This window comes from Megalobrama amblycephala, linkage group LG17, assembly GCF_018812025.1.
Source record: "Megalobrama amblycephala isolate DHTTF-2021 linkage group LG17, ASM1881202v1, whole genome shotgun sequence".
In the NCBI taxonomy this organism is placed as follows: domain Eukaryota; kingdom Metazoa; phylum Chordata; class Actinopteri; order Cypriniformes; family Xenocyprididae; genus Megalobrama; species Megalobrama amblycephala.
In genome coordinates this window covers 14,118,290-14,236,360 of record NC_063060.1, presented here as the reverse complement: position 1 = coordinate 14,236,360, position 118,071 = coordinate 14,118,290, and the positions used below count along the sequence as shown (strand labels likewise).

At 36.2% G+C, this 118,071-nt stretch overlaps 1 protein-coding gene and 1 long non-coding RNA gene across 4 annotated transcripts; both read right to left on the bottom strand.

The window, feature by feature from the left end:
• Nucleotides 1-1,499: 1,499 nt before the first annotated feature.
• On the bottom strand, nucleotides 1,500-106,706 carry rock1 (Rho-associated, coiled-coil containing protein kinase 1). Of its 3 annotated transcripts, none has more exons than XM_048163647.1 (33): nucleotides 105,860-106,704; nucleotides 63,991-64,072; nucleotides 59,375-59,475; nucleotides 56,354-56,491; nucleotides 55,763-55,938; nucleotides 54,099-54,183; nucleotides 53,279-53,423; nucleotides 50,166-50,304; nucleotides 49,936-50,027; nucleotides 47,755-47,914; nucleotides 47,581-47,647; nucleotides 47,383-47,471; nucleotides 46,577-46,625; nucleotides 46,273-46,408; nucleotides 43,071-43,150; nucleotides 41,308-41,554; nucleotides 38,607-38,713; nucleotides 37,017-37,167; nucleotides 36,099-36,259; nucleotides 35,818-36,002; nucleotides 34,735-34,804; nucleotides 33,462-33,565; nucleotides 33,168-33,333; nucleotides 32,617-32,710; nucleotides 32,453-32,541; nucleotides 28,683-28,874; nucleotides 28,272-28,437; nucleotides 20,978-21,048; nucleotides 20,780-20,868; nucleotides 20,573-20,651; nucleotides 15,494-15,755; nucleotides 10,661-10,868; nucleotides 1,500-2,986 (listed from the first exon to the last, which is right to left on the bottom strand). In XM_048163647.1, exons 1-33 carry the CDS (start codon nucleotides 105,956-105,958, stop codon nucleotides 2,983-2,985), a joined length of 4,083 nt encoding a protein of 1,360 aa, XP_048019604.1. In that variant the 5' UTR covers nucleotides 105,959-106,704; the 3' UTR covers nucleotides 1,500-2,982. The 3 variants fall into 3 exon arrangements, with proteins under 3 accessions (XP_048019604.1, XP_048019603.1, XP_048019605.1); XM_048163646.1 differs by having other exon boundaries at nucleotides 2,938-5,438; nucleotides 105,860-106,705; XM_048163648.1 differs by lacking the exons at nucleotides 1,500-2,986; nucleotides 10,661-10,868; nucleotides 15,494-15,755; ... (1 more) ...; nucleotides 20,780-20,868; nucleotides 20,978-21,048 and adding an exon at nucleotides 25,329-25,737 and having other exon boundaries at nucleotides 105,860-106,706.
• Nucleotides 106,707-111,781: 5,075 nt separating this feature from the next.
• On the bottom strand, nucleotides 111,782-112,426 carry LOC125251993. Its single transcript, XR_007181107.1, has 2 exons — nucleotides 112,227-112,426; nucleotides 111,782-112,122 (listed from the first exon to the last, which is right to left on the bottom strand). It is a non-coding gene; the product is annotated as an uncharacterized LOC125251993 (long non-coding RNA).
• Between the last annotated feature and the right edge of the window lie 5,645 nt (nucleotides 112,427-118,071).

The following is a 118,071-nucleotide window of genomic DNA, read 5'->3' as shown; positions in this document are numbered from 1 at the left end:
CTAATATATAAGCGTATTATTATATTAGTGCAATTGTTATTAGCCTATGTCAGTGATGAGTGTAGTCATGGAAATGAACCAAATCACAGCTATTTATTGAAGAATGCAGAAATAAACAGGTGAGTACGTTGACACAAGAAATAGTAACACTTAGCACTATAACTGATAAATTCTCTATTCACAGAGGATAGGAGCTCTATTCACAGACAATGGAGTAACCAAATGAGATGACAATGGGAAGCAACAATTTTCCTGGGATCGAAGGAATCACAGGAAAAACAAGCAAATTGTTGAAGAAACATGCCCCCTCCCCTCCATTTGAGAAGCACCCTGTATTTGCTGTCACTGACTGAGAAGGGAATAAGCACCAGGTGTCGGTGATTAATAGTCTGGAAAGTGGCAGTGGGGGAGCGCCTGGTGTGGGTGTGACCACAGGGATGAAGGACTAGGACAGAGCAGGGGAACACCAAGGTGGAGTAGGAGACCACGAGGGAGCCAGAGGGGCAGAAGACCTCTGGAGTGCTGGTGTTGTGCCAAATTCTGATTTTAATCTCTAATTTGTTACCTGCTTGGACAGTTTTTTTAATGCTTAGCTAACTAGCAGAAGACACTAGCCATGTTTAAGCAAAAACTATAGAATAACACAAGACATGTCGCTCGTATTGTTTTGAATGGGAGAAAGTGCAACGCACAATATGGCAAAATAAGTCCCGCCTTCTAAATAAGAGCCAATCGCCAGCTGCCGTAAGAAGCACCGGTTTCAGACGCACGCCTCAGAAATGAGGCAGAAGAGATGCTCGTTTAGGTCTGCACATGTGCATTAGCTTGATCCAGCCTAAAAAACACAGGGTTTTTTTGTCATGATTCGAGCGTTTGGCAAAAAATTTATGAGACAGTTGTTGTCAGATTTCATTGGTGATTACAAATATGAAATTTAATCGAAAGCTTGGCAAACAGCTTTGGAGAATTTGATGTTTGCCCATTCAAAGAGATAGGAGCTGCACTTGCATGCCCGAGAGGCGTTTCAAAGATGGGCGCCGAGTGAAATGACTTGTCTTAAAGGGACTTTGGTTTGAGTCACCCTTGGTTCTGCTGCACAGTACTATATGTTGGACTACTACACACAAGGCTATGAATCTGACATCTGTACATACCTTTTGGGCTAATATTGCCCACATGCCCTTGTGTTGAGCTCTGTTTTTTAACACTGTTCAGCAATTTTAATACATGCTACCACAAAGTCAAGCTACATCGACCAAACAACTGAATTCCTTGTTACAGTAGCCCCTAGGGCCAAATTTGATCAAATTTGGTGTGTCCTCAGATTGTCCTAGTGTCAAAGTGTTCCAAGTTGTTAACACTGCATTCAGAAGATATACATTAGCACAAAAACATGACTAACTTTAGCAAATGTAATTAACAGGAAAAAAAAGAAATGACACAAGATAAAAAAGTACAAGATACAAAAAGTGCAAACACACTCAGTCAATAGTCTTAGGTGATAGATAAAGATATGTTTATTGACACATATCCATCAGTGCGGCCTCCAATGCAATTTAACATGCAATACATCCACATCATAACAGATCATTGTTCCAGTGCTTATTTTACTGAACACATATGTAAAAACCATGTTGTATTATTGAGGAGGTATTCATCATTTTGATTCATTTGAGTATGTACACTGACAGAAACTGTTTTGAGGGGAAGCTGGGGATGTCAACGGTCTTCATTTATATTATATATATATATATATATATATATATATATATATATATATATATATATATATATATATATATATATATATATAAAGCAGGACATGTTGCCTTCATCATGGTTCTTCATGTAGAACTTTTGAACTTTGGTTGACGACATTGAAGACATTGAATAGATGGTCCGCTCTGTTACAAACCCTTTAGGTTCTGGTAAAAATCACACTGTAATAGATATGTTTGTTTTCATTTGTTATGATAATAGTAAAGATTTGTTTGGAGAGGAACGCAAACAGATATGGCAGTAAAATTGTTATCCAAAAGGCACTAGGTGAGCCAAACACTACTGATGTTTAGTCTTCTACAAATAAATTACAATTCAAACAGTGCAGTTACATTTGTTAACTTAATGTTTTCCTTTTTGAAACATTTATCTATGAATCAAATGTAAGGCAACACATTACAAAAAAAAAGATAAACAAAAGAATATTACAGAAACAATGTACCCAATGAACACACACACAGACACACAAAAAAAATGTCAATAGTTTCTGTGACATTTTATGTCTCCTGATGCCATTATGATGGTATCATATGGCTTGGAGCCTCCAAAAACGATAATGATGATAATGACAATTATGATAATATGCATAGACTGTAATGATCTTCCATGCTCCATAAAAACCCTTCAAAATCTCCCCTTAAAAACTCTCAGTACCCAAAACAACCAAACCCAATTCATTTTACATTTAGATTTTGAGGGATAGAATAAGGCAACCGGAGTCCATCCAACATCAAAAGACTGTCCCAAAGACCCTTTTATGGTTAATTCTCCAAATTTCCCCTTTTACCATGGTGCCAAGCTACAGTCCCAATCCCAGAGGTTTCAGAGTTCAAACAGAAATAGGCATAGGCAGGAGAACAGCCTATAGTTTCCTTCCCAAGTTGTGAAAAGATGTCAAAGCTTTCCTCTGGACAGTAGGAGACATGGTGTGGAATAAATGGAATCTAAGAAAATCCCGTGTTAAGGGGAGAAGAGAGCTAAAAAAAAAAGATGATGCCAAAAAATGTCCATGATGCCTTGCGGTAGGTAAATTCTGAATTTCAGCACCAATTACTGTCTGTTTTTTAATTCATTTGTGAAATGCATCTTTAAAAGGTTAATTACATGTTTGTTACAGATTTTTTTTTTATACTTTTTTTGTTGAGTTTTTTTTTTTTTAGAGGAAAGTACAAAAATCCCAATTTAATCCAGAGGTTCAGATGGTTAGCTGAAAGAAAGAAGAAAAGAAAATATCCAGTGTTTGAAAGAAAGTATAAATTTAGGATCATTCTCACTGAAATTCCATGTTAAACAGAACTTTTCATAGTCATAATATGATTCGCACACATCTCAATGTAAGTGAATCTAACAAAACGTCACATTTAACTGCAGAAAATAGAAAACAACATCAAAGCAGTAGTAAAAGTTACATTTTACATGAAGGAAATGAAGCCTGTAGGACAACTAAGATATTTGTATGCATTATGACATTATTTTCATGACAATTAAGGATATCTAATCTTAAAATTACATCTAACCTTAAAATTACAGCCAAAAATGTTTTAAATCTCAATGCTAATTCTTATTGTCCATTTAAATAATTTTAATTCACATTTATGTAGCACATTTATATAGTGCTTTTCACAATACATATTGTTTCAAAGCAGCACTACAGAAAATGCATGTCAACATTTTAGAGTGATCTGTTATCAGAGGTGACTGCGCAAGTTATGCAATTTCAGTAATGTAATCAAATCACACAGTTAGCTAAATTACAGTAATAAGAATAGCCAATTGTCATCATGATACAGTGGGCAGATATGTATTGCAATATAGGTCAGATTAATATAACAGCTGGTTATTGAACAATGTATAACAGTGCAGGTAGTGGTGTAGGTGTCCGGTGGACATCGGGGGTACCCACCGCCACCACCACCAATAATCTGTAATCGTGTTGTCAAAAATATCGTTATTTCGATACGTATCGATACTGAAATATCTGAAATAAATAGTGTTGATAGTTGGTGTGACAGGTCTGAATTTCACCGTGGGATTGCGCATAATTCTACTCGTGCCCGCAGATTTATGTCTTAAAGGGACAACAGCCTAATAAACATGCCGCTGTCTGTTAATATTAATCAAACAAAAGTCAAAGAGAAAATCACTTCCTGCTGTTGACTGATTAATTTGTATAACTTTAATTGTTTAATTCGGATTTAATTTTTACAATAAAGATGTTATTTTAAATTTGATTACTTTCAGTTTCTTACATGAATACTGCTGTTTTTACCGAAAAGAAAGCAGTTTATTTCATTTGTATCTTTATTCTATTGTATTTGTGCTGTTGTTAGTAATTTATGTTCTTATTTTATTTATTGCTCTTTACTTTTCTTCTTAAAATTCAGTTTACAGTGTGAAATCAAGCTACCTCATTGTAAGAACACAAATACATTGAGTGAGCAAATATTTACGTGAGGTAATTATAATGGTAATTGATCAATGTTTATATATGAATAAAAGCTTAAATTAAAATCATATAAAGTGATCTCTTCAGAAGAAATTATTGATTGCCTAGATTTTCAATGGATGGATGAACAGCAGTATTTTTTTCCCAGTGGTATTGAAAACGGTATCAAATATCAATACTTTTTAAGGTATCATATCAAAGTTAGAAATTCCAGTATCGTGACAACACTATTCTGCAATATTTGGCCTCTTTTATACCCAGAGATAGTGGTATACTTATTCTAATAAATTTTAATAAATCATCACAACATTTCTAGTAAGTTTATAACTATACAAAATGAACACCCACTCTACATTTACTGAAACTGCTCCAAGATTTTTGTCTTGAGATTTTTTTCTATGCATTCGAAACTTTGCACTTTTCCACTCAGTTTAAACACTCTTCTTGTATTCAGATGAGGTGTGGTCCATGTACTGTCTAATTGATACAGTAGCAGTTATATTGGTACTTGCTGTCAATAATGCGACAACACAAAAAAATCTTCAAAAAAACTTCATTTTCTTCAAGCAAAATATAAGTACTTCCTTTATCAGGTTTTGTCTGATCAGAGAAATTTGAAGGCAGAAAAATGACATCTATTTCCCTCTCTCTAGACATAATGGGTAGAGTTATGTTTAGTGATAAGGTTATGGGTAGGGTTAGGGTATGGTTGGACAGTCTCTGTCCTGGAGGGCCACTGTCCTGCAGAGTTTAGAGCTGGATGTCAAGCTCCACCCATTGGCTCTGCAATGAGCAGCCTCTCGAAAAGTGGCTGGTGATGAAATTTTACTCTCAATGAAAAATTATTCTAATGCAAATATGAACTCCACAATGCCAAAATGATAAAAATGGCAGAATAGAGAATAGAAATTTAAAGCCAAAACCACAGAGAGCCACTGTACAGATAAAGAAAATTCCCTTTTAGTTGTTTAAGTTTGTAAAGGAAAGAATTTGTCATTCTAGAAAACAAAAACCCACAGTAAACAGAAAAGGACAGGCCTCCAGAGAACAACTGACCACAGTTAACCTCGACCTTAAAAACTATGAATGAATGTACTAAACAAACACAGGAGTAGTCGACTACACCATTTGACATTTAAGGTGTGGAGGAGCTGTATGATGTTGTCAGCATGTACTGGATGTTGTGTCCGCATGGAGACTGGACTGCGCCCTGCTATAAGACAACAGCAAATAAACAGTCCGTCACGAGACTACCCTGCCTCTACAGCCTGGAACTTATGGCCTTCATTATCAATAATTATAGCTCTTTATATCTCAATCTCATAAAAACATGTATTTGTCACATTTCACCCCATGTGAAATATATATGTATATATATACAGTGGGGCAAAAAAGTATTTAGTCAGCCACCAATTGTGCAAGTTCTCCCACTTAAAAAGATGAGAGAGGCCTGTAATTTTCATCATGGGTACATTTCAACTATGAGAGACAAAATGAGAAAAAAAAAATCCAGAAAATCACATTGTCTGATTTTTAAAGAATTTATTTGTAAATTATGGTGGAAAATAAGTATTTGGTCAATAACAAAAGTTCATCTCAATACTTTGTTATATACCCTTTGTTGGCAATGACAGAGGTCAAACGTTTTCTGTAAGTCTCCACAAGGTTTTTACACACTGTTGCTGGTAGTTTGGCCCATTCCTCCACGCAGATCTCCTCTAGAGCAGTGATGTTTTGGGGCTGTCGCTGGGCAACACGGATTTTCAACTCCCTCCAAAGATTTTCTATGGGGTTGAGATCTGGAGACTGGCTAGGCCACTCCAGGACCTGGAAATGCTTCTTACGAAGCCACTCCTTCGTTGCCCGGGCGGTGTGTTTGGGATCATTGTCGTGCTGAAAGACCCAGCCACGTTTCATCTTCAATGCCCTTGCTGATGGAAGGAGGTTTTCACTCAAAATCTCACGATACATGGCCCCATTCATTCTTTCCTTTACACGGATCAGTCGTCCTGGTCCCTTTGCAGAAAAACAGCCCCAAAGCATGATTCCACCCCCATGCTTCACAGTAGGTATAGTGTTCTTTGGATGCAACTCAGCATTCTTTCTCCTCCAAACACGACAAGTTGAGTTTTTACCAAGAAGTTCTATTTTGGTTTCATCTGACCATAAGACATTCTCCCAGTCCTCTTCTGGATCATCCAAATGCTCTCTAGCAAACTTCAGACGGGCCCGGACATGTACTGGCTTAAGCAGGGGGACACGTCTGGCACTGCAGGATTTGAGTCCCTGGCGGCGTAGTGTGTTACTGATGGTAGCCTTTGTTACTTTGGTCCCAGCTCTCTGCAGGTCATTCACTAGGTCCCCCCGTGTGGTTCTGGGATTTTTGCTCACTGTTCTTGTGATCATTTTGACCCCACGGGGTGAGATCTTGCGTGGAGCCCCAGATCGAGGGAGATTATCAGTGGTCTTGTATGTCTTCCATTTTCGAATAATTGCTCCCACAGTTGATTTCTTCACACCAAGCTGCTTACCTATTGCAGATTCAGTCTTCCCAGCCTGGTGCAGGTCTACAATTTTGTTTCTGGTGTCCTTTGAGAGCTCTTTGGTCTTGCCCATAGTGGAGTTTGGAGTCTGACTGTTTGAGGTTGTGGACAGGTGTCTTTTGTACTGATAACGAGTTAAAACAGGTGCCATTAATACAGGTAACGAGTGGAGGACAGAGGAGCCTCTTAAAGAAGAAGTTACAGGTCTGTAAGAGCCAGAAATCTTGCTTTTTTGTAGGTGACCAAATACTTATTTTCCACCATAATTTGCAAATAATTTCTTTAAAAATCAGACAATGTCATTTTCTGGATTTTTTTTTTCTCATTTTGTCTCTCATAGTTGAAATGTACCCATGATGAAAATTACAGGCCTCTCTCATCTTTTTAAGTGGGAGAACTTGCACAATTGGTGGCTGACTAAATACTTTTTTGCCCCACTGTGTATATGTGTATATATATAATCAAGCACTTCCCTCACCCCCATTTCTCAATACCATACTGTATCTCAAGTCAAGTTTATTTATATAATGCTTTCTGAGTGGGAGGGTATGTATGTATATATGTATGTATGTATGTACAGTACAGTCCAAAAGTTTGGAACCACTAAGATTTTTAATGTTTTTAAAAGAAGTTTCGTCTGCTCACCAAGGCTACATTTATTTAATTAAAAATACAGTAAAAACAGTAATATTGTGAAATATTATTACAATTTAAAATAACTGTTTTCTATTTGAATATATTTCACAAAGTAATTTATTCCTGTGATGGCAAAGCTGAATTTTCAGCATCATTACTCCAGTCTTCAGTGTCACATGATCCTTCAGAAATCATTCTAATATGCTGATCTGCTGCTCAAGAAACATTTAATGTGTACAATTGTACAAAATATTTGTGTACAATATTTTTTTTCAGGATTATTTGATGAATAGAAAGTTCAAAAGAACAGGGTTTATCTGAAATCTAATCTTTTGTAACATTATAAATGTCTTTACTGTCACTTTTGATTGATTTAATGCATCCTTGCTGAATAAAAGTATTCATTTCTTTAATTTCTTTTCAAAAAAATAAAAATAAAAATTCTTACTGACCCCAAACTTTTGAACGGTAGTGTATAATGCTACAGAAGCTTTGTATTTCAGATAAATGCTGTTCTTTTGAACTTTCTATTCATCAAGGAATCCTGAAAAAAAAAGTACACAACTGTTTTCAACATTGAAAATAATCATAAATGTTTATTGAGCAGCAAATCAGCATATTAGAATGATTTCTGAAGGATCATGTGACACTGATGACTGGAGTAACGATGCTGAAAATTCAGCTTTGCATCACAGGAATAAATTACTTTGTCAAATATATTTAAATAGTACACAGTTATTTTAAATTGTAATAATATTTCACAATATTACTGTTTTTTTATTGTATTTTTAATTAAATAAATGCAGCCTTGGTGAGCAGACGAAACTTCTTTTAAAAACATTAAAAATCTTAGTGGTTCCAAACTTTTGGACTGTACTGTATGTATGTATATAGGGGTGGGAGGAAAATAAATAAATAAATAAAAAACACGATGCATCGCGATTCTCTCTTCAATGATTCTGGATCGATTCGGAGAATTTCAAAATCGATTCTGAGCTTATTTTTACCGTAGTTTAAAGCGTGGAGCAGAGTAAGCATTTTCAATTCATTCATATGAAAGTTGAACTTCTTCAGGCTCGCGAGTGAGAGTGAAGCTCAACTTCCATAGGAATAAACTGAATATGCTTACTCTGCTCCGCACTTTAAACTGCGGTAAAAAAATAAGCTCAGAATCGATCCAGAATCATTGAAGAGAGAATCACAATGCATCGTGGTTTTTTTTTTCCCCTCCAACCCCTAATACATACATATACACATACCCAACCACTCAGAAGAGCGCTCATGGAAGTGGCTGTGTGGTTAAATGTACTTGCATCTCAAAATGCTTTTATGACGTGAAATTAATGTAAACAGTCAGTTAGGCTAGATGTCTTAACAGACAGCCTGTAACGTAACCTATTATTATTTTCAGTAAAATCATTCTAATTAATTTTTGTTTAATAATATGTTCTTTTTTATTTTGCATTTTGAGAGGGTTTTGTAGTAATAATTAATATTTATGCAGTAATAAAGATCCATTTTTCCCATAGAAAATAATAATATATTTTTTTTATTAATTTAAATTTAAAATTTAAAATTATTTTTCAATTTATACAGCATTTCAGGTTGAAATAGAGTCTAGGCCTTTAAAACACAATTTTTTTGAAAGGTTTGAATAGAAAAGTTTTAAATCAACCCTTGACCTATTTGATTCCCATAATAAAACTGATTAAGTGTCATCCCTATATGAAGTGTCTTTAATGATATATTTAATTTAATAATTGTGATGGGTTTTACCCCTGCAGCCCGAACCGGGTTGATGCTCAGGAATGCTTCAGCATGGCCACAGTATGCAGCTTTTAACACAATCCACTCATTTAAAACTCATTAAATTATATTAACATCTACTATATAACCTTTATTATTTTGATAATAAACATCTAAACAATTACAGCTCTGTGGAAATTAATTATTTTCTCTGCGAGAGAAGTTCTGTTTAAATGCACAGATAAAAACAGCCCTCTGTCAGCAGCTATTTCATAATCTAGATCGACAAAAACACTATTAATAATTCTGATAACATGCCAGATGAGATGGATTCATTGTGTATCCCAGTGAATATTCCAGCGTGTTCCATTCTCTTCACTCTTTATTCTATTAAACCACATAAACCTTATAAAACTGTAGTTTAAAACGAATGCTTATATTTATGGGGAGTTGATAGACTGCCCCTGTCATTTATTATGTTCTCCATTTGAAAACATTAGACTTTGTACATTTATTTTGCCTTTTGTTAATATTAATGCTGTTATAAATAAAAAGGGATTGTTAAAAAAAAACTGGGACTTATTAAAGTAGCAATGTTTTTTTATTCAGGCGGTTTAGGTTTTATGCATTTTCATGCTATATTCATTACCCGTTTGTTTACCAGACCAAAGATTTTATTTAAAAAAAAGACAGTGACTGCGCTATATATTTTTATTTTTTGCACTTTTTCAGACTCTGTTTATTGATGCAGAAGTGTTTTGTTTTGTATGCAAGGAGGGAGTGAAATTGCAGAAATTACAGTATTTAAAAAGTGTTAAATAAAACGGTTTGTTCAGTTCAGTGCTGTTATTAATGTCAAAACAGAAATAAACCATTAAATAAATATCGATTCTGTATATCGGTTATCAGGCACATTAACACAAATAATTAGTATTGAATTGGTTATAAAAAAAAAAATCTATATTGGTCGATCTCTATAATAGACAGATATATTTTGACATATTAGTTGGGTTGTCTAATTTGTTTACACATAACTGATTTTTTTTTTTTACATAATCCTGCGTCATACAAGCATTCCGAAAAACAAAGTTTTTTAAACGTTTACAAGTTACGCATATGACACGGGTGTTCTTCATTCAGCGAGTTTTGTGTATAATAGGACATAGGAATTATCACTACAAAATGGAACACCAGAGTCTGTCAGTACTGCAGAAAGACGGTATTGACGGTATATACTGTTTTTTTTTTTTGCCATCACTACATTACAGTAATGAGAAATTGGGAAAATTGTGCTTAAATTGTCTTTACTGTCTTAAAGACAAACATTTTATTATTTCATTTTTTTGAAAAAAAAAAAAAAAAATGAAATAATATGTGAAATATGACCTGCTATCAAATCTAGAGAAAATGCTTTCTGGTTAAAACACTATACTACACTGAAAATCCTATTCTCTGCTCCAAATGCATAATGTGATTTAAGATTAGTGTGACACTGTATGGTTTTAGTTACCTTGGCTTGCCCGGCAAGTTTTTGGGGTTCTTGCGGAAGGACTGGTTTGCTACGGAGCGAGTGGACATTGTGCGTGGGGATGCCCTTGAGAAGGTAGAAGGAGGAGTCTTGGGAATCTTCTTGCCGAGATGACCAATCCATTTCTTCTGCTCATCTTGGGACAAGGCCAGAAGCAGCATGTCTCTAGCTGTTGTCACATCATAATTAACTGTGGGACAAGAACAAAATGAGTGTTGCTGTGAGATGCTTTGTCATTAGCTATTTTCACACATACAGTCTTTGCTGTAGATTTTATGTAACTTTCTGATTACAGGTCATGTGCAAACCGGACCTGTTACCTACATTTTTTAAAATCAGCATTTACCAGTAAAATTCACTGTCAATCAAACAATCAAACGTGGTGGAACAAAGAAGTGCAACAGGCAGAAGGGGCAAACAATTTCAACCGCCTCGTGAAGTTCAACCCAAGATATCAGCCATCTTGAAAATCATGAAAAACATCACTGCCATCACACCCAATCAGTGTGGCTTCATCAAAGGATGTGGAACTATTGACCCAATTCACGCCACCTGGTCGCTGACGGAGAAGCATCAGGAGAAGAACAAGATGGTGCACATGGCATTCCTGGACCTGGATTAGGCATTTGATTGAGATCCACGCAACCTTATCTGACGAGGACTGCAATCTCATGACGTCCCCTGAGGTGTATGTGAGTGTGGTCCAATTTCTTTACCGTAATGTCACAAGCATGGTTTGGGATGCCCAGTTCACCACCTTTCAACATCAACTGACAGTGGGTCACCAAGGCTCAGCACTCTCACTCCTTCTGTTCATCCTTTGAATAGACATGGTGACAACTGACCTGCAATTACCACACACCTGGACACTCTTGTACGCAGAAAGTGCTTTTTCAGATCTGCTCTGCGCTTTAACATTAAATGGCTTAGTGTAAACAGAATGCAGCTAAACATTCAAAAGATTGAGTACCTGGAGTTCAGCCCCCAAACTGATGGCACCATCAACATCGATGGACTGAATGTGAAGATCATCACTTAGTTTAAATACCTAAGCAGAATTGTTGAAGCATCGCTTAAGTGGAGACAGGTGAAAATCTATAAGACTGTAGTGCATTCAGTGGCCCTTTATGGGGCAGAGTGCTGGCCCACAACAAAGAAGCACGAGCAAGTCCTTCACACCAAGGATATGAATATGCTCCAGGGTAGGGCTGCACAATTAATCGAATTTCTAATCGCGATTACGATTACGGATGCCACGATTTCGTAATCGTTCAAAGGCACGATTACAGGAAAAAATATCCACTTACATTATTCTGCTGGCCCTATTTTAACGATCTAAACGCAAAGTGTAAAGCGCACGGCGCAGGTGCACTCAGGGCGTGTCCAAATCCACTTTTGCTATTTTAACGACGGAAAAACGGTCCGTGCGCCGGGCGCATTTTTGAAATGGGTTGTCCCTATTCTCTTAATGAGTAATGGGCGTAACGTTCAATAAACCAATCAGAGTGTCATCTCCCATTCCCTTTAAGAGCGAGATGCGCTCGCGCCATGGCGGATTGCTATTTACATGGCGTACACGCGATGAGTCAGTTAATATATATGTGTGTGTATTGGCACGATTGTTCAATTAATTTGCCAATTTCGTTCATCATTATAAGTAGTAATAGGCTGAATTGAAAATAGGTAGCCTAATTCTAATACACGCAATGACTATTCATCATTACATTTTTATATTTATGTAGTCTACACAATAATATTCTTTTACACTGTAATCCTTTTGTTTTTAATATTTGGCATGTTTGTGTGATGCGCATCCCTGTGTGTAATAAGCAAAGTCAACGCGCACTGTGGACGCGCCCAGAGACGCAGTTTCTACCAACGCGCTCTAACAAAAAAAATATTGCCCCATTGACTTTTGACTTTAGACTTTAGACCAGGTTTGAGTTGGTCTATGGCGCAGTCTATTTTCAGCTCCTTAAAATAGCAATGCGCGGGCAATGCGCCTGAACACACCTCTTTTTTAGACCAGCACGCCCATGGGCGCACTAACTGGCGCAAATGCATTTAAGGATTTAAGGACGTGGCGCTGAACGGGAAAACGCGAACGGCGCCGGACTCAAATTAGCAAACAAACTTGCGCTGCGCCTTGCGTAGCATTGCGCCGGGTGTATTATAGGGCCCTGCGTGTTTAAGAGGTGTGTTATGAGCATGTCACATTGTGAGAGGCGAATCACGACTACTTCAGAGTGTAAAAGGTCTAACCCAGCGCAAGAAGAGCTACCACATAGGTGTACACTGATATGTCGAACGCACACGAAACACCAGGGGGGAAAAATCGAAACACCTGGACCCGCCATTTTCAAAAAGCCGTGCACACAGCCTAGTGCTGTCAAAAATATCTATATTTCGATATGTATCGATACTGAAATATCAGAAAGGATACCAATACTCCTTTCTGGAGTATCGATACACCGATACCAGCTGCGCGTTCTTGCTCTCCTCTCTGACAGCGAGTTGAGACGCACGCGCCTCTTCTCATTCAATCGTCTCATGCTCTCCGGTTTGATAGTGTTGGTGTGACCGGGTCTGAATTTCGGCGCGGGATTGCGCATAATTGTATTAATTCCCGAAGATTTCGCGCTCACACGAAGCGCAGACACATAATAAAGCCGCCTTTGACATACAAGCGCCAAAATAAGATCTTTTTCGCGGATTATTAATGTTAAAATACATACACTCAGAAACAATATCACAATGCCCATCATGGTGAGTATTAACGTAAAACAGTTCAGGAAGAATGTGTCTGTCATATCTTAAAGGGACAGTAGCCGAATAAACATGCCGCTCTCTATGTTTTTAATGTTAATCAAACAACAAAAGACAAAGAAAAAAATCACTTACTGCTCTTGACTGATTAACTTCTGTAACTTTAATTGATTAATCTGTATTTAATTTTTACAATGAAGATTATTCAATGCTATTTTACATTTGATTACTTTGTTTCTTTATTCAGTTTCTTACCAGGGGCCGTATTCACAAAACATTTTATCTTACCACTAAGAGTTCTCCTAAATAGCAGTAAAAGTTCTTAGCTAAGAGTTTTCTCTTAAAACCTATTCACAAAGCTGCTGAGACAAACTTCTACTAAGGAATAGAGAGAAGTCTAGCTAAGAGTAAGGGCGGGGTTGACCTCGTTGCTATGGAGTATACACACAGTGATTGGCTGATGAGGGAGGAGTCAGCGATTTAATCATAGAAATATTGTAGAATGAGGCATCATGTTTCCATATTAAAATAAAGGTTTTAAAATACAAATGTTGCCCTATTCAAATAAATATTTTTTAATAAAAATGTTGCCATAGTCAAAATAAAATGTTGCCATAAAGGTTTTAAAATGTAGGCTAAGTGTCACTAATTAAACTAGTATATACGGTTAATTGTCCTCCTCTTGGGTGTCTGCATCTCAAGAGATTGCAGAATTCAAACGACAAATTATGTTTTATAAACAAAGTTTGGGAGAAACACATTCAAACAGTTTTTCTAATCAGCTCGAGAGGAGGAATATATACACAGATGAGAGCTGACTCGCCTATAGTTACTTCGACAGTTTTCTGCATCCCTCCGCCACCCCACTCCTCACTCTCGGCTGGGGATACGGAGATAACTTTGGGTTTGGGCTAAATTCCAAGCTCGGAGCCCTCAATCCTCTTGGACAGCACACCAAATACGCTTATTATATATATATATTTTTTTACTCTATTCAATCATTTGTAAGTGTGAACTCATGAAAACATTGCCACAGGTAATCAGACAATATTTATTTATTTGTTAAAGGTTTTTTTTTTTTTTTTTTTGCATCTCATCGTAGATTCAAATCTATAAATCAAAATGTATTGCATTTATGATGAAAAAGTTCAGCAACTAAGGCTCTATCGCTATTGCCTCAATGGTGTTTAGTGTCTTTAGGTGGATTAGGACTGTTTGTGATTTGGTCTTAGTAACTTAGGAGTCCTCTTGACTACTCCTAATGTTTCACAGATTTAGGAGCTACTTTTAGCGCTAAAATGCTTTGTGAAATACTCTTAGAGCAAAAATTTAGGACTCCTAAAATTAGGACTGACACGCCCATTATTTTTAAGAGTTTCTCCTAAATCAGCAAGTTAGGAGCTACTTTTAGCCTTAAGATGTTTTGTGAATACGGCCCCTGATCACTACTTTTAGACCTACCTGAAAAAAGAAAGCTGTCTATTTAATTTCTATCTTTATTCTATTGTAGTTATTTGTGCTATTGTTCATAATTTGTTCATTTTTTCTTATTTTCTTACTGTTTACTTGTTTTTTTAAAATTCAATTTACTATTTGAAATCAAGCAGACCAAGTAAAAAAATATTATTGCTTCAAAAAAAATGGTATAAAGCTATTCAAAAGATCATTCAATGTCAATTACAATATCAAGGCAATTACAATTTCAAGGGAATAATCGACAATTATGATTTTTGTCATAATCGTGTAGCCCTACTCCAGGGGAACACTTGACCTGACCTGTCTCAAAGGCTTGGAATCACTAAGATCATGGAGAATATGAAGGAAACATGCCTCCGGTTGTACGGCTATATTATGAGCAGTAACAAGAGCTCTGAGGCAAGAACAGCCCACTGTTTTAACCCACAAGGCCACTGACCACATGAATGACCAAAAAAAACAGTGGATGGACAGTGTTCCAGAATGTATCAAACCTTATAAATGTAAATAACAAAAATATTAATAACAGTAATAACACTAAACACAAAGAGGCATTTTCTGCTTCTGGCTCACCTTTGCAAGGGGCGATAACATCCTCCTTCTTGTCCAGATGGTCCTTGTGGCACTTGACATGGCAACGGCGGCACTCCAGGGCTGGCGGAGGCTTGAACACATGCCACAGTGGTTTGGAGCAAGCCTCACAGTTAGAGGGGAAATGGTAGAGGGTGGGGATGAACTCATGGCCTTTGTGGGGCAAGCAGTTGGCCTTATCACCCTGAGGGACACTCTCCACGTCCGCTTCCTTCCTACACTCACCTTCATTAGCATAAAGGATCTAAAGAACAAAAACATATTTTTCAATATGTTAATTTAAGTGAAGGTTTAAAGGGTAACGAAACATTTTTGAGACATTAACATACATGCATATTACACGTCACATTTTTTTAAATATATATATATATATATGTATTTCGGTGTAAACTGTAAACATCTCTGGTTACTTATATAACCTCAGTTCCTTGAGATGAGGGTACAAGACATTGCATCAGTAGCTGATACTATGGGGAAACACCTTTATCCAAAAATACTGAAGCTTTTTTGAAAAATGCCAGTGTAAAACACTGTCACTGCCAGTGTTTTTTTTTTTTTTTTTGCGTTTATTTTTGGCCATATTACAGAGATCTGATATTCTATTTGTCGTATTTCTGTTTTGCATAAAACTGAAGAATATTCGGTACATCCTATACTGTACTCTAAGTGATCTGATATTAACTTTTGCATGGATTTTATTGAAAAGAGCTTAGGCTCATGTAACCAGAAGTTTTAAGATATTTGAATATGCTTTTAAGTTTTTATTGCCTCATGCCTCATGGGTTTACATCTCCTTTTCCTTTCAGTCAATACAAGAGATTGAAGTACTCGAGGAACTGCTTAATCTGGACACTCACAAATCTGCTGGATTGGATGAATTAGACTCATTATTTTTAAAGATATCAGCTTATATTATTGCAGCGCCTATCACTTGCATTTTTAATCTTTCACTCCGTACTGGTGTTTTCCCAAGGGATTGGAAACCCCACTTTTCAAAGGGGGTGATAACTCAGATTTAAACTGCTATAGACCTATTTCCATTTTGCCTTGTCTCTCTAAAGTATTAGAGAAGTTGGTTAATAAGCAGCTCACGCACCATTTGGAGACTCATAATGTTTTTAATCAGTTTCAGTCTGGCTTCAGATCCGGTCATAGTTGTATCACTGCTACACTTAAGGTTGTCAATGACATCATATGTGCCATTGACAACAAGGAATATTGTGTAGCTGCATTCGTTGACCTGGCAAAGGCTTTTGACTCCGTGGACCATGAATTATTGCTGGATAAACTACGAGGTATTGGACTCTCCGAGAGCTGTCTAGCTTGGTTCAAGAGTTACTGCACTGATCGCTCACAATCAGTAAAGGTGGAGGGGTTTGGGTCAGATCCCCTGCCTCTATTTAAAGGGGTCCCACAAGGAAGCATACTGGGGCCTTTACTTTTGAATATTTATGTTAACGATACTGCTTTTGCTGCAGGTGACTCTTACATACACTTATATGCTGATGATACTATTATTTATTCATTTAATTCTTCCCTGACTATCTTTACTGCAGGCCAGTTTTACTCGTATCCAACATGCTTTCTCTAGACTTCACCTAGTTTTAAATACAAATAAAACGAAATGTATGGTTTTTAATAGAAATTTACCAAACGTTGAACATCTGCCTAAAATTCTCTCATTGGATGGTTCTGAAATCGATTATGTTGATTGCTACAAATATCTTGGTATCTGGCTTGACAGCAAGTTATAATTCGAAACGCACATAAATGCACTACTCAGCAAGGTTAAGTCTCGCATTGGTTTTCTTTATCGTAATAAATCTTCTTTTACACATTCTTCTAAATAGCTCTTGGTTAAAATGACAGTACTTCCGATTTTGGATTATGGTGATATAGTTTACAGGTCTGCTTCAAAAACTTTCCTTCATAAATTGGATGTTATTTATCATTCTGCAATCCGCTTTGTGACTGGAGCCTCATTTAACACTCACCATTGCCATCTGTATTCTTTACTGAATTGGTCTTCTCTACATTCGCGCAGACAAATTCATTGGCTTCTGTTTATTTATAAAACTCTTATTGGTAAAACTCCATTATACTTACAGTCCCTTTTAACTGTTCATAATACAAGTCGTAATCTGCGCTCTAGCAGTTTCCTTACTCTCTGTATACCCAAAGTCCGCACCTCCTTTGGTCGTTGTTCTTTTCAGTTTTCTGCTGCATACGATTGGAATCATCTGCAGCAGACTCTAAAGCTTAGCTCATTCATATCGCTTTCTTCCTTTAAAAATTCAGTTCACAATAATTCAGGATCATTGTACTTGTTTTTAGTTTATTGTTCGCTTTTATGTCACTGTGTAGTTGTCACCTGTATTTTTATGTTTTTTGTATTGTACTGGTTTTTTTATGCTGCCTCTTGGCCAGGTCGTCATTGTAAATGAGAACTGGTTCTCAATTGACTCACCTGGTTAAATAAAGGTTAATAATAATAATAATAATAATAATCTGTGAAACGTTGAGGTACCATCATAGTAGTTTCGTGTGCGCGTGAACGTCATGGCAACGTACAACACAAAGTACCTCACGCGGGAAACACTTAAAGGGTTAGTTCACCCAAAAATGAAGTTTCTGTCATTAATTACTCACCCTCATGTTGCTCCAAACCCTTAAGACCTATATTCATCTCCGGAACACAAATTAAGATATTTTTCATAAAATTCGATGGGAATACTTTTTGTGCGGCAAAAAACAACCACTGATTTGAAACAAAAGATTCGTAAAGCTTCGAAGCTTCATGAAGCAGTGTTTTGAAATTGGCCATCACTAGATATTGTTGAATAAAGTTGTTTTGTTTTTTTTGTAGGGCTGCAACAACTATTCGATAAAATTGTTAATAATCGATAATGAAAATCATCGACAACGATTCTCATTATCAATTAGTTGGCTCCGCCCACCATGCACGGAAGACTTACGCCAGTCGCATCAAATTACAGCACTGAATAACTTCTAATTTCTATGGACCAAAATGCATCTAAAAATAGTGGAGGAAACAGAGTGAGCTGCTGCGGGAAAGGTACGAAATCAAAGCTTATCAAAACATGAGAATTATTTATTTTAAGCTTCAAGCTAATGCATTAGCCTAATGGCTTGCCCTGTCAGGCGCTTTGACAGATGCATGTGCATCCTCAGCGCAAAACGTTCATTCTACGGCTATATCCTTATCTGTAGGCTCATCCTTACAGTCTGCGTTAAACTTCAAACTTTACTGAATAAGCGAACGCGGGAGAGAGGGAGACTATTAATATTCAGTGCAAAAATATTCATTTTGCTGAAATATCTGTTGTTTAAAGTTAAATTTAGATTTAAAAATCAACATGTCATTCAAGTATTTTATGAGAGTATACTGTAAAAGGGATAACAACATGTAATTGAATATAAATGTAAAACGTTTCTTATAGCCTATTTACAGGATAAAGAAATGATGGTAAGAGGTGATTGTGTCCAAAGTGAATGTGTGTTCCAGCAGAACATTTATCTTGCCTGTTGGTTAACAATGAGTTTGTGTTTTTCTTTATTATCTTTATTACTATCTTCATTTTAAATGTACAGATTACTATATTCAATATATACAGTGCTAAAGTTATTAGACATCTGATACCCAATGTATGGTTTGTGCCACAGGTCAGGGCAGCATAACTATCAGTATTGGTGATTACTAAAATAATTGTTCATGTTTCTGTAATGATTAATCCACCAGTATGTGTAAGCTCTTTAGTTACAGCAGTATTTCTAAAGCTACAATATATTTATTGTTATCATCCATGAATTTTTGATTTTACTGTTTTACAAGAAAGGCAGGAAAAAGTAAAACACTTCATAGTTGTTTTTTTTTTTTTTTTTTTCAGATTCCCAGTTACAGTCAATACAAACTGTTAAGTTTTTTTTAGGATATTATGTGTGAATATTATTTAGATACTATGTAGTTGTTTCAGTTTGTTATTTTCCTAATAAATGGCAATACCATTTTTAGTTTCAAACAAGTTTTTGATAGATTCCTAAAATATTTGTTTTCTCTCTTTTTTATGACAGGTAGTGTAATAAATGACTATGTTTTCATAGCATTCAGTTGGCACATTTGTTTGAAGTACATTGGGCAGGATGTGCAATAGTGTGTTTTTTTTGTCAATAAAATAAAAATAAATAAAATTAGGATTTTTATCTAATTAAATTGATTAATCGAAAAAATAATCGGCCAACTAATCAAAATAATCGTTAGTTGCAGCCCTAGTTTTCTGGTGTACAAAAAGTATTCTCGTCACTTCGTAACATTAAGATTGAATGTTGTACTCACATGAACTGTTTTAAATATGTCTTTAGTACCTTTATGGGCATTTGAAAGTGTTAATTATCTTGCTGTCAATGCAGGCCTCACTGAGCCATCGGATTTATCAAAAATATCTTAATTTGTGTTCTGAAGATAAACGAAGGTCTTACGGGTGTGGAACGACATGAGCGTGAGTAATTAATGACAGAATGATCATTTTTGGGTGAACTAACCCTTTAACGTAACGCGTAAATGCGTGTAACTAACGTAAATCATGCAAGCTGATATGCATAGGCCTCGAATTGTTAGCGAAATAACACATTAGCGGACTGGACGGAATAATATGGAATTTTTTTTCCAGAAAACTTCTTGCACAAAATAAATTCAAGCACTTTCAAGGACCTGTATCTATGTATGTTTATTTTCAAAAACTTTCCAGAGCCTTGAATTTTTTCAGATTCACAAACTTTTAAGGATTTCAAGGACCCGTGGGAACCCTGGAAAGTACAGTGTGAAACGTCAGCTTATGAATACCTTGCAACAAACTTGGAATGATTTCAGCTTCCCTACAGTAGTTTCCCAAACATGATCCAGCACAGTTGTTGAACTATGTGTATTTAAGCTAAAAGCACTGATACAGTGACACGTCATTACATGGAATTACATTACTTTTTTTTTTCTTTTTTCTTTTTTTTTTAAATAGAATCACTGTGAAAAAAATTTAAATAACTGACCTGGAATATTCTTGGAATTTCATCCGTTTCAGCTCGATAAACGTCGCCTTGTGTGACAGGACGTACATGGAAAAGTTTGCTGAAATAATATTGAAATAATACATTTTTAAAGTGGCAGAAAGGGAAATCATTCAATTTTACATAAAAGAATGAATCAGTTAACAGAGATAATTTGTTCCATGGATAGTTATTCATCAGAATACTTACTCAATATCTAGTACCATAGAGGGGTTTGACTGCTCCTTGTCTTGCTCATCATTGTAAAAGAGAATTTTTTTACTGCTCACCACAACATACTGAGGGAAACAAAAACAAATATTGAAAAAGGGGAAAAAGAGTGGGTCATGCATGTCTAAATGCATGCACAATAATAGCTTAATACATAATTCTTCATGCAAGTCTTACCTGCTTTTTCCAGCCATATCTTTTTATATTAGCCCTATTAGGTATTGCAAGCCAGCCTTCAAGCCTTGATTCTGAAAACAAATAAAATCTATTATATCCAAGTCAGAATTTGAATAAGCAATAAAATAGACATGCAGTAAAATGGAAACTGGAAACACAAACCAAGGTTGTGACACAATCTACAAAAACTAAATAGCTTTTACTAACATGCGTAAACCAGGTACACTTTAAAACAACTGCGTCACATTACAGGGTTGTAGCTGTAAAATCCCATGCTGTTTTGTTAAGTGAAACTAGCAAGGAAAAAAGAGCAGAACTTTATTTTATCGATAAAGAATTAAATGGTGAAAGTGAGATGTCCCATACCTAAGCAGATGCTGATGAGAATGTGAAAAAACAATGGCTAAATAGCTGTTTGACTGATTACCCAATCAATTTTGGCTATAATAGCTCACAACATGGACCACAGCCTTAGTGATGTCAGTGGAAAAAGGAAGTCATTTCAGAGGAGCACCAAGATATTTGAGTTTCATTAACAATTATAAAGAATTGTATTTTTTTTTGGAATAACAGGCATGATTGTTTAAAAGAACACAACAGCAGCTAGAAGCTATTTGGCTTGATTAACATGAACAAATAGGCCAAAAGGTGATGTCAGTTTATTACAGTACATTTAAATGTTTTTCTTTGGAATGACATAGACTGAAATTTTGCATAATAAACCCAGGAATGTGTATCATGTTTATAGCAGTATTAGTAACTGGCTCAATACAGCAGTTTGTTACAAAGTATATTTTATCATCAAATTAAAGTGACAAGACAAGCCTGCAATGTTGCCCCTTTTCTGTAAATGTCAACCAAACTATGATGCAATTAAATTAAAATGTTACTGGTTTGAAAGCATATGTGGTTGTGAGAAAGACAGGTAGGTCACATAAGAACTGTAAAAAAAAAAAAAATAAAAAATCAAGCATAAACTGTGTTACCACAACTGAGTGTGAATGCTTAATGTCATTCATTCTGTATTGAGCATGCTGCTGGTGCAATAAATAAACCAACCATACATACATACAGTCAACTTACAGGAACACGTGTGCTTCCTAGGGCTGGGTATTGACACCGTTTTCCCAATGTGATTAGATATTCATTCTTTTGGGAATATTTTATTTTAAATGTCAACAATTCTGACTTATGACCAATTTAAATTTCACAGTCACACTGGATAAATGTTAGTTGGATAAATTAAATAATTTGGATAAATTAAAGGGGTCATGACATGAGAAATCAAATTTGCCTTGATCTTGAGACATATAAGAGGTCTTTGTAACATAAAAACATCCTGCAAGTTTAAGAGCTTAAAACATCCTCATTATAAACAAAGCAAAGAGAACTCATTAAGCCGATTTCCACTGCATGGGACAAATGACAGGAAGTCATTCATTTGCTATGGAGTAGGTTTGCCTGGTATACTGGTACTACGGTAGTATCGTGATACTAAAGCTTCAAAATACTGGCGCCTTAAAGGGTTAGTTCACCCAAAAATGAAAATTCTGTCATTTATTACTCACCCTCATGCCGTTCCACACCCGTAAGACCTTCGTTAAGGCCTCCATAGCAAGCAATGACATTTCCTCTTCATAAAGGTACTAAAAACACATCTAAATCAGTTCATGTGAGTACAGTGGTTCAATATTAATATTAGAAAGCGATGAGAATATTTTTGGTGCGGCAAAAAAACAAAATAATGACTTATATAGTGATGGCCGATTTCAAAACACTGCTTCAGGAAGCATCGGAGCATAATGAATCAGCATGTCGAATCAGCGGTTCGGAGTGCCAAAGTCACGTGATTTCAGCAGTTTGGCAGTTTGACACGCGATCCGAATCATGATCTGATACGCTGATTCATAACGCTCCGAAGCTTCCCGAAGCAGTGTTTTGAAATCATCCATCACTATAGAAGTCGTTATTTTGTTTTTTTGGCGCACCAAAAATATTCTCGTTGCTTTATAATATTAATATTGAACCACTGTACTCACATGAACTGATTTGTTTTTAGTACATTAATGGATCTTGAGAGATGAAATGTCATTGCTGGCTATGGAGGCCTCACTGAGCCATCGGCATTTCAACAAAAATATCTTAATTTGTGTTCCAAAGATTAATGAAGGTCTTACGGGTGTGGAACGGCATGAGGGTGAGTAATAAATTACATTCTTGGGTGAACTAACCCTTTACCGGGAAGATTTCCGAGACAGCGGAGACAACGAGAGCTTCTTTCCCATGTTGCCGTGCACAATCATAATGAACGTTAATTGCGACTGCCACTTAGTGGCGAATTCCAACAGTCATGTCTGAATGCTGTGTGCAGTAGAAAGGCGGTATTGTAATCACTGGCGCAGTCTACACAGTATGCAGATGCGCATTCAGTTTCTGACATACTCTACACACTTGAGTCTGTTAACAACAGGACAAATGGAATCATTTTGCATTTGCATCTCTGTACAGACCTCAGAAGGATCCTAGCTCTGAAAAAAAGTGGATGGTTCATTTTAATGGTGTCCCCGTTGAAGGATAATATGTTTGTTTGGAGCACTTTTGTTTTGTCAACAAGGCACAGTGTAATGGGGAGTTCGCAAAGAAACTTTTGTTGACAGATGAAGCAGTCAACTCTACTGGATCTGACAGCAGCTGCATTACAAACCACAAGTAAATGATTTCATAATGCTTTGTCTATAAATGTCGGTTTATAATAATATAAATGATCCCCCAAGGAACATATTAATATAAGAAAAAAAAAAAAAAAAAAAACAACATGTCATGACCACTTTAAGGGGTTTCAACCTTTACAGAGTCAGGGACAAGCCATGTTAAATTAATAAACTTTTGGGCCATTCCTTATCAAATCAACTAAATTTCAGAAACTGCCCCAGCCCAAATTTTTGATTTTGTTAATATTTTTTTCTGAAGAAAGACAAACATAAATAGTGATGAAAGCCAAAATATTAAATGTCATAAATGTATATTTACTGAGCAATTTACTGTTTTGTAGAGGGGGGTCAAATTGACAATTTTCACCTGAGGTTTGCAGCCAAATTACAGGGGGTAAAAATGACTTTAGAAAGATGGCAGCATCATATTTTATTTTTTACACAGAGATTGGTAGGTCTATCAGTAAAATCTGTTGACTTTAGCAATCTTTGTTGCATTATATGACAACGGTTACAGTTCAAAAATGGGAAAAAGTACTTCTTGTGTTTGTATGTCTGTAACTCAAGAAGTATTAAAGATAATCTTAATATCTTTTTATATTTTGGTTTTTAATGTTTCTTTTGGTATTTTCATTTTTAAGGCCCCATATGGTACAATCCCAGAGATATAGAGATCATAATGCAGTTCCATGAGTAAATTGGTCAATTGTACACATTTTTAGTGGTCGAAAACAAAACGTAGGTCACTTTGCTTACAGCTTTGCATACAACTTTTTTTTCTTTTAAAGAGGAATATGTGAACAACAAATAATGTTGAAGCTATCTCATTTATTTCTATCAACACAATTGTATAGAATATACCTGAGTGCCATAAATATTGTTTTTCCTAAGTTTGACTCAAATACTCAAAAAGTATTAAAGACATCTCAATATGATTTTAGATTCTGGTTCTTAAACTTCTCTTTTAAAATTATAATTTTCAAGGCCCTATATGGTTCAGTCCCATAGATATGGGGATCTCAATGTGGCTCCATGTTGAATTTGTTGAATATTTACTCATGGAGCTGCATTAAGATCTCCATATCTCTGGGATTGATCCATATAGGGCCTTTAAAATAAAAATACCAAAATAAAAGTTTGTTAACTTTGTTATATTAAGATGTCTTTAATACTTCTTGAGTTACAGGCATGCAAACTTGGGGAAAAAAGAAACAAGAAGTGCTTTTTCCCATTTTTGTACTGTCACCGTTGGCATATAATGCAACAAAGATTGCTAGAGTAAACAGATTTAAATAATAGACCTACCAAACACTGTGTAAAAAAGTAAAATAATGATGCTGCCATCTTTCTAAAGTCATTTTTACACCCTGTAATTTGGCTCCAAATCTCAGGTTAAAATTGTCATTTTGACACTACAAAACAGTGAATTACTCAGTAAATATACATTCATGATATTTAATATTTTGGTTTTCTTCATTTATTTTTCTTTTACCAGAAACAATAAAAGGATAAAAATCTAACTTTTTAGCTGGGGACCTCTGGTTGAGTTGACACGGAATGACCCTTTTACTTTTACTACATGATCCTCTGTGCATAACCTGCAATTTGAAGGCAATGCCAAGTTCTTTATCACATATCAAAATTTTAACCCAGGGCAATAGAAATACAAATACTAAAGCTATACACACAAATATTAAAAGAGTGTGACGACTTAAAACACCTCTGAAAGGTGCTCAGAGTAGGGGTTAGTCTAAAAAGATTTGAATACGTAAAATATTTTTCACTAATTTCAGCAATTTTGCTAAAAATGAGTCTAATAAAAAAAGTCTAAACTCTATCGTTATAATCACTCTGAGTAGCTTATTTCTGAGGTATCACCAAAACACATTTGACATTCAGATGCATTCATTAAAATTAAAAAAAGTAATGAGAAGAAACAAAATGCCACCCAAGAGCACAATCCAGGCATAATGCGATCCCAATCTTAAAGTTTACTCACAGAAGAAAAAGAATAGAAGATACACAGATAAGTAGAGCAAGAAGAACTGACTATATATGAGGGAGAACAAAAGATGAGAGAGGACTTAAAACACAAACAATGGCAGTCGATGACTATGTTCACCACCTGGCAACATGAAACATCCTATCATCAATCACAGCATTATCATTGTAAGTCATAAGAACAATTTGTGTGCTAAATCTAATTAACATTATAAATACAGTCCTGATAAATATACTCTAACAAAATGGCATTCATTAGCACAAATAATTAGGACAGCCCTTGACTAAAGGTTTTTCTGGTCGACTACTAGTCCTTCATTTTAAGCTATTAGTCGACTAATCACACGTTTATTAATAAACCATATAAATCATAATAAAGAGCCTTTAATGACTACTTGGCCTAATCAGCATCCAAGTGCACGCATAAAGCTTGCCACAGTGCACTGGCAGAAGTAATGATTATGAATGTGACTAATAAAATTTTGGTCAACTAAGCCTCTTCTCATTGACTAACAGTTAGTCGACCATAGGTAGTATTCCTTCTCACAAAGTCTGAATTTTTTCCCCCCACTTTTTTTCTGAAATGGAAAATTGATTTCCAGTGGAAATCAATTAAAATTTCAAATCATCTACACGGTCTATTTTACTTTCATAGTTTCATAAGAGTTACAACATATAACATTTTACCAGTGGCTTTCATATTAATTTCGCATTATTGCATGCAAATTCTGTATAGCAATGGAACAATATGAATGTCTTTTGCCTATAGGTGTCAAACTTCTTTTAGAGAGAGTTTGATGTAGTTCTAGATGAGAAAATATGTTTGGGATTAGGGGTGTGTTCACATTTGTAGTTCGATTCTCTTTGTTCTTTTGGTCTTTGTTCTTTTGGTCTCCTGAAGTGGTTTGAGTGATTGGATTTAAATCCGTCTCGAAAGCGTTTTCGAGGGCATTTATACATGATCTTTTACGATCTGATAGCTATTCGATCAGAGAAAACGCATGAAAGGACAAATTTCTGCCACTGTTTTGATTCCTTTACAGTTTTTATAAGCTCTTCACAAGTTCTCCACTGGTAAAAATACCGTCATATGTATGCACATACAACGAGAGCATTTAGCCCAGCACACATCATTGTTTTGGATGTTCAGTTGAAAAATATACATCATAAAAGCAGTTTTTTTTTTTTTTTTTTTTTGTATCTTTAGATTCAGTCTTAAATATTCCAACTCCAAGCGAATTAGGACTAAATGTATCTGGACCAAAATAACTGAGAGAATGGAATTACAAGTGTGAACATACCCTTAGTCACACCAAACTTGATGTATTATGATAAAGGCAAGCCTGCTTACTGTTAGTTACCAATTCTTGTTTTGCATTTTGACAGTGTTGCATGCTGATTAGATAAATCAGCTAAAATACAAACAATGAGCAATGTGAAATATGGGTAAATTGTTTAAACAAAATTAAAGCTTCTTACTTTTTGCATTTCTTCTGCTCTGCATGTTTTTTTGTTTTTTTTAATAAAACAATTTTAAATCCATTCCCAGCACACATGTACTGATGATAGCAAGACATATGTGACTCATGTTGACAAAATTTTGGTCAAATTTGAGATTTTACAAAAAATTAGTTCATTAAGCCTTCATGTAGTGATCCCAATGCTCCAAATAGCAATTAAACATCTAAAAGTATCTTTATTTGTACGTTTTCTGATGCGAGTACCTTTCCCTTGTCCATGAAAATGCCATTTTTCTCTGTTCGCTTCTCGAAAACTGCCACTTCCCCTCAGCACAAGTTTGGATTCCAAAATTTGAATCAGCATTCCAACTTTGTGAATATTCATAGTGAAGTCTGAACCAATAAAATGTGATTTTCAAACTCATGCTGATGTAAACAAAACTTGGTCGTGCTGACTGACGCATCCGAATCGTGCGCACAAAGATGCCTTTCAGACAGCGCGCGATCCCGATATACAAATTACAGTATTTCAAAATATCTGTCTTGGCGAGTATTAGTTTATCTGATGTGTTACATTATATTAGATCTGTGCAGTACAGTAGACCTTAATAAATAGGCTGTTTCATTAATGTTAATCAAACAATTGTGGTATCATGGAAAAAAAAGTTGAATTTGGTTTTGACTTTGTGTGCCAAATTTGGTGTTGTTGTCAGGGATTGTAAGGGATGGTTGCTAGGTGATTTGGATTTGGAACCTTCAGAAAACTTTAACTCAATTTTTCTCAAAAATTACTTTTATCGACTTCATACAGATGTAGCTCATTCATTTTTTGTCAAATTCCAATAAATCTTACATCATTTTGAAAGTTTTTTAGTAATAACAATAGCTCATTTTTTAAAATTTGCTAATTGCGACTCTTTTTGCCAGCACGAGTCACATATAGTCAAAGCTTCAGAATTAGCTGGCTAATGTGGGCTTTCAAATAACTACAAATGCTAACCAATAACGATTCAAACTAAACTGACTAGCAAACTAATTCATCAATATATATCAATTATATATAAAATATATATAGGCCATTTATATAACAGAAATATTCATACTTTTTGAATGTTCCCTTACCAGCAATGTTACTGTCCATCTCGTCCGTCTGAAGGCTGGTGACGCTGGAGTTGTCCACGCGGAGCTGCAAGTCGTTCAGTTTCTCTCTAAGTTGCTCAATGTCACTTTCCTTACTATCTAGTTGCATCTGCAGCTCATTGCGATACGTGGACTCCTCTGCCAATTGCTGCAAATACAAACATCACCATTAACTACGCCAAAATAAACTATACTACTGCAACGTTTGGCTCATGAATATTGATGTCATGCTGATGTAGCTTCCTAGAGTGTCCAGTTATGAAACTTTTTACATTTTCATGAGGCAATCCTTCACCACAGCAGGACTAGAACTACTACTTGTTGAACTTGATTTTGAGAATCATCAGATTCCACTGATATTGTTACTGTGAAAACTATTAAACATTAACTTGCCGCTTGCATCTCGTTGAGCTCCTTCTGGTACTTGATGGCCATGTGGTTGAACTTCTCCTTCTCCTGGTTCAGCTCCAGCTGCAGTTTGCGATTCTCCTTCTCTTTCTTGCGCAGGTCAGTGGTGCTGCCTCTCTTCTTCTGGTCCAACTTCATGTCCTTACGGTTCATAATCTCAGCCAGCTTATTCACCGCCTGCAGTGACATGTTGAAGCGTCAAGATGGTAGAATGACCAAAAAGTAAAATGACCAAAGAACAAAAGATACTTTTCCTTTCAGACATGTCATATATCAAACAAGTCTGGTTGAAAACTAAGTGAGCTGCTTTGTTGTCAGCTGCCTACATAGACAGAAACCTAACTAAAATGGATACTTAATGAGCATCTCTCACACTTAAATGATATGGAATGCTCTTCATGGGCACCACGCAAATAGTGTATATACATACATATATATATATATATATATATATATATATATATATATATATATATATATATATACACATATACATATATATACACACATATATATATATATATATATATATACATACATATACATACATTATATATATATATATATATATATATAAAAATGGAAAAGCCATGTGTGACAAACTAAGGACACCCTTACTGTTAACAGAATTTAAGAGATTTAGTAGCAGTCAGGCGCTGCTAATCAAATGTCAGACTAATTGATTATCAGAAAGTGTGAAGACTTCTATAAAAAAAGTAGAAGCTTTGGCAGTTTGCTGATCTGTATGCTTCAGGTGTGTGTTAACACAATGCCAAGAAGGAAAGACATCAGCAATGATCTTAGAGAAGCAATCGTTGCTTCAAAACAGTCTGGGAAGGGCTATACGGCCATTTCCAAACAATTTGAAGTCCATTTTTCTACAGTAAGGACGATTATTCACAAGTGGAAGACATTCAAGACAGTTGCCAATCTTCCCAGGAGTGGACGTCCCAGCAAATTCACCTCAACATCAGACTGTGTAATGCTCAGAGTAACTGCAGACAACCCAAGAACTACACCTCAGACTCTACAGGCCTCAGTTAACATGTACATTTAGAAAAAGACCAGACAAGTATGGCATGTTTGGAAGGGTTGCCAAGAGAAATCATCTTCTCTCTAAAAAGAACATGGCAGCATGGCTTAGGTTTGCAAATTTGCATCTGAACAAACCACAAGACTTCTGGAACAAAGTTCTTTGGACAGACAAGAACAAAGTTTTTGGCCATAATGCATAGCGCCAAGTTTGGTGAAAGCTAAAAACAGCATATCAGAACAAACACCTCATACTAAAAGTAGAGCATGCTGGTGGAGGGTTGATGATTTTGGGCTTGTTTTGTAGCCACAGGCCCTTGGCATCTCACAGTCATTGAGTTGACCATGAACTCCTCTGTATACCACAGTATTCTACAGTCAAATGTGAGGCCATCTATCCAACAGCTAAAGCTTGGCCAAAATTGGGTCATGCAACTGGACAATGATCTGAAGATTACCAGCAAATCTACACCAGAATGGCTGAAAAAAGAAAAGAATAAAGGTGTTGCAATGGCCCAGTCAAGTCCAGACTGAAAAGCTGAGGCAAGAGCTGTGCATAGACAAATGCCCACAAATCTCGATAAAATGGAGCAATGTTGTTCAGAAGAGTGTGCCAAAATTCCTCCAGAATGATGTGAGACTGATAAAGTCATACAGAAAAGTTATTTCTGCTAAAAGTGGATCTATAAGCAACTGAATCATAGGGTATCTTTAGTTTGTAACCCATGGCTTTTCCAACGTTTTTGAATCATTGATCACTGAAGCCAATCACAGACATATGTGATGAGCGTGTGAACACAATGGCCAATCACCAGATGGCATGAATATCTAGTCTGGCTATCACCAGACCAAGCTCAATTTAAAATTGAACATTGGTCTGGGGAGTTTGCTATGTATTTCCTACTGCACAAGAGGCGTGATCAAGAGCAGAGCAACGCGAAAACTCCAGACAGTTTTACCGTGTGTCTCAATCAGCTCCCTAGTTCAGTAGTCAGGGCACTGATCAGGGAATCAGCCGCATTCACTTTCATGATATACTGATTCACGACCTAGGGAAATAGGGAGCTGATTGAGACGCAGGGTTAGTTTGTATTGGTTTGTAGCTTTGATCCGCGTTTTGCAGAAGCAGCAATGGCATCGAGCGATTTTTGCAGGTTGTGCAAAAAAACATGAAAGTGACTGGTATTTACACCCACTCGAGCAATTTGTTTCCTAACTAAAGAAGTCATTCAGCATCGTCGAGAGTTTAAAAGGCAACTCTGATACTGTTCTGGTTCTGTGTAAATGAACGCGGAATATAGCCGCCCTAAACTACGTCATTGTCATGACAACCAAAAAGAATTCCAGTCAGCTCAGGCGGCGCGAGATTCAAGAAGCAGGGAGACGAAACATATAGAGCAAATAATAAAAATATTGTCTGGGGCATTGAAGTAAAAGAGTCCTGTACTCACATCGTGAAGCAAACCACCAAAATAACAGCAGAGAATCATTTTGTGTCATTAATCGCTGTTTGTAATCTTCCTATGAAGAGACTGTCGGATCAACGCTCTGCTACATTTCTCTCAGATAAGGTAAATGCTTAACACAATTGGCGTCACTGTGATTGTGCATTGTTATTTTGGAGTGACGGTTGTGCGAGAGATGGGTAGATCAGATAGAGTTTGAAAGCTGCTTGCCGTCGCTTCTCTATCGTCATCGTGTTATACCCGCCAATAGCGAGCAAGGTGGATAAGCCAGTCTGTGATTGGTTCCCGCAAAAGTGTAACAGAGAGCAGTAGAAATTAATGCACGGGTTTCCAGACTGAGTTGCCGAGCGAAATCAAATCGCCGGCAGATCAGGCTGGGTTTACCCGGACTAATGAATAGCTCTATTTGGAAAGAATTAATCATTCTAGGATGATTGGGGTGATTTTGTAGGTGAGTGAATACGCATAGAAAATAATGAACAAATTACAAGCATAGACAAATATAATAGAACAAAGATACATGAATCCGCGTGGCTCTGTGCGCGCGCACCTGTGCGCACATAAAACAGCCACCCGTTCAGAATTGAGCTCTCTTTCGCGTCTTTGTGCACTTAAATGGTTTAAAATCTCTTGAATGTTTAACTGACAGGACCTAAAAGTGATAGACTTTCATTGTATGATGGTCAAACTTTGCGTTTTGAACCGTGGAGTCTGGTCAGTACGGATTAACGATCCCTATACTAGACATTGCACATCCTGCGATCGTGGATGCGCACATCACATTCGATGCTAAAATGATATATCGTGCTGCCCTATTCAACAGCGCTCAAAGCATCACTTTTTTTAAAATTTCAGTACCGACATGGTACCACAGTCAGTGCTTTTTACAACTCTAATATATATGCTAGGTAAAATTGCATTTATTAATTAGATAAAATTTTAAAATATTGTAATGTTTGTAATAATGACTTTTCCACCATCTTGGATGATTTTCTTTCACTGAACTTGTCACACTCCAAAATACCAAAACATGGTATCTTAGAAGGCATAAAGTTGCAGTTTTTCAATAAACCTTTGCATCAGATGCATTTTAAGATGCCTTAAATTTAGTTTATGTTTATATTTGATTCTCAAAAGACTTTCCTATTTCTCTTATTTTGTTCACTTTCACACATTCAAATCTATGACATTGGCCTTTTCACTTTTAGTTATATAAACATATGTTATTTATACAGAGTTGCTGTATAGTGGTTATACCTGTGTCTTCAGAGTTCTTTCTATATTAAGGGCCTTCTCGTAATTCGCCTTTACTGAGTTTGCTACCTCCTCCTTCTCTGCTGCAAACTCTACAGAAAGACATTAGAAAAGTTATGATAATGTGTAAAGATAAACTGTAGTTAACCACTTGGAATTAAGATTACCTTCTTCTTGAGCTTGGAGTCTCTCATTCAATTCAGTCTTCTCCTTACTGAGGATCTCCACATCTTTGGTGAGGGTTTTATTGGATTCCTCAAGCTAAATGAAAATGCATTATACTCTAATTAAAAGCAACTGATATAACCACAAAGGTGACGATAATGACAGACTAAAACTGCAAGTGGCTTGTACAGTATTCAGGCCTGGTTTCACAAACAGGGTTTAGATTAAGCCAGGATTAGGCCTTAGTCCAATTAGGATATTCAAGTAGCTTTTATAAACATGCCTTAGAAAAAAAAAACATTACTGGTGAGCACCTTGAGACATAACAATGGCACTGACATATTTTAAGATATGTCAGTGCAAGTTGCTTTCAGTTAAAACAGCTCAAACATGCATTTTAGTCAGGGACTAGGCTTAAGCCTTGTTTGTGAAACCAGGTGACAGAGTTCCAATACTGAAAATGTGATGGAAGACAAATGGACTATATAAATGAAATCAGATTTAGAGACAGACGTCTGTCCTTCACTAATAACAGAGCGTGTGCTGCACAGACCTGTGTGATGGTCGAGTCTTTCTCTGTGATCTCCTGTTTGTAACGTGACACAGCCTTCTTGTTCTCCTGAGAGAGTTCAAAATACTGCTCTTCCTGTAGCGCACGGGCCAACTGCTCTGACTCTGCTTTCGTCATGGTGAGGTCCAACTGAGCAGAGAGTGACTCCCTACAAAAAAGATTTATGGTAAAGCAGTTTACAAGAAAGTTCACTAACAATTCGGAACAGTATTTCAAAGTCACTAAATACTCTAGTTCCTTCTGCAAAAGCTACTAATTCATGAAGAGGATTTTTACTTCTCTGAGTACAGGTCCTGGACTTTTTTAAGAGCTTCTTGAGTTTGTCGATTCTTCTCCTCTATCTCCTCCTTTAGCTCCTTCACCTGAGTTTTATAGAGTGTCTGAAAACAAGAAAGAATGGCTTGAGAATATATAAACAATGCTGATTTCCTCTCATGATATGACTACACACAAGAACATAGCACCCTATCATGGTCATAACTCAGTCAGTCAGTTACACCATGGCATTGTCAATTATTTGTTGACTAATGTTTAATAATGTTAGTTCGTTTACATACAACTGCACAAATATTACAGTTCAAATATTATCACTTTGACAAAATTCCATCAGTTCCTTCCTAAGTTTTGTCTAGGGCTGTTTAGTCAAAGGTGTAACAAAACCTGAAAAAATTATTGAGAGAAAAGTAGTATATTAGACATGCTCATGTGGTAATTGTGGTAAATGTGGAATAATTAACTCTGGACCACTTAATTACAGCAGGTGGACCTCTGTGTGTTAGGAGTTAGTTTTTTTTTTTTTAATTAAGGAGATGAGATTGGAAGTGACATTATCATATTTATTTAGTCTGGTTACTGACAAATTTTTTCTTCAAGAAAACTAAATTCTTTATGGCACATCAAAAAATGTCATGTAACCTTGCATAAACAAGTGTCATGACTGAATAATTTGCTCAGAGAAGGAAATATCTGCGAATAGCACGACAAATATCAATCTGGTTATTATGAAATGCTGAAGCCAAAGACTGTCATCAAAAAGATTTGTTACAATTACTTCCCAGAACTGCCAGGCACGCTATCATTCTCAAACAGAAGGCATCTGCCTCTGACTGCTTGTGAACTGTGTGGTTTGTCTGCTTGCTCTAAGCTGCCATTAATTTATTACATTGAAAAAAGAAGCCACCGTAGGTTCTCCTGTGTCTACAACTTCATTTCCATTGATATACTGCAGCATTTCTTTCTCTTAAACATAGTATTGAAAATGCAGCTTTTTTGCAAACAGTTTTTCAAGATTCCAGTTTTCACATACATTAGATCTGCAACTTAGATACTATGAACCATGCCTTGATCCTTATAAGTTTTATAGGACTATAGAAGATACCTGGAAAGTAGGTAAATACTGTAGCGAGCATGTTATGGATGATGATTACATCATATACAAAAGTAAAAGGCAAGTACCTAAAAGGCCTTATTATGCAAAGAACTTGATGCGTTATCACCTCATTAAGAAACAGGAAAAATGAAATTATGTTCAGCAGTCTGTCATACTCACTGAGAAATACTGCTCAGCCTCCAGCTGGTCCTGAAGTTCCCTCATCTGACCCTCATTTCCTCTGTACTGCCTGAGGAGATACACTTCAATCAATCACAGTCACTTCAGCTTCACAAACAATATTTATTCAAACGCCACACCTCAAGCATGATGTATAAATAAACATTTCCAAAAAGTAAAAAAAAATAGTTTAAAACCACACCCTAGGTCCATTGTAACAGCATGGCAAGTTGTTTCAAGCAAATGTCATTTGAAAGATGTCAAGTAATTATATTTTGATGAAAGATTACAAACAGTTGGAAAAATGTCAAATGATGCATACCTCACAATAAGGTCAGGAATCTGTATAATATAAATCGGTTAATGATTTCACGCAGACTTCAAAGTACGGAAAATGACAAAGCTGTGCAATCTGTCAAAATGCCTGAGTGTTCGACAGAGTCTGACAGAGGGTAAGGTTTAAGATTAACTGGCAGTGGATGTGGTCAGACAGAGGGCTATCCTTAATCCACCCATGTAAATACTGGCCAATACTAGCCAATTGTTTTGGCCAAGTTTAAACATAATCTGCAACAATAGCCTTTTCTATGACAAGAAAACCCATCCAAATATTCAGTAATGTAATACAGTAGATGTTGGGAGTAAGGCTCAGAGCCAAAGGAATGACATTATATGGACAGAACAGTGTTACAATTAGGGTCCAACAGAACCAACAGAAATGCTTGTACTAAATGAATTCAGAAATAAATGAGTTAAAAGGATGATTCACCCAGAAATGAAAATTCTGTCATCATATACGCACTTTCATGTCATTCAAACCCATAAGACTTTGGTTAATCTTCGAAACATAAATTAAGTTATTTTTAATGAAACTGATATTTAAAGTCTAGGTAATCAAAACTCAGAAAAATTTAGGCTTGTATTTTTATAATGTGGAACCTGTTTAGAAACTAGCTAATTTTAATTCATGACTAACAGTTCAAACTCCAAAGAACATGAGTTGTGTGTCTTTTATTAAAAAAGGGAGACATGTACGTATATATTCATGACCCTTTGAGGGCAGGAGAGAGCAAAGGAGCATACTTGGTGAGCTGTGCCAACTGGAACTCGACGGAGCGTTTGTTCTCGAGGGCCGCGTTGATCTCCTGTTTGAGTTGCTTCTCTGATCCTTTCAGGCGTTCGGCCTCCATCGTCCAGCTTTTCAGCTCGTTTTGGGCCAGCACACGCTTCCCAGACTCCTGCTCCAACTGCACCCGCAGATCCTTCACCTGGTAGGGTGGAGAAAAGATGACAGATGTGGAATTCATAACACCTTTAACAGTTTAGTCTTGTCAATCCAAGCTTTTTAGTGGGTTCACATTCACCTCATCCTCCAGCCTCTCCTTCTGCTTCATCAGCTGCTCCATCTTCTGTACAGACTGTTTGAGGTCAAACTCCAGCATGGAGCACTGCTTCTCCACCTCTACCACCCTGCTCTCTGCTCGCATCCGCAGTGTGGTCTCTTCTGACACCTTCTGCTCCACCGCTGGACAGAGATGTTTTTGTTATTTGTAGAGAAAGAGTGAACACCATGGAAAAGATCAGTCAATCAATATATTGGTGAATATTTAGCATTTCTATATCAGTCAACAACTACTTCTGTTTGGCTATTGTAGCGCGTTGGAGCCATTTATGCTGACTTTGTAATGCTGGCACAAATTATTGTTCTTAATTTTGACTGGATGCAATGTTAATGTACTCTTTCTTTCAGTGGAGAGGTGTGACTCATTTGGACATGGTCTTTTTTGTTGTTGTTTGACTTTGGTTAAAAGATGGCCATCTGCAATGACAATGTGTGTTTGGGTTGCAGTAAATGACCTTCTTTAACCATATTATGCCCTTTGAACACCTTTGTAACATAATAAATCCAAGAGGAAAGATTTCTCGAGTCTGTGTGCACTGACCGACAAGCTGAATGAGAACTCGGAGCACCGGGGGCATTCAGACAGGTCCGTGCCCAGGGAACAACCATGTTATAATCTGTCCCTGGCAACCTGCTCTTTATATGCTATCAGCATCAAAAAAATTCATATAGTCTATTTACAACACAGGAAGTATTTTCTCTGAACTTAATTTGATACTATCATAACTTTAGGATTTTATTATGCTATTAAGAGAAAAAAAATACAGCCACTTTTTAAGGTAGAATTATTATTATTATGGAATAATATAAGGTGGTGTCTGGGCATGCAGCTAAACAAGACGCTGTGCAGTGTCTGGACACGTCTTGCACACACACATACCATGCATAGCAGCAGACTTGGACTCCTCGATAGACTCGTATTTGTCTGTGAGTTGAGCCTTTGTGATGCGGTGCTCTGTCAATTCCTGGTCTAGCCGCTGCTGTAGAGTCTTCAGCTTGTAGTTTAGGTCAATTTCCAGACTGTTCTTCTCCTGAAGACGTGGAAAATATAGAAACACTGGTTATACAAAACACAGTTACTTTACATAGCCTACAAAAAAAAAATAAAAAAAAATAAAAAATTAACATATAGGCAGCCTAGTAGGCAAATGTACCAGCCAGTCTAAAATAAAATTTATGGGGGTGGATTTTACTTTAAGTAAACACTTTGTCACTTTGTTGTGAGACTATGGCGTGAGACTATATTTGAGACTATATAACAGTGTATATTATCTCATTGCAATGCCTTGGATTTCTATTCTAAGAGTAACCATAAACCAGTCTCATTCTACTGTATATAAAATGGTTATACCTTTGAAACAGACTTTTAATGGTGAGACAGTCGCAAACAGTGAGAAATTTTAAATCCTCACGATACTGCCTAGGTTTCCATTCTAAGTGTATTGCTGAAAATGACTAGTTCAGTCTCTATAAGGCGCAGGCTGGTCCTTTACATACAATCTGCTAGCAATCACATTTACTACATGGTACAAGCTGACTGGCCGCTGCTGTATTGCAGCCAATGTGCTTGCTTGTTCAACATTTAAATAGTCTGGTTCAGAGTTTGCTATAAGGCAATTTATTCAGTTTATGAAGCCTTCCACCTCCCCGAGCATTACTTGTTTAGATCTGCTATGGGATTTAAAGTTTGCCTATTTATGTTGTAGCAGCAGCAGCATTGCTTACATGCTCACAGCAGAATGTCTGTGTATGTATTGGCAGAAGCAAGTCTCCATATTTGCTCTGCAGCAGCATGCGTAGCAGAGTTAGTCCACTAAGACCAAATACATAAACACTGTAACTAACATGCTAAGACTTTCCATAGAGTTGTCATGACTGAAAGGCATTTATCCATTTTTACTAATTAATACATATGTAAAAAATTATTTTTCTGTGATAATATACAGCATAACATAGGTCAGTATTTCTTTAAGTGGGGTTTGTCTGAAGTAACCAGGTGGTCTTTGGAAAACTCTTGTATTGTAAACAAAATTACGATGAGAAGTGATATATAGCTAAATCAGCTTAAATGTAAGAAAGCATTGCATTTTCATGCCCAAACTGTTACCAAAATAGTGCTGATTGACTTACAAACCATGTCATGAGAAAACACAAAATTAAAGTCTATTTTAGGACCATTCATTATTATTATATATATTTTTTTTTATATTAAATTTACTTTCATACACTGTCAAAAAAATGTGAAAAAAGTACCTTTAGGGGTACAAGAGCTTGTCACTACGGCATCTAACCTTACAAGGACAATTTTGTACCATATCTACCCTTAAACTTGTAATGTATGGTAATGTAAATTGGGGTAAAATAGTCACAATGCAAAAATATCTTAATAGCCCCTAACAGACTGCAATTATTATGTAAAATATATATTAAAATTGCATTTTAATTTTATAATAATATAAAAATAACAAACCTTCTCAAGAACGTTACATCTGTCCTGGACTTGTTTCCTCTCCAGCTCCACTTTAGACAGACTCTGCTTCAAGTTCTTGTTGTCCTCCTGTAGACCTGTGATACGAGCTTCAAAAGAGACAAAGAACAGACTTAGATCTCGCTGGATAATCAGAATAGCTGTTTTGAAATGTAAAATTTATTCTACACTATTTGCACACCAAAGAAAAGAAAAAAAATCTTATTAATAAAGAATATACAGTTGGATTCAGAAAGTATTCAGACAAAAAAAAACAAAAAAAAAAAACACTGACATATGACATTTGAAATTTAGCTCAGGTGCATCCAATTTCTCTTTACCCCTTTTCTACCAAGGCAGTTTGAGTGCTGGTTCAGAGCCAGAGCCTAGTTTCAAATCCATTCTTTGTCTTTTGACACCAAAAGCACCGGCTCTGAGCCAAGAAAAGTGGTTCGTAAGTAGCACTAAAACATTGCTGGTCTCTTGAGTCAGGGGCTGGGGGCGGGGTTACCGTGACCAACAAGACAACCAGAAACTCGTGACCGCCATTTTTGAAATAGCAGCTAATCAGGCTAATAGCAGCCCGATTGTAATCTCCCGTCTATACAAATTACAGCATGCTGCACAAACGCAGCATTGGATTCGCCTTGTTTGAATGCCGATGTAGGTTTGCAAAGCCACGAGCATCAATAGTAATGCAACGTCCGCCATTGTTGATGGTGTGTTTGGCGCTACCGCGCTAGCGTTGCTGGAAAAGATGATACATATACAGTGACATAAGACCTCTGTGGTGTTTGTTTGTTTATTAAGTGTTTACGTAATGTTAGCATCATGGCTAATTACGTGGCAAACAAAAAGGTCAATATCAAGACCTCTGTGGTGTCTCTCTAGCCCGTGGAAAGGCAAACTGGTTCTTAAAGGGTTAGCTCACCCAAAAATTTAAATTCTGTCATTTATCATTTACCCTCATGCCGTTCCACACCCGTAAAAGGTACTAAAAACACATGTAAATCAGTTCATGTGAGTACAGTGGTTCAATATTAATATTATAAAGTGATGAGAATATTTTTGGTGTGCCAAAAAAAACAAAATAACGACTTATAAAGTGATGGCCGATTTCAAAACAATGCTTCAGGAAGCATCGGAGCACAATGAATCAGCGTATCGAATCAGCTGTTCGGAGCGCCAAAGTCACGTGATTTTAGCCGTTGACATTTTGAGACGCGATCCGAATCATGATTCGATACACAGATTCATTTATGCTCCGAAGCTTCCTGAAGCAGTGTTTTGAAATCGGCCATCACTAAATAAGTCATTATTTTGTTTTTTTGGCGCACCAAAAATATTCTCGTCGCTTTATAATATTGATATTGAACCACTGTACTCACATGAACTGATTTAGATGTGTTTTTAGTACCTTTATGGATCTTAAGAGAGGAAATGTCATTGCTCCTTATGTAGGCCTCACGGAGCCATCGGATTTCAACTAAAATATCTTAATTTGTGTTCCGATTAACGAAGATTAACGAAGGTCTTACGGGTGTGGAACGGCATGAGGGTAAGTAATAAATGATAGAATTTTCATTTTTGGGTGAACTAACCCTTTAAAGGTTTGCCAGTCAAACCAACTCTGAACTCTGGCAATAGCACTAGCTATGAACTAGTACCCGGTTCATGCTGGTGGAAAAGGGGTATTTGAGATGTTTCTAAACTTTGATTGGAATAAATCTGTGGAAAATTCAATTGACTGATTTGGAAAGGTGCAGACCTATCTACTGTACTAACAGCTGAAAATGCATTGAGCAAAAATCTAGCCATGAGGTCAAAGTAACTGCCTGCAGAGCTCAGAGACAGGATTGTGTCGAGCCACTGTAGGAAAGGCTACAAAAATAATTTGCTACATTGGGTGCCAAGAGCACAGTGGCCTTCATAATTCTTAAATGAAAGAAGTTTGGAACAAACAGGACTCTTCCAAGAGCTGGTGTCCTGGCCAAACTGAGCAATTGGGGGAGAAGGTCCTTGATAAGAGAGGCAACCAATAATCTGATGGTCACTCTGAACTCCAGAGATCATGTGTGGAGAAACTTGCAGAAGGACATAACTGCAACACTACACTGATCTGGGCTTTGCTGCAGAGTGGTCAGACAGAAGCCTCTCCTAAGTAAATGACACATGAAAACCTGCTTGAAATATGCAAAAAAGGGACTCTCAGACAGTGAGAAACAAGGTTCTCTGGCCTCATCACCTGCACTATATGTATGCTGTGGGGGTGTTTTTCAGCAGGGAGAGGAGGACTGGTCAGGGTACGTGGAAAGCTGAATGCAACAGAATATAAAGATATCATTAATTGAAACCTGGTCCAGGCCAATGACCCTAAGCACACAGCCAAGACAATGCAGTGGTTTAGGAGCCTAGCTATATCCTGGATTTGAACTCAAACATCAGTGCTCAACCAACCTGACAGAGCCTGAGAGATTCTACAGAGAAGAACGGCAGAAAATCCCCAAATCCAGGAGTGCAAAGCGTTTTGCATTATTCCCAAAAAGACTGTAATTGCTGCCAAAGGTACTGAGTGTAGTCTGAACACTTATACTAAAAGAATGTGTGTGTATTATATATATGTAGTGGTAATATAATTTGCATGTGTGTCATCTGTGATCTATGTTGGTGGAGTCAAATCAAGGAAAGTCTAGCCCACTCTTACCTTGCAGTTCTCTGATCTCCTCTGAGCCTCGGCTGCAGGTTCGTCTTTCTGTGTCTAGCGTGGTCTGCAGCTGCAACAGCTCTTTTTCCAGCTGTTGTTTGACACTCTCTGTAGCACGGCTCTTCTCCTGCAGCTCACGATTCACGCCCTCCAGGTGGCTCACTGACTTCACCATCTCCGTGTGGCTCTTCCTCAAACGCACCACCGTGTCAGACTCAGCCCGCAGAAGGTCGTTGGCTTCCCCCAGCTGTAGATGACAAGGTTGTGTGAGATGTTGTTTCTTAATTGTCATGTGGTGTGAACACCTTTGAAATAACCACAGATCCACATTTATTGGATGATTTTGTGAGGAAATGTCTTCTAAAACAATTACACAATTTTGATACAACAGCAAAAGCTATTGGAACACTTTCCCTTTAACTTTTTAACTATATGAAAATAAAAATACATAAATTAAGCACATTTAATAAGTTAATTATTAATGCTAACTGTAAAGGTTTGACACTACTCAATGTATTCAGTCAACACTGATTTGTATTCTTTTTGTGTTGTGGCAAAGTCTGCATTTATACTACATTCTAGATTTATTTAGACACTTTTTTGGTATTCACTGTCAATCATCACAATTTAGGGAGCAGGGCTCAATGCTAAATAGTTTTCTACTGCCCTGGTGAGGCCAGTTATTCTGATTTTTACTTGCCCTACCAAAATGTAAAAAAAAAAAGAAAAAGGGAAAAAAAAAAAAGTTATTGTTTTGTCACTTTTGTAAAATGCTGCTTCCAAAATGTTCCAAACATCCTTTTTCTTTGGCCTTGAAATTAAAAGCTGTGCCTTGTTTAAATGTATTTTATTACTCTCTTTTCAGTTCCCATAACCAGGTAATTTTATTAATGCACCAGTATTCACAACATCTAATAAGATAAGAGAAACGAAGTAATGTAACTTAGGTATGAGAGATATGCTCAAGAAATGAAATATGATCATATTTTAGGATAATGATATTACAATAAAATGATTTTTGCTGGAAATAAGGCTATGATACCAATATTTGACAATGAAAGATATCAGTTAAATGTCAAATCTATATAGGCTACCAATTTCAATATCACAGCAGAAACTAGGGCTGCTTGATTATGGCAAAGGTCATAATCATGATTATTTTGGTTAATATTGAAATCATGATTACTTAACACGATTATTGGATTAACATGATTATAAAACACTGCATAGTCTTCACTATATACATTTAATATAGATTAATCCTTATTAAAGCTACAAAGGTTACTCATTTAAGAGCACTGATTGATTGTATATTTGTCTTTTGTTGTTTGCAATAATATTGGGCTGTTGTCACTTTAAGAGCTGCAAGGGTCCACTGTATAGGATATACTGTAATATACTACACATGGATTTCCTTTCTTAACTGTTTACATTCACTTAACCAACTGTGTTTATGAGGACAGTTACCAAAACGGCATTTTGACATTTTTGTGTGTAGGTTATTTGACTGATTAGGCGTGAATCTGAAGCCTACAGTATACTTTGCTTATGTGCGTTCCGCTCAGTCTCGGATTGTGGTTTTCGGACTGGTTTTCGTACATAAAAAAAAGTCTTAGAACTTTGAGTTCAGCTCATGAAAAATGGGGGCAAAAACAAAAGTGTTGCGTTTATAATTTTGTTCAGTGTATATATAAAAAAAAAATCACCACCTCATCTAACTATTAAAATACTTATAATTCGAGAAGTATTCTTGATAAGCTTACTTGGTTCTGTAGCTGGGTAATCTTGTCATTGTTTTGACTGATTTTCCTCAAGTCTTCCAGTTGCTCCTTCAAAGTAGACACTAGAGAAATGGAGAAAAAAAAAAGATTTAATACAGGGAGGGGGATGCTTCATCTTTCCTTATAACATATTAACAGAGCAATGAAGTGTGTACTATAACAACCTACTGTACATGGCACTTGGATGAATTATATTCATGTTAGGCCCATGGTCCTTTTCCATTAGCTAATTTTCCAGACCATCATAGATCAGACATATACAGTCCCCTCCAAAAGTATTGGAACAGTGAGGACTATTCCTTTATTTTTTCTGTAGACTGAAAACATTTGGGTTTGACATCAAACAATTTAAATGAGACAAAAGATCAACATTTCAGCTTTTATTTCCAGGTATTTACATCTGGATCTGATACACAACTTAGAAGATATAACCTTTTGTTTGAACCCACCCATTTCTCATGTGACCAAAAGTATTGGAACAGATTAACTTAAAATAGATTAAAGTGAATAAGACTTAATATTTAGTTGAAAATCCTTTGCTTGCAATAACTGCATCAAGCCTATGACCCATTGACATCACCAAACTTTTGCATTCTTCTTTTGTAATGCTTTTCCAGGCTTCCACTGCAGCCTCTTTCAGTTGTTGTTTGTTTTGGGGGGTTACTCCCTTCAGTCTCTTTTTTAGCAGGTAAAATGCATGCTCTATAGGGTTTAAGTCTGGAGATTGACTTGGCCAGTCTAAAACCTTCCACTTTTTGCCCCTGATGAACTCCTTTGTTGCTTTGGCACTGTGTTTTGGGTCATTATCTTGCTGCATGATGAAGGATCTCCCAATCAGTTTGGTTGCATTTTTCTGTAAATTGGCAGACAAAATGTTTCTGTACACTTCAGAGTTCATTTTGCTGCTGCCATCATGTGTAACATCATCAATGAAGATCAATGAGCCCGTCCCAGAAGAAGCCATGCAAGCCCAAGCCATGACATTACCTCCACCGTGTTTCACAGATGAGCTTGTATGTTTGGGGTCATGAGCAGATCCTTTTTTTCTCCAAACTTTAGCCTTTCCATCACTTTGGTAGAGGTTAATCTTTGTCTCATCAGTCCATAAAACTTTGCCCCAGAATGTTTGAGGCTTGTCTCTATAGTTTTTGGCAAATTCCAGCCTGGCCTTCTTATTCTTCTTGCTAATGAGAGGTTTGCATCTTCTGGTGTAGCCTCTGTACTTTTGTTCATGAAGTCTTCTGCAGACAGTAGACTGTGATACCTTCACTCCTGCCCTCTTGAGGTTGTTGCTGATGTCACTAACAGTTGTTTTAGGGTCTTTCTTTACAGCTCTCACAATGTTTCTGTCGTCAACAGCTGATGTTTTTCTTGGTCTACCCATTCGAGGTCTGTTACTTAGTACACCAGTGGTTTCTTTCTTCTTCAGGACATTCCAAATGGTTGTACTTGCTATGGTCAATGTTTGTGCAATGGCTCTGATTGATTTTCCATCTTCTCTCAGCTTCACAATTGCTTGTTTTTTCACCCATAGACAGCTCTCTGGTTTTCATGTTGGTTACACGTCTAACTATAAATGCAGTCTGCACAGGCAAAACCCAAATCTGAAACTGAGTGCAGACATTTAGTGCTATTTATTGTTTGAATAATCAATGTAATAGGACACACCAGGGCAACAAAACACACCTGTCAGTCACATGTTCCAATACTTTTGGTCACATGAGAAATAGGTGGGTTCAAACAAAAGGTTATATCTTCTAAGTTGTGTATCAGATCCAGATGTAAATACCTGGAAATAAAAGCTGAAATGTTGATCTTTTGTCTCATATAAATTGTTTGATGTCAAACCCAAATGTTTTCAGTCTACAGAAAAAATAAAGGAATAGTCCTCACTGTTCCAATACTTTTGGAGGGGACTGTAGGTCTGGCTGCTCTTTGCTGGTTCTAGCTCTACTCAGAACATTTAATGAACTGCAGTGCCCAACTCAAAAGACTGTTTAAGATTTGGCAGTATGAATGTACATGCCATGAAAAAGTAGACATTTTTCAAATGATAGAGGTTCTGCCATGGGGGTACTCCAGAAAGCAAGGTTAAAGTACTTTCACCTAAACGCTCAAGTCAACTCACATTTATTTCTATAGCGCTTTATATAGTACAGATTTTTCTAAACATCTTCACGGTAATAACAAGGAAATTACCTGTGTTAATGTTGCAAAATTCATCAATTTTAGAACAATTTTAATTTCAGCTGTAAAGCAGCTCTACAGAAGAATAGGCAGTCAAGAGTAAGATCAGTCAACCCAGAGATCATGATGAAAACACAAAGCCATTCTCAACAAAGTGCTGAATCCAAAGACATTTCTCAATACTAAGTATGCAACTAAGGAGTATGGTCTCCGGAGTACAGAAGGATGTCTAGTGTTGTACTGAAATCTTACATCCCGTGAAATTTTGACTCTCCTGCTTCTGATTGACCCCTCCCATACCTAATTCTAACCCTCATAGGAAGAAACAGGGGAGTGTCAATCTCACAGGGAGTTTGTTTGTTTATTTATTGATTTATTTATTAAGGACAATGCACAGAAAAACATTAATCTCAAGAAGAGAGAAGATGCTCTGCACCAGATTTAGCTATTAGCTAATTCTCTAAAAAATCTAACATACACAAATTTCATAAAAACAATACCCTCTAAAATGATCATGAGCACTTCAGTTCACCAATAACGAGCAACAGTTAATCAATTAATTTCATCAATAAGACTCCCCACTAAAAATACACAATTTCCAATTATCGATAACACTAATCACTAAAATGTAGAGTTGACAATAATTAAAATTACATGTTATTTCATTAGCTTCATTCGTCGTTAAAAACTATATACCATAAACACTTCACTTAGTTTCGACAATAAGACTCTCTTCTACACATACCCAATTTCCCAGAGTCAGTTTTGATTCCACACTGATCACTTATCACTTAGCTTGTCTTGGCAACACATGTCTACTCTACTCTGATTATCTTGCCTCTTTTGATTTTCATTTTAAAAATATTAAAATTGAACTTTGGAACCAAAGGTTTAGGCTGTCTGTATACTCTTACCCAGGTAAGTCATATAACTTGCTTTCTGGAATAGCCCCATTATATATTGGAGGTAAAATTGGAATGAGACACTGAATTCTCACCCTCATTCTCCAGATTTCTTCGTTTTTCAGCCTCCTGGTCAGCCTTTCTTTGATGTTCTGTTGCTCGGTGCTGGATCATGATCTTGTCTTTCTCCAGTAAAGACATGTTAGCCTCCACACTCTTCCTTAGGTTACTCTGAAACATGTCAAGACAACAGAATGACTAAAAATCGAGAATTAACACAAAAAATAACCCAAGTTTTACGAGATATTTAACTTTAATTATCTATTTTAACCATTGCATACAAAATACACACCCTCTGTATTTATTTAGATGCTTTAGAGATTAAATTATTTCACTCACCTCCTCATCTAACTCTTTCATTATCTTGTCTAGCTTTGTACTGGATGCCCTGAGGGGGAAACGAATCAAAGAAAAGATTTCACAGGCCTGATTTTGAGGAAATTTTACTTTAGGTTTGGATATAGGGATGAGGAGATTAAATGGGGGAAAAGCAGATGGATTGTTGGAGATGGATGCATCTTCATATGGATGGCTGAATGAAGAGTTTGATTTGAGATGGATGATGGTGATTTGGGATGGTTAGATTGTTGTATTGTGGCTGGATGGATGAAGTGTTTGGTTGGATGTATGATTGATGGATGAGGCGTTTGATTTGTTTGGATTGGTTAGGTTTTGGTTCTGGATGCATGGATGAGGTGTTTGATTGTTTTTTTGAGTGGGTGGATGGATGGATGGATGAAGTGTTTGATTTGTTTGGATAGGGTGTTTGGTTCTCGATGGATGAATGGATAAGGTGTTTTATTTGTTTTGGATAGGGTGTCTGGTTCTGGATGGATGATGAGGTGTTTGGTTTGGATAAGGTGTTTGGTTCTATATGGATGAATGTTCTATATGGTGTCTGATTGGTTTGAATAGGACGTTTGGTTCTGTATGGATGGATGAGGTGTTTAATTGGTCTTGGATAGATGGATGAGATGTTTGGTTGTGGATGGAAGAATAAGAAGTTTGGTTTGGAGCTGAATAGATGAGGTGTTTGGTTAGTTTTGAATGGTTGGCAGGTGGATGATGTGTTTGACTGATTTGGATGGACAGGCGAATGGTTGGATAAGGTATTTGGGTGGATGCGCAAACAGACAGATAAACACCTGCACTTCTGCTCCATCTCATCTCTCAGCTGCATCTCACTGTGAAGTTGTTCTTCTAACTGATAAATTCTCTTCTGAAGATTCTCCAACTGAAAGATCAGAGAAACACAATCAGTCATCCTCACAGTTTAAGAGATAGACTCACTATTTTAATGCTCTAAACTCTTTAATTTAAAGTCTCTGTTTAGAGGTTCTTACATGACTCTTATCTTCCTTTGTTGAGCAGCGTTTGTCACTTGTCTTTATAGTTGATTCCCGAGGGAACCTGACAAAGAGTCAATAATTCATATATTTTTTTCTTACTTTTAACAATCTAACACAAGCACCTGGGGATCCAAGCACTTACTGCCTGTTCTGCATCTTAGTACTCACTGGTTATTGCTGTAATAGGTGAAACCCACAAATGGAAGCTGGTTGCCTACAAATGCTTTAGGAATGGGGAAAGTCTCCTCCTCCCCTCGATCTTCCTCAATGTCATCAAAGTTGCTTGTGTCTACGTCACTGCTTAGCTCCGGCACCACTGGAGCAGCCGCTACATGCAACAAGAAAGAATTACATTTAATAAGAACAAACAAAAAATGCTACAAGTACAAATAGTCAAGTCTGATGAAAGGCAGGTTCAGTTGTTCTTGGTATATTTGTGTATATACTCAGCATTAGATTGACAACATGCACAAAATTGCAGCAAAATTACATTTTTAATAAGGATTTAGAAAAGATTTAAGAAATAACAAATATTTCACAATAGCCAGTGGTTGGCTATTATAATATGAAAAGCATGACATTACAAGCAACAAGTTAATTTTAGGCCATTGTTTTCATAAATAGCATTAAATGTTTACACTAAGTGCATTCTAGAATATTATAAAACAGTATGAAATAATAACAACATGTTCAGTGTATTATTATATTTAACTTTGTTGCCAATATTAAACAACCATTAGGCATTTTATTTTTTTTAAATAATCACTTCTCTGAGCTGATATACGATGGGAAAAAGGGAGAAGAATAAGTTTGGAAAAAAGCGGATTCAAACATGTGTCGGTCGCGTCAATAGCTAATGCCACCCGCCTTACTCTCCACACCGCTGATCCTGATATCAGCAGGATTTCTTTTGTAATTTTGTCTGGCTCAGTTACACAATTGTGGGCAGAGATAGTGTAAATATCCTCTTTCAACAAGGCGGGCTATTTGCACTTTGTGTAAATAGACACTGCAGAATCTTAATCTCAAGTGGCACACCAGACAACACGCAATTGATTCTACAGCACGTGTGTTTATATTTTCTAAAGGAAATGTGAGTGTTTGTCATGCCATTTTTATTCAGATGCTAAAAGGTTCCCAAGAGGGCTTACTGCATTGCTGTGTTGTGCTAGGTTGTTTTGGGTGGTTGCATTAAGATCCAAGTCAGAGGAGCCCACCCCCAAACATAAATGATTTTTGGTGTCTAGATCATGTATCAAACTCTGCTCCTGGAGGGCCACTGTCCTGCAGAGTGTAGATTCAACCAGCTCCAAAACACCTGCCTGGAAGTTTCAAGAAATCCTGAAGATCTTGATTTGCTGGTTCAAGTTTATTTAATTAGGGTTGGAGCTAAACTCTGCTGGACAGTAGGCCTCAAAGAACTGAGTTTGACAACCGTGGTCTAGAAGGTTAATTTTGTTATTTGTTGTATTGTGCACCAGAGTGCATTTGTAGCAGGACACTTTCACTGAATCATTCAGAGAAATTCTTCACTTGAGAGAAATTCTTCAAGAGAGAAGTCACCCAAAGAAACTGTCAATATTTTCTTTTCTGTGGAAAATAAAGGAAGATATTTTAAAATGTAAATCCAAGTTGTTGTTTTTTTTGTTTTGTTTTTTGGTCCATAGAATTATTGTTTTGGAACCCAGTGACTTTCACACCGTCGTATATAGATGGTTTCAAAGATAATAGACATGAATCAAACAGGTCATAAAAGTTTAAATTTTGCTTTCATGGGCTCTTTCAGTGGTTCGGAGCGCGTATCAAACTGTGAAGTCACGTGATTTCAGTAAACAAGGCTTCATTATGTGATAAGTGTTAAGAAATGTCAATGGTTCACCACTGGGGGGCGTGACTTTGGCAGTTTGATACTTGATCTGAACCACTGATTCGAAAAAAAAAGATTCATAAAGCTTCAAAGCTTCATGAAGCAGTATTTTGAAATTGCCCATCACTAGATATGGTTGAATAAAGTTGTTATTTTGGTTTTTTGGTGCACAAAAAGTTGCTTCATAACATTAAGGTTGAACCACTGTAGTCACATGAACTGTTTGTGTCTTTTTTAGCTTTCTGGGCATTGAAAGTGTTAATAGTCTTGCTGGCAATGCAGGCCTCACTGAGCCATCGGATTTTATCAAAAATATCTTCATTTGTGTTCCGAAGATGAATGAAGGTCTTACAGATGTGGAACGACATGAGGGTGAGTAATTAATGACAGAATTTTCATTCTTGGGTGAACTAACCCTTTAATTTAAAACAAATGAAAAGATAACTAAGCTGGCAGATGTGAGGTTCAGAAACTCAACTCACTCTCTCTGATGTTCTCCCATGCCCACTGGTCATTCTTGAAAAAATTATGTCGCTTGATTTCATCGACTCCATTGCGTCCTAACCGCACCTCCCTAGTGAGAGATGACAACATAAGCACAATGTATTTTGAATTAACATGCTTTTGTTCAATCCCTGATATATAAATGATCAATGCTGAAAACATGTATTGTATGTTATTTGCAGTTTAAAAGTATTTTTTGTATGCAAACCTGTCCGTGAGGAATGCACAGATGAGGCTTTTTGCATCTTTTGAGATGTCACTGTCATCGGGGAAGGTCAGGGCATTCTTGTGATTCATGATTTTGCTGTAGGTGCCCACCAGCGAGTCAGCATAGAATGGCGTGTCACCTGAGGATACATTCAACAACACATACACTTATTCTTCAGAACGCTTCCTCTGTTCCTAGCTTTGTGATCTCTCCATCTGTTGGGAAGTCTCACATTCTTAGGAATGTGTCTTCGTCTTTTGAGTTTAGTTTCTAAGAATTTAAACTGGAGCCAAAATGAACTGTTACTCTTGTGCTTCTGCCAGGACATTCCCTCTGGATGTAGGGATCTATGATCAGAAGTGTAGCTTTTAATAGACAACTTTTATGGTAATTTGAAACATGAGCACTCTAAAGAAAGAGTTTTTGCAGTTTTAAATGTGACGAGATAAAAAGACTGCACCACAAAATAATACTAAGGGAGCACATCTTTCTAATGAGCTTTCCTTGCACAAACACTGTGTACTCTGATTCACCAACAGATGGCTTATTACCTGGTTATTTAACTAAATTACACAAGTTACATGTTTATACAAAGCAAGACAAGAACACTCCTTTTAAAATCACTTAAGCTGTCTGTTACTTCTGCTCTTTTGCAAAAACTCTAGTTATAATAACGGAAGCGGACTACACTACACAATGAATCTCTTATTTACAGGTCCATCTCAATAAATTAGAATTTCAAAGTTTTTTTTTTTTCTGTAATTTAATTCAAAAACTTAAAACTTAAATATATTCTAGATTTATTAGACAAAGTAAAATATTTCCAGACTTTTTTGTTTTCATTTTGATGATTACAGCTTGCTGCTCATCAAAATAAAAAAAAATAAAAAAATATCTCAAATTATTAGAATATTTAATTTCAAGTTCTATTAAATTACCATTTTAAGGGTATAAATACTGGGTTTAGGTCAGTAATCCCAACAGCAGCCATGGGGAAGTCTGCTGACTTGACAGTTGTCCAGAAGACGATCATCAAGACCCTCTACAATGAGGGTAAGCCACAGAGGGTCATTGCTGAAAGAGCTGGCTGTTCGCAGAGTGCTGTGCCAAAGCATATTCATGGAAAGTTGACTGGAAGGAAAAAGTGTGGTAGGAAAAGGTGTACAAGTGAAAGGAATGACCGCAGGCTTGAGAAGATTGTCAGGCAAAGCCGATTTAAGAACTTAGGAGAGGTTCAAAACGAGTGGACTGAAGCTGGAGTCAGTGCATCAAGAGCCACCGCACACAGATGTCTTCAAGAAATGGGCTACAACTGTCACATTCCACGTACCACTTCTGAACCAAAGACAACGTCAGAAGCGTCTTACCTGGGCTAAGGAGAAAAAGAACTGGACTGTTGCCCAGTGGTCGAAAGTCCTCTTTTTAGATGAAAGTAAATTTTGCATTTCATTTGGAAATCAAGGTCCCAGAGTCTGGAGGAAGAGTGGATAGGCACAGAAACCATGTTGCTTGAAGTCCAGTGTGAAGTTTCCACAGTCAGTGATGATTTGGGCTGCCATGTCATCTGCTGGTGTTGGTCCACTGTGTTTTCTGAAGTCCACAGTCAATGCAGCCATCTACCAGGAAATTTTAGAGCACTTCATGCTATCTTCTGCTGACAAGCTTTATGGAAATGCTGATTTCATTTTCCAGAAGGACTTGGCACCTGCCCACACTGCCAAATGTACCAAAAGCTGGTTCAATGACCATGGTGTTACTGTGCTTGATTGGCCAGCAAACTCATCTGACCTGAACCCCATAGAGAATCTATGGGGTATTGTCAAGAGGAAGATGAGAGACACCAGACCCAACAATGCAGATGACCTGAAGGCTGCTATCAAAGCAACCTGGGCTTCCATTACACCTGAGCAGTGCCACAGGCATATTGCCCCCATGCCATGCCGCATTGATACAGTAATTCATGCAAAAGGAGGCCCAACCATGTATTGAGTGCATAGAAATGAACATGCTTTTCAGAACCCTGACATTTCTGTTTAAAATATCCTTTTTTTATTGATCTTATGAAGTATTCTAATTTATTGAAGTTTTAAGATTGGTGGGTTTTTGTTAAATGTGAGCCAAAATCATCACACTTAAAACAACCAAAGACTTAAAGTACTTCAGTCTGTGTGCATTGAATATATTTTAATACACTACTTCCACAATTTGAGTTGAATTACTGAAATAAATTAACTTTTCCATGACTTTCTAATTTATTGAGATGCACCTATACATCGGGTTTGCACTTTGTTGATTATAATGACAAAACTGGCGCAGTTTAGTCACTGAGCTCGAACTTGAAAGAAACTCTTCTGAGCAGTATAGAGCGGATTCTGAATAACTTAAGCACCTCTGATTGGCCATTATATTTAGGTGTTCAAAACCACAATGTAAATATAAACCTTTAATGCTCTTCAGAGTGCAAACTCAAATATGCTCTGGAACTAACTACAAAAACTAAATTTAGTTAATGTGTGTTTTTATTTTAGTTTAATTAGTTTCAAAAGGCAGATGGCTAATTTTTGTATCTTATTTTATTCTAGCTAACAGAAATGATTTTTATTAGTTTTAGTTTGTTAATGTTAACAATAATAACAATTCTTACAAAAATGTTTAATTAATTTGTTCATTCGTTTTAGTTAAAACATGAGGACGTTTTATTAATCTGTCCCTTTGTTTTTAGTTCCATTGTTTTAGTTATATCGTGGTTATGTTTTATTCATTTCTTTCTTATTTTCAGTTAAAGGTACACTATGGAACATTTGACCTTCTAGCGGTTAAAAGATAGATAAGGTTTTACAATGAACTCTGTTAGAGAGCTACATATGGCAATTTATCTGTTCAATAAAATACCTTCCTCAACACTAAAAAACAACATTTCAAACCCCTCAGATACCGCCATCTCCGAAAAGCCAAGTCAACGTTGATTCTGGTTATATTACAAGCTCTGTCGCGTTCTCTTTTTGCCAAAGACTCTCCTCTGTTTGGCGTTCGTTTAAAACGGGTGATTCCGGTAGGTTGCATGCATACTTTCGTGCAAATGCAAAACCTTGTTGCACTGATGCTAAACTCACCAACGAGCATCTCATACAGGAAGACCCCCACAGACCACCAGTCACACTCTCGGCCATAGTAGCCGTCTCCTCCCTGCGACTTCAGTACCTCTGGAGAAATATAGTCTGGAGTTCCTACTGCTGTGTCACATCGTACCATTCCATCCTAGGAGAAAGAAAAACAACAGAATTTACTACAGAAGAGAGTCTACAGCGTAACTGAAAGAATACTAAATGTGACTGAAGTACTTTGTAGGAATGGCTCAAGTTGTCATTCACCAACTGACTTGTTCATTAGTGAGGTTGAATAGCTTTAGATAATTTTTAGATTATTGTTTTGATTTTAATATTTTTTAGTAGTGGTGCAGAATGCTGCGTCATAATGTACATTTTTAAATGTATATTTACAGTTGTATCGATAACTATGATGCTGGGTTATTCTTAGGTAACAGCCAAGTAGAGAAGTTAGAAACAAATTTTTTATTACATCATATGATGAATGACAATTATTGTTACTTTTTCTGCGTGTCAAATGCAGTTAGTAAAAGTTATAAATGTGAATAGTTTTGTTTTCCCTTTAAGCAAAATGTGTAATATCTTAATTTCCATTAAACATCAAGTAAGAACAGTATGGGTTATAATTGATATCATATTTCCAAATAAATGGTAAGAGATTCATAGACAGTTCATTTACAATTAAAATATACTCATATATAATGAAATATGGGATGAAACTCTAAAAGTGCTGTGTGTAAATATATATATGCAGGTCTCAATATCAACTAGTCAAAATAGTCACATTGACTTATGAAAATGTGTAGTTTTGCACAATCTCTAGTACCTTGTTCATTTTCATGCAGGTTCCAAAGTCTGCCAGCTTCAAATGGCCTGTCTTGTCTAGCAACATGTTGTCAGGCTTTACGTCCCTAAGATAAACGTTAAGCGAAAACACACACACACACACACACACACACACACACACATTGGTTATTTTCAAAATTCCAAGTAAGGAAGCACACCTGAAAAAAAATGAAAAGACTGTTTAATGCAGGGGTCTCCAAGCTTTTTTTCATTTGAGAGCTACTTTTTAAAAATGAAAGTGGCTGAGAGCTACTCATGTTATACCATACTTAAATAATGTATCTTAACTCTCATATTAACAACTATTCAAACTGTTTTAAACCTGAAAGAATTTTTGTAGGCTTATATGCATCACCCTTTAATTTCAGAGAAAAGATCAGAATCAGAGAATAGTTCTTTATGGAAAATAGTACTTTGCATATTATACTGTAAAAACACATAACTACAGTTGATTTCATAGTGCATCATAACTAGATATGAAACTGAATGAAAATTTAACTATATTTTGACCAAAACATTAAATTAATAACATTAAAAATGATGGCCAGATTTTAAAGGAGTGTCACAATAACGTTATCTACTAACATGTACTACAAGTTCAAATAAAGTTTTGATAAAAAAAGTTTTATAAAAAGATAAACCTCACATTTCAACCTTTAAATCATTTTTATTAAAAGGTTTAATCAAAATGATAAACGGTCATTTTATCTGCTCCATAAACAAGGCTACCTTATTATCCGAAGATTTTTAGAATGCACATTAGCTTATTTTCCATCTTTTAAAATTAACAAAAATTCTGTCTGATTTTCGCATTTACTGAACAATAAAGACAGACAGACAGGATGAAAATGTAAATTCACTCTCTGTCAGTTGATGGCGCTTATGGAACAGCAGAAATGGAGCAGTTTCCCCAGTAACCTGTGTAACACAGCAGTGCTTCGCTTAAGCCGCCCGGCTTTATAAACACTACTTTATTAGGCATTACTCAGAGGGAAGATGAAAAATAAATGCCATTGAAACTTTTCTAAAGACAGTTGGGTTCCCCCTTAAGCCGGGGACACACTTAACGATTGTAAGGCCGATTATGAATGTAAATTGATACTTATGACTGATCGCGCTTAAACACATCCAGTCAGACGCAGTTCAGTCGCCGATAACAGTCGGTGTTCAAATTCCATGTGTAAGTATTTAAATCTGCTTCAATCGCAGGAAACAATCGCTGTGTGTTGAGCACAGTCTTAGAATGTTTTAACTAGTCATTAAATGTGTGCCTGGCTTTAGAGATACATTAAAATAATTAATTCATACATTCTTTAAAATAATTTCTTCCGTCATGTTTTCACACAGAACCAAACCTACGCTGCTTAATCTTGCTTGATTGAAACTTTGAAGTCCTGATTTTTTTGTATTGTTGGTTGTGTTTCTGTTATATTGTAATTAAATTTGCATGTTCATAAATAAATAAAAATAATAACCTCACAGCCAATACGTCAAACTTGATTTATGTTGGACGGGTGGGACACGTGTCTATATTAGCTCACTCTGAAAAGTACATCTTGGTGAGCTACCTCCAATCAGGCCACGAGCTACTGGTAGCTTGTGAGCGATGTGTTGGAGACCCCTGGTTTAATGTATGAATGACACCTGTGAATGAAGCCCATGGAGTGGATGCCGTCCAGTGCCAGCACAACCTCAGCAGTGTAGAAACGTGCCCACTTCTCAGGCACATCATAGTTGCTCATTAGGTTGACCAGGTCTCCACCTGGCATATACTCCATCACCATATAGAGGTAGCGATCGTCTTGGAATGCATAAAACAGCTGGGGGAAAAAATTATATTTGTTGGCGATATCTATGACCTTTTAAGGTAATCAGCTAACCTAGCTAGTTATTTTTATTGTTGGCATTTTATTCAATTTAAATGTCCACATTTTAGTAAGAAGAAAAATATAAAAACTTTTATTAATCAATCTCCATAAGGAAAGGACATCAGTTATAGTAGATACTTTGAAGGCATCTAGAGTAAAACGACACTATATTTAACAAAGTACATACAAAAGACCTGAACCAGAAGGGATGCACCTGTTTTTGTTTGCACATAACCTGTATAAAATGTATTCAGTTTTTAAATTAGTTTTTAGAATAACTAGACAGCAACTACACATTCATCCACACTCAAGACAAATCACACAGCTGATTATGATTAATAATCATACTTAATCAATTGATTCATACCTGTACTACCCAATTACTGTTTGCAAAGGCCATAATATCCCTCTCTTCCCAGAAGAAAGCAGAGTCCGACCTTTTGATCATCTCAAACTTGCTGAGCAGCTTCATGGCGTACACTTTCCTCGTGGCTTTGTGCCTCACCTACAGAACAGAAAGAAAGGGAACATGAACAGGGCTTGTTATTTACTTTAACTTCACTGAACTATGACACACAAAGGAAACAATATAGAATATATAACACTCACATAACTTCTACTGTATTCACACTAATGAAAAGTTAAAAATGTAAGGAAAAAACAACCAATCTGCAGTGCTGGGCAACATGACCAAAAATCTGTCACTGTATTTTTTTAAGATTCTGGCAGTTTCACTGTAATTTTTTCCTTTGCATGACTGGGCATTTACATAGTTTATAGTTGCTTATTTTACTGTCAGCAATGGTGCACAAAATACACAAAGTAATAGAACAGATAGCTACAATAATATAATTGTTTTTATTTTATTTGAGCACAAGTACAAAAGTACTTTATTTTTAATGTACTTAAGTATTAAAAGTAAAAAATACTGACAGGTTATATATATATATATATATATATATATATATATATATATATATATATATATATATATATACACATTAGTACATAAGAAAGATTACTGCAGACAATTAATATGCATTGACCTGCAAATAAGCAAATGTTTGATTTTATTAGCAAAACAAACAAACAAACAATATCAAAATATTAACCTTCAGTATACTATAATACTATAATAAAATATCAATGTTGCACGGCCAAATGTGTTCACAACAATGCTATACTGTTTTATACTGTATAATTTGAAATTTGCAGCAGGTTAGAATTGTTGTTTCATGTCCAGCTGAGAGTTATTTTCTCCCTCAGCAAGAATGGTTTCACTGAAGAGATGGAGTACTGGCTTGAGGTACAAGACACTAACATAGTGTTCACCAGACAAGGCATCAGTGAACTCCTGAAGTGGCCTCAACACCTTGTTCACTGTCTCCAGCAAATTCATGTCCAACCAGCTGGGCACCAAGTTCTTGTCAGCTTTAAACACCTGACTTATTTGAATGTACAATATGGATTGAGCGTCACTCAGCTGTTAACAGACTGTTGTGCTACCTGGCTAGCCACTGACGGTATAATTCTGTAAATGTACACCATTTATAATAAGTTAAACACTACATCTGCTCAGCACTGATCATGTAAACATCCTTTATTGTAATGTACTCAATGTACCCCAAAATGCATGAAAATCACATACAAATCATATACTGTCATAATCATATATTTAAAAAAAAAAGTACATTTACTATGCAAATGTTAAATGTAATGGTAAAACGTTGTAACAAATTCTAGATAATGGTATAATACAGTGTGACAGCATTAAAATCAACCAAAAATGGCAGTGACAGCAGTATAAAAGACGACAATACAGGGAGTGCAGAATTATTAGGCAAGTTGATTTTCTGATCATATTTTTTTCCCAAGCACATTTTACCAATTCCAATCCACATCAATCTTAATAACTACTATTAATATTGTTTTTAATCATTTATAAGTGATATATAATTGTTCATGAAGGCTGGAAATGAAAAATGCCTTATATTCAGGTGTGCAGAATTATTAGGCAAGTTTTCTTTTACAGGCAAAATGAGCCAAAAAAGAGATTTAACTCAAGACTGAAAAGTCAAAAATTATTAAATACTCATGAGAAGGACACAATACTAATGCAATACTAGAAATTGCAAAGTTAAAGCATGACCAAGGGACAGCAAAATGCTCATTGGGTCAGCGGGGTCAGACAAAAACAGGTGGAAAAGAAAAGACACATGTTAACTGCAAAATAATTAAGAATTAAGGTGAAGAATTAAGTGTGAAACCATCAGGAACCCTTTAGTCTCCAGCGCCACCATTTTCCAGAACTGCAACCTACCTGGAGTCTCCAGAAGTGCAAGGTGTTAGGATCTCAGAGACTTAGGTTAGCTAAAGAATCCTAAAAAATGACCTGCACTTGATAAGAATCACAAGCTGAAGTGTTATAAAATACATGAAGACTGGGTTTTTATAGGGCTTATAGACAGACAGCTTGAGAATGACTCCTGATGGACCAGCACCACATCCTCTTGTACCACTGTTTGAAGAATTTATCTTCCAGAATCTGGCAGTAAGTTTTGGAAGATCATTTTTAGTCCATCTCTGCAAGACAGACATTTCAGGATAAGAGATGGACTAAAAGTGAACTCAAACACCTTACTGCCAGATTCTGGAAGATAAATTCTTCAAACAGTGGTACAAGAGGATGTGGTGCTGGTCCTTCAGGAGTCACTCTCAATCTTTCTGTCTATAAGGCCTATAAAAACCCAGTCTTCATGCATTTCATAACACTTCAGCTTGTGATTCTTATCAAGTGCGGGTCATTTTTTAGGATTCTTTAGCTAACCTAAGTCTCTGAGATCCTAACACCTTGCACTTCTGGAGACTCCAGGTAGGTTGCAGTTCTGGAAAATGGTGGCGCTGGAGACTAAAGGGTTCCTGATGGTTTCACACTTAATTCTTCACCTTAATTCTTAATTATTTTGCAGTTAACATGTGTCTTTTCTTTTCCACCTGTTTTTGTCTGACCCCGCTGACCCAATGAGCATTTTGCTGTCCCTTGGTCATGCTTTAACTTTGCAATTTCTAGTATTGCATTAGTATTGCGTCCTTCTCATGAGTATTTAATAATTTTTGACTTTTCAGTCTGAGTTAAATCTCTTTTTTGGCTCATTTTGCCTGTAAAAGAAAACTTGCCTAATAATTCTGCACACCTGAATATAAGGCATTTTTCATTTCCAGCCTTCATGAACAATTATATATCACTTATAAATGATTAAAAACAATATTAATAGTAGTTATTAAGATTGATGTGGATTGGAATTGGTAAAATGTGCTTGGGAAAAAAATATGATCAGAAAATCAACTTGCCTAATAATTCTGCACTCCCTGTACACAATACACTTACCAGTTGTACTTCTCCAAATGCCCCTCTTCCTATGACCTTTACCACTTCATAGTCCTCTGCTTTCATACGAAGCTCACGAATTTTGCTGATTGTGTCCTTATCTAGAAACAAAAACACATATGCACAATATCACCCAGAGTGTGCTTGCTTTGGTAATAATAAAAGTAAATATAGCTGCAAGAAGCAACTGTCCTGAGACTTTATATAAACCTTAATAATAAAGCAATACTATCTAGCCTAGTTAGTATTAGGCACGGGCCGAACTTTTCAAGGTATCCCACAGTTTGAAAGCGTCATGGTTTCAAAACCACTCAAATTTTCCCTGATACCGTTCCTGCGGTATGAGTTTTTTATGTCTTGTCAAAGACGGAAAGTGCAGGAATCCCTCAGGCTGTGTGCAGCGTAGAGAGTAACCCCTTCACCTCAGGTTGGTGCGAGCAGTCAGTCACCAGTGTGTAGGATGACCAAAGTAGGGAAACCCCTCGAAAAAGACGAGTGGTTGGTAACTGTATGATGACCTAAATCACGAAATGGCCTTAACTACTAAATAAACTGCAAAATGTTACATGTTCTAATACATTTATTTAATGGACGGCTTGCTTCTGACAGCACATTCACAAGCTTGGAGTGCCATTTACGGGACACTATTAGCATGTGCTAATACACCAGTTCATTCACCAGTTGAATGAACCTCACATTCCCACATCCACCAATGCATGGATGTGGGAATGTGATGCGTCTTAGTGTGTTCATCAAATCGTGACGGTTGTGATGTAATTATATAAATATATTATCTGACGCACTGCATGAAGTTAAATACAGCTTGCAGCTTCAATTCACAGTAAATGCTGCTCTGCAAGTGCTGTGTGTTTGAGTCGCTAATAATTGCATTTGGAAACACAACGTGCACCAACCACCAATCGTTTACAAATCTGTTGTCATTGTCAAAGACAAAAGTCTTCCTGGATCTCCCATTGGATTTCCGCCAAAATAAAATCACAATGATTTAATGTTTGAAAGCAAGAAATAAAGACATCTATAATAATAATAATAATAATAATAATAATAATAATATCATATCATAATATTTATATGAATACTTTTTAATATTTTCATTATAACTCTATTAATACCTTCTTTTTTCTTGTTGTCTTTAGCTGATCACATGCCTGGCTCACAGAAGTGACTGCAACTTTTTTTTAAAGTCATTTAAATTACTGAATTAATTTTATTTTATATAATTTTAATTTAACTAAGAAGAATTAAATACTTTAATTTAAATATTTAACCTGACACATGTTTACTACTGTTCCAAGTTTTCTATATCAAAGGTTCCCAAACAGAAGAAGAAAACGAACCGATACAATAGATGCCTACTAAAGGTGCCTGCTAATAATATTACTGTAAGGGGCCAAGCACAACATAGGCAAAATGAGAAGCTAAACAAACATGGCAGGGAGCATCAGACCAACTGCAAAAATTAGTAATTAAAAACCACTAGAGACTATTTTAAACAAGATGGTTGAAAAACAATAACTAAAAATTACTTGTCATTACCCCAAATTATGTATTTGCTTATCATTTTTTGACCCTTGTTGCAAAACGTACGAACAAGATGGTGATGACCAAATTGATGTGGGCTGCCAAGTGAAAATTTCCTTACTACAATATTATTTTCTTGCTAAAAATGAAATGAAAAGTTTTTTCCAAAGCATACATTACACTGCTCATCAACTACAACTTTTAGATGCCATTTTATTTTTATTTTTTAAATCACTGTCATGCAACCACATATCATATCATATCATAGACAATGAAGTAAACGTCTATGCTGCCTTGAGAAACTGATCAGATTAAGGTAAACAAGCAGTAGACAAGATGTGTCAGCATTTTTCAGCTTTTGGACACAGCCGTGGTGTGTTCAATGTGGAATGACAACACCACACATAAAGTTTGGTGTCTATATGCCAAAGTTTAGCTGAGATACAGCAAAATAGTCTTAAATATTGACATGATGCATTCCAATGTAGCCATCACTTAACACAGTGGGCAACTTTGTCTGACAACAAAAGCCACTTTTCTATCATTGTGCCAAACAGTTCTGAGAACAGTAAGGAATGGTTAAGTTGCTTCTCCACTTGAGTGCAGCTTGGCACAGAATAGTTACAAAATGTTCCTGACCTGAAATTCTCGTCATGATTAGATAACGATGCACAACTGTGCTTAGCTGAGTTGGTTGAATATCTATAGCAAGGGTGGGCAACTCTGGAAACTCTCAAACCCCTCTGAAAATAACAGGCAGCTGTGTTTGAGTATGGTTGAAGCTAAACTCTGCAGGACAATGGATTTTCGAGGGCCAGAATTGCCTACCCCTGATCTATAGTGATGTTATGATGGTTTAAAGTATAATGCTGTATTTTTTCTACAGACCTTTCCGTCAGTAAGGTATATTAGTCTATATATATAAGATACATTAAACACACACACACACACATTAAAAAAAAGAATTTATTACTCGAATAATATTATGCCAATAAATGTACTTTGCAGCTAATATTGGAAATTTTGCCTTTCAGTGTGTTTTTCTCTCTCTCAGCTTATTAAGGCTACACCTCTTGCCATCTTTCTTTTTGAGTCACAGGCCATATCATGTCTGTGCTTCAGTAGAGCTAATCACTGTCCTAAAAACTGGACTAACTGATCATCCACCATAACGCACTCTCACCCCACCCCCCCAGTAAACCATTTAATCATATGCACTTCTGGCTGTGTCTTTAGACAAGCATCTGCATATTGTTAAGAATCCATTAACAAAAGAGAGGGAGGAATTAGATAACCTCAATATAAGAGGAAGTGAAAAGGAATCCATTTAGGTGAATTTTTGTACCACAGAGGGCCCTAAAGGCTTTATCTAACATAACAACTCTGCTTCCCTAGGGGACAGATAACATTCAGCCAGATTTGGACATTGCCAAGCAAGAGGGATTATTTTCTTACTTGTACGAGTCACATTTGGCACAAGTATGCACAGACCAACAGATTTAAAATACAGCAGAGAAACAATATGATTTGAATCATATTCATTCTCAGATCACAATTCATTGAAGTTTGAAAACATTGCAACAAATAGGACAGTTGCACACTTGCATGCATGATCTCTGGAAAAACAAGGAGGAAAAATGAAATTATGCATGCTCTTTAAGAAATATCTTGGCATTAAAATAATTGTGATATTCACAGTGTTGCGAAGTATGTTACGAAGTATGATTGTTGAATATGTTAATATTCAATATATTGCTCAGCTCTAGTTACAAAGCATTGCCAAAAGAATAACAGTTTTTCATTTTAACAGGTTTATTTTTGGCTGCGTTTACACTGCAAGGCTACCATATCTGATTTGTTCTACTTTCATTCACGTAAGACACAACTCTTATTTAATATCTACATTTACACTAATCCCCGCCTAAAACTGAATGATTCCACTGGTGATCACTTTCACTATGAGCGCAACAGTTAACCGCTGCCTTGATAAAAATGAAAGTACAGTCAGTCACAGTAATATAACTGCAAGAACTGGCCAAAAAACTAAAATATTATACAATTATTACAATAAACCAATGGTGCATTCTTATGAAGCCATATATCATCTTTATTTGAGAAATAGAGTGAATCTTGAAGGGATATTTCACCCAAAAATGGCATTTCTGTCATCATTTACTCCCCCTCAAGTTGTTCCAAACATGTATAATTTTTTTTTTCTGCTGTACACAAAAGGAAGGTATTTGGAAGTATGTTTGTAACGAAGCAGATTTCACCCCCCATTGACTACCATAGTAGGAAATAAAAATACTATGCCAGTCAATGGAAGGTGAGATCTGACTGGTGACCACATGTGTGTTTGTATTTTACATAAAGTGTGGTTCTACTAAACCTACATTAAAACATACAATATTGACAGCATCTAAAACGTAAATCATTTACATAAGAACAAGTTAATTAAAATATTGAATAAATATACTTAATCAAATTCTACTGAATTTGTGATCAATGAGATTATCTTTTCAAATCGCTTTTAATACAGTTGAATGATTTAATTATGACATTTATGTTCTATATGATTTCTGGTGAGATAAGTATTAGTTTAGATATAAGAGCTATAATTGTGTAGTCAGTGTGCAGAAGACACACCTATTTTATTGATTTCATATATCACTTATCCTGCTTGAAAAGACCATAAACGTTACAAAGTAAAAAACTCATTTACATGCATATATAATAAAAACGAATCCTGTGCAACTGATACACTAAAAATCTGGTGATTTTAGGTCAAGGTTTTGGCTATTTCGCTTGAACACTTCCAGTGTCTTCATCACCTAATGGTTAAAAAAAAAAGAGCGAAAGAGAGTCAGAGAGAGAGAGAGAAAAGGGGGGGCAGAGATAATGACATGTGGGTGACCACCATGCAGTCCCGAAAGACCTTTTGTTGAGGGAATACTTGGACAGACAAAATAGTGTCTGAATGAAATTACTGACCCAAAACAATCCCAGCTTGCAGTAAAGCAGCCTCAAACAGTTTTGATTCATCATTCTGAACAAACTCCAGACAAAATACTTACATCTATTTAAGAAGTTATCGATGCTTTTGTTTTTCCTCAGGGCCGGAAAGTCAAGGTCATAAACCAGAGCATCCAAACTGTCCTGAAATAAAACAAAAAAACAAATATTACTTCAGTGGAATGTAAATTTTGTATCGTAATTATTCATCACTTTTAAAGACCAGACAACAAATGTTTTTTTGCATTTGTATCAAGAAATTTACAGTTTCTAAAAATTAACACGTCATTGCAATGCACCATCCAGACTACAATTTGCAGTGTTATTCGATAGTAGTCGGTAAAAGTAACCATCTGCACAAACTCTGATTGTTTAACTGGTTGTTTTTAAAACACAACAGCACTTGCAAGTTCATTTTGTTATGATGCAGCTTCAAATTATTTCAATAATTATTTTTCACATCCTTCACCATACCTCATAATGACAATACAAAAAAACTGATGTGTGATCAATTTTGAATGTAAATCTATGAAAAAAAAAATTATACATATGTGCACATGCACAGAGAGCCACCTGTCAGACAGTGTAGGAGTACCAAATTGAGTTTTCTTTTCTGACTCATTGCATTTAAATTGTCAAATATGTTGACTATTTTAACCATGTATTTACTACTTTTCTGAACCTTGAATGACAGTAATTACATTGCTTTCTATGGAGTATAAAAAAAACCCATTGGATTTCATCAAAAGTATCTTAATTTGTGTTCCGAAGCTGAACGAAGGTCTTACAAGTTTGGAACGGTTTGGAAGTCAATACCGTCAACTGTCTGGTTACCAACTAGGGTTGGGTACCGAACTCAGTACTTTTAAGGGCACAAACCGAATTACATCGGTACTACTAAGTACCGATTCACATTAAATCAATTGGTGCTAAATTTCGGTACCTGAGAACGCATCAGGGTGCGAGAATAAAGTACGTTAGAGAAAGAGAGAGACCATGTGACGTCACCCCTGCAACTTGTTCAAACACAACACAGGGCAATGGCTAAACACCACATTCTGAAGTGTGGTTACATTTCACAAAACTAGACACAGACTAAGACAACACTATTTGCAATATGTCCATAAAAACTTGAAACGCGCTTACTCCAGTCTGTATATGATCTATGATCCCCGTTGCGAGCATAGTTAATCTCATCGCGGCATTCCACGCAGAAACCACTCTCATGCCTGCTTCGCATATTATTACATATTAAATATTGTCACAGTCATATTTTCCATGTGTTGTTAGTCAAACTCCAGCTGTGACAGCATCGTGGGGAAAATGAAACAACACTTTTGTGCTACTGTGCTGAGGAAACATTCACTCACGGCACAAGTGTCCGAACGCAGCGCTGAACAGCAGAGGTGAAGAACACCGCGCAAAACGGAATTTTGTGACATTTGTATTTTCAACTGTAATGCGATCTCATGCATACTACATCGCAAACATAACAGTTTTTATTTTGTCTAGTGTGTAAAATTTCTAAATAAAAAAATGTTGAAATTGAGAGGTTTGGACTTTTTTTTTTTTTCTCTCTCTTCACTGAAATAAATGTTTTGTTATTACACAGAGTAAAGTACCGAAAAAAGGTACCATTGGGTACTGGAACCAAATTTCAGGTACCGATACTAGTAACGGTTAAAATGTGAACGGTACCAAATCATATTACCAACATTCTTTAAAATACCTTCTTTTGTGTTCAACAGAAGAAATAATCTCATACAGTTTTGGAACAACATGAGGGTGAGTAAATGATGACAAAATTTTCATTTTTGGGTGAACTATCTATAAGGTTAGGCTCAGTTGAGTCTGAGGGTTTGAGTTACTACACAGCATGTTGAACTAGTCACGGGTGATTTAGACATTGAGGATTACACTAGATTAAGATTAATCCTGTTGATGTCACTTATGCCACTGCTAACCTGGTTAGATCAGTCTGCAGTTTCTTAACCTTGAATAGTTGATGGGCATTTATACTTTACACACACACACACACACACACACACACAAAAAAGCATTTTTTTAGGATTTACAAATTTCAATAGTTTAGTAAAATTCCATCAAATTTAATTATTTTAAATGAGTAAAAAAATAAAACATTTAATAGAATGGACCATTAGTTTGTGATTTGTATTCATAAATTTAAACATGTTCATTTTATCTTAAATTTATGAATGAATCAAACTAAAACGGTCCATTCCCTTGATCAATTAAGATTCATGCAAAATGTTTTATTAAGCTTTAATTTATTTTACTCATTTAAAATTCTTAATCCATATTATGAATAATGTGTTTTAGGATTATTCAATTCAATTTCATGGAATTTTACTATACAACTAAAATTTGTAAATCTTAAAGTGTATTCAGTATGTACTTAAAGTATATACACTACCAGTCAAAAGTTAGAAAAAAATTATGATACATTAATAATTAATTCTATAATATATATCAATTAAATCTCATCAAGGCTGTATTTGTTTGATCAAAAATACAGTAACATCAGTAACATTATGAAAAAATTATTACAAATTAAAATAATGTTTTTCTATTTTAATATTTTAAAATGTAATTTATACCTGTGATGTCAATGCTGAATTTTCAGCAGCCATAATTTTATTTTACAAATTTACAAAAAAATTGCTGCATTTAGCTGTGATGCCATTCCTGATTTCAGCAGAAGAACAAGATGCAGGAGAAACGAGTTAAAGGGTTGGTTCACATGTCGTTTTAAACCTGAAAGTCTTTTGCTCATCTTCGGAACACAAATTAAGATATTTTAAATCAAATCTGAGAAACTTCCTCCCCTCCATTGACCGTTATGCAACTACCACTTTGACACTCCAAAAAGTTCATCAAGAGACCGTAAAACAAATCCATAAGAATCAAGTGGTTTTGTCCAAATCTGAAGAGACTCACTGAATTTAGGCTTTTATTCACATATTTCATTTTATTATTGTAATATTTTATTGTAAAATAAATACTAATATATATATATATATATATATATATATATATATATATATATATATATATATATATATATATATTATTATATTCATATTTTTATAATATATAATACCTTATCATTTTAAGGTATCACTATTTTACAGTGTCCTTGTTACATGATATATGTACTTAATAGTAATAACAATAAATTATGCATTTACATGCAACTAACCCTAAACCAAAGCCTAACCCTAACCATAATTACATAGTAAGTGCATGTTGTTAATTAATATTACTCCATGCTTAAATGTATATTTTCACTAACAAGGACACCTTAAAATAAAGTGTAAACTTAATTAATATAATACTTTTATTTTACATTAACATTACATTTACAGCTGCTGCTCACATGTAAGAACACAGAGACACACTTCACACAGATTCAATTTTTTTTTTTTTTACAACAATTTATCACGCGTACGTGCAACTTCAACTCAGTAAGACTCATGAAGTGCAAAGGATCCAACTTTTTTTTTTTTTAAATCACGCCAGACATAATCAGACAATCATAATTAAAAAAAAAAAAAAAAAAAAAAAAAATTCAAACCTTGAAAAAAATAACAGTTAAAAATCAAGCATTTTCTAAACATTTTACAAACTGTGGTAATAACAAACCTCTCCGTTCAGCAATGAATGTTTGCATAACATCCTGCCACAGAGAATTCTGGATGGCCACAGTCACATTCCTCAGCAGGACTGTACACGTCAGAGAGCTATTTTAAGAATGCGGCTAAACAAGCTCCCAACAAAGTAGAGGAAAAAGCAGCCAAGACCACAGTCAGAAAGTGAAGAGGGCCTTAAGGGCTCCAGACTAAGATTTCAGAGGCGTGGCACTGGTGCCACCAAGTCTTACAGATGGTGGCACCAGCACCTAATTTGGTAGCACCGCACATGCAATATTATTAATATTACATGTTTTGTCTCTCAGAAATGCACATTTAAAAGTATCTTGAGTTGGGATGCAGATGTAATTTTTTTTTTTTTTTTTTTTTTAATAAAAATCAAAAGTAACAGTTTTTATATGGTAAAATTAAATATTCTAGCTGACAATTTAAGAATACTATGTATTAAAATTAACCATTGGTCTTCCATAGTATCATACATTTATAGATCATGATAACCACATGTAAAATCACGCATGGAACCTCACTACCACAGTAAAAAGTAACTACATGGTTTCTATGATATTTAAAACAGTTGCCTAAACACATTTAAAAGAAACAAAATGCACAAAAACTTCTATAGCTAAATATTTAATAACATTTAATGTAATTCTATATGAATATGCAATGTGTCCACCACAATACCATGGTTACAGTTAATGTTACTACTGTAAATCCATGGTTGATGATGTTGATTTTTTTTTGGTTAAAAAGCCTACTGACTGGTTCACTGTGGCACAATGTTTCTCCTGTTTTCCACATCAATGTTGTTGAAAATGTCAGCACTGTTTCATTTTAGGGCTGCAAGATATATCATTTTAGCACTGAAATTGCAATGTACACAACCAGGTCACATCGCAGGATGTGCAATGTCAAGTATAGGGATAGTTCATTTTCAGGGATCTTTTGAATGTTTTAGGTCCTGTCAGTTTAAACATTCAAGCTATTTTAAACCATTTGCGATAATGACTATTGTGGATGCACACGTCATGATTTCGATGCTAAAATGATATATAGTGCAGTCCTAGTTCGAATCCACCCTCATATATTTTTTTTTTCTCTCGTTAAACCCAAAGATGTTCAATGTATATCAAGTATATCAAGACCAGGGACCAGGGACACGTTTATGTGCATTTTGTTTTGTCATTTCACCGGAACAAATTCAGAGTCTCCGCACAGCATTAGATTGAAGCGCTCGTTTGACACTGTGTGAAGACTGTGCACTGTGTCAGTTTTTCCAATATTGTGCAGCCCTAGTGCAATGTTGAATTTGTCGTCAAATTTGAACCATTGAATTCATGGAAGCGGGAAAAAAAAGGACCAAATATTGCCTGCCGGATATTATAGGTTGTATTTTTAAACAGGCCACATATTTTGGAAGTGAAATCTAAAAGGTGAATATAGATGAATTTTTTAATAATGAAAATGTGTGAATTGTTTTCAATTGAATTATTCACAGCTTAAATATACAACCATGTCGAATTTCTATGCCTATATAAATGCAAGCTCCTAAAATACAATGCATTAAAATGCAAGCATGGTTAATGCAATGCATATTTTTTTTTCAATTAGTGCAATTCAAGCAGTTTTGTTTCAAAAACATTTGTCATTATTTTACTTCCATACAGAACTCAAGTTCATGGCAAAAATATGTATTAATATTAATTTGTTTGAAGTAAAAATTAACTTTTTTCAAAAATGACCAATTCTTTCAATTTACTCACACTCATGTAGGGCTGTCAAAATGGTGGAAAAACTACATTCGAATTTTATACTTAAATGTTACTAATATTCGAATTACATTCAAATTTAAAAGCCAAAATTTCAGTTGGAGGAAAAAACTGCTTTTGCCTTGTCTCCTGAGGCCGCAAGAGGGCACAATAAGCAACGAATTAATGCACTGCATTACATTTTTTATTTAAAGCAATAAAATAACATGACGGTCTGTAAAAAAAAAGTGCATAAAGTTTAAAGTAACATTTATAAATCAACTATAATTTCGTAAATTGCATAAACGTCGAGAAGACTTATCCATCACACCTAATTCTTTATCATTTATTTCTTTTATTTGTCTTTTTATGACAGACTGCACTGAAACACACCTAAAACCTACCCTTACGTCTGAAACCCTCTCAAAACCTACCCTTATGCATAAAAATCCTTTCAATCGGAAAGCAACACAACAAATCGGGTTTCTTGGGTGACCGTGGCACGGGGATGAGTCACCATAGATATATATGGATGCAGAATCCCTGGCAACAGCTGAAAACGGATCTCTTTCGTGAGCACTTAACCTCTTCGATAAACAAATCTATGCTTTCACTTAATCCCTCCCTATTCTAGCTTATGCTACTCTAAGCAATGTCTGAAACTTTGTATTGTGCGCACTTATTGTGTTTATTTGCCTCTTCACGATGAAACACCTTGCTGTATTCCTCACTTGTAAGTCGCTGTGAATAAATTTAAGGACATTTACATCGTTGCTGAGAAATATAATGTAGCGTTTCAGTAGTGAAGCTAAAAAAAAAAAAAAAAAAAACTTATTTTCTGACATAGTAATCATATATACATTAAGCTTTAATTTGCACAGTGAAGATTATATGCAGTGTTATTTTACATTTGATTACTTTATTCAATTTCTGTACCTGAAAACTACTGTTAAACCTTAAAAGCATTGATTATTTCATTTGTATCTTTGTTTTACTATATTTATTTGTGCTATTTCTTCTAGTTTAATTATTTGTTCTTTTTTTTTATTAATGACAGTTTACTTGTCTTTAATAATCATTGGAATGTATATGAGTAGTTTTAGCTGTAGTATCGAAAAAGGAATCAAGAACTCTTCAATTTCACTGGTATCTAAAATATTGGGTGTCATAAAAAAAACAAACAAAAAAAACCTGTGCACATTTTCTTCTGCAGAATACAATAAAGTATCTTGAAGAATGATGACAGCCAAATAGTTTTGGTTCCCAATTTGATTTCCATGGTATTCAACATACCTTCTTTCATTTTCCAAAGGAAAAAAAAAAAAAAAAAAAAGTCATACAGGTTTGGAATAAGATAACAGTGAGCAAATGATGACAATTTTCATTTTGGGGTGGACTAACCCTTTAAACATCATTCTTCTGCTAGAAAAAAACAGTACTTGACAATAAACAGTGACTGAATGCTCCTAGCTCCATAGCTCAAATAATACAGAGACTAAGAAATGTTCTGATGTAGTGTGTCTGTGTCATTTACTTTTTTTAACACAGTACATGATATTTCCTCACGCACATACATCTGATTATCTCTCAGCATAAGAAAACCTTCGGAACCGCTCGAGTCTGCCTAAGAAGCACCATTTAAAGGTGTGATGACATGAGAAATCAAATTTGCCTTGATCATTTGACATATAAGAGGTCTTTGTACCATTAAAACATCTAGCAAGTTTTAGAGCTTAAAACGTCCTCCTCATTATAATTAAAGGATTTATTTAATCAAGATCAAAAACTTGTTTTGATAATGGGTGACCTGTGATGTCACAAGGCATACATTTGCAAATGCCTGCCTCCAGAGCAAGACATCAGCAAATAGTTATACATTCAAGCACCATAGCACCACTGCCATTCTGTCGCTTAACGGGTGATATTTGCCTACATTGGATGTGGGCGTTGCACCAAAAGCAAATAGCACGCATTATAATCACTGACGTTTTCTACACTGGATACAGTATGATGTGCATTCAGTTTCTAACGCACTTGAATGTAAAACAACAGGTGCAACGAATGGTCAATGCAGAAAATTAGGAAAATTTTCACAAAGGACATTTATATCTTCTTGTTTTCAGTCTTATAAATGCATAATCTCTGTAAAGTATCAGGTCATCCAGATCCAACACAAGAGTAGTAATAATCAAAAACTATCTATTGAGCAAGTTACCTAATAAATTTAATAAACCAATGAGCGCTGCATAAAATGTAGGGCTGCACAACGATTAATCGCGATTAATCGTTTGCAAAATAAAAGTCTGTGTTACGTAATATATGTGTGTGTTCTGTGTATAATAATTATGTATATATAAGTACATGCACATACAAGTATATATTTAAGAAAAAAATATATTTATATATAAAATATTTATATTTATATGTAATATAAAATACATATAAATATATATATTTATTTATACATGTATATATTTCTTAAATTTATACATGTGCATGTATTTATATATACATAATTATTATACACAGAACACACACATATTACGTAAACACAGACTTTTATTTTGCAAACGTTTAATTGCGATTAATCGTTGTGCAGCCCTAATAAAATGCAACTTTGAGTGCCATACATCTACCCAAAAACTTTTCACAACCAGAATGGAACTAACACAAGTAAGGGTAATTCATGGCTAGCTGTGCATTAAATGATTTTAATGCAAGAAGTGGAGACAAAGAACCACCGGACGTGAAGCGGAGACTGGAATGGTAAAATGACGGTTATATTCATCAGTTATTTTGTCTACGAGAGAGAGAGAGAGAGAGAGAGAGAGAGAGAGAGCGAGAGAGATTGTGCGTGTGAATTGCCGTCTATCCAGTGTCTCTCTATTAATAGTGAAGCTGTATGTTGAATTATTTAAAAAAACAGTGATGCTTCCACCTCGTTGCTGAGAAATATAATGTAGCGGTTCAGTAGTAATCCTAAAAAAAAAAAAAAAAATCTTTTATTTTCTGACATAGTAATCATATATTCATTTTTTTTTTTAACTTTGGGGAGGAAAATCTGTAGAAGTACTTTCCATCCATCCAAACATTAACATACACAGGCTCAACCATATACTGTCTTTCCAGTGAAATGCCAATGTCCTGAGGATAGTGCCTCTCATTTCCTATTGCCACCTCACACCCAAGAGAAACCAAATATACTTCTCAAAAGGTCCTGTCTGTGAAAAACATAAGTAGGATCTCTATCAATGCACTCTCTGTTCCACTAGTGACTAAAATATGAAGCTTAAAGGGACAATTCACCCTAAAATGAAAATTAAGTCATCATTTACTCACCCTGGTGTTGTTCTAATGCCATATGCCATTTTTTTCTTTATGGGACCAAAAAAGGAGAAAATTTAATAAATGTCCTGTTCACGCTCATCCATATAATGCCAGTAAATAGCGACCAGCATCTTTAAAAATAGCAACCAGCTTTTTAAAAATGATGCAAAAGTATCACATAATGGTCCTATGTGACATGTCATATATTCCAAGTGTTTGTTGGCAGGTATACAACAGGGTCTGGTGAAAAAACAAATAGAAATTTTATGTATTTAATGAAAATCCTGACCTTGGCCGTAGGTTCTCTGTGCATAATGCGTTCGTGAGACTATTAGCGCTGCAGTTCACTCTGCCTCACCCAGAAAAGGCAAACAAATTGTGAGAAATGAAGATTATAAAAACATGAAATTAAATACAATCCATGCATTTTTTTCTCTGAGCTAAATATATCTGTTGTTTTGGTTTGTTTTTTACCAAACCTTATCATATACCCCCAGAACATTTGGAATACATGACACGTGTCACACATTATGTGATACTTCTGCATCTTTTTTTTAAAGCTTGATGCTGGTCGTTATTCACTGCCAAGGTATGGATGAGCGCATGATGTGGATTTTTTATTTTTTTTTGAATTTGTCCTTTTGTGGTCTGAAAAAAAGAAGGATATACTCCATTAGAAAAACTCCAGGGTGAGTAAATGATTTTCTGCATGAGAGTGCCTTCCGGCTTTGAGTATGAATGAAACGTACAATACATGACAGTGTTCACTCAACCGTCTTGTGAACACGCTTCGCAGAGCTAGACCAAGGCTGGCATTTGTAGTTAAAAGTATATGACATTGTTTTGCTCGAAAAAACACTTATTCATTGGCTGGGGTCATGTGGAGCCCTTCAAAGCTGCCTAAATATGGATTTTGGACCATCAAAAAGTTCTACAATGAGCACAACGTGCTGAGGAAAGAAAGTTATATATCTTGAATGGCCTTGGGTAAGTAAATAATCAGGACATTTTTATTAGGGGCCAAGCACCGAAGGTGCTTAGGCACCTATTGTTATTGTTGGCGTTCTTTTTTTTTATTTATTTTTTTATTCTTCTTCTTCTTCTTCTTCTTCTTCTTCTTCTTCCGCTCTTGAAGTCTAGGGCAGCCCATAGAACCGCTTGCGGGAAAGTTATGAAATTTGGCACACAGTTAGAGGACAGTCTGAGCTAAGTCCATAGCAAATTTGGAGTCTCTAACTCAATCCCTCTAGCGCCACCAGCTGTCCAAACTTGCACTTATGTTTATGTTAATAACTTTTGAACCATAAGGGCTAGCAACAAAATTCTTTTTTCCTCTGATTCCTTGGGTCAAGACGAATCGATCGCACCATATGACGTCATTTTCCGTCATGAAAATTTTTCCGCCATTTTGAATTTTCTGAAAAACGTACTTTTTCGAACTCCTCCTAGGCCGTTACTCCGATTTTCATGAAAATTGAATCAGATCATCTTCAGACCACGCTGACAAAAAGTTATGGAATTCACGTCGATTCCTCAAAGCGTTTTCAAAAAACTCACGAACGAATTGTACGTAGTGCTTGCGAAAACAGAAGTAAGGCTGTATCTCCGCAACGCTTTATCGTATTCAGACCAAACTTGGTACATGTCATCACAAGCATGACCTGAGGTACCATGCAGTGTTTCGGCGCAGCGCCACCTACTGGTGCGGAGATATGAAAAATGGGTATTTTTGCTTATAACTTCTGATGGGTTTGTCCAAAAATCATAAATTTGGTCTCGTTGGATTCGGGGAATCATGCCGAGTCGAATGATATCCAATTTTCCCAATTCGGCCATTTTGGCCGTCGGCCATTTTGAATTTTGTGCTAAAATGCTGTATTTTACGAACGCATTAACGTATCTTTACAAAACTTGGTATGGGTCATCAGCACAATGCCCTGAAGGAGCCTGAGAAGTTTCGGCACAGCGCCACCTTGTGGTCAAAAGTTATAACAAAATTTACAAAAATGCTAATAACTTTTGACTGTATTCACCAATTGTAATGAAGTAGATCTCAGTAGATTCCTTGGGTCATGCTGAGAACATAGATATCACATTTGCTATAGTCAGCTAAACTTCCTGTCCGCCATATTGTTTTTCTTCAAAAACCTACTTTTTCGAACTCCTCCTAGACCGTTGCTCCAATTTTCACCAAAATTGAACCGTGTCATCTTCAGACCATGCCGACAAAAAGTTATGGATTTCAAGTCGATAAGTCAAACCGTTTTCGTATACCGGAGCAAAGAATTTGAGATGTGATGCAAAAATTACCCTTGAAGCTGTATCTCTACAATGCTTTGACATATTTAGACCAAACTTGGTACATGTCATCACAAGCATGACCTGAGGCATTATACAGTGTTTCGGTGCAGCGCCACCTACTGGAGTGGAGATATGAAAAATTGTTATTTTGCTCATAACTTCTGATGAGTTTGACCAAAATTCATAAATTTGGTATGGGTCATCAGGACAATGCCCTGAAGGAGCCTGAGAAGTTTCGGACCAGCGCCACCTCGTGGTCAAAAGTTATAACAAAATTTACAAAAATGCTAATAACTTTTGTCTATATTAACCAATTGTAATGAAACTGGTCTCTGTAGATTCCTTGGGTTATGCTGAGAACATAGATATCAAATTTGCCATAGTCAGCTAAACGTCCTGTCCGCCATATTGTTTTTCTTTAAAAACCTACTTTTTCGAACTCCTCCTAGACCGTTGCTCCGATTTTCACCAAAATTGAACCGTGTCATCTTCAGACCATGCCGACAAAAAGTTATGGATTTCAAGTCCATATGTCAAACCGTTTTTGTATACCAGAGCAAAGAATTTGAGGCATGATTCAAAAAATGACTCTTGAAGCTGTATCTCTTCAGTGCTTTGACATATTGACACCAAACTTTGGAAGTGTCATTGTCACCTCACTCTGACCATACCACAACAATTTGGACACAGCGCCACCTATTGGTCGAAAGTTATGAACCAGTAAATCCTCATTTTTGATAATTTTTCAGCTCTTATGCCTAAAATGATCTTAATACGTCTTTAATTGCTCACTGTTGCAGTTGGTCTGATGCTCCCAGCCGTGTTGGCTGGTTTCTTGTGCCGTTTTTGTGCTTGGCCCCATAATTGCTGCTTGCAGCTATATTTAGGGGCCAAGCACCGAAGGTGCTTAGGCACCTATTGTTATTGTTAGTTTTCTTATTATTATTATTCTTCCGCTCTTGGAGTCTATGGCAGCCCATAGAACCGTATGGTAAAAAGTTGTGAAATTTGGCACACAGTTAGAGGACAGTCTGAACTGTGTCCATAGCCAATTTGGAGTCTCTAACTCAATCCCTCTAGCGCCACCAGCTGTCCAAAGTTGCACTTCTGTTTATGCTAATAACTTTTGAACCGTATGGGCTAGAAACAAAATTCTTTTTTCCTCTGATTCCTTGGGTCAAGACGAATCGACTCCACCCTATGACGTCATTTTCCGTCATGAAAATGTTCCCGCCATTTTGAATTTTCCAAAAAACCTACTTTTTCGAACTCCTCCTAGGGCGTTACTCCGATTTTCACAAAAAATTGGACCAGATCATCTTCAGACCATGACTGCAAAAAGTTATCAAAAGCTTTTTGATAGATCCATCCGTTCTCGAATAGGGCACAAATGAATTCGACCGAAAGCTCGCAAAATCACACTTAAGGCTATATCTCCAAAATGATTTATCGTATTTGGACCAAACTTCATACAAGTCATCACAAGCATGACTTAAGCCAACATGCAGTGTTTCAGTGCAGTGCCACCTACTGGTCCGGAGATACGAAAAATGGCTATTTTGGCTAATAACTTCTGAATGGTTTGTCCAGAAATCATAAATGTGGTCACGTCAGATTCAGGGTATCATGCCGAGTCGAATGATAACCATTATTACCATATCAGCCATTTTGGCCGTCGGCCATTTTGAATTTTGTGCTAAAATGCTGTATTTTATGAACGCATCAGCGTATCATCACAAAACTCGGTATGGGTCATCAGCATGATGCCCTGATCCAGCCTGAGAAGTTTCGCACCAGCGCCACCTAGTGGTAAAATCAAATATTCAAATGCTTATCACTTTGACTGTGGTCGACTTGTTTTCAAAAGAGTCATGTCCTTAGACTCCTGAATCCCTGCTGAGTCCAACGATACCAAACATGTTAGGTTTCGAAATATGGTTTGTCCGCCATGTTGAATTTTGCGAAAAACCTACTTTTTTGAACTCGTCCTAGACGCTTCATTTGATTGTAATGAAAATATTTTTGCTTATACCTTCAGATAGGTTTGTCCAAAAATGATAAAGTTGGTCTTTTTCAATTCGGGGCATCATGCCGAGTCGAATGATATCCAATTTTCACATGTCGGCCATTTTGGCCATTGGACATTTTAAATTTTGTTTTAAAATGCTGTATTTTGTGAAAGCATTAGTGTATTGTTGCGAAACTCTGTATGGGTCATCAGCACAAGGCCCTGAAAGAGTCCAAACCAGCGCCACCTACTGTATTTTTTTCATATGCTTATAACTTTTGATCTGGTTGACTTATTTTTTCGGGAGTCATATCCTTAGTGAGTGTCATTGTCACCTCACTCTGACCAAACCACATTCATTTGGTCACAGCGCCACCTATTGGTCGAAAGTGATAAACCAGTAAATCTTTATTACTGACTGTATATATCATTTACCAACTCTTTTGCCTTAAATGATCGTAATAGGTCTTTAATTGCTCACTGTTGCAGTTGGCCTAATGCTCCCAGCCATGTTGGCTGGCTTGTTGTCCCTTTTTTGCTTGGCCCCGTAATTGCTGCTTGCAGCTATATTTATTCTTCTTCTTCTTCTTCTTCTTCCGCTCTTGAAGTCTATGGCAGCCCATAGAACCGCTTGCGGGAAAGTTGTGAAATTTGGCATACAGTTAGAGGACAGAATGACCTTTGTCCATAGCAAATTTGGAGTCTCTAACTCAATCCCTCTAGCGCCACCAGCTGTCCAAAGTTGCACTTATGTTTATGCTAATAACTTTTGAACCATAAGGGCTAGAGACAAAATTCTTTTTTCCTCTGATTCCTTGGTTCAAGCTGATTCGACTGCACCATATGACGTCATTTTCCGTCATGAAAATTTTTCCGCCATTTTGAATTTTCTGAAAAACCTACTTTTTCGAACTCCTCCTAGGCCGTTACTCCGATTTTCACGAAAATTGAACCAGATCATCTTCAGACCATGCTGACAAAAAGTTATGGAATTCAAGTTGATTACTCAAACAGTTTTCGTAAAACAAGCGAACGAATTGTACGTAGTGCTTGTAAAAATAGACATAAGGCTGTATCTCCGCAACACTTTATCGTATTCAGACCAAACTTGGTACCTGTCATCACAAGCATGACCTGAGGCAACATGCAGCGTTTCAGCGCAGCGCCACCTAGTGGTGCGGAGATATGAAAAATTTATGTTTTTGCTTATAACTTCTGATGGGTTTGGCCAAAAATCATGAATTTGGTCTTGTTCGATTTGGGGCATCATGCCGAATCGAATAATATCCAATTTTCCCATTTCGGACATTTTGGCTGTCGGCCATTTTGAATTTTGTGCTAAAATGCTGTATTTTATGAACGCAGTAGCGTATCATTATGAAACTTGGTATGGTTCATCAGCACAATGTCCTGAAGGAGCCTAAGAAGTTTCGGAACAGCGCCACCTTGTGGTCAAAAGTTATAACAAAATTTACAAAAATGCTAATAACTTTTGACTATTTTAACTCATTGTAATGAAACTGGTCTCAGTTGATTCGTTGGGTCATGCCAAGAACATAGATATCAAATTTGCCATAGTTGGCTGAACTTCCTGTCCGCCATATTGTTTTTCTTTAAAAACCTACTTTTTCGAACTCCTCCTAGACCGTTGCTCCGATTTTGACCAAAATCTAACCGTATCATCTTCACACCATGCCGACAAAAAGTTATGGATTTCAAGTCGATAAGTCAAACCGTTTTCGTATAACGGAGCAATGAATTTGAGGCATGATGCAAAAATGACTCTTGAAGCTGTATCTCTGCAATGCTTTATCATATTCAGATCAACCTTGGTACGTGTCATCACAAGCATGACCTGAGGCATCATAGAGTGTTTCGGCGCAGTGGCACCTACTGGAGTGGAGATATGAAAAATAGCTATTTTTGCTTATAACTTCTGATGGGTTTGACCAATATTCATAAATTTGGTATGGGTCATCAGGACAATGCCCTGAAGGAGCCTGAGAAGTTTCGGACCAGCGCCACCTTGTGGTCAAAAGTTATTACAAAATTGACAAAAATGCGAATAACTTTTTTTTTCTAATTGCTCACTGCTGCTGTTGATCTGATGCTCCCAGCCATGTTGGCTGGCTTCTTGTGCCGTTTTTGTGCTTGGCCCCGTAATTGCTGCTTGCAGCTATATTTTTGACATTGGATCTGGATCTGAAGCCATTGTTGTGCCCTGCACTCCACAGCTTTTTTTCCAAAAGTCCATCATCTTCATAATTTTTTAAAACTGTGAGTGCTGAAATAGGTGTTTTCATGACCGTTACGGTGGAAGATATGCCAAACACTATTGTGATGGTCTGCCAGAGGAGATTCTGCATGTCCAAGCAGATGAGGAACACAGGGACACTGAAGGAGGGAACTGAGCCATATCTAAAGATCAACAACTGCACAGAGCAATGCAAAGCCAACCACTCACAATTAGTGTTGTCAAAAGTACCGGTACTTCGGTACCAAGTCGGTACTGAAATTTTGAAAATGTGATGATACCAGCATTTCTGTAGTACCGGTAGTACCGAGAATCCGGGTATATTCGGTACCCACTGATAGGGCTGTGCTAGTATTTACTTGAATATGACACGAGTGAAGCACAAAGCTTTGTTTACAGAAGAAATAACAGGTTAGCAATTAAATGTGACATCGCAGCCATGGAAACATTTTGATTCATGCCGAAAGAGAGAGGTACGTGAGTCCATACATTTAAGCTTCGTATTCTGTTTTCCGAATCGCGATCTGGTCACCTGATTAGCAGAGAATTTAACAATATTCCATTAGTTATTCCACTGAACATGGAATCTGTTTCTTTTCCCAAATCTTCACTCACGCAGGGGATTATAAAGTTTCTTCCGTTCGCATTTAGGCCTATTAGGCTATTCGCATTATTTACAGTGGTAAAGTAGAACAAACACCGTAGGACAGAAACCTTTTTGCTTGCACGTCAGTTTCTATTTAACAGAGTTTGTGCTTGTTATTAGACTTTATAAGGCGCGTCAAGTTTATTTGTATATAGTGCGTTTCACACACCAGTGATTTTTACTTTCGTTTTCTCTGGCAGCGCTAAATCAAACATAGCCTGAATGTCTTGCCCCTGCGGAGGATAAAACACGCTCTTCAGACCTTTTACAAAAAGTGTCAGTTGTTTGTAACATCAGGAGATAACGAAGATATTATTAAAGAGAAATGGTCTCTTTCCTGCTCGTGTCCCACATCCCTCTCAAAGCGCAAAGCGGCTATATCAAAGTAATAACGGGACTTTGGCTATAGCCTATATGACGCGTCTTTGTGTGGAAATAAAAAACGAATGCTTTTTGAAATAATATTTAACTTTCTTATTATTTAGGTTACCATTATTTACCAATATTTATTTCATAGTTTTAGAGGCTGTAGTGTGTTGTTTCTCTGACGGAATACCTAAAATAAACATGCACGTCTGTTACCCCTGTTGAAAAAACGAGCATATGCTGGTAAAGTAGGTTTTGAAGCTGGTATGCTGGTTTGAGCTGGTTTATGCTGGTCCAGGACCATCTTAGGACTAGTATGGACCAGCAGGACCAGTTTAGCATACAGCTTCAAAACCTACCTTACCAGCATATGCTGGTTTTTTCAACAGTACACAATGGATGTTTGAGCATTTAATTAATTATTTATTTTTTTATAGTTCAAAATTTATTTCATTGAGGTAGCCTATATATACACACACAAACACACACACTCCAAATCATATTTAATGTTTTTAAAATAGGCTATATAAAATAGTAAAATAGTTCCAATAGATTTTACTGTGGTACCGAAATTGGTACCGAGAACCGTAAAATGTTCATGGTATCGGTACCGACTACTGGAATTTTGGTACCGTGACAACACTTCTCACAATAGTGTATGCTTAACGGTGTCACTACAGCACAGTATTACAGTAATTCATGGAAGCAAAAAATTCCAACAGAATGTGGTACACGTTCAAATTCCATTGTGAAGTGCCATTTGGGACACAGACATTGGCATGTGTTAAGTGAGATAAGTGCTGCATTAAGAGACATTCACACAGGGTATGGAATGAAACAGAAACGGGCAGTTTCATATTGACAAGCACCACTCATTTTCTTCTGAAAATATAAAAACCTAGTTTTAGAGCAGAAATTATGATAAAATGTTTATGAAACAATCTTTTTCTTTAGAATAGAAAGAAACCATTTTGCTTCACCTACCTGCCATCAAAATCAGGCCTTCAACAGTCAAATACATTCCATGCATTAGCTGTGCTTCGCTGCACACGTTCTAATGACAACATCACAGCTGAGGCTTTGGCCGTTTCTCAACATACATCCTTATGTGATCTAGCATCTTTGTGTATTCATTAAATATCATCACCATCCACCAAAGTCCAACTCCAATCCTCAAGAAAATAAACACAGTGGACACAAAATTACCTGAATGTGTTTTTGATAAAGGATGCACTGAATGCGGAAACAATGTTTTCCATTTTCCAAATAAGATAAATATCTGGACCATTTCTTTTAAAATAAATTTAATTTGTCCACCTGTTTATAAGACCTATTTTCAAACACAGCCACTAGTTACCCATTCCTGAAAGGAAGGGGCCTCCTCTGACTTCCTTTATTTGTCTGCCAATCATTAAACTGGTTTGTACCCAGTATCTTATGTGTTTGTCACTTATTTCATTGTCTGTCCACCCACCTAATATAAACAATTGAGGACATAGCAGGGCTCAATGCTAAGGATTTTTTCTACTGGCCCAGTCGGGCCAGCGGTCCAAATTTTTACTTTCCCCGCCAAAATTTTCACTGACCCCATAACAAAAAATTAATAAAAGTAAAAGACAAGAAAATGGGCTTATAAAATAAGCATGGTTATTGTTTTCATTGTCTTTGTTACATTCAACCTAAATAAATAGGGTTATGACACCAAAAGCTATTAACTTATATTTTAAATATTGTTAGACAAATAAACAGTAAGTAACTTACACTCATTGGTGGGCACGTACTGCCGACTGTTGTCGAGTCGACAGATGATGGCGCCGCGAGACGGGAGGATGAAGGCCGGGACGGGAGAGACTCTGTCCGGCCTCATATCATCGGTTGTCGGTGGGACGGGAGTATGAAGGCTGAGGCGGGGGATAGTCTGTTCAGCCCCATTCACCAAAAACAGCAGATTATTAGTGATCCTAGCTGTTTGATGAAAGTTTGTAAAACTATCCGCTTTAGAACGACCACTTTAGAGACTAAATTAATCCAGCCCTTCTTCATATCATCGTTTTAGGAAATTTAAATAAGGAAACCGAGCTGTATATTATATTATATTATTATATTATTGTATATTATAACAACCACGTAATATGCATTTGCGTGACGAAGGCATTGCTAGCTAAATGTGCAAAGGGCTGTATACGGTAATGACACTCGAGATTGAGCGGGTGAGCTGCTGTAGCGTTAGGAGCGGCGCCATGCACAGTGCGTCAGACAGTTATATAGTGTTAGGTGCGGGACCATGTTCAGGGGCTCCAGTGTGTCATCAGAGAATTGGTGAAAAACGCTCGTTAACGTTTAACGCTCTAACTTCACAATTAAGCACTACACAATTCACAGTCTTTGTAATGTGTTTCAGCAATACATCTGTAACATTTATAATGTGTTTAGAAACAATTCTCAGAATTGACTTTACAGGGACTTTAAATACTGTTATTTGAAATTATTTTTAAAAAAAAATGAAGACACTTTAAATGTGAAATTAAACCCGCCAGTAGGTGGCAGCGAATCACTGTTAATGAGTGAGTCATTGAGATTCAACTGATTCATTCAGAAAGTGTTGCTCAGAGACGCAAAACAATTCTGTGGACTTTGGAACTATTTTCATTGGCGAAATACAGCAAAACAGACAATTTGGTGTCTAAAATGTAAGTCATTTGATATTAAGTTCTTGTTCATTAAACTGCACGCTGAATAAAATCAACATCACATTTGTAATCATGCTAATATTTGGAGAAAAACGGCACTCTTTGTGTAATATTGGTTAACTATATTATATTATATAAATATGAAATATATACAGGGGCATTTTTGCCTCTTATCTTGAATTCTGGGGCATTCTAAAGGAATTTTAATAGACTAAATCACGCAGTGAATGCGTACACTCTAAACATGCACACGCACTAGTCTAACCTACTAGGCTACGTCACGTAGTGCATGCGTGCACTCAATGGGTGTGTTTTTGTTTGTTTTTTGTAAAGTGAGGGACATACTCAATAATATCACTCGATAGATTGTTAAATCATCAATTACGATATCATAGACGATATATAACGCACACCCTACAGCACTGGCCCGATCGGGCAAGTGACCGTTCCGTCTACTATCCCGAGAGTCGTTCACACTGGCCCAGGGCCATCGGGCAGTCCTTATTGTCGAGCCCTGCATAGTGAAACATGAGTATCCAAAACAGTGCAAATGTGTTCATGAACTCTTTTCCAGAAATCCTGAATTTTTGTACAAAACCAGAGGGCATGAGTTAAGTCTCCATCATCTGCCTTACATCTCCAGCAATAAGTTGTATCTTTTAACCCAAGCCTAAACAGTCTGGAAGGAGTCCAGTAAAAACAGTGCACATCTTGAAAGGCATATTTCTTGCATCTCTCAATGCCGTTTTAACATTCTTTAAAACTCTATGCCATTCCTAGTCATCGAATGTTAACGTCAGATCTCTTTCCCATATTTTCTAAAGAGCTAATAAAGCTCCATCGACAAGATTTTGAATCAACCAGGAGTAGTATGCTGATGCTTCATGACTCTTCCCATATGCCGAAATGATCATACAATGAACGTCTGCTGTCTCAGGAGGTTGTGTACTAGAACCAAAAGTAGTACAAAGTAAATGTTGTAACTGTAAATATCGGGAAAACTGAGATCTAGAAATACCATACAGCTGTCCTAAGTGTTCAAATGACTTCAGACTACCATTTTCATAAACTCATTTTAATTACACTGACTTTCCCGGCCATTGACATATGGAGTGGAGCCCATCTTATCCATATCGCAGGAAATCTTCTTCATTAAGAGGTCAAAATTAGCTCTCACTAAGTCATTCAAATTTGGGGGAAACAGAATTCCTAAATATCTAATACCTGACTTAGGCCATTGGAACATGCCAGGATGAAAAGCTGAGGCAGGGCAAAATGCAGCCAGTGCAAGAGCTTCTGACTTAGACCAATTCACCCTATAACCAGAATGTAATATTTTATTTATTGTACACTAGGTGGTGCAGTCTGGAATGTGCTGGGATGGACAGTTTAGGAACAGTTTAAGATCACAGCACATCTTAATTCTCACAAAGATGCGTTCTGTGTCCTTCCAAGGTTCATTCTTTCAAGATAGGTTGGCAAGACAGGTCTTCACAAGAATGCAAGTCTGTTCTGAAACAGCCTCACTCACCACTCATTCACCTAACACTTAATCAAGCACCAACAAAACCACAGAAGGGAGTTTCTCTAGTAATTACGTGACATAAAGCATGAGAAAGCCCGGAAGTCTTTAAACAGTTAACACAACCTCAGGGCGAAAAAACAAATCTGCTAGTGAGAGGTGTAAAAGAAGTGCCATGCTTTGTCAGTATGACACATTTCAATCTACAAAACTGTTTTAGATTAGTTTTACAACCTAATTATCGACTAGACAATACAGTAAAAAGTGGTGTTTTTATATTAATAATTAAATAAAACTCAAAGAAACAACCATATAAGGCTGGAACAAAGTCTTTTTTCCAGAAGTGACACGTGACATATGGGACAACTAAACCACTAATCCAGATCTGTTGTGTGGTATAGGCCTTGTCTAAAGAGTATAAGGAGGAAGACTTGTTGAGCTACAGAAGATTATCTAGTTGACCCCATACTCAGCAGCCTTCTTTACACAGTTTTACATGTCAGCAGCACTGATACAGATGCAGTATGTAACATCTTGCCTTCTGGTGATCTGGTAAATAAATGAATGTCCCTGTTAGTAAACTCTCAATGAAGCATCTTACTCTCCCAAATTGGCAACGATTAATGCTACATGCATGTACCAAACAATAAAGGCCCTGATACACTCACAGTTAAGTTGTTTTCATTCTTTTTTAACAAAAGTTTCTTTGCAAACTCTCCATTACAATGTGTACCGTTTACACAACAATCTCCAGTCAAATGCTCAGAACAAACATATAATCCTTCGTAACAATCCAGGACAACATTAAAAATAAAGCCTGAAACTCCTTCTGAAAACTGTACAGAGACGCAAACAAGTGGTTTAAACATAGACGCGTCAAAGCAAATGTTCTTTTACTCTTCCATTTGTTCTGTTATCAGAAGTAGCTCATGCGCGTGGCGTATGTCAAAAATGGAACAGGCACCTGTATCCAGTGTAGAGCTGGCCCCTAATAGTTGACTAATCGTTAATCGACTAGAAGAGGCTTAGTCGACCAAAATTTTATCAGTCAGATAGTTGCAGAAAAAAAAATTGTGGCAAAGTCATGTAGTCATGTAGGGACAGATCATTAACGGTGGGTCCTTGTGGAAATTACAGTATGTTGGGCAGGAAATCCAAATGTTTGCCTATCATCCATCAACCGTAAAAATATTGCTTATCATTTGAAACATGTAAGTAGTAGCATCTTTACATGGCTGCTCACTCTAACGTTAACCTAGTTATAGGTGCACTATTATTAGGCACATATCCAAGTGTTTGTGCTGAGTGAGGAAGATAATGTATTAGCATGCTTACTGCATGATACGGCGCCAGCGCGTTCACTGGCATTTTTTCTGAAAATATGGAAACAACTTAAAATATTTCATTTTTGGTCATTTTTACATCATTCAAAACTGTAAGGGCTCGTTCACACACGAGACACATGCAGTGGAATGGGGGAAAAACGCAAGGTCTTGAGATGCGTTTTTTAAAAGCTGAACTGATTTTAACTTGAGTGCCGCTGTTTTTAGAATGCCATGTCATGCGCGAGATGCTGCAAAAGACACAAGAGTGCAATGTGTATAACTATACTTCGATGTCTTGCTCTAGAGGCAGGCAGTCATATGAAAATGTGTAATATTTTCCTATTTAACAGTTCTACACCACCTTTTTCAATTAGTTTGATATTTCCTTCAGATCAAGTGCAATGACAATGACTGAGGTATTTACAGAAAGGACTTTTTTTAGTTCAATTCAGGCATCAATTGATATATTATTAGTTTGCATGTACACATAGCCTTGTTTTCATTTGTCATCATATTAAACTCTGACAAGGTTCATTATTCCTCCTTCAATTTCTGTTACTGTAATGAAAAAAGGTTCTTGTTTAATTCACACAGTCCCTGTTCTGGTCCATGTCAATTGTGATAGGGTCTCAGTAGTTTCTTTACACACACAGTTTGTTTTTTGGATGTTTTTATATGTCCTGGCTTTCAATTTCACATGACACTACAAAGCTATCAGGTAAAGTCCTTGCTCTTCATTTCATCTGACTGAAGCAAGACCTTGCAAGGACCAGAAGATGAACAAAAAGCAAATGAGATCAGAGGACATAGGCTATAACTCTAAACACTGCAGATGGAATATGCATCTCACACTGCTCTGGAGACATGAAAAAAATCCATTATTTATCAGCTTTAATATGTCGGTCAAATTTTCTTAGCGGGCCGATAATGGATAACATTAAAAATGAACATGTATCGGCCAATACCAATATGGTGGCCGATATATTGTGCATTCCTAGTTACAATAAATGTTACCTTACAAAAATATACATGCTTATTTTATTATCTTTTTCTGTATTTTACATTAAAGAACCAGTAAAATGGGATCTCTTTTTTGGAAGACCAGAAGATTCCTGAAGGTTACCCATGACTCAGGAGGACTTCCTGGATCTGTCAATGAATTGTGTGATGTATTGAAGACATGCTTTCACTTCACAGAGGAGTTAAGACTTATCCTGATTTTAATGAATTCATTTATTTTAGTTCAACGAATGAGATCTAATATAAAAGCTCTTTGACAGTGAAAGCTCATCGAAGCCGACTCTTGTTCCATTCCTTTTTGCAATATTTAAAACTGATTAGCTGGTAGTTTTGAGTAGACCAGTTTGTTTTTTCAAGTTTGGGTCTAAAGAAATTTGATGGTTATTGTGAAAATTCCAATAGAAACAGTTTGATTACGTCCAACAAAAATCAGCACGATCGCAAACGAGACGCCATTCCAGATCAAGAATTTATTACTGAGTAGCAATAATTTAAGACACAATTCATTGATTTTGCTCCACCAAAAAAAAAAAAAAAAATTAACAAATTGTTTGAATTAATGGCTCAATGACCCATTCATAAAGAGTCACATTCATACTTGATTCGTTGCTGAATGAATCAGCCGCATCAGTTAAATTAATGAACCAATGACTGACTCATTAAGACAGTGAATTGCTGCCACCTAAAGAGGGTGTTATTTTCATATTTAAAAAGTATAATTTCATTATAACCACATAACATTATGCTATTATAATTCCTGTGTAAATGCATACAAGTGGCATTAAAGATGCCCTAGAATCAAAAATTGAATTTACCTTGGCATAGTTGAATAACAAGTGTTCAGTACATGGAAATGACATACAGTGAGTCTCAAACACCATTGTTTCCTCCTTGTGTAAATCTCATTTGTTTAAAAGACCTCCGATGAACAGGCGAATCTCAACATAACACCGACTGTTACATAACAGTCGGGATCATTAATATGTACGCCCCCAATATTTGCATATGCCAGCCCATGTTCAAGGCATTAGACAAGGGCAGGCAGTATTAACGTCTGGAGCTGTGCACAGCTGAATCATCAGACTAGGTAAGCAAGCAAGAACAATAGCGAAAAACGGCAGATGGAGCGATAATAACTAACATGATCCATGATTACATGATATTTTTAGTGATATTTGTAAATTGTCTTTATAAATGTTTCGTTAGCATGTTGCTAATGTACTGTTAAATGTGGTTAAAGCATGCATGACGAATGTCTTGTAAAGATCCATTTGAGGGTTATATTAGCTGTGTGAACTTTGTTTATGCACTGTATTATAGTCGAGAGCTCGGGGGGCAGGGAGCGCGAGATTTAAAGGGGCCGCAGACTGAATCGACGCATATTTAATGATGCCCCAAAATAGGCAGTTAAAAAAATTAATTAAAAAAAAAATCTATGGGGTATCTTGAGCTGAAACTTCACAGAAAGATTCAGGGGACACCTTAGACTTATATTACATCTTGTGAAAGAACGTTCTAGGGAACCTTTAAAGATTTGACAATAAATGTATTCTACTCTTTATATAGTTTTTTTTTTTTTTTTTGCTCAAATTGATATTTACATTAACTAAAAGAGCACTTCCTGCAACTGTATTATAATGGCTATTTAATATTACCTCTAAACTTTGACTAGGCTAGATATGTTCTATATTCATCTGTCTAAAAAATCCCAAAGCATAGTCTGGTTATTTTGCATTTTGTGCAACCAGTGATGTTCTAGTTGATGTCATTTGTAGAGTAGGTAGGACCTTAACAATGACTTAAGCACATCACATTTTTAAAAGGAACTCTAGTGTCACAAAATCAAAATTAGGTCGGTGTGCGGTGAGAAATGTTGTTGAAAATGTAATTTCTGACACATTCCTCCAGGAATGTAAAGTCAGAGGAAAATATAACATATGCTGGAAATACTGATGCAGGTCGCTCATGGCAGAGGCGGCCAGGGAAAAGAATCAATCCCAGTGTACTGCAAGAAACTGTCATGAGCTTCCCAAGCACAAAGTGGGTTTGATCAGCCAGTTACCCTGAGCTACATGCAGTTCTAGACTCTCTGAATATTGTAGCTTCATTAGACATGTCATATCTCGAACTGACCCTGGAATAGGAAGTATTAGAGGCTGATACAGGAACAGGTGAGGCGATACACAATGAAAAGACAGGTAAGAATTGGCCAGAGGTGAAAGCTTTAGATGAATAAAACAAAAGCACCTCTACCCTTTTCTGTTTGTTCTTTGTGAGAAAACACAAGGCTTAAATCTATACAAATGTGTACAACTGAAATGTATTTGAATTTATCGATCACTTGTGCCGTAAATTTCACAGCCAATTTAATAGGACATTTTTATAATCCATCAATTCCAATCTATAGACACCGCATTACCATTTATTCACTGCTAGTGAGTTCTTCATTCTAAACTTTCCCAGTAAGGTTCCAAGAACATAACCCAATCAATATTTTATGTATAATTATCTGCATAATTTTAACGTAACTTTTTTTGTATAATTATATATTGTATTGTGGTTGGAATAATATACTAAACACTATACATAATATTTATTTATTTATTTATTTTTTTTTTTTTATGTGGACCCTATGAAGACTAGAAGAATATTTTATGAAATCTAATGGGGGGAGTGATTTCCCTAGAACATGTGCATTCACTACCCCACAATGCCGAACCTGTATTTAATGTGTAATGGGGGAGGAATAACTTTAAACAAACTTAGAATCATTAAATGGGTTATTCAAGTCCACTCATTATGTGCGGTGTTTATTTACTGGGAGTTTGATAAACTTAAAGGGCTTTAGAAGCCCTAGATAGCTGTAATAATTTCTATTATAATATTTACCCTATAGAACAAATAAATAATATAAACCTACTGAGTAAAACAAGCTAAACAGACTCAGTGGCATAGGCTACATTCTGCCTGGGATCATTTAATTTTCTTTCCAAGACTCTCCTGTAGAGGAATTGTCTGCCCTGTGTTCTTTTCTTTAGTGAGTCTGTCTGTCTGAAGAATCAATTATTAAATTATTATTATTAAATCAAGATAAGTTTAGTGCACGTACAGACCTTAGTTAAAGTTGGCTGCGATTCTCTCTCCAATGATTCTGATTCATAGTTTTTAACCACAGATGCACAGAACCTTCACTTTCATAAAATTTGGAAAGTTCTAAGCCAGTGGTGTCCAATTTTTTTTAAAAGGGGGCCAGATTCGATGTCGTGACCACATCTGGGGGCAGGTTCTTTCTCAATTTTATATATACAGGTGCTGGTCATATAATTAGAATATCGTGAAAAAGTTCATTTTTTTATTGTAAATTATTTTTAAAAAATGAAACTTTCATATATTCTAGATTCCCTACATGTAAAGTAAAACATTTCAAAAGTTTTTTGTTGTTGTTTTTTTTTTTTTATTATTTGTTGATTAGAGCGTACAACTAATGAAAGTCCAAAATCCAGTATCTCAAAATATTAGAATATTTACATTTGAGTTTCATTAAATGACCATCCCTACAGTATAAATTCCGGGTATCTCTTGTTCTTTGAAACCACACTAATGGGGAAGACTACTGACATGGCAATGGTCCAGGAGACAATCATTGACACCCTCCACAAAGAGAGTAAGTCACAGAAGGTCATTACTGAATGTTTGGCTGTTTACAGAGTGATGTATCAAAGCATATTAAATGCAAAGTTGACTGGAAGGAAGAAATTGGGTAGGCAAAGGTGCACAAGCAACAGGGATGATTGCAAGCTTTAGAATACTGTCAAGTAAAGCCGATTCAAACACTTGGGAGAGCTTCACAATGAGTCAAATGAAGCCGGAGTCAGCGCATCAAGAGTCACCACACTCAGACATCTTCAGGAAAAGGACTACCAAGCCACATCTGAAACAGAAACAACATCAGAAGCATCTTACCTGGGCTAAGGAGAAAAAGAACTGGACAGTGAAGAGTGATAGATAAAAGTAAATTTTGCATTTCATGTTGAAATCATGGTCCCAAAGTCTGAAGGAAGACTGGAGAGGCACAGAATCCAAGCTGCTTGAAGTCTAGTGTGAAGTTTCTGAAGTCAGTAATGATTTGGGGGGGCTGTGACATCTGCTGGTGTTGGTCCATTGTGTTTTATCAAGTGCAAAGTCAATGCAGCCATCTTCCAGGAGATTTTGGAGCACGTTATGCTTCCATCTGCTGACAAGCTTTATGGAGATGCTGATTTCCTTTTCCAGCAGGACTTTAGCACCTGCCCACAGTGCAAAAACCACTTCCAAATGGTTTCCTGACCATGATATTACTGTGCTTTATTGGCCAGCCAACATGCCTGACCCCTGAATCTATGGGATTTTTTCAAGAGAAAGATGAGAAACAGTCGATCCAACAATATACAGATGATCTGAAGGCTCAATAGTGCCTCAGCAGTGCCACAGGCTGATCACTTCCATGCCACACTTCACTGATGCTGTAATTTGTGCTAGGAGCAAGTCATTTGCTGTAATATGTGCTGCCGACCAAGTATTGAGTGCACAAATGAACATACTTTAAAGAACTTGAACTTTTCTGTTTTGAAAATCCATTTTTTGATTGATCTTAGGAAATATTCTAATATATTGAGATACTGGATTTTGGACTTTTATGAGCTGTACGCTCTAATCATCAAAATTTAAAAAAAAAAAACTTTTGAAATGTTTTACTTTACATGTAAGGAATCTAGAATATATGAAAGTTTCATTTTTAAAAATAATTTACAATAAAAAAATGAACTTTTTGATGATATTCTAATTATATGACCAGCACCTGTATAAGTGGTTCAACGGATCACAAAACTCACGGTTCGGATCATACCACGGATATTAAGTCAGAGATCGGATCTTTTTCGGATCAGCACAAAAAAAAAAATTAGGGGGTGGGGGGTAACTTTGCATTTATTACTTAGCCCATTTTAACTACTCCGATACCACAGCAGAAACTACTAGCCTAACTAATACATTATTAAAGGCAAGTGAACAGACTGTAAAAAGAACAAATACTGTACACCAATTACAAGAATAGATAAATACAACATAATGTTACAAATAAAGTATAAGGTCTTAATTTTTGTGTACTGAAATATAATAATTAAATGTAAAATGACACTGTTCACTGTATAAATTTAATATAGATTAATCTTTGTTAAATCTGTGTTTTGTTGTTTGATTTACATGACAGACAACAGCAGGAATTTATAGGTTGCTGTCACTTTAAGAGTAAGTCTCCATGCACACTCACATCCGATAGATACACATCCGAATTCTCACCTCGTTCAATTAAGACATAACCGAATGTGTTTAGAGAAAACTTGCCGAGAGGGGTATTTTGACGGACATAATGCGTGTATGTGTCCATCCAAGTGCATTGAGGACGTGAAAGAAAAATCCATTTGGAGAGTGCAAGCTATCCGAAACGTGCATCTCTCTCCCTCTTTGTGTGTGCGCGAGCCTTGTACGTATGTGCATCTGTAGGGCCCTATAAAATCCGTTTTATTTTTCCCAAATTCCGTTTTATTTTTTCCCAAATTCTGTTTTTTCCGTTTTAATTTTTCTGGATTCCGTTTTTTTCTGTTTTATTTATTTTTTGACTCCATTTTAATGGTTAAATTAAATTTTAGAAATCAAAAAGCATGTCTAATTTATTGAAATAATGAATCTTGTCCAATTTACCAACAATTTAATAAAAGTTTAACAAAAAAAATTACATTTTTTTTTAGGGCCCTACATTTTATTCTTTCCCCTCAAATTTTATTTTTACCAAATTCTGTTTTCTGGATTCCATTTTAATGGTTTAATTCCATTTTAATAATCAAAAAGCATGTCTAATTAATTGAATTCTTAAAAACAACAATATTAATTAATTAAAAAATATATTTTTATGATTTTTCTTTCTTCAGAAGTTCTGTTGTGTATATACATTTTTTCTGGCAATCAAATGAACGCATACCATTTAATTTATCTTTTAATCATGAAATTAAACTTTTTTGTCAAACAATGTGCTGCACAACAGAGCTTTACTGTTAAAATTAAAACATGGAAGAAACACTGAGATTATTGTTTAAAATATATTTTAATAATTTATTATTAAATGAATTTATCTCAATTCTACTGTACAACAGTAATATGTTTCTGTCAAGTTAAATCGAACTTTTATTTTGACGGTTTGCCTAGAGCTTTGAGTTTCTCTGTGTTTATGACGGTAGTTTTTCTCAAATGAAGCGGTTAAATCAGTGGTCTCAAACTGCCGGCCCGCGGGCCATTTACGGTCTGCCCTCCCCCTCTACCCGGCCCGCAACTGATCTCAAAAATAAAACATAATCCGGCCCGCTAAATTATTATTATTATTATTATTATTCACTAGTTGCTACCTGTCTGATATGCAAAGAAAAAGTCGCCGTTCTATGGGGGCATTCACATATCGCGTCACATAAGCGGCCGCGCCGCATTCTCCTTCTTTCCAATGCGCTTTCGCTCCAGTGGCGTCTGTCGTTGCTATGCAACCACGAGCCGCGCTCTCAACCGCGTCGCTTATATTATGAGCGCTCTTGCCTAAATTACAGTAAAAGCACTCGACTTTAAGTCAAGACCGTCGATTTAAACCACCGAAACGCGTCCGATGCAACCATTAAACGTTACCGATGCTCAAACTGCATCTTGGACAAATGTGTCTCAGCTGTGTAAATGTTAAAAACTAATAATGTATGTAACAATGAGAGATTTTTATTTTTTGGCAAAATAAAGTTGATATATATAGCTCCAGTTTTTTGTTCATTTCTGACCCCTCCACGCCACAAGTGTTGCTGGTGCACCTTGTTGGATGTGAGAAGTTGCACCAGACTATTGCAATTAATAGTATTATATTAGTAGTATTATATTAGTAGCCTATATTAGTAGTATTATAAGTAGTATTATATTAGTAATAGTATTATATAAATATTACACTCTGTAAGAATGAGAGAGACACTGCTGTTTACATTTAGTATGGTAAATAAAATATTTATAGTATAGGTATAAAATTTTTAGTAGGCTTTAGTAGGCCTAGAAGTAAATGAGAAATAATGCAAAGGAAAGTAAATTTTCTGAAATTTTGCGCTTTCTTGCGCTTGAATGTTAATATGGCCCTCCTATGAGGTGTCAATCACAGAAACGGCCCCCCGCCAATTTGAGTTTGAGACCCCTGGGTTAAATGCTGATGAAGTGACTTTCAGAGCAGCTCTGGAGATGAATTTGTGCGTTCATATAGTGACGCGACAGAGGACGAAAACACCGCGAGCGTCGCACGTGCTTCAGTGTGCGTGCGCCTGCGCGATTGTGTGTGAGGCGGTGTGAGGTAAATGAAACTGCGCTTCCGCATCATTCATTTCAGAGGCACACAGATATGCAGGATTCATGTTTAAATAGTCTTTTTGCGGTTTAATATTCAGTCACTAGTCTATATCGCGATTTAATTTACGTGTACTGACCTGCTTTTAATTCATTCATCAAAAATTTGACAAATTCCGTGACATTCCGCACTATATAGTAAATTCCGTTTTTATGAATGGATTCCGCGATTCTGTGATCGCGGAAATTATAGGGCCCTACGTCTGTGCGCACCGATAACAACGTGGCGTGCAATACCAAATTAAATCCTCTTTTGCCTCTTCTAGCGCTGGAATGGTTTTATATCCATTTAATGTGTTAAGTAGCAAGACAAAACACGTGCATATGATAACCTTTCACTCTAATGCGGTTAAACTTGCAATGGATCTGCAAATCTCATGCGTGCCAAACCGTGGGGCTTGGTCCGTACGGATCACTGATCAACAACGATCCGTTTAACTACTAATATATACAATACAATGGTATTAAATCCATGAAAAATTGTTGAATTGTTGGTTGAAAAATATTCTAATTGGATCAGCTCAATGTTTCTCCTGATTTGCACGTTAGTGTTGTTGATGAAGTCTGCGCTGTTTCCACTGGTTTTACACCAAATTAAATCACAGAGTGATTTGCAGCTTGTACCTGAGGCCTCTACACTGAACGCGAACACTTCTTACTGCCGTGTGATCGAGACGCTCACATTTTTAAGCTCGTGAGGTGCACAGTGCACACAAGTAGCGCTGTTTCGTTCCGCTTTTGGCACGTTTCCGTGGCCTAAAATCTAGTACTGCCCCCTTGTGTTGACATTGTGAAACTGCACGATTTGTAAATTATGTGTGGCGGGCCACATATATTTGAATAAACAAGCTGCGGGCTGTTTGAAATTCATCCCCGGGCCGCATTTGGCCCGCGGGCCATAGTTTGGACACCCCTGTTCTAAGCATATTACAACAACATTTTTGGGCCTCATTGCACATGATTTGCACTGTAAGAAACATGCCCTTTTGCTTGATGTTACGCTTGCGGTGTGCAGTCTCGCCCGCTGGTATTGTCCTTACAAATGCTCTAAGTGGGCTTATATATTAAAAGTATTAAACTTACTGACAGAAGGCTGCTTTCAAATTCAAATTCTCACGTGCGCTTTGTGAAGAGCGCTTGTGCATGCAGCTGTGTGCGACTCTGTAAGTGGTTAAATGTACTTGCATCTCAAAATGCTTCTATGACGCACAATTAATGTAAACACACTAAGTTATGTCTTAAGGGATTGGACAGGACAAAAACATATTTCAAAAGAGATGTGTGTATTAGTGTGAATGCAGCTTATTAGATCTCCTGCTGTCTATGATGTCACCAGTAATAATCAAACAATAGTGAAGCTTAGAAAAAGAAAAATCACTGAAAGCTCTTAAATGGAAAATGTTCAGATACTCTTAAATACTGAAAGCACTCTTTGTTTATTGCTTGTAATATGTTTCTTTGTTCCTCTTCATTATAGGTTACTACTTGCTTTTATGTTTTGAAGCTCTATTAGTTTATATATTTAAAATTCTTAACCTACAATTGTTTTATTTATTTATTTATTTTTTACTTTAATTTATATTTTACTTTAAAAGTACTTATAGTTATATGTAATTACATGAAACAAGATTTTAAGATTTAAGTCGGTAAACAAATAATTTAATAAAGAAAAAAAAAGTAGCTCAAGAATCGTTTTGGATTTGGATTGTGACTCCCAGAATCGGAATCGTATCGGATCGTGAGGAGCCTAAAGATTCCTACCCCAAATAAACAAATGCATAGAAATTGTTTTATTAAAGGTGCCCTAGAACCAGTTTTTACAAGATGTAATATAAGTCTAAGGTGTCCCCTGAATATGTCTGTGAAGTTTCAGCTCAAAATATTCACTCAATTCACTCTGCGCCCTTGTGTAATGCCTTGAACATGGGCTGGCAAATGCAAATATTGGGGTCATACATATTAATGATCCCAACTGTTACGTAATAGTCGGTGTTATGTTGAGATTCGCCTGTTCTTCGGAGGTCTTTTAAACAAATGAGATTTAAACAAGGAGGAGGAAACAATGGTGTTTGAGACTCACTGTATGTCATTTCCATGAACTGAACTCTTGTTATTCAACTATGCCAAGGTAAATTCAATTTTTGATTCTAGGGCACCTTTAATATCCTGATCACATGGTTTGCCAACTTCACAGATTTGCAATATTTGCACAAGATTAGACAGTATTACAGATGCAAGTTATTTCACAGTCAATTCCAAACAGTGACTGAATGCAGCCATCATGGACATTTGTATTACTGATAGCACTTTATTTTTTATGCTGGGAATTTTATTTTTGTTAATTAAGCATTTTATGAGAAAATATTTGAATAAAATGCTGAAAGATTACTGGCAGAAGTTACGGTTATTAATTATTGGTAAGTTAACTAAAAGATTAATCAACGAATCAGAAAATAATCAATAGATCAATCGTAAAAATAATTGGGACTGACCGTCCCACTCACGCGACCAGTAAACAGAGAGAGATCTGTGAGAGCTAGTGAAAAGTGTTTGAGTTCAGTGTAGTGTTCTTCTTTACAAACCACAAATCAAATACCTTGTGATTTAAATTAATTTAATGCCAGATGAAACAGCGCTGACATTCTCAACAACACTGATATGTAAAACAGGCGAAACATTGAGCCTAAATGATAGAGAAGGCTTTTCGATTGACAAGTCACTACATTTTAGTGCTGTGCGATTAATAGCAATTGATTTTTCAAATTCAATTTTGGCTTCCAACCATCATGAAAAGATAATCGACATGAAATGATTATTGTGCTGCTGCCACATTCCGCCCAGGGCACCATCCTTTCCTTCACAGCAATGCACTTTTGTTCCTCCCTAAAAGCCCAAACTTAACATCCAAATCAGCCAAATAAGTAAGTTTTGTAAAACGCAGTCTAAACTGCACGACTTGCCTGATATTTAACAGTGTTTTTAAAAGTGCATTAAGCCGGGAAAGAGATATCGTTCCTTAGGTGGCTTTCTGTGCGCGACCTGAGATGGGGCGGAACACACATAAGCAAAGTAGCCTATACTGTGGCCTTTGGATTCGCACCTAAACAGTCAAATAGCCTACACACACAAAAAAGTTAAAATGCCGTTTTAGTGAGCATCCTCGTAAGCACAGTCGGTTATGTCTTAAATGAATGTTAACAGTTGAGAAAGAAAGCGCATTAGTGTAACAGTATATTAGATCTGTGCAGCTCTTAAAGTGAGTGCCTAATAAATCTGCTGCAGTCATTAATGTTAATCGAAGAGATGGAGTTTGAGACACGCCACTCCTGTAAATGATAACAGTTCATGTGGAGCAGCATTTACTGTAAACGGAGCTGCTCTGAGACGCACGTAGATAACCTACACGTGCAGCCTTAGAAAATGGTCTAATAATTTCATGGATTCTCATTTTTTAAAATCGAGGAATCTTTACAGCCTTAATATAAATTAAAACTGCCAAATGTTACTGAGGGATATGCTAATCCAGGAAGTGACTGAAGCTTTGTGGGTGGGAAGCGATCTACTGCATATATGCTCTGATAATCATATTGAATATGATCCAGATGTAGTGTTTAACAGAAACACGATTGTCTTATCTTTTTGCTAAAAATGTTTCTTTTTTTATGAAACTTACCTACATTCAAGTGTTAATAAAAAAGAATGCTTGAAGCTAGAATAAAACTGATTTTTGTTGTTGTTGTTTAAAAAGTAGTCTTCTCCCCCCTCTACACTCCCACTTTTCCATAGCTTTACACGCCCATTTTCACAGAGTTTTTTCAAGTCATAGGTGTGAACGACCAGGGAAAAACAGGGGGGTTTCATGACCCTTTAAAGTAGGGCTTAGAGTTGTCAAAAGTACCGACCGTGACACCAAGTTGGAGTGCTGTTGAGCAGATTCATAAACACCTCTGACTGGCCATTGTGTTGACACGCTCATCAGATATGTCAGTACTTTTGACAACTCTAGTAGGGCTGCAACTAACGATTGTTTTGATTATCGATTAATCAAATAATCAGATGAAACAATATAAACAATATTATTCAACATCCTGCCTAATGCTGTTCTGCGAACCATGTGTAATATAAAGCCTATGAAAACAAATACAGTGAATGTACAGTCAAACCAAAATTTATTCAGACACCTTGAACATTTCATTCATTAATACAGTTTATTCACTATAGTTTAAAAAAATGGTAATATAATATGACAAGATTTCAGAGTTAAAGTGTCTCAGAAAAAAATCATCTTAATTATGTCAGATAACACTTAAGCAAAACATGGTCAGGTCAAAGTTGTCTGAATAATTTTTGGTTACAAATTTTTTATCAGTTTTACTGGTAGTCCACTGTAAGAACAATTTTTGGGTATAATATGTCACAGTTTACTTTATTTTGCTATCCTCACTTACAAAAATGAACTATAGTGTCCTGCACCCACTAGTAAAAACATATCAAAAATATCAGAAATGTCTGAATAATTTTTGGTTTGACTGTATCTATGTAGGCTGTGCTGTACATTATAAACAAAAAGGAGTTAAAATACAAACATTACATTCTAAACCTAAAAACAACTGATTGCTTACCATTTTGAAGCAGAAATTAAAACAACTAAATTAAAAATGATAAACAAAAACAAAAATACAAAATGTTCATTTGTACGAGGTATGAAGAACACACATTCACTTGTCTGAACATAGTATTTATATTACATTAATGAGCTACACTATAGTATTAACTGCATTTACTGTTACTCATATATATATATATATATATATATATATATATATTATTTGTGTTACATGAATATTATTAAACCTACAATTAATTTCTAACAAAAAACATTTTAGAAAAATGTGTATTTTGGTCAGAATTATTGTGCTACTATTCTACTGCGCACCCTCTGTTTGACACGCATGTGCCCACCAGCGCTCGTTCATTGAAGTCTGTGAAGTTTAACAAGAAACTTGTTGTCAGAATATGCAAAATGGAAATACTCATGGGACTTCCTAACTTTGACACGTTTATTAATAAGCACATAACTTACATTGTATGGTTATATATCCTTATCTCTAAAAGGCATTAAACCTTCAAATCCAAATATCCTTCAAAAAGTTCTCTTCAATATAACAGATAAATAAATAAATATTAAGTAAAATTAAATAGTCAAAGCCTACTTGCGCTGGATGTGGTACCGAAGTTGGTACTTTTGACAACTCTTCTTCAGACTACAGAGCATGAACACAAATGAGAATGGGATCGTTTGAAAGCAGCTGCCTATCAGTGGGTACCGAACTGAGTCGAAATAGTCTTGGCTATTGGACCCACAGTCTGCCTGTGCCTATTGATTCCCGACCCGCACCACAAATGACAAAGTAAATATTAGAGGTGCAACAATACATCGTTATATCACGATATAAAAATGCGATGATATGTATCGTTAATGTAAACAATATGACTCGCAATATAGAGTTAGTTTTATCCATAACTAAGCTTATTGTATTTATAAAGTATAATTATGTATAAATTATAATAAAAGTATAATAAATGGCATTATATGATGAACAGATTTACAATGCACACTATAGACAACACAGACGTTCAAATGTATGTGTGTGTGTGACAAATGAAAATGACAAGAGGGTGAGTAAACGAAGATCGAATTTTAATTTTTTGATGAACTAATAAATTTTGGGAATAGTCAATAGCGATTAATAGCGATATAAAAGTATAAGAGGATTCAAGATAGAAATAGTCTATTTCAAGATAGAAATAGTCTTGGCTATTGAACCCACAGTCTGCCTGTGCCTATTGATAGAAATAGTCTATTTCAGGATAGAAATAGTCTTGGCTATTGGACCCACAGTCTGCCTGTGCCTATTGATTCCTGACCCGCACCACTTGGGCGGGCCGCCCACGTATAATAACGGCTGCCCAAGTATATTTGGAGACACATTTTTGGTTTTATTATTTTTATCCTCTTATACTTTTATATCCACGCAAGATATAAAAGTATAAGAGGATTCAAGATAGAAATAGTCTATTTCAAGATAGAAATAGTCTTGGCTATTGGACCCACAGTCTGCCTGTGCCTATTGATTCCCGACCCGCACCACAAATGACAATGTAAATATTAGAGGTGCAACAATACATCGTTATATCGCGATATAAAAATGCGATGATATGTATCGTTAATGTAAACAATATGACTCGCGATATAGAGTTAGTTTTATCCATAACTAAGCTTATTGTATTTATAAAGTATAATTGGTAATTATAAGTGTAATTATGTATAAATTATAATAAAAGTATAATAAATGGCATTATATGATGAACAGATTTACAATGCACACTATAGAAAACACAGACGTTCAAATGTATGTGTGTGTGTGACAAATGAAAATGACAAGAGGGTGAGTAAACAAAGATAGAATTTTAATTTTTTGATGAACTAATAAAGTTTGGGAATAGTCAATTTGACATGCTTTGCGATTAGAACTATCATTGATCATCTGAAGCGCATGTGTACTGGAGCAGCTTTCCTCAAAGTGAAAGCACAAACATCATTTGAAGCGGCACTCCTCGAAGTGAAAGCATATTTTAACCCACCATATCATGTTTTTAGTTTAGGTAGTACAGTGCTTCCCATACATAGACTTTACTTGGGCGGGTTCCCACGTATAATAACGGCCGCCCAAGTATATTTGGAGACACATTTTTGGTTTTATTATTTTTATCCTCTTATACTTTAATATCCATGCAAGATAATGAAACCATCCGCGATCAATAAACTAGTCGTTTCGTACCTGCTCGTTATGTGTGCGTCAGAACTATTTACTTCCGCTAACATTCCCACGGGTGCTGCATTTTGCAAAGTCACAAGGCGGAGCTGTTGTAAGAGTCCCAGTGTATTTCAGGCTTGTTTATAATTAAAAGTCACACGCTAAGTTTTTTCTTTTTCTTTTGGGCATTATTGGTATTTTGGTTACACAATAAATTGTATTTAATTTGATTTCCATTTAATTCAAAGTAAATTATTGTAGTCTCCCCCACAGGAAGAAAAGACTAAGAACATTATTTGACACATATATTATTCATTTTATAAATTTTACTAGTAAACTCTGTGTCCCATTCACTGAGAGAGACACTAAATGACAGCAAGGAGAACATAGGAAAAGGTGAACCATTTAAATGCTGTAATTTTGCATAATTTACAATGCATAATATTAGTATGTAATTAAATGTAATATGCTATGTAATTAAAATTAATTTCAATAAATAAAAATACTGTTAAAAATCACACATTATTTGTTTGTCACATGTAGTAGACCATTTTTGTGCTGTGGGTAATAAGAGGATTTTTTGCCCGGCTACCACCGCAAGTATATTTCAAACCTGTGGGAAGCACTGTAGTATGATGATTCAAAGCATTTTAGATTGTTTATTCTTATCATGTAAGTGCATTAATCTGCGCGGGTGGCTTGTCTGTGTAAAAGAGATTCAATGAATGCCTGTATTGAAAATGCGAGTGAACTGTGTTAGAAAAATGATACACACAAATGATACACACAAAATTATGTCAAAATGTCCATCTTCTTTCGTCGGAAAAAAAAACCGCGGACTTGACAACAATGGTTTGGTTCATGCAGTTAGACAACAAATCCAATCAGTGACAGGCAATTCACGCTCCAGTCCAGAAGGGGCACTCGCGGTATTGCAACACTGTATGATAAGCACCACAACAGGAAATAGAGCAGAAGAAGAACAACAGACAATCTAGATATGCATGTACTCTCAACCATTGTCTCAACATCAGTAAAACAGCTTGAGAACAATATCTCACGTAGCATATTTACCTCAGGCAAGTAATTTACCACAGCACATTAGTTCACTAGAGAAATAATTTTATAATTAAATTTAGAAGTTAATGCCTTGTGTAATTTACATGTTTTTTTAATTTAAAAAAAAGAAGCAATTTTATGTTTAGTTTTTCTCCCCCCTGCTGTACCGAACCCGTACAGTACCGACTTCAATACTGATGTACATACCGAACCGTCATGTTTGTGTACCATTACACCCCTAATATTTAATGTTGAATTTAATGTTGAATATAATGTATAATAATGCAATGGGGCAATATTTGTGGCTCTTGATAATGTGAATGTCTAATTTTACAAGTAAAATAGTATAATTCGCGATGCATCCTAGAAACGATTAATTTCAATACCCCATAATAAATATTATTCCACCTGTTACATGTGCAGAAGGACTCTGGTTGCAGGTATTGCGCAGAATTTTATTCATTCGTGCAGGTTTCGCGTTCACACCAACAGCGAGTGCACCACTGATCTACATGTAAATAAGTGGCGCGCACATAAAGCTGCCTCTCAAACAGCTCACGAGTCCCAAATTGAGTTTTTTTTTTTTTTTTTTTTTTTTTTTTTATTTTACTTTAAACAGTTGAATACACACTAGGGTTGGGCGATGTCTACCATATTGGCATCAGACGATGTCTACAGTGAAACATCGTGATGGACGATGATATCGGGGGGATGGAATGAATTAAAATTGTTCACTCATGCAGAAAGGGCTTGAATGAAGCATTTTTGGAAATATCATTATCACAAATGATCATGAGTGCTTGTGGTATGATCTGCACCGCTGCTGACGTGTTGCTCACTTCAACTAGAAACCGTGAAATGGTGCTACCGTTCCGTTTCATGGTCCGGATGGAAACATGCTGGGGTCCGGATGCGGACCATGGTCTGTGTATATATCAGTGGTTTGTGTAAAACATCTAGTAGCCTATAATTCGTTTGCCGTTTTTTGCACAATAAAATCTTTATGGTTTAAATTGTGTTCATTGAACTGTTTTGAATGTAATTTGTACTGTGATCGGGAACAACTTCATTATTACCTAATCAGAAAAAAAAATTAAAATTTGAAGTAACTGCGTCGAAATTCAAAGCACGCATTGCACTGGGCGATAGTGTGATTAATTAAGATGGAGTTTTTTTGCAGGCGGGTTGCTGGGGACTGGGGGGGAAATCACGATGCCGGCTTAACGTTGTGATGTCTGTTAGCCATCGGTGATGGACAATGGCATTGTCTGACAGCCCAAAACCTAATACACACAAAATTGTCAAAATGCCCATCCTGTCACGTATTCAGGTAAACACAGTCTGTTTTAGAAACATAAAATGTTGAGAAAGAAAATGCATGTTGTGTAACAGAAATACTGGAGTGCATCACAAAAATGAACAGAAGCGTAGCATATAGGCTACTTGCCTCACAGACATGAGAAATATATCTTGAAATGTCTACATTTAAACAAACCAATTCAAATCGAAAAGAAATACTCTCTGCTTATGTAATCTGAAAGATGCATTTCTCTCTGTAGGCAAGCTCACTATACTGCGAAGATGGCGAGGCAGCATCGTCAACTTCATCTTTGCAGCTGACAGTGACTCAGAAAACACTAATTTATTAATAAATAATTAAAATGTCTCCTTGCCTTTTTTTTTTTTTCTGACACATTCATAATCATTACATTTGCCAGTGCTTTGAGGCATGCTTTACGTGTGCGCTTGGTTTAGTACTCTCATCAGTATATATTTCAGTAATTAAATTAATATAAATATGTGATTAGTCAACTAATGGCTTAAATGAATGACTAATAGTCCACTAGAAAAATCGGGGGACAGCCTTACAAAAATACAAAAAAATACAAATATCGATATTGTTCAAGGCACCATATCAAAGTTTGAAATTCCAGTATTGTGACAACACTACCTTACAATGCTTTTTGTAGCTGAATTCTTCATTTATCACAATGTTTCAGATTAAGTGGAAGACATGTGGTTTACATGTTAAATAGCACTACAACATGTCATTGTCCACAACTTGAGGTATATCAAAAACCCATCAAATTACCTCTATTTCAAAACAATAATTATATTATAATTAATATTATAATAATTATATAATAATAATAATAATAATAACTTTTAACCAATGACTTTTGGTGAACAAACTGTTAAGATTGGTTAATTGGTTAATCAGTTAACCATCTACATCCTTAGTGACTATATTTACAGTACACCATGGCTTCAATTGCCTTATTGCTTTTATAAAATGGTTACATTAAAGCACACAAATTAAGATGTTATTTAATTAAAGCAAATTTATAAAAATAGAACTCTTACGCTAGAAGATATAGTCCCTGACATAAAACGTTTCTATGAAACAAAAAACTATATAGCCTTCCTGTAGCTCCAACAACTGCATTGACAGCAGCATGAATTGATAAAATGGTAACACTTTACAATAAGATCTCATTTGTTAACTAACATAAACTAATAATGAGCAATACATTTGTTACAGTATTTATTAAGCTTCGTTAATGTTAGTTAATAAAAATCCAGCTGTTCATTGTTTGTTCATTCAAGTTCACAGCACATTAACTAATGTTAACAAATACAACATTTGATTTTAATAATGTACTAAAAAATGCTTAAATTAACATTAACTAGGATTAATAAACTCTGAGTTAACTAATGAAACCTTATTGTAAAGTGTTACCGATAAAATGCATACCTGAAAAACATCTGTCAAATTCACAAATGTAAATAATAAATATATGATGTGGTAATAGCTCTTTCTTGTCACAGCTGTTACTTTATTGGAGTTTTTACTAGGGCTGGGACACTGTATTGACTAATCAAAAACCAGGACCGAAACTATGGGTTTTATAAACATAAACACATGTAATTTATCAACTGAAAAGGGTTATGAATGTCTGCAGCCATATATAAATATGCATTTATATCCACACATATAATTTAAAGCTGTCTGATTAAATGCATTACTGTGATATCCTGTGACCTGTATTTACTACAGTGGAACTAGTGATGCTCAAACGTAAGAAACTGCTAAAATAATTCATAAACTCGATTTACAAATTGCACATTTCACGTCAATGCAAACTGCAAGTAAATATGCAGTACAAAATGCATATCAAATTTAAGTTCACTGAAAAATCTGAGCATGGAATATGGGTCGTGAGGCCTGCTGGTTACCAAAAGGTTGTAGTTCAAACCTGCAAAGGCATGAACTATCACTTTCCCTCCTTTAACAAGAAACTTAACCTGGTTGTTCCGGGGCTAGTGGTCCTGTAATGACTGTACTCCAAATTGAAACAGGTAACTTTGGTAATTATGTAATATAGTAATTATAGTAATTCATGACAAATTTTAGCATCAAGGTAGTTATCATTACAAGCAAGTTCTTAGAAACCAGTAGGAATCTACACAAATTATTAAAGTTTAAATTCAGCATCACTCACAAAATATAACTCAAGTGATTACTGGCTGGCATGTTTTGAATGGCCAATACATAAAGCATGATTCCACTGTTTTGCAAATTTACAGCGCATATAGCGTATTATTGTACTGTATTGTATGCATGTCGTGATTTATATTCGATTGTGCTGGCCTTAGTAGCAATTAACCAAACAAATTCATTGTAAAAGCAATAACATAGTTCCAACAAATCAGATAAACTTACCAGCAGACAATCTGTGTTGATCTCTGATTTGGGATCCTTCAGCATAGCATCGATCTTCTCGAAGCGAGCTGTCAAACTTTCTCCAGCAGACATGTTCATAACTGATCCGATGGATTCGATTCAGACGTATGGAAGAGATGTGAGTTTACTAGCTAAGGTTAGCAAATGAACTCGCCAACTTCCTCTGCCCTCACAAAGCAATAAGCACTAGTTTGCTCAAAGCAACGTTTTGTGTCTTACTGTCTTATTATCACTCTCGTTGAAACGTATACAACACCGAGAGATGACGAAAAGCCACATTTTCAAAAACAAAACAACAACAAAACAAGGTGTCGGATTAGTCCATGACAACTTGGCAAACACAAAAGCAGCAGCAACAGATTATACTGCGCTAAGCTAATTTAGCTTCTGGAGATATGTGGAGAACAAGCTCTTTTAAAACATACAAACAGATCATATCCACGCAAAAAGAAGTGATAAAATAAATGTTGCAGAGTTAGCATGCGGCCACATGAAATTAAGTTTATCCAGGCCTCTGTCCATAAATGCCTGCCAGGCCAAACGAGTCTGACAGCTGCAAAGTGAGAAGTGGCGAAAAAAAAACTTCGCCTTACAAATTTCGATCAGTTAAAACAAGATCCTGGTTAAAACGATCCTTTACAATTCTTCTGTAATAAATATCCCCTAGTCTGCACGCCGGCTTTTACTTTTCCAACAAGTATGTAATCCACTATGCTGTAACTATAAGGATAAATCAAGCTTTAATCGATGTTATTATTCAAAAAAAAAAAAAAAAAAAAAAAAAAAAACTGGGTGCCCGATTTTCTCCCACTGCCTGACCAACATGTCCGCCTTCCTGTTGAAACACCCCGGAGTCAACTTCGAAACCTCTCCAACTGCGCATGTGCAGAAGCTCTTGACGCTCGCTCACTCTCTCGCTATCTCGCTCTCTCGCTCTCTCTCTCTCTCTCTCTCTCTCTCTTTCTGTCTGTCTACGCGAGTACAATGGCGGGTAGCAAATCTACGCGTTTTAGTAGTTTCCGCTTGCAGAACGGCAGAGCCATCAGTTTAAGGACAGCAGCTCCAGGCCAAGTCTCTACAATTGCTACAATATTAAAGACGATACTTTTAAATACGGTCACTTTTCAATTCGTTCATGCATAATGTATCATGATACAGCATTTTTTTTTTAAACATGGTACAATGAGAATATAAAATGAGAATATAAAACTCTTTATTAAAAAAACCTATATTAATAAATGTTTCAATTATATTAACAAATATATAGTGTGTTATGACATCAATTTTAATGTAGTTAATGTAAAAAGTACGGAAGAGGATTAGGGCCAAGCAATAATAAAAAAAAATAAAACCATCTCGAGATTAAAGTTGAATTTCGAGAAAAATTCGAGATAAAATGTTGAGGATAAAGTCATTAAATTACGAGAAAAAAGTTGTTAAATTACGAGAACAAATTCGTTAAATTATGAGAAAAATGTCGTTAAATTTCTAGAAAAAAAGTCGCGATAATATGTTGAGAATAAAGTCATTAAATTATGAGAAAAAAAGTCGTTAAATTACGAATTTGTTCTCATATTTAACGACTTTTTTTCTCGTAATTTAATGACTAATTTAATGACATTTTTCACATAATTTAACGAATTTGTTCTCGTAATTTAACGACTTTTTTCTCGTAATTTAATGACTTTATTCTCAACATTTTATCTCGACTTTTTTCTCGAAGTTTAACAAGTTTTTTTCTCGTAATTTAACGAGTTTATTCTCAACATTTTATCTCTATTTTTTTTCTTGAAATTTAACGAGTTTTTTCTCGAAATTTAACAACTTTAATCTCGAGATGGTTTTATTTTTTTATTATTGCTTGGCCCTAATCCTCTTCCGTAAAAAAGTGTTTCTCATTTGACTGTAAGACCTTTTGCGCCAGAGAAATAAGCACAAAAGGTAAAATTTGGATGAAATCTGAGAGCTTTCTGTCCCTCCATAGACAGCTACAGATAGAAAATGGATTGATAAACACAGATAAATACATACACAACTGAAACTTTGATACTCCAAAAAGTTCACAAAGAGATCGTAAAACTAATCGATATGAATTGAGTGGTTTAGTCTAAATATTCTGAAGAGACACATTTGCTTTATGTGATGAACAGACTAAATTAGATATAATCATTCATCAACTCACACATCTGTTGTGGTAAACAGAAGCTCAAGCATGCTTGCTTGACATGTGCAAGAACCAGGTTCATTCTCGTGTGCAGCACGTTTGAGCTTCCGCAAGAGGTTTGTTCTCGCGCATCAATCAGGTTCGGTTGAGCTTCTGTTATGTTCACTGATCAGTGTTTATATCTGAATACAAACCTAAATTAAATCTTTTCATCATACAGTAAGCAATCAAGTCTCTTCAGAAAATTTGGACTTAACCACTCAATTCATATGGATTAGTTTTACATTCTCTTTATGAACTTTTTGAAGCGTCAAAATTTCAGGTGCATAGGCTGTCGATGGAGGGACAGAAAGCTATTAGATTTCACCGAAAATGTATTCATTTGCATTCCGAAGATGAACAAAAGTCTTACGGGTTTGGAACAACATGAGGGTGAGTAATTAATGACAGAATTTTCATTTTTGGGAGAACTAACAATTTTAGCGTTAGCTCTCTATATTTCTATGGCATCTCTGTCGAAGAGTAATTAGCTGGTGAAGTGTATTTACTTATTGTAGAGTTAACAAACATTATCATGAGCATTGTAATGTTTAAAGCGGATGTCATAAATGTCAGTAGACCAGGAAGATTTAAAAATGAGCGGTTCATTCATAAAGCCGTAAGATCTTACCTTCAAGCTGTGGAAATACAATCCGGAAAACAGAAAAGGGGCGGGGCTACATAAGGTGTATAGAATATGGAAGCAGATCAGTCTCATTAATAATTCACGCAAAAACACGATGCACACATGTGTAGCCAATTTCACATGCATGAAACCAAATTCACGTGCACAAAAAACAATTCACATGCGTGTAAAAATATATATATTCATAAAAAGCAATTCACATGCACAAAATATAATTATATATTTTTAAAATACGTTTCACAAATGCAAAACAAAATTCATAGATATACAACTGTGCACAAAAAAATTCGAATGTTTAAAATTTTTAGTTTATCCTTGAATGTGAATGTGCAAATGTGATACACCCATGTGTAGTCACAAGGTAATGTGTCTTTTGGTATTAATATTTATTTATTTATATATACATTTATTTAATTATTTATGTATTTATTTATTTATTTGACAAAGAGTTTATTGTACACTGAGTCATTAATTATCACCACTTAAAGGGCACCTATTATGCCCCTTTTTACAAGATGTAATATTGGTCTTGGGTGTCCCCAGAATGTATTTGTGAAGTTTCAGCACAAAATACCCCACAGTTAATTTATTATAACCATTTGAAAATGTCATTTTTGGGGCCTGTTTTAAAAAGAGCTGTTTTGGTGTGTACCACCTTAAATATAAATGAGCTGCATATCCCCGCCCTGCCTTTGGATGAGGGCGTAACTTGCATACCTATGGCAATACACAAATCCGCCGCGAACTCTATGGGCGCCGCCATCTTGCCTGCCGCCATTACTGCGTGCCTGCGAAGTGTGACGGTGTGACACTTGCGGTGCCCTCTAATGACATTTCAATTAAAGTTCATCCTGCTCATTAAAGAAAATGTCTGGTGAAAGGGAACATGGGTAGATGATGTCAGGCAGTGGCCAAAACTTACCGATAAAGGTAATTTATTGACAACATAATGTAATAATGTAAAAATGTAATGTAATGTAATTAAGAAGTGTATTAATTGATGACAACAATAAAACCGAACGCTGTCATTACTAGCTGTGTTGCTAATATGTTCACAAGCTTAAGTTTCAAATAATTATTAGGCCATCCTTAAAAATATTCTTGTTTGCCATAACCCGACCGACCCTGTCAATTTAGGACCGACCCAATTAATTATTTTTTCCCCTTTTAGTCCGACCGACTTGCCGATTGTAATTGCGTTAAGACCCACGGATTTTTTTTTTACTCTTCAAACAGCTAATACAAATGCAATAAAATGTGAGACACACGCAATTGACGCTTTTCACACGCTCTCACGCTACACATCCATTTTCTCACGCACAGAAAAATCGCGAAGAGGACACAGAGACCGACAGACTAGACAGAGCAGGTTACTTATGATAGAAAAAAATCTCAGCTCTCAGATTCTGTCAATTTTATTACGAAATTCAAACAATAAATACCGTTTGGTGCTTGTAAATGTGACATGCTAGAAATACAGATTAAAAAATATTACAACATCAAACGACGTATAATGTTATGTTCTTGTAAACATGTTTTTCAAAATGGATTTATGTATTCACACTTACCTTCGTCTGAGGTAAATCTCTCAGAAATGACCGAACGCTGTCAGCTAGCACCCCCTCACACAGAACCTGTTTTGGCTGATATGTGTACTGTATTACATCTTTATTATATTTTTACTTATATCATTAAATAAAGTTGTTATTATAATAAAAAATGCATTATATTTAAATTGTTATTTTTAAATAATACTGCCAGCTGATAGGGCTCTCTGTATGTTTACAGCATTAAGTTAGGTGAGTTGTTTTTTTCTTGAGAAAAATTAATGCCAACCTTGTGTAGCCTAGCTAATATTTATCCAAATGAGTCAATATTAAATCAAATCACAATAATAATTAAATAATAATAATTGAATAAAAATAATAAAAAAGTGTAGCTTACCAGAAATTGTAGCCTACCATGTAAACATTGTAACATGTCACTAAACCTAATAAAATTCAGCTTAGTTACTAAAATGTTTTGACAATCACAATACACTTAATGTGATGCAATAAAACATTTTTTTTTTACATTTTTTACGACCTACCGACCATTTTTTATTTTTTTGGCTGTTACGGCAAACCAAAATATTTTTAAGGATGGCCTTAGCCACGACCAGTTGTAGCAATAAAATACATGTTCTTATAGGTATTCAAGATTATTTTATTAATCATCTGGCATGCGATGAGCCATCTCGGTTATGTGTTTCATCCACTTTTGACGCACATCTTGGTCCTCCGCTCGACCAGGAACTCTGTGCAATCCGTATGGCCGTAAACATGGGCAGTCAATGTGCAACAAAGCTTCGTGGATTACACAAACGGTTTTATTCCAGGCCTGTAGTTTTGTGCTGTTGTTAAAACAACCAACCACACAACACGCTCTGCCCGGCATCACTGGACAGCATAGGTACTAAAAAAACTATATAGCTAACATCTGCTACAGCCTACGGGACCAACACGCTACTTCTGCTACTTCCTTAGCAGCAAGGCACGTAATGGCGGCGCTGCTTTACTTCCGTGTTTCGCCGGATTTGTCTATAAACAGTAGGTAGAAACAGAATGGCTGAGAGTGAGAGACCCGCTGTTTTGTATGGCATTCAGCCGTACATGTTTGAACCGGAATCAGACCCAGATGATGAAGAGAGAAGAAACACAATTGAGAATGGAGCAGGACGTCTCTGAATGGTTATTGAGAGGGAGTAAAATCTTTGCGTGGCAGGGAGAGCTGCCACTGGACCTGCCACGGTTATATGCGCCTGCCACTGGACCTGCCACCCCAGCTAACAAAAAAAGGTCCCCAGAACGTCCCCTGAATGGCCTCTGCGAACGTCCCCCGAACGTCCATGTGTAGGGTCCTCTGGCTGTCCCGGGGACGTCCGCAAAGACGTCCTCCGGACGTTCACGGGGACGTTCAGCGGCCATTCGGGACGTTTAGGGGACTTTCGATTAAGTCCTCTTATTGTTTTTTTATTTTACTTCTAGGTTAACAAAAGAACACAAATACGTTGTAAGGAGAAAAATACATTTATTTATTTATAGTAAATGAGCAGTTTCATAATTGTTGTGCTCTTTCCGTGTGTGTGTGTGTGTGTGTGTGTGTGTGTGTGTGTGTGTGTGTGTGTGTGTTATGCAGTTGTGCACGCGCGTCTCTCGTTGTCAGCTGTGGTAGTCCGATGGCAGTTTTTTTCGATGGCTTCTAACCTAAAACGACAAAATGAACACATTCAATAATGTTTCAGGTATCGTTTGTCTATTAAGAAACATTTGTTACTGACAATTTGGATTCGTGAGACCAAGATTAGCGTACATTTGAAGATAGGCCGTAACGGTCAGCCGCGACGGACAACAACTTCAGCAAACGTTTGTAAATGTAATCTTGTCATATAATTTAAACTTTACAAGATAAACAGTGGTTATGGTAGCCAATGTCTGCTAAACTAAAATTTAAAATACCTTTTCGACCGACGAAAGAGAAAACTCAAGGCCTCATCTGAGAAAATCACCGGCAGGACCGTTAACTGTCGACGCAGCCGAGCGTTGCCATGGCTACATGCGCGTAACCTAAAGAATGACGTCACTCGATCGTCACTTGCTTGTATCTCACAGTGTGGCTATATTACACTTTTTGCCACATGCTATACCTTTCTTATGTGTAAAAATTAAAGTATTTTTTTTTTAAAATAACTTTTCTTTAATAAAACCATGTTTGACAGGTATTTATGGGTATAGGAATTGTCTTACCTGTGTTATTTTCCAATTTCTTTGCCAGCAAAGTGCTTTTCCATTCTTCATCTTTTCTTTGGCTGCATTCATCAGTTGAAGTCAATAACATTATTTTAGAGCTCCATTTCAGGGTGATTGGGACACTTTTTACCATTGAGATGACTTGGATAAAATGTCCCATTCTTATTATCCCACATCTTATATTCAGTAGCCTACTATTGGGGGGCATCATGATTTTGATGTTTAAAATGATAACTGCTGAAAGCACACATGATCTGATGACATCTTTAATTAGTTAGTAGGTTGAAGTTACTCCATTATTTTTTCCCATAGGCTAACATGAAAGTTGTTCATTTTTAATATTTACTTCATTTTACAATGAATGGGTCATTCTACAGAAAAGTCAACTTTTCTGTCCCTTTACAGAAATATTACACTTGAAAACAATTTTTTTATATATATTTTAATATGAAACAATATTTGAACAATTAAACCTTCTTGCGCATCAATGTGGCAGTATTTGTTTTTTAATTATAAAAATTCCAAACAGCACAGAAGTGCTCGTCCCCACAGTCATGTGGGAAAGTGCTTTATTTTGAGCTCAGAAACAGGGTTTAAATACAATAATGTATGCATAACTGTCAAATATATTATGTAAATGACATAAAAAAACAAAAAACAAATGCTGAATAAATATTATAAAATATATTAAAAAAAAACCCTGGTGTTGTGTCACTGGTGTTACCTTTAACAAAAATCTCTTATTTTGAAATAAAAATCACACTGTTGACATCAGTTGACTACCTTCTTCCTATTTCCTGAAGATCCATGAAGAAAGACACATGGAAAGTCCACTATCTCTTTTCAGTTATCAGAAATTTTAATTAGAAAATCATAATTTCATATGAAGCTTTTAGTTGAAGTCACTGGTGTGACCTACTTTATTATTAGGGAATTTTAAAAAACTAGAATACAAATGGATTAAACTACTTAATTTAGTGAATATACCATGATTGACAACATGTGGGTTGACACCTTGCAGCAGCCATAAAATGCATTTTTCATGAAAAATGTCACTGGTGTTACTGTCACTGGTGTTGTTTATAGAAAAAAAAACTTTATTCAAAGCTATTTATTTAGTTATTTTGCATAAAATAGCACTAAATAATGTGATTCTAACTTTTTTTCCTATTGTTAATCCTTCTTTGGTCAGATATGGCTAAATTGAGGGTATTTGGCTAAACTGAGAAGCTGAGAAGCAGCGACTTTATGGACAGCGTATTTTACAGACATTTTTAAAATGTTGTTTATGATCTTTTACTGACTGCTTTCACTAAGTGTCAATGAAAAGTCTTTGATTGTATAAAAAATGTAAAAAATTTAGTCTCCTCTCCTTGATTATAGTTGAAGAATAAGTAGGCTATCTTTGGTCCTACACTCTAAAAAATGCTGGGTTGTTTCAACCCAAATTTGGGTCAAATATGGACAAACCCAACCGTTGGGTTACAAAATGCATTTAAAAATTTAACCCAATGGTTGGGTTTGTCCATTTTTGACCCAAACTTGGGTTGAAACAACCCAGCATTTTTTAGAGTGTATGTATCTGTCACTGGTGATTCATTGTGTCACTGTTGTTACTGTTTTTCTCATTAAATAAAATGTGTCATATGTGACATGATAATACTTTTACATTCATTGAATTCTGCTAAACTCAAGAATTAAGATGTAAAGGATTGCATTACTTGTTTATAACTGTTTTTCAAATATTTCCATTGTTATAGCAAATACATGCATAATTAAATTAGCATAATTCAATCACTTTTAACTAACCTGAAAAAAAAAAAACACATAATCTCCTTATTTTTTTCATTATCTTTTTTTCTGTAACTCTGACTGCATGTGCTGAAAAAAATTGAGAAATATCATTTCATAAAAATGTTTAAAATGCCAGAGAAGTATGGTAACAGTGACAAAAAAATGGTACATGCTGTCTTTAAATGCACAAAATAATAATAATAATAATAATAAATCATAAAGCTGTCATTTGTATTCATAAAGTCAATCTGTAATATAATAATGTGGTCTAAGTTTAAACGTTAGAAAAAGAAAGACATTTTAAGACATTTTGTCATACCAAAAGTGGACTTTTCTGTAGAATGACCCGAATTCAATTACTATTTTTACTTTAAGTAAAACCATAATATCAACCTGCACAACAAAACAATCATGGTTTCTGTAAATCCATTATCATGTTTAAAGGGATTTTTAAGGAACACAACCTCCTTTAAATCCAGTAGGTTTAGTTTCATTTGCCCTTTGTCTGAGTTTCAAGGTGTCAGGTCTGTTGATAAAAGGCAACGCTGTTTTTTTTTTTTTACAAGTGTTGTTATGGAAATACCAGATGAGGGACGTCAGTAGGACTTTCGCAAACTGGCAAGGACTTGAATGTCCTCCGAACGTCCGTCAGCGAACGTTACAAAGCGGACCAAACGCGGACGTCCCCCGAACGTCCGGCGAACGTCCGCCAGCGAACGTTAAAAAGCGGACCAAACGCGGACGTCCCCCGAACGTCCGTCAGCGAACGTTACAAAGCGGACCAAACGCGGACGTCCTCCGAACGTCCGCCAGCGAACGTTACAAAGCGGACCAAACGCGGACCTTAACGGACGTTCACAACGTCCGGGGGACGTCCCTTGTTTGCTGGGACGGCTATATGAGCCTGCCAATGGACCTGCCACGGTTATGTGCGCCTGCCTCGAGACCTGCCACGGCTATATGAGCCTGCCAATGGACCTGCCGCGGTTATGTGCGCCTGCCTCGGGACCTGCCACGGCTATATGCGCCTGCCACTGGACCTGCCACGGTTATGCGCGCCTGCCCCGCGACCTGCCACGGTTATATGCGCCTGCCTCGGGACCTGCCACGGCTATATGCGCCTGCCTCGGGACCTGCCACGGTTATATGCGCCTGCCTCGGGACCTGCCACGGTTATATGCGCCTGCCCCGCGACCTGCCACAGATATATATGGCAAGCCACAGATATACGCGCCCCGTCACTCGAACCATCACAGCTGTATGCATCTGCCTTGCGCCTCTCACTCGTATAGCCTACCACCGTATACCTGTCACGTGACCCGTTACAATTATTTTTTTAAGTAACTACTTCGTAATAAAAGATGACTTGGAAAACAAGTTCTTATTTTAAAGGCCTATTTTGTTATTAAAATCTAACAATGTTTAGTCAAGATTTGACAATACATTTCAATGTAAATTATGACATTGTTACCTATTTTGTGAGGCCAGGTTCATTAATCTGAAATACACAATGAATGTAGCTTTGCAACCAAGTTATACAACAGTAACCTACAATAATAATAATAATAATAAAATTACACAAAAATGCAATACATGTATATAAAAAGAATGTTTATTAGGGTTTCGGTATTTCACCAACAATTTGTTGTGATAAAACTTCCAAAAAGTGCCCTATTGCAATTTGCATGCATTTCTAAGATTAGAAATAAGTGTTATTTACATACATATTATAAATATATTGCTATATATGTATAAATATTTACAGTGCTGGTCAAAAGTTTAGACGAATTGCTATTTGTAATGTTTTTGAAATAAGTATTTTATGCCCATTAAGCCTGCATTTATTTAATCAAAAATTCAGAAAAAAATACTATTGTCAAATATTATTACAACTTAAAATAATGGTTGGAGTAATAATGGGTATATATATATAACCTCAAATAGTGCAATCCTGCTCTTATTTATGCTTTCATGTGTCAATCGCAGTGTCTGGTGGTAGCTGTAAACAGTGAGAGATCTTGTGGCAGGCGCGACGCTAGTAGAAGCCATGAGACGCGCTCCATTATGGACAAAAAGAGCGAATGCAATATGAGTTAAGATGATAAATATTGCAATCCTGCGCTTATTTATGTATCCGTTTGCTTTCATGCATTAATCGGAGTGTTTGGTATCTGTAAACAGTGAGAGATCTTGAGGCAGGCGCGACGCTAAGCTGTGGCAGGCGCGACGCTAGTAGGAGCCACGAGACGCGCTCCATTATGGACAAAAAGAGCGAATGAAATATGAGTTAAGATGATAAATAGTGCAATCCTGCTCTTATTTATCTATCCGTTTGCTTTCATGTGTCAATCGGAGTGTTTGGTAGCTGTAAACAGTGAGAGATCTTGAGGCAGGCGCGACGCTTAGTAAGAGCAACGCGACGCACTCCTTTATGGGCAAAAAGAGCGAATAAAATATAAGTTAAAATGATAAGTAGGTACATAAGAGCAGGATTGTAGGTACATTGGCAGGTCCCGAGGCAGGCGCATATAACCGTGGCAGGTCGCGGAGCAGGCGCATATAACGGTGGCAGGTCCCGAGGCAGGCGCGCATAACCGTGGCAGGTCCCGAGGCAGGCGCATATAACCGTGGCAGGTCCCGAGGCAGGCGCATATAACCGTGGCAGGTCCCGAGGCAGGCGCATATAACCGTGGCAGTCCCGGCAGGCGCATATAACGTGGCGGGGGGGCAGGCGCGCATAACCGTGGCAGGTCCCGAGGCAGGCGCATATAACAGTGGCAGGTCGCGGGGCAGGCGCGCATAACCGTGGCAGGTCCCGAGGCAGGCGCATATAACCGTGGCAGGTCCAGTGGCAGCTCCCCCTGCCACGCAAAGATTTTACTCCTACTGCGGTTATTTGATACATTTATGTACTTATAGAGTTTTAATCGCGCCCCCTTTGCAATTATGGATGTGCAACACACACACTGTGATAACGTTCGCGCAATTTTTTGAAACTACAAACACAAATACTGTGATAACGTTTGCTAAGTAAACATACACAGTTTTAATACAATATCTTTAAAAAAAAAAAAAATATATATATATATATATATATATACGTGTGGATACACACTATACAAACAAGGTTTAAATTATATACACAGACATTCTACGACGACGACAACAACTTTAGACGCATTTGTTATTGAATTCGCTGACATCGACTGAAATGACCATTTGCTCAAAAACATTAAATACACTTACTTGTTCTGGAGGTGACGTTGGATCGCGAACAGTAGGCAACGATCCACACTTGAGGATTAACTTTGAAGCAAGACCTGCGGTGAATTACCTGCGTGAAGTTGGCCCCCCACCCAACGCAAAACGTCTGCAAAATAGTCTCAATCGTTTGTGCTCCGTTTGTGCTGGTTTGTGCCGTAAAAATTTTCGTTTGTGCTGCTTCGGTTTTTTAGATATTAAAAGAATATTTATAGGTCATTCTCAGGTCACTCAGCCCCCCACATGTTCCAAATTCATCGAAAATAGTCTCAAACGTTTGTGCTTCGTTTGTGCTGGTTTGTGCCGGTAAAAGTTTCGTTTGTGCTGCTTTCGATTTTAAAATATTAGACTTTGAATTATAGGCGATGACGTCACTCAGCCCCCCCACATGCTCCAAATTCACCCAAAATAGTCTCAATCGTTTGTGCTTCGTTTGTGCTGGTTTGTGCCGGTAAAAGTTTCGTTTGTGCTGCTTTTGATTTTAAAATATTAGATTTTG

Excerpts from the sequence above, each read along its gene's own strand:
- rock1 (XM_048163646.1), bottom strand. The coding sequence starts at position 105,958 with ATGAACATGTCTGCTGGAGAAAGTTTGACAGCTCGCTTCGAGAAGATC. Across the intron at positions 47,648-47,754 it reads ACCTATTACAGCAATAACCA|GTTCCCTCGGGAATCAACTA; the intron begins GTGAGTACTAAG and ends ACTCTTTGTCAG. Across the intron at positions 5,439-10,660 it reads AACTTGCCGGGCAAGCCAAG|CAGGGCGCAGTCCAGTCTCC; the intron begins GTAACTAAAACC and ends GTTGTCTTATAG.